This window comes from Culex quinquefasciatus, chromosome 3 (genome assembly GCF_015732765.1).
Source record: "Culex quinquefasciatus strain JHB chromosome 3, VPISU_Cqui_1.0_pri_paternal, whole genome shotgun sequence".
NCBI lineage: Eukaryota > Metazoa > Arthropoda > Insecta > Diptera > Culicidae > Culex > Culex quinquefasciatus.
This window is the reverse complement of record NC_051863.1, coordinates 164,520,692-164,664,870: the sequence shown is the minus strand read 5'-3', so window position 1 is coordinate 164,664,870 and position 144,179 is coordinate 164,520,692. Positions and strand designations below refer to the sequence as shown.

General features: G+C 35.6%; 4 protein-coding genes across 15 annotated transcripts; 3 read left to right on the top strand and 1 right to left on the bottom strand.

Annotated features, from left to right (window-relative positions):
* Positions 1-23,133: 23,133 nt before the first annotated feature.
* Positions 23,134-23,936, bottom strand: LOC119770478. The gene is made up of 2 exons (XM_038265457.1): positions 23,827-23,936; positions 23,134-23,769 (listed from the first exon to the last, which is right to left on the bottom strand). The coding sequence occupies exons 1-2, from the start codon at positions 23,906-23,908 to the stop codon at positions 23,438-23,440; spliced, it is 414 nt and encodes a 137-aa protein (XP_038121385.1). The 5' UTR covers positions 23,909-23,936; the 3' UTR covers positions 23,134-23,437.
* A 3,911-nt stretch (positions 23,937-27,847) lies between these two features.
* LOC119770163 lies at positions 27,848-29,568 on the top strand. 4 transcript variants are annotated; one of them, XM_038264574.1, is made up of 4 exons: positions 27,848-28,731; positions 28,790-28,870; positions 29,164-29,281; positions 29,385-29,568. In XM_038264574.1, the coding sequence occupies exons 1-4, from the start codon at positions 28,085-28,087 to the stop codon at positions 29,451-29,453; spliced, it is 915 nt and encodes a 304-aa protein (XP_038120502.1). In that variant the 5' UTR covers positions 27,848-28,084; the 3' UTR covers positions 29,454-29,568. The 4 variants fall into 4 exon arrangements, with proteins under 4 accessions (XP_038120502.1, XP_038120504.1, XP_038120503.1 ...); XM_038264576.1 differs by lacking the exon at positions 28,790-28,870; XM_038264575.1 differs by lacking the exon at positions 29,164-29,281 and having other exon boundaries at positions 28,790-28,913.
* Positions 29,569-57,280: 27,712 nt separating this feature from the next.
* LOC6048136 (cuticle protein 21) lies at positions 57,281-66,751 on the top strand. Of its 2 annotated transcripts, XM_038265428.1 has the most exons (4): positions 57,281-57,804; positions 57,947-58,021; positions 60,375-60,497; positions 65,830-66,751. In XM_038265428.1, the coding sequence occupies exons 1-4, from the start codon at positions 57,550-57,552 to the stop codon at positions 66,154-66,156; spliced, it is 780 nt and encodes a 259-aa protein (XP_038121356.1). In that variant the 5' UTR covers positions 57,281-57,549; the 3' UTR covers positions 66,157-66,751. The 2 variants fall into 2 exon arrangements, with proteins under 2 accessions (XP_038121356.1, XP_038121357.1); XM_038265429.1 differs by lacking the exon at positions 57,947-58,021.
* A 4,113-nt stretch (positions 66,752-70,864) lies between these two features.
* On the top strand, positions 70,865-140,531 carry LOC6048137 (PDZ and LIM domain protein 3). 8 transcript variants are annotated; one of them, XM_038260237.1, is made up of 10 exons: positions 70,865-71,163; positions 71,228-71,411; positions 106,230-106,582; positions 107,154-107,340; positions 131,965-132,114; positions 132,306-132,362; positions 132,781-132,893; positions 133,863-133,907; positions 135,699-135,840; positions 139,505-140,531. In XM_038260237.1, exons 2-10 carry the CDS (start codon positions 71,304-71,306, stop codon positions 139,643-139,645), a joined length of 1,296 nt encoding a protein of 431 aa, XP_038116165.1. In that variant the 5' UTR covers positions 70,865-71,163; positions 71,228-71,303; the 3' UTR covers positions 139,646-140,531. The 8 variants fall into 8 exon arrangements, with proteins under 8 accessions (XP_038116165.1, XP_038116166.1, XP_038116164.1 ...); XM_038260238.1 differs by having other exon boundaries at positions 70,865-71,167; XM_038260236.1 differs by lacking the exons at positions 70,865-71,163; positions 71,228-71,411 and adding exons at positions 90,823-91,151; positions 91,288-91,450.
* Positions 140,532-144,179: the final 3,648 nt, after the last annotated feature.

The following is a 144,179-nucleotide window of genomic DNA, read 5'->3' as shown; positions in this document are numbered from 1 at the left end:
CAAAAAAAAAAAATACATTCGAAATGTATGAAAAAATTCAGATCATTTGATACTCATATTATAAAAAACTTAAATAATGAGTATTTTATCGAAAATACATATTTTTTCGAAAACACGAAGTTTTGTGGAAAGTTTAAGCATTTTCAAAAAATGTGTTACAACATTCGAAATGTTAGGAAAAAACCCGATCATTTGACACCCACATTGTGTATTTAAAAAAAAATGTTTTTATTACATTCGAAAAGTTTGACAAAATACTCATATAGGAAATATCTGAAATTTCAAGTATACAGCCATTCCACGTCGAACAGGAAGTCTCCAAATCAAAAGTGCTCCGATTTGGCTCAAATTTGGAGTGGGGGTTCTTTGGCCCAAATAATTAGACCCGTATTTTTTTGTTTGGCGATTAGGGTGGTCCTATCCGAAATAGGGTGATCCAAAAAATTGCGTTTTTCGTCGATTTTCGCAAAAACAACATTTTTCAAAAAATCATATCTCCGGAACGGCTGAACCAATTTTGGAGTGCCACAATTCGAAAGAAAGGTTATTAGTTGGGCTTTTAAGGAAAAATATGTTGAGGTCCAAAATAACTATCTGAATATTTGAAAAGGTCATATGAAAATTTCATTTGCCGATTTCAAGGTCTCGGGACCAAAGAGCCTATGTCTGAAAATATGTTTCCCTGATTCCTTGTAATATTTTACAAAACATATCAAAAAATTGCAAATATCCATTAACAAGTTTTGGAGATATGATTTTTTGAACATAAAAACTAGGCTTTTCGACGCGCCGCGCGCAAAAACTGAAAAATGACGAAAACGGGTAAAAATCAACTTTTTTCACTAAAACTGCGATAACTTGAAAATTTCAGCGATGACCTATACATGTTAGGGTACCAAAACGGGCTTTTCCCTCCAAACAAAACAAAACAAAACAAATGTTGTGTCTTTCAATTATGAAAATTTTGGTACCTAAACATGTATAGGTCATCGCTGAAATTTTTGAGTTATCACAGTTTTAGTGAAAAAAGTTGATTTTTACCCGATTTCGTCATTTTGATTCCCATATTGTAAAAAAAACTTAAATTTTAAGTATTTTTTCTAAAATACATAGTTTTGTGAAAATGTTGAGTATTTTCAAAAAAATGAGTTATTACATCCGAAATGTATGGAAAAATCCCGATCGTTCAAAAGCAATATTGTAAGAAATGAAATTTTGAGTATTTTTTCGAAAATACGTAAATTTGTGAAAATGTTGAGTATTTTCAAATAAATAAGTTATTACATTCGAAATATATGAAAAAAAACACCAGATCGTTTGATACCCTCTATTGTAAAAAACTTAAATTTTAAGTGTTTTTTTCGAAAATACATAGTTTAGTAAAAATTTAGCGGATTTTCAAAATTGTTGTTTTCACATGAAAATAAGTAGTTTTGCGAAAATTTTGATTATTTAAGAAAATTCTTTTTTTTTTACATTCGAAGTGTATGACAAACTTCCGATCATTTGATGCTTATATTGAAGTAAAAATAATTTTGAATATTTTTCCGAGAAACGTGGCATTTTCAAAATACAGGAAAAATACGTATTGTTGTAAAAATTTTCATGTAATGTAATAAATTCCATGGATAGCTGCCATCATCCCGATTCCAAAAAACTAAAATTTGTTGATGTTTGCATGATTTTTCATACGATTATAGCCAATGTCTCCCATATAGCCAAATAATCCCATAACCTCTGTGCTTCAGTTAAGGGGTTACATTCATGTAAATCGGCAAAAAAGTCAGAGGGTGGTTAGAGCACACCCTTAAAGTTTTTATAAGATCTGTTTTCAGGGCATTCAAATATATATTTTCATCAATTAACACAACAAATTTGAAGACATTTGGATGTATCATTGCCGAGATATACTGCCCATGATCGCATAAATGTCCCATATGCATTTTCATCGTTTTTGAGTTAATAATGCAGTTTGGTTCAAAATCGTGTGCTCTTTCGAAAGAGCTTATAATATCCAGTACTTTATTCTAGAGGAGGAAATCCAGTTTTTTCGCGAAAACTTAACACGTAGCCTTATGTATGGGACAAACATCAAATGCGTTTTTCTCAGCTTGCTGTTTTTGCATATGGGACATTTATGCGAACATGGGCAGTATAGCTATTTGAAGTTAGCAGTTTCAAAAAACGGGTGCCACGATATCAACACTGCTTTGACCAAATCGGCTCAAAATTTTGGTGGTCCAAAAAAAAGATAAAAATATTTCATTGTTTTTCATATAAAAAATCGCCAGTTTTTGATTAATGTATTTAAAAAAGCAAAATTTCAAAATAGGGCTCGTCAGGCACACGGGATATGTCTTGATGGCATAATTTTGAGCTTAAATCGTCTGTAACTCAGTTTAATCATGGAATATCTTCATAACACTTTCAGGAGTGATTGAAAATCATATTGTTTGTGGATTCAATAAATTTTCAGTAATATGATTTGGCTTGGACCGTGCTTAACCGAGGCAGCTGAACGAATCAAATCCGGGGCATGATTGTATACCGTAAATAAAAACTTAGAATAATAATTATCATCAAGAAATTTCGAAAAAATATCATTTCCATGCCATAAATCTATTAATCATTTATTTGCCCAAAATTGAATTTTGGTAGAAACCGATTCTTTCAAAATATAGAAATCTTGCCTAAAAAGCTGATTTGGGAAGTCAAAAATTTAAGTATTCGTGATATTTTATGTTTTAATTTGATGAAAAAGATTTTTTCATATATATATATATATTTTCGTAAATTAAGTCTGATTTTTTAAATTTTATTATTTTAACTTTATGAACCTTTAACGTTGCTATCACAAATGTGATAAGATCAAAATATTTAATGAATATTGACAACTTCTAACAACGAATGTATGATGAAAATGACTACTTTTGATCCGGGTGATGAATAGAGAGAATGCGTACCGAATGATACCACTGCTGTTCAAGCACAAGCATGACTTTTGTCTTACTGATAAATGAGCAGTTTTATAATCAATGATATGTGTTTTGTTTTGTCTAGTTTTTTTTTATAATGTTTTGCTGAAAAGAGGAGGGTGTGTTTTGAAGTTTTGGTCGGTTAGAAGAAGTTTTTCTTTTTACGGGTGACGAAGAACTGCGGCGCGAGTGTCATTCTCGCCTTCAACTTTCATAAGATTTCTTGGCTTCAATTTCAGGTCCTCAAAAGCTACAAATTTTCCATTCTTGCAAAAAAAATAATTTTTTAATGATCGATAACAATACTCTCTACTTTTGGCGAACAATAAATTGGTTCCACTTTGACAGTACAAAATTGAGGCCGTTTTGCAAACCTCTATTCAGAACCCAGCTTTTGAACAATCGTATGAGCAAAAAACTGCATCTGTAAACAATAATTTCTAATACTACTTTTACTTTGAAGTTTTTAAGTTTTAACATTACGGTGGTATCCTTTTGTTATTCAAAATGTTTTTTTTTAATCCAAAGTTCACTTATTTGATTTCGATACAATTCATATATTCGAAATGTATAATTCTAATTTTTGTAAATTGATATTTATTAAAAAGGCACAGTGGTTGCACTTTAAAATCATTCTAAAGTATTTTTACAGGTCAGTATATAATATTGATGTACAAATTTAATAGAAAACATTAATAACTAAACACTAGCTAACCCACAATAATCATGAAATGCACAAAAGAATGATTTTCAATCACAATAATTTCATCTTTTTATCAAAAATGGTAGAAAAGTTACCAGCACTCAATCAAACATGCAACCTGAGTGGAAACATCACGAAACAAATATTCAATCAAAACTTGTAAAAATAAAACCAAAGGGCATAACTGCTCACTAATTACCGCAATTAATCTAAGTGTACACAGCAGTAATCAAATATAATAACGACATATATGTATGTGTAATAGTATATACTCCTTCAGTTACATCGATTTTTCCTCACCTCCCATGGCTCTCGGAGAAAGTGTTCAGAAAAGGGGTGGCAGAGGGCGCATCAGCACACGGGCATGGGAGGTTGAGCATAGCATCGGCAAAATGTTCCTTGTAAAATTACGAAATGAGGCATCACACAAACACGGCGATTACGTAAACAAACGTAGTTGGTAAAAAAAGGTCAGTGTTTGGAGAAAAAAACACGCAACATGGTCATAATGCATCAGTCCAATCAGTGGTATGAACGTATGGATGTTTTAGGTTAGGGTTTTAAGGTTAATGTTGCAAATATAAGTGCATCGCTATTCTAGTCTGTAGTTGGTAAGAGATTTTAGCGAATAAGAATATGTCAACACTAATCAAATGCATCAGTTGTAAACAGTCATGTCAGTGTAAAATTTTAAACGCAAATTGAAATACAATGATCACACATCGAGTCCCAGATTAACTCAACGTTTAAAGACTTTTAAAAGAAAGAAATTCCATATATTCAGTACAAAGTTCCAATAAAATCTTGGTCAAACCCAACCAACTTTCAAAGGTAAGAAATCCCACAGATTCTGCCCCGAAGATCCTCACCGATAGTGCCCGGATACATTCTCGCTCGGCCCAAAGGCACCAACTTCACATCTTTGGTATGCAAATGAGCCGACACCCGGAGCAAAGAGGACTCACTTCGGTGCTGTATCACAATGTGCCCTCTTCCACATCCAAACAGGCAAGTCACCCCTTCTCAAAGTGTTATTATTTCGGGCCAGAATCCTTTCCCTGCCTGTCCCCGGAGGTCCTGAGGCCGTCCACGGAGAGAGGACACCCGGTTTTCTGGACCGGTCAAACCGGTTTCAATTAGAGATACAGCCGGACCCCAATTGCAAACACTGTCCGCGGAGGTGAAAATTTCACACAGTCCACAGGACAACGGCAGGACATCTTCGTTGGGTCGGGAAAAAAAGGGTTGGCAAATTTGTATCGCATAAGGGTCTAATCTCGGACGGGTTATCTTTCCTCGCGAAGGCTGGATGCAATGCAGTAGCATTGCGGGATGGTGGTGGTGAGGTGACCCTTGGCTGGCTGGGAACGGAAACCGGTTTGGACATTCGGTGGCCAGGAATAAATCTTGTCATGGAATGATGTTGGTGATGTAGAGGAATCTTATGGCTGATGGTCTAGATTACTGTGGAGAAGCATGGGAATTTAGTTAATGCCTACAGATTTGTTTTTTTTTTAATATCAAGCTTGCGAGATTACAAATTAATCATAGTATTTTTGATTCGGACCACTGTCCAAATTGATATACTAAAAAAACATAAAGATTTTTCACCCGTGTTCGCAAAATTGTCCGATATGCATTTATGACGATTTTCATTTTATACTGTACAATCATCTGTAAATTTAATAATCAAAAAACTAATTCTACTTGACTCGCCCGCAATACCTTTCGGGGTATATCCTAGGGTTCTACCTCTCCTGCTAACATTGAGTCCAAAACCTCCCTACAAACATCTATACCACTAAGGTGACGTAGGGATCCTTGCGCACTTTAGATAGGTGTTTACTAACATTCCTTCCGCTCCCCAAAGGATAGCTTAGACCCGGCAAGGACCCCCTTATGCCCTGGGTAGTATTACACACTCATCAAAAGATGAAGACATGGTATCTCCCGTGTTGGATTATTGTTCCGGATGAGGGTCTAACACAACCACACCAAACAGAGGGATAAGCGTTGTGGAGCCATCCGTGGATAGGGCATCCTAAAATGCTAATGCTAATGCTAATATGCATTTATGACGATTTTGACCGAGATACTGGAATATCTTTGTTTTGATAACTCTGGCATTAATGTTTTGAAAATGCATTGAAAAAAATAAGGAACATAATTTTAGTTAATTCAATCCAACCAGCGATGGAACAATCATCAACAAAAGAAAATGTTTTGAAACTCTTCAAGAGAAACAATCGGAAGGGAGTTTGGCTCTACTCTCTCGCGCACGAAGATCGGTGAAAGGAATCTCAAAAAATCATCATCTAGATTTTTCAGCGGAACATCTATTTCAATACTACACTTGCACGTGTAACGTCACACGTCAAAAAATTACCTGTCATTTTTTGTTGATGGGCAATGTTTGTAAACAAAAGGAAATAAATAACTAGGTAAGTGGTGCTAACAAGGAAAATCACAAAAAATCTTCAACAGACTGATTTTAGTAGAGAAGTTTGGAAGCGATTTTCGTTTGCGTGTTTTGCCTCCTCTCTCTTTCGCAGGCGAAGAAAGTTCGCAAGCGAAAATGATTTTTTTTGCGATTATTCCATCTCTGAATCCATCTCACGATTCTCATTTAACTAATCAAGTCTTCTGATAATTTCATGTCAAGGTTTTTGCCTTCCTCACTGAGGTAAGGCTATAATCCTGCTCTAAAAATGAACTTCGTATAAAAACGTCGTAGACCCACCTTCATGTATACCTATCGACTCAGAATCGAAAACTGAACAAATGTCTGTGTGTATGTGTGTGTGTATGTGTGTGTGTATGTATGTATGTGACCAACAAACTAGCTCATGTTTCTCGGCACTGGCTGAACCGATTTGACCCGAACTTGTTGCATTCGACTTGGTTTCGGTTCCCATAGATCGAGTTTTATACAGATTGAAGTTTCGATAAGTAGTACAAAAGTTATGTATAAAAATGTGTTTTCACATATATTTGGATCTCACTTAACTGTATGTAAACTATGTCCGAGTCCATCATCCGACCCATCGTTGATTAGGTTATCAAAAGACCTTTCCAACGAGTCCACAACATTGAAGATCTGGCAACCCTGTCTCGAGATATGGCCCCTTAAGTGATATTGATGTACTTTTTTGAAGCCGGATCTCACTTAAATGTATGTAAACTATGTCCGGATCCATCATCCGACCCATCGTTGGTTAGGTTATCAAAAGACCTTTCCAATGAGTCCAAAACATTGAAGATCTGGCAACCCTGTCTCGAGATATGACCACTTAAGTGACATTTATGTACTTTTCTGAAGCCGGATCTCACTTAAATGTATGTAAACTTTGTCCGGATCCATCATCCGACCCATCGTTGGTTAGGTTATCAAAAAACCTTTCCAACGAGTCCAAAATATTGAAGATCTGGCAACCCTGTCTCGAGATATGGCCCCTTAAGTGATATTGATGTACTTTTTTGAAGCCGGATCTCACTTAAATGTATGTAAACCACCATCCGACCTATTGTTGGTTAACTTATCAAAATACCTTTCCAATGAGTCCAAAACATTGAAGATCTGGCAACCCTGTCTCGAGTTATGGCCACTTAAGTGATACTGATGTACTTTTTTGAAGCCGGATCTCACTTAAATGTATGTAAACTATGTCCGGGTCCATCATCCGACCCAACGTTGGTTAGGTTATCAAAAGACCTTTCCAACGAGTCCAAAACATTGAAGATCTGGCAACTATGTCTGGAGATATGGCCACTTAAGTGACATTTATGTACTTTTCTGAAGCCGGATCTCACTTAAATGTATGTAAACTTTGTCCGGATCCATCATCCGACCCATCGTTGGTTAGGTTATCAAAAAACCTTTCCAACGAGTCCAAAATATTGAAGATCTGGCAACCCTGTCTCGAGATATGGCCCCTTAAGTGATATTGATGTACTTTTTTGAAGCCGGATCTCACTTAAATGTATGTAAACCACCATCCGACCTATTGTTGGTTAACTTATCAAAAAACCTTTCCAACGAGTTCAAAACATTGAAGATCTGGCAACCCTGTCTCGAGATATGGCCACTTAAGTGATATCGATGTACTTTTTGGAAGCCGGATCTAAAAAATAGATGAAACTTGTGAACAGCCATTGTTGTGAGGAAGGCTCCAACCACATAGGTGGATTAAGTTAGTTTTTAAACAATATCTTGATGTCTAAAGTATTCCTAACTGGGATCAGATCTTGTTTTTTGTTTTTATTTGAAAATGAGATTTTAGATATTTGGCAAGAATTTATAATAATAATTAGTGTTATAAATTATAATTTTAAAAAATTAAAAAGTAAAAAAAAAAGTTTTTTATGGTTTTTGTAAACCATGACCAAATTTTACGGAAACTGAAATGATATCATTGAATGTAAAAAATAGCGTGTTAGCGTTCACTCAACCTGGCCATAGAGGTTACTTCAAGAGAAATTTTATAGTTGTGGAGCAAAGATTCATTTTACCTACTGAGCAATTCTCTACCAAAACCGGAAATGGATTTTATTTGTATTTTTTTATTTGGCTCAAACTTTGTGGGGGCCTTCCCTATGACCAAATAAGCTAGATATTGATGAGAACTATTGAGAGAAAAAAGGTACACGGAAAAAAATTGCAGATTTTTGAATCAACTTTTTTTTCACTAAAACTCAATTTTCCAAAATACGTATTTTTTTATTTTCGAGATTTTTTGATATGTTTTAGGCGACAAAAATCCGCAACTTTTGAGCCATAGAGAAACATGGTCAAAAAATCTGCTGCCGAGTTATGAATTTTTGAAAAAAATAGTGATTTTTGGAAAAAATCGAAATTTCATGCAAAAATGGTCACTCATGGTCACTATTTTTAAAATTCGAAAAACTGCAAATAAGTTGCTAAAATCAAACTTTCGGTGGCTATATCTTGAAAACGAAGCCCTTTATCAAAAAATCTGTAAAGTACTTTTCGATTGCAAATTCAATTTTGCATTAAAAAATAACGTCAAATGTGTTTTTGCATGAAACTTTGATTTTTTCCAAAAATCATATTTTTTTCAAAAATTCATAACTCGGCGGCAGATTTTTTGATCATGTTTATCTATGGCTCAAATGTTGCGGATTTTTGTCACCTAAAACATATCAAAAAATCTCGAAAATAAAAAAATACTTTTTTTGGGAAATTGAGTTTTAGTGAAAAAAAGTTGATTAAAAAATCTGCAAAAAAAATCCTTGTACCTATGTTTTTCTCAATAGTCCTCAACAATATCTACAACTTTGCCCAAGACACCAAATTGATCAGAAAATTCACTCAAAAGTTACAACTGTTTGAATCTTTACATACCGTTTTTGTATGGACAGCAGCCAAAATTGTATGGAGACTTGTATGGGTGAACCAATGACACAAAATAGCTGATTTGGTCATAGGGAAGGCCCCCACAAAGTTTGAGCCAAATAAAAAAATACAAAAAATAAATATGGTCGAAATCGGCCGATTTCACAGAGAGTTGCTCTACTGTCGTTTGGAATTTGATTTAAAAATACATAGATCTTCTCAGCAAAACAAAATACCTGAGATCATTTTTTATTATTTTGTACGATTCGGGTTAAAAGTCATAAAATAGGTTTTACTGGGTATTTTTTTAAGTTGTGCGATTTTTTGGAGCCAGTCCAGCTATTTTTAATCATCAATCTTTTGTTGGAAATTAATTATGATCGAAACAGTTTTCAATAAATCTCAAATTTTTCGGGAATTCCCAAGAAATTCAACCGGAGCGAATCTAAGATGAAAGGGGTTAGCAATTTTAGTTTTGTTTTCGCCTTTTTTTTTGGTTTAGTTAGAACTAGTTAAGCGAAACAAAATATGTAATTTTTAAACTTCTAAGTGGTTTTAAAACAGCTGTTCCTATTCAGACTGTTGTCTTAAATTTCCCCAAATGACGGTACTTTAAAAATCATATAGTTGATTTTTGTAAAGCAAAAAAAAACAGTAAAATGGTTTCAAATAGTTGAAATTCAAAATGAAATACAACTCCTATTCGAAATATTCCCGAAAAACCTTCAAATTCAAAAGACTTCAAAATTTCAATGGAATTAGACGTGCAATCAGCTGAAAACAATTAAAAATGAATTTCAAGCAAAATTATGTAAATAGGCCCATGCTAGTTTGTAAACAAAGAGTCTAGCCTACTCACGTCAGTGGATGTTTACATTAGGAAAGAGCAGGATAGACTCTTTGTTTACACTTTGGCATTGGCCCATTTACATTGTTTTGCTTGATTTTTATAATGTTTGAGTTTGTTTTAAAAAAAAATGAATCCTTGTAAAAATCGAATGTACTGTACAGTTTACTTTCGCGGAAAAATAAAATTTCACCGATATTGAGATATCTTGAACACTGATGATCGCAAGACCAGAAACCAGGTGTAATAAGCATTTAAAACACTTTTTTCATTCAAATTTTGAATCCATGGCCAGTAATTAAATTTCTTTATTTTTGAATTTCGGAAAGAATCAGAAGAAACTGAAAATTTCTTCTGATCTTTGTTTTTTAACTTGATTTGCGTGAAAAATAGATGTTTAAGAATTGATAGATTCATTATTTTTAATCGTTCGATTTTTGTTCGGACAACATAAATTTGACAAGCAATTGCTTTCGCAAGACCTAAATTGGAGATAAAATTAAAAGTATAAAATGGGATAAATTTGAACACAGTGTCATCCTGTGTATGGCAACACGAATTTTTTAAACAAAAATCATCGTAATTTTTAACATTTTTTATTATTTTTTATTATACCTTTAGAATGTTTTTCGATCAACAATTTTGAAGAAACATGAAGTTAGTCTCATTCATCAGTAAATTTTGTAGCCAAAACGGGATGACACTGTTTTTTTTTTTTTTTCTTGACTTATTTTTATTAGGTCCTTTTAGGTGCTGTGACCAGGTTGGGACCGAGGATCAGTAAAACAATATATAATAACAAAAAAAAACTCCTTAAATTCCATACTTGGAGATCATGTAACTGACGAGGGTTACTTGGTCCAAGCGGGTCTTGCAGGTCTTGAACCTGCCGATGTACTCGGAGAAAATCCCCCACAGCTCAGCCGAACTGTAGAGTACCTCCCCGGCTTCCTTCTCCGTGGCTCCACCGTCTCGGGGGCCACCTTGGCTGGGGATGACACTGTAATACAGATCCAATTAGATCTCTGATTCTTGTTGAGTTAAGCAAACCACTTATTCTACATCAATCACCATCTCATTCTTGCATTACTTCCTTACCAGACCATCCTGATATGCGGTCATCAGAAAACCTGTTTTCCACAATCCGTACCTGGAAGCCAAAAAAAAATCCCGTCCAACCTTACAAGAGATAATAAAATCAAAACAAATGTTTGCTTCCCCTCGCCCAAGCATCGGCAACATATCCGCCGCATCCTTAATCCTTCATCCTTGCAGCACAAGGACCCAGGACGACGACGACGCAGCAAATTCGTTGATGACCTTTTCATTCACCCTTCGCTTCACACGGCAACCCTTTTGCCGGAATGTCCTGTCCCATCGCCGAGCAGTCCCGTCCAGGAGGACGATGTCCAAACCGGTCTTTTGGGTGGTTGGGAGGAAAAAAATCCAGTGGGGTGGAAAACTGGACTGGCTAGTTTTGGACGGCAGTCGGTTTTTTTTTCTTCTTGAGAAATGTACATCCTTGCTGCAGGACAATTAAGAAGGTCCTGTGTGTCCGGAAGAAGGACAACATTCGAGGGAATCGTGGGAAATATTCCTCAAACGTGGCAAATGGTCTTTATTGCCGGATGGACGACCTCATTTGCATATTACGAAAATTAAATCCTCGGCGACAGACTCTAATGATTTGGACGAAAGGGCTAGTTTTGCCGGTGCGTGACGTAACTGTCAACCGTATTCTGCCGAGAGTAACGGAATTTTCGGTGAGAATTTCGACTGCGTGCACTCTGCAGCTCTTTAATGATCTTGACCCCTTTGCGTGCGAGCGGAGAGCACGGTTTTAATCCGACCAGTGAAGGAGAGCGGCACGATTTGGACTGGTTCGGGTGCTTGTTAAAAGTCGTTGGTTGGAATTAGCGTTTTAAATTCATGAATTAATTTATTCTTTTAAAAAATGCAACGTTTGTTAGCATTGGGCTTTTATTTTCACAATATTTTTCACATTCATTGCTATCTTTTTTTCTTCGATATTTAGGCTGGTACAAATTTTATTTAAAGATTTTGTCTCCCCCCTTCAAAATTGGCCCGCAAAATCAGGGAGCAAAACAACATTTCAAAAAGCTTCAAAATGTCAATGGAAATTGAATTGAAAACAGCTGAAATCAATTTAAAATGCATTCCTCTGCGTTCAGAACCATTTTTAGCAGGGCTGTGGAGTCGGAGTCGGAGCCGGAGTTGGTGGAGTCTTTTTGGGGACCTGGAGTCGGAGTCGGAGTCGGAGTCGTCAAAACTCTAATAGCTGGAGTCAGAGTCGGAGTCGGAGCCGGAGTCGTAAATTTCTGTTAGACCCTGAGTCGGAGCTGGAGTCGGAGTTGTCAAAATTTTTTATATAATTTACGTACTTATTTATTGTTCAATATTTGTTTTAATTCAGGTTAATTCCCATTTTTTATATTTTAAATTTAATGATTGAATTGCGAGCACTGCGTTGACATGTTTTTGTTTAATTTATTTTTTGGTTCAATATATTTATAAGGCACCATGATGTTTTCGAAGCATTTTTATTGTGATTGGAAAGCTCACTATCAGTATTTAACAAAAATAATTATGTTTTTAAAACATTATCAACTATTATATCAATCTTCTACTTGGAACGCAACATGCTCATTTTGCATGTAAAAAAAACAAATCAAAGTGTCGTGCTAAAAACATTTCAAGCTGACAAAAAAAATCGAAAATAAGTTGCAACTAATTTTGAAATACAGTTAAACCGGCGCTCTTATGCTTCGCATATGCAACTTTGCATATACGAGTCATTGAATTTATTAGATGTATCGATTACCCCAATGTTTACAATTTCTTTACAAAACTCATAAGTGTTGTTGATCCTTAAATAATATCGTTGAACAAGTCTATTTTTTTTAATGCCTCAAATCGGGGTGATATAATTGATATAATTTAATTCTTTTTTCAAATATTGGAATTTTCTCATCATTTGTATGTTTAAAGTGTGTACTGGGCTGGATCACATGTCAAATAAATTCAAAAAAGCTTTAAAAAATAATTACCGTAAACCGGGGTGACTTTGATAGGATTTCAATTTGTTTTTGGAATATTTTCCAACAGGTAAGGTTTTTCTCAAGATTATAATTTTTAAAACATGTACTGGGGTAGATTACACAAAGTCCATGTACTATTTCGGAAAAAAAGTTTTTTCAATAATGTTTAGAACAATAGTTACGTTAAAAATTCTTAGTTTTAATTCCGGGGTGACTTTGATAGTCATAGTTTTTCTTGTTTAAATCATATTTAAGATGTTCAAATTTTATTTGTGCGTTGAATGTACCATCACTAAAGAAGCTGATATAGTTTTTGAGAAAAAAAATTCAATGGTTCTATTTAGTTAGCTTAATTTATAAGCTTTTTAGCAAAATACACATAAATTTTAGGTAAAATTGTTAAAACGTCGGAATTTTGCCTGAAATTTGTTAAAACTAGTTTTGTTTATAAAATTATCGATTTATATTGCATTTTATACTGAATTCAAAGCACGAATCACAAGTTTTCACATTTTACATGAAATTTGTTCAACTGAAATTGCATATAAATTTGGAGATTTTTTTTAAATGTGTTTCAAAAATACATATTATTTAATATTTACAAACTTTTTTAACCTTCTCCTAGTGGAAAATTGTCCAAAGAATCCGAAAATGCATTCCATTTTCCGATTAAAAATAATGTTCATTTGGAAAATCATGACACTTTGAAAAGTTTAAAATAATGACTTTCATCAACATTTTCTTAACTATAGTTAACTAACTTTTTAAACTTGTCAAAATTTTATGAAAAGTTCTTCTTGAGGTACTTTGAACACTTCTCTACCACGGTCAGTATGTTTCTAAACCATTCCTTACGTATTTTAATTGTACTCTTCATTTTGCGGAAAAATCGCAAACCTATCAAAGTCACCCCATTTTACGATACTTTGAAAATTGTTTATTTCAAAACCAGGGTATCTTTGATAGTTACTGCACACCAAATTTCTCATAACTGAATTCAGTTAAATTTACTAAAATCTGCACTACTAAAATTATCAGTAAATGAAAAAAAAATTGAAAATTAGTGTAGCTAGCTTTTAACTTAAAAAAAATAATGTAAATTTAAAGTAGTTAAATAAATTGGAACAATTTTGCAAACAACAAAATTCAAATTTACTCAGAAAATTGTTTTGCTGAAAATGCGTTTTTTTTTTAATATTTAAAAAACAGATTTGGTGTCGGAGTCAGAGTCGAAGCCGGAGTCAACAAATTTCGGAAAGCTGGAGTCGGAGTTGGAGTCGGAGTCGGCTAGAGTTGGTAGGCCGGAGACGGAGTTGGAGCCGGAGTCAATAATTTGTGGAAAGCCGACGCCGGATTTTTAGCATGTTTGGAGTGATTCAAACAACTTTAGAATTTTTGAAAATTTCCGATGCTTATCGCTAAATGTTTTTTGTTTCGCTAAAATTTCTGTTTCGTCTATTCTTACATTTTTTGAATTAATTTGCAAAACAACCGAACTAGTGTAAAATGCATTTTAAAACACTTTTTCCATGCAAATGTTGAAACTAGGGCTTGTTATTTCAATATTTTTATATTTTTATATTTTTTTTTGCGCCTTGTGGCGGAGGTACGACCCCTTCCATTTTTGAACATGCAAAAAATGAGGTGTTTTTCAATCATTTGCGGCCTGAAACGGTGATGAGATGAAAATTTGGTGTCAAAGAGACTTTTATGTAAAATTAGTTGCCCGATTTGATTGCGTACTCAGATTCCGAAAAAAAACGTATTTTTCATCGAAGAATCACAAAACAAGTTTTAAAAACTCTGCCATTTTTTATTACTTGACTGTAAATTTTTTTGAGACATGTCATTTTATGGGAAATTTAATGTACTTTTTAAATCTACATTGACCCAGAAGGGTAATTTATTCATTTTGAACAAAACTTTTCATTTTAATATTTCGTGTTTTTAACTTTGCAGGCTTATTTTTTTAGAGTGTAACAATGTTCTACAAAGTATATATGATATAGAAACATAAGGGGTTAGCTTGTAATTATTCTACGAAAAAAGTTTTGAAAAAGTTACTTTTTGCAATTCCACTGTGAAACTGTCAACTTTTCCTGCCCTTCTGGAGAAACGAAACGGCCTACTTTTCCCTACCAAAAATAACAGAATGGAAAATTAATACCTTTCAATAACAGTGCTGAAAAGTCCTACTTTTCAGCACTGAAATGGGTGCTGAAAAGTTGAACTTTTCAGCACTAGTATCGAAAAGTAACATTTTTCAATATTGTTTTGTTTTGAACGATACATTTACTATACACATGAATGTTTGACATAAAATTCCATTATATAAGCGTTTTTCGGAATTGCAAAAAATGTTGTAAGCAACTCATTGCAAAACTTGATTTTTTCAGCACTCGTCGTATTTATCCAACTCGGTAAACCTCGTTGGATAAATGTACCACTCGTGCTGAAAAAATCTTCTTTTTGCAACTTGTTGCATAAACTACTATTTTGCGTTTCTCTTTGTTTCGTCGTCCGTGTCTGTCGCGGGAACGGCCATAATTAACGGTTAACCCTCTACTGCCCAAATTTTTTTTTCGAAAATTTTTATTTTTCCCGTGTTCAGGAGGTCATTTTGAGCAACTTTTGTTCTACGAGAAACTTTACTTCTCTTGTTTTATGTTTTTCTTGTTTCATTTTTAGTATTTTTATTTGTATTTATCTTGTTTAGTTTATGTTTTTTTTTTTTTATTTTTTTTTTTAATTTATATTTATTCAAATTTTTTTTTTTCCATGTACATTCATTCAGTTAAAATATTATTGAGTGTCCAATCACAAACGATGACTTTTCACCTCAATTTTAAATACTAGCAACTTTCATTTATTCATGAAATATTGTAGCTTTCGCAATTCAGTGTTTTCAAATGTAGGAGGTCCTACATGTACAAAAGGGAAAAGGGATACCTTAAAACTAACTTATAAACTATATAAAGAGCGGATCAATGCAGCTGAAGACTGCAATGATTTTTGTCGAAATGCATCAATTATCTTATTGGACATAACATCCAAAGTGTCAACTTCGGCTAATTGATGAAGTTCACTGGTGCTGAACCAGGGAGGAAGTTTCAGAATCATTTTCAGAATTTTGTTCTGAATCCTCTGAAGTTTTTTCTTCCTGGTTAAGCAACAGCTTGTCCAGATCGGCACTGCATAAAGCATGGCAGGTCTGAAAATTTGTTTATAAATTAACAGTTTATTCTTGAGACAAAGTCTAGAATTCCTGTTTATAAGTGGATACAAACATTTAATATATTTGTTACATTTAACCTGGATACTTTCAATGTGATCCTTGTAAGTAAGGTTTTTGTCAAAACCAAGTCCAAGATATTTCACTTGATCCTCCCACTTTAAATTTACCTCATTCATCTTTATAATGTGATGACTTTTGGTTTAAGAAAATCAGCCCTTGGTTTGTGAGGGAAAATAATAAGTTGAGTTTTTGCAGCATTTGGAGTAATTTTCCATTCTTTCAAATAAGAATTGAAAATATCCAAGCTTTTTTGTAATCTTCTTGTGATGACACGAAGGCTTCTGCCTTTGGCGGAGATGCTTGTGTCATCAGCAAAAAGTGATTTCTGACATCCTGGGGGCAAATCAGGCAAGTCAGAAGTAAAAATATTGTATAAAATTGGACCCAAAATGCTTCCTTGAGGGACGCCAGCACGTACAGGTAGTTGATCAGATTTGCTATTCTGATAACATACCTGCAGAGTACGATCCGTCAAATAATTTTGAATAATTTTCACGATATAAATCGGAAAATTAAACCTTTTCAATTTCGCAATCAAACCTTTATGCCAAACACTGTCAAATGCTTTTTCTATGTCTAGAAGAGCAGCGCCAGTAGAATAGCCCTCAGATTTGTTGCTTCGAATTAAATTTGAAACTCTCAACAACTGATGAGTAGTTGAATGCCCAAGGCGAAATCCAAACTGCTCATCAGCGAAAATTGAATTTTCATTAATGTGCGTCATCATTCTATTAAGAATTATTCTTTCGAATAATTTACTAATAGATGAAAGCAAACTAATGGGCCGATAGCTTGAGGCTTCAGCAGGATTTTTATCCGGTTTCAAAATCGGAATTACTTTGGCATTTTTCCAACTACTGGGAAAATATGCCAAATCAAAACATTTGTTGAAAATTTTGACCAAGCAACTTAAAGTTGCTTCTGGTAATTTTTAATTAAAATGTAAAAATGCCATCCTCACCAGGGGCTTTCATATTATTAAATTTTTGATAATAGATTTTATTTCATTCAGATCCGTATTAAAAACTTCATCTGATGAAAATTCTTGTTCAACAATATTCTGAAATTCTATTGAAATTTGATTTTCAATAGGACTCAAAACATTCAAGTTGAAATTATGAGCACTCTCAAACTGCTGAGCAAGTTTTTGAGCTTTTTCCCCATTAGTTAATAGAATATTATCACCATCTTTTAAAGAAGGGATGGGTTTTGAGGTTTCTTAAGAACCTTTGAAAGTTTCCAAAAGGTTTGGAATAAGGTTTAATTTGTTCGACATCTCTTGCGAACTTTTCATTTCGCAGGAGAGTGAATCTGTGGTCAATAACCTTTTGCAAATCTTTTTGAATTCGCTTCAGTGCAGGATCACGAGAACGTTGATACTGTCTTCGGCGAACATTTTTCAGACGAATCAGAAGCTGAAGATCGTCATCAATAATGGGAGAATCAAATTTGACTTGGACTTTTGGAATAGCAATATTCCTAGCATTCAAAATTGCATTAGTTAAAGATTCCAAGGCTGAATCAATATCAGCTTTGGTTTCTAAAACAAAATCATGATTTAAATTATTCTCAATATGATGCTGATACCTGTCCCAATTAGCTTTGTGGTAATTAAACACAGAACTATTGGGTCTGGTAACTGCTTCATGAGAAAGTGAAAAAGTTACTGGAAGATGATCAGAATCAAAATCAGCATGAGTCACTAAAGGACCACAATACTGACTTTGATTTGTCAAAACCAAATCAATTGTTGATGGATTTCTAACAGAAGAGAAGCAAGTTGGCCCATTCGGGTATAAAACCGAATAAAGACCAGAAGTGCAATCTCTGAACAGAATTTTACCATTGGAATTTACTTTTGAATTATTCCAAGATTGGTGTTTGGCATTAAAATCACCGATGATCAAAAATCGAGATCTATGCCGAGTAAGTTTATTCAAATCCCCTTTGAAATAATTTTTATTTTCCCCAGTGCATTGGAATGGCAAATATGCAGCTGCAATCATAATTTTCCCAAAGGAAGTTTCAAGTTCAATGCCCAAACTTTCAATAACTTTTAACTTAAAGTCACGTAACGTGCTATAAGTCATACTACGGTGGATAACTATTGCAACTCCACCGCCATTTCGATTCATTCGGTTATTAGTTATAACTTTATAATCTGGATCACTTTTCAAATAAGTGCCAGTTTTTAAAATGTTTCGGTTATAACAGCAACATGCACGTTATGAACTCGTAAAAGTTGAAAAATTCATTTTCTTTCGCTTTTAAAGAGCGAGCATTAAAATTCATAATATTGATGGAATTACTTAGATCCATGATTAAACTTCAGGGTAAGAACAACATCATTCGCAAATTTTAATCCAATCTGGATTGCTTCCATCATGGATGTAGCATTACTCATTGTTTGAATCAAACCAAACAGTGAGTTTTGCAAAAAGTCATTTTTCAAACGTAACATCGCCGAGATCAGAAGATCCCAAAGCGTTGCCAGCAGAAAAATTTTCAAATGAAATTTGAGGTACCTGGCCAATTTCAGGAAGAATTGCAGAGGATTTGAAATTTTTGGATGTACCTGAAACAGCGGCAGCATAGGAAATACCGTTGCCTGTTTCAATGGTAGAAGTATTTTTTCTAGCTCTCTCATTAGAGGGAGATAGCAAAAACGTTTGGTTTAAAGTTTCAGGTACAACCTGACTTTGAGAAAATTTCGGTTTGGATTTCGGCTGATGCTTAGCACGAGAATCCAAAACCTTTTTTCTGATGGGGCAATCCCAAAAATTTGATTTGTGATTTCCACCACAATTTGCACATTTAAATTGGGTGACTTCTTTCACGGGACAATTGTCCTTGTCGTGAGAAGAATCCCCGCAAACCATGCATTTTGGAACCATGGCGCAATGATCAGTACCGTGACCGAATGCCTGGCAACGCCGGCACTGGGTCAGATTCTGGCCATTACCGCCATGTTTCTTAAAATGCTCCCACTTTACCCGTACATGGAACAAAAACTGAACTTTGTCCAAAAGTTTCAAATTGTTGATTTCATTTCTGTTGAAATGAATCAGATAAAATTGTGAAGTCAAACCAAAGCGAGAAATATTCCCGTTTGATTTTTTCTTCATCGGTATTACTTGGGATGGGGCAAAGCCAAGCAACACCTTAAGTTCGTTTTTGATCTCATCCACCGACAAGTCGTTGGAGAGACCTTTCAAGACCGCCTTGAATGGCCGAGCATTCTTGGTCTCATACGTGTAGAAATTGTGTTTGTGGTTTTTCAAATAACCAACAAAAGTTTGGTGGTCTTGTAAAGATTCCGTCAACAAGCGACATTCTCCTCTTCGACCAAGCTGGAACGAAACTTTCAAATTGCAAGTTTCCTTGCAATTCTTCAGTTGCGTTCGAAAGCTGGCCAAATCGGAGACGGAAGTCACTACAATTGGCGGAGCCTTTACTCGTTTCTCGACGGCAGAAGGCTCAGTACGAGGAGAAGGTTCCTTGTCATCAGTTTCGGATAAAACACCGAAACTGTTTGTCAATGGAATTGGAGGATTGACCTCACATTCAGAATCAGAATCAGACCTCAGAAGAGGCTGTTTTCTTTTTCTGTTTCCGTTAGCCGGTTTAGCGTTCAAACGCTTCACCGACGTAACGACCAAATCTTCAGAAGATTTGCGTTTACCTTTGTTTTGACGCATTTTGCAAGCAAAGTTCTCTTAAAAGGTGGCTTCGTTTGTAAAATACAACAAAATTTCAGGCGGGGTTAGTCTTGAAAAGACTGTTTAGAATTTTGGAAAATAACTCAGGTAGTCTTTAAAAAGACTGTGAATTTTGTTTTGAAATAACTCTGAGCTTAGGTAGTAAAAAATACCGCAGCTCTAGTGTCCGTTCACCACGAAGGTTCGCAAGACACTGAGTTTAGTTTATGTTTGTTTTTGGTATTATTTGGTCTACTCTACCACCTCTTCCCGAGCAGGGGTAAATAACACGGGAATACCAAATTTTGGTATTACTTGGGCAAATAACAGCGACCAAAATGTGCCCTTGGTTGCCCAGTAATAGATGGTAAAATACCATGAAATCATTCCAAAATCTTGTATGTGGAAGGGCACAACAATACCAAACCATGTTATTCCAAGGGTAAAATAATACCTCAAAATAAAACCATTTCAATACCAAGTTTAGGTCTTCTGGATTTTTGAACATTGCTTGAATACCAAAACTTGGTATTGCCATGGTTTTATTTTTAGGTATTCCGCCCTTGGAAAATCATATTTTGGTATTTCTGTGGTCTTTCACATACATGATTTTGGTATGATTTCATGGTATTTTACCATCTATTACTGGGCAATCAAGAGCACATTATGGTCGCTGGTATTTGAACAAGTAATACCAAAATTTGGTATTTTCATACCATTTTAGTGCAGCAGTTGCAGTTAGTGAAAAAACGGAAATTATTCATATGCAACAGCCAAATCTACTCACCTGATGATTCCATGTTGTTATTAGTGATATTCTTCACCACACCGAATGCATTTGTCATTGATGAACGGCCTGTGCTTGAAGTTCTTGAAGCTTCTGAAAAATAACAAGATTGAAAAATAAGTATTATTAAAATGAAACTGAATTGAAATTCACAAAATTCATTAATCTGTCGATTGACTCGTTTTTCAAAGTATTTGGTTATCCCGACTTAGAGATATTTCAACGTTTTTGAAAAAAATATTAGTGGGTATATTACACTAATTTTTAAAATCATCTTTAACATTTTTGGGTTTCAAGTCATTTTAGCGCAAAATTAATTAACTCGTAAAATTTTTTTAACAAATTTCCCATAGTTTCAGAGGAAATTGATGAAACCTTTCAATATTCAAATAATACCAAAATGTGCCATCCTGACTTAGAAAATTTTCCACAATTTCAAGTCATTTCTGTAGGGGGTATATCAAAAATGTTTAAAATCAAGTTTGAAATTTCCGGTTTTCAATTAAAGCATTCGCTTTGAGACATCATTTTAGCGCAAAATTAATTATTTTGTCAAAATTTTCCCATAGTTTCAGAGGAATTTGATAAAACACTTTAATACCAAAATAATACCAAAATGTGCCATCCTGACTTAGAAAATTTTCCACAATTTCAAGTCATTTCTATAGGGGGTATATCAAAAATGTTTAAAATCAAGTTTGAAATTTCCGGTTTTGAATGAAAGCATTCGCTTTGAGACATCATTATAGCACAAAATTAATTATTTTGTCAAAATTGGTCAAAATTTTCCCATAGTTGCAGAGGAATTCGATAAAATACTGTAATACCAAAAGAATACCAAAATGTGGTGTTCGATCATTGACAAATTCTGCAATTTTGCAATATCAAAACAATACCTTAAATTGGTATGATACCACATTTTGCTCTTGCATAATCCTTAAGACAAATTTTAAAGGGTCCAGGAATACCAAAATTTGGTATTGATACCAGAGAAAGGTATTATTACGCATTTCCCTTGTTATTTACCCATGCTCGGGTTATCATTACATCTTGCCTTTCTTATTTTTTCATGTTTTTACAGTAACTTTTTAAATTTTTTGCATGTTTTTCACATTTTCTGCTATAAAATGGAACCATTGTCATAAAAATTGTAAATAAATGCGTAGAGGCATAGTCTGGGGCACTAGAAAAATTACTGCATACTTATTTTTACTTAAAATATAGGAAATGTTAGTGAAAAACACAGCCAAAGTTGACCCGTAAAAAAATTACATTTTTAAAAACATTGGCAAAGTCACATAAAAAAAGTCAAACTTCCAACCCTAAAATTTTGCAAAATTTTAAAAGTTCTTCTTTCCAATGCTTTTAGAAGATCAAAAATTGGTTGAAAAATTGATTTTTGGCGATTTTTAAATCGAAGCCCGTCTAGAGGCGGGGTTGGGTTGTAGAGGGTTAAAATCAACGACGACTAACTTTTTCAAAACTTTTTTTCGTAAAATCGCGATAACTCGTGATGTTAGTAAGCAATCCTCTTATGTTTATAATTCCTTTTTTGTAATTGTCTGCTCTACAACTTTGTGCAACATTGTTACAATTTAAAAAGATGATTCGAAAAGTACATTAAATTTCCCATAAAATGACATGTTCTAAAAAAAATTCAGTTTAGTAACGGAAAATGGCAGATTTTTTAATACTTTTTTTGTGATTTTTCGATGAAAAATAAGTTTTTTTTTCGGGATTCTGAATACGCCATCAAATTGGGCATCTAATTTTACATAAAAGTCTCTTGACACCAAATTTCTATCTCATCACCGTTTCAGGCTGCAAATTATTGAAAACACCTCTTTTTTCGCATGTTGAAAAATAAAAGGGGTCGTATCGCCCCTCCGTCACGAGATATCAAAAAACGGACCTCGGATTCGTGATCAGGGACAAAAGTTACCCCTTAGGATAAAGTTTCACGCAAATCGAAGAGGGGTCGGGGCAACTGCTGTGTGAATTACACATATATTATAGGGAATGCAATTGATTTCACTCCACTAGTCTGGTTTGGTGAATTTACGTTCAACATTTGATGAAACAGGTCTTGTTTGAACAGCTGAAAATCATTTTTTCTGCAATGGAAAAGTCCCAGATAGTTTTTTTTTTCAAGGCCGATAATGTTGTCAGCGAGCCTAACGTTGTTTTTCATTATTTAAGATTTTTGAAAGATCTTTTTTTCAGTCAGGAAATATTGCTAATTTGCAAACTCACAAAACAAACAAAAAACAGGATTGTTTCGGATGCAGTTAATTATTCCCACTCCAAACTAGCCACAATAAGCTTAAGCTTTATAGTTTCCTCTCTTTGGACAAACTAACTTCCTAAGAAAACAAACTAAATCAGTGGAAATACATATTGGCTATAAGATTGCATGCCTATGGATGAGCAGCGGTGCGACTTAAATCAGTTTATTAGGGTAGTTTAACTTAATATTGGCATGCTGCCGAATGGCATGCACTGAACTTTAAGCCCTCAACTTTATTCGAAAACTGGCTGATTCACTCTAGGAAGCAAAAGCTGCCTATATTATACACTCTTCGGCGCTGTTATGTATATAATGCTAAAAGCTGTTCATTAATAATAATCGCCACAATAAACAACCCAGCAGCGGTGATTCCACAATATGTGCGAACCTCGACGGTCAGCTCTTCATCAACCGTTGACCTCGCCTGCTTCTTTCATCCCCGGTACCGCCGCCCAGCAAAGTGCCTTACGCCCCATTTGAAGTTGGCATTTTTGTCCGTCTTGATGTAAGTATGCACCGGCCCACTGACCCCAGTGGGTAGCTTCCTGGCATCACTGCTGCTGCTGCTGTCATAATCACGATCACGATATTGATCATCATCATCTGCGTCGTCTTCGTGGGGTCGTTTGTAATGGCGATATTGCATCGATTCAGCGCCGATGTTGCTGGCCACCTTTGCGGTCATTTTCGCAGCTAGTGGGGTCCGCGGCAATTGGGTTGAAGTTGGTTGAACTCCGGTGAGATGTTTGAAGCTTGAAGATCTCCCTGGGAAAGAACAACATGGTTTGGGGATCGATCATCTGAAAAGAACGGTTAACTTACCATTATTTAGCAATTGACCATCAACGGTACAAATGATCAGTACTCCAACAACCAATGCCATTGCCAAACTTTTAATAATCATTTTACCTTTCAACGAGGGCTGTCTTTCCCAAACTGTCGCCGATCTTACACTAAAAAGACGTGCAACGATCAGTGACTGTAAATACTTCCCTTTCTTTAGTTGTCAATTTCACTGCAGGGAAGGTGTTATCATCTCTTGCCGTAATAACCATTCCACCGCAAGTTGGCACTTAACTTAATAAAATGAAAAACTACATGCGCCAACAGCGTGCACCACCATCGATTTGTAACTGATTTAACAGTTGGTTGGTTTTCCATTTTGTCCGATGACTTGCCCGAAGAAAGGGAAAATCAAATCGATGCAAAAGAAAAATCGCACGTAATCGCGACTGAAAGCACAACAAGCATCGGTCGGTAATTCATAGCGTGTTTGCAAAGTGGTTGTGCTTCCGTTTGTTGTTTTTGTTTTCACCGAACAAGTGGGTTAGGGTGCTGCGTGGCCAGCAATGGGGTCTCAGTATGGACATGATTGGGCCTGCCCAGCAGTTGGATGTAACAGATATTATGTCACGAAAGGGAATTATTGCTGGCGATTACGAATTGGGCTTTTCAGGGCAATGTTGTAGCAACTTTGGTAGTGACCTAGTACTTAAAATAAAATAATAAAAATTGTTCTCAAAGTTTCTATGCATCATAACATGAATCAAATCGAGAAAAAAACTATTTGCATTTCACACATCGTTCTTGAAGATCCCATGAAAAGCATTGTGATAAATGATTTACAGTCATGCCTTGGTTTAGCACCGCATATGGGTGATGCAAAACCGAGGCGTGTATAACTGAAGCATTGTCTATACACTCAACCGCCGATGGTCCCTTTGATACCAAATTTCTATCTCATCACCGTTTCAGGATGCAAATTATTGAAAAACACCTCTTTTTCGCATGTTCAAAAATGGATGGGATCGTACCGCCCCTCCGTCACGAGATAACAAAAAACGGACCTCGGATTCGTGATCAGAGACAAAAGTTACCTCTTAGGACAAAGTTTCACGCAAACCGAAGAGGGGTCATGGCAACTGATGTGTGAGTTGGCGGAGAATTACCCTATTGCATTATGGGTATCAAATGATCGAGATTTTTTAGCACATTTCAAAAATTGTAATAGATTTTTTGAAAAACTAAAATTTTTCACAAAATTACGTATGAAGTTACTTACAATTTGGGTATCAAATAATTGGGATTTTTTCTCACATTTCGAAAGCAATAACAAAAAAAAATTGAAAATACTCTAAATTTTCACAAAACTTTTTATTTTCGAAAAAAAATTCTGCAAATTTCAGTAAAAACACGTTATATTAATTCTCATATTTTTGACAAAACTATGTATTTTCGAAAAAAAACCTGAAAATGTTCGATTTTTTACAATATGGGTAACAAATAGTCGAGATTTTTTCATACATTTCGAAAACAATAACCAAATATTTGAAATACACAAAATTTTCACAAGATCAGGTATTTTCGAAAAAAATAGTAGAAATTTCTGTTTTCAGCAAAACGGGTACCGTAAACTGGGGTGACTTTGATAGCCCGGGGTGACTTTGATAGGTTTTTCAAATGCCCGTCAAATGAATATCTAAACATTTTTAAGAATTTTGTGTATGTAAGCATCAAGGGATAGCTTATTATCAAACATGTATGCAAAAATGTTAACAGTCACATTGGATGTAACAAAATTAGTGGCCAAATCAAATTTCTATCAATGACACCCCGGGCTATCAAAGTCACCCCAGTTTACGGTATCAAAAGATCGGGATTTTTTTCATACATTTCGAAAGTAAGAACACATTTTTTAAATGCTCAAAATTTTCACATAACTACGTAATTTCGAGAAAAAAAATCCTAAAAATTTCAGTTATTGGGTATCAAATAACCAGATATTTTTCATACAATTCGATAGTAATAATAGTTTTTGTCAAATACTAAAAATATTCACAAAACTACGCATGTTTTGAAAAAAAAAAAATTTATACAAGATGGCTATTTAATGATTTTTTTAATAAATTTCTATGGTTTTTTTTTTTTGTAAATACTCACAAAACTATGTTCTTTATTAAAAAAAAGTCAGAATTTATTATTTTAATTGTGGGTATCTAATGATCGAAAATTTTGTATAACTTTTGAAAGTTATAGTACTTTTTTGAGAGTACTCAAAATTTTGTGCCATGACTTTCAAAATTAATGAATAAATCCCAAAAAAATATCCATATTGCAAAAAACGGAAATTCCAAGTAATTTTTTTCTCGAAAATACGTAATTTGGCAAAAATTTTAAGTATTTTACATATATATTGATAATTTCAAAATGTATGGAAAATCCCGGTTATTTGATACCCATATTGTTATTTATATATTTTTTTTGATAAACTTAGTTAAGCGAAAATTTTAAGTATTTCTTAAAAAATTGTTATTACTTTCAAAATGTATGAATCATCTTGATCATTTGATACTCATTTTGTAAAAAAACGGAAATATTGAGTGCTTTTTTTTATCAAAATTACGTAGTTTGGTGAAAATTTCAAGTACTTCACAAAAAAAATATTGCTTTCAAAATGTATAAAAAATCCTGATCATTTGGTATTATAAAAAACTGAAATTTCTAGTAGTTTTGCAAAAATACGTAGTTTTGTTAAAAATGTTGAGTATTTCACAAAGAAGTATAGCTTATTTGGCAATGGATGCCATAAGAAAGAAATTTAAGCGTATATTTTTTTTTTTCAACATGCAAAATGCGCACAGACGATGGTATATTTTTTTTATAAATATATATTTTTTTGAATAATGTTTTGCATTAGTTCTTTTAATCAATATTTCTTGATTTTTGATGACTAATTTTTAATTAGAAAAATAAAATTGTCTAGTCAAGGTAATTAATTTTTGTTTTCGCACAAAGCCAATATAAATAAATTTGAATCTTGAAAATATTATTTGTTTCAATTTTCAAAAATAAAATGAATATCCCCTTATTACCAGAGCTTTTATACATTTAAAAAATAAATGTGTAAATTTTGGCAAAATAACACTTCAATAGCCTGAATAATATATCTGATAAGCGATAAGCTGATCTGATTTCTTTTCGAAATCCAGCAGAAAAAATTAGGTGTGTAGCAATTTAATCAACACCGCTTAAGCAAAAAAAAGGTTATGTTTAGAGCAGACTTATGTGCTCTGAAAAACAAACGTTTTATTTGGAAACAAAAATAAGTCTTATTGGTGAAATTTAACAGCCGTTCAAATCTTAAAACGATATCTTTAATTCAAAATTCTAGTATTTATAAATCAAGTAAGCCAATTTTAGTGCACAAAGTTTCTTTCAAAGAGGGCAATCGTCCCAAAAATTTCACAAACGCCATTTTTTTAAAACTTTAGATATATTTTTTTTTGAAATATTTTAATGTTAATACAATTCTTATTTTACAGAAATTCAAAAATGACTATCAATTTGTCTGATTTTGATTCACAGCCAAATTAACGTGAAAATTACAAATCAGTTCGGTTACCGTATGCTACTGGGTTGATCGAAAAATGGCAAGGGGAACATCGATGCATTATATTTCCTCAACAAAAATCCCTTCAAAAATATTTCCAAACCATATCCTTTCCTTGACATAACATTTAATCAAAACTTAAAATTATTTTTTGTATGATGATATTCATTTTTGCATCCACTGCTCGATCGTTTAAATTTGTAATTGTTTTTTGACGTTTGCCCTTTCTAATAATGAGGATTTTTTAACTGACATGGAAATTTTGTACTATCATCGATTTTGGCAACTCCCAAAGGGCTGGCGCCAACCCCTAGGTACGGCGCTGGTCGGTGTTATTTACCTCAAATCGATCATACCTTAAATTCAATTATCTTCGGAACTAATGCTGCGGTTTTTGTTCTGCACGAACGATTCAAAGAAAATTTTTAGTACCGCCAGTTTCAACTATCAGCTTTAATTGTCTATAAATTCGATCTCACATCAATCGCCAACTTTCAATCTTTGTCCGATTGTCATCGAATCTAAATCAACTACCCTCTAAGTTTCTCGTACCATCTCTAAAGTCGAAATGAAAGTTCTCCCTTCGCGAAAATCCGGAACCACTCCGTCCTCCCCAGCTGCAAGTAAGTGCTAATAACTGCACGAGTCCGAAAAAAGCAGTGTTGCAACAGCAGGGTTGCTCCCCCAATTATGGCCTTATTAGTGGTCACCGCCTTCCCGCGACCCCGGTGGCAGCCAACCCTGGGCTGGGCGTTGGGCGCGGCCCTGCTGCTGACCAGCGGAGTGAACGGTGGCTACCCCCGTGACGTCGAGTTGATCGAGCCGGTTACGGGGAACCTTAACCGCAACGACCCACCGCCAAAGGTTGCCGCGAGTGCGCGCGGCCGGCACCACTATCCAAGTTACGTGAAAGGTCAAGACCCGGTCGAGGAGTACAATCGCCGGAGGTTGCACGTGGACACCTCGCGGTACTTGAGCGGTCACCGGGAAGCCCTCTCGCACTGGGATGGCCACCGGCAGCTGGAGGCCGAGGGGCGGGCACTTCGGGAACGGTATGGACGGCGTTCGGGGGTTGAAAGTGATCGACTGCAGAGGCAGAAAAAAGTGCAGCATCGTGAGGGGGTCGATCGAGGCAGGGGTGTGATAGGTCGCCAGAAAGTGAAAGATCCAATTAAACGGCGCGTTGGACGGCGGGTGCAGTTGGATATGGATGCTCCGAGGAGGTACGAGGAGTCGGATCCGCACGTGTTCTCGTACGAACGGGCGGAACCGTTGGTAGAGGGGGATGAAGATTCTGGAAGGCAGGCCAGTTTACCGGATGATGTAAAGTTCTTTCAGTGAGTATTTGACAGTTGTAGAATAGAATCGATCACAGGAAAAAAAAACTTTTAATAGGGATCTCTACTGCGAGCAAAAGTCTCCCCTGGAGTTGGAGTTTGGTCATCTGTACGAGACTCAGGATGGCTGGGAAGAGCGGTACGAACGTCAGGATCACAAGAATCATCGACATCAGGGAAAAGTAATGTTGTTATACTTTGTTGTTTGTCTCAGCACAATAATTATACGATTTTCTAACCAGAGATTACTAAAATTTAATGAAAATCTCGTGGTTGTGGAAGGGTTAGGAAAATAGAACAACACAAGTCAACGAATATCTTTAAGTTATTGTCATAAAATAATAGCAAATATTAATGAAAACATTGAACAACCAACTATTACCGTTAAGTACTAACCAATCACCCACTAACGCTTCCTCTTTCCTGCTTCAGCTACCTTAACTTTTTCGGTGACGGTTCGTTCAACGCCGGGTCCAAACGTGGCAACGATCAGCACTACGTCGAACAGCACGAGCGGGGATCCCGCGGGGCCGGAATCTTTCAGAAGCGGGTATAATGTCTAATTAATTTTATGTAGTTATGATTGCACTTAGTTCTATAGTACCAGAGGTTAGCTACCAGATCAATAACATTCATTTTCTGTTTCAATCCAGGTCAAGTGGGCCGACAAAAAGGGCGGATTCGGCGAGCACTATTGGGATTTGAACCACGTAACGAGCTAGAATCTACAAGTTGCTGGAGAAGGGCTCCTGAACTAGATCATGGGCTAAAGATTGCATCTGATAAAAGTTGGAAATGCAAAAATTGTTATAATTTCAAATAAAAAATAATAATTTAAAAATGCATATTGGATGATCTAAAAAATTAAAGGTGTGACAATTTTAGCTTATAACAGTCCATCTAACGCACAATAAAGCCTCAAACAGTGAACGTACTGTCCAGTCTAACCTCAAAATCTCCCTCCCCTTCAGTCTTGATGGATGCGATTAAATGTCAAGAGCGACAGCAAACTAGAAGCCAAACCCGAGTGAATATCACCGTCCGCGTGTGACCGTGGCCAACACAGCAAACGCAACGGTAACAGGGGAACCAGCCCCCAAGTGACCTTCTGGGTCTCTGCGAGGGAGAGGGTGCTCACTATTTACATTGAATCCCTGTCACAATCCCACGCCACAGCGAACAGACCCCGCAGCTTGTGGTGGTGGTGGTGGGTTATTCTAAATCAGTTTGCGGTGACTTGCGAGAATTGATTAAGTTCGCGTGCCACGCCCGTGGCAATGATGCCGCTGGGTGACCTTTCGATTTCAGATTGGGGGACTTGTTTTTCGAAATTTTGCAAGTTGTCGGAGATAAATTGCAACGGCAAAATGATAAAGAAATTTCGAGAACATTTAAAAAAATAGAAATATATCCATGTTTTATTTCAATAACAAATTTAGGATTACTTACACATCTTCGAGTGCCTTTTGGAGTTGTTCTATTTGCTTGATTGGAAAAAAAAATCCAAAGCTTGCCACAAAGAGTAGGGCAATATTGCGCGATTCCCGCTAACTTGGACTTCGCACTAAATTATTGTTATCGATCGCTCTATTACGACTTGTCAAACTGCCTTGGAAAATTTTAAATTTCCTGAAAAATGATCAAGGCGAGCTGATGTTTTAGAGCTGTCAATCGCAGTTTTTAAGTGCGAATGTCCAGTTTGGTGAAAAATTCGACTGAAAAGTAAATAAACAACTACTGGTTGCCAAGTTACAGTGCAAGGATCAATACGTCTTTGTCGAAAAAAAAACATGCTCGAAAATGGCCAGGCCTACTGAGTAAAGTTTACCGCAGAGACAAGAACACAATGCTGATTGTACAGGCGAGGTACGCTCCGTGTTCTGTTTTTTGGCCCCATGCTTAGAAGTTTTAGAACTCCTGAACCCGAAACCAATCAAAAGGACAGTTGATCGAACCCCACCTCAAGCAACTTTGATTTTTCGTTCATAACGTCATGATTCGAAATCCAAACACTTAGTAGCATATCATTTTTGTTATAGCTGGCAAAAAAATCATGTAATTAGTTGGAAATGTAGAAACATCATCAGGATGTAGTATAAACAGTCAGTTTCAAGAAAATGCATGCAAACTATGTCGTTTCTAACAATTATTTAAGAGAATTTTAAAATAAAAATTACTTGTTGTGCTTTGAATTCCGGACACTGATAAAAGCTGATTCGAAATCCGGACATTTTTGCTTCGAATTCCGGACACTCGATTTTACTAATTAATCGCACAAATTTGAACTGAAATGTTGGTGAATGGCATTCTTAAGGTCTCAAATGAGCTGTTAACATCAAAACAATCGATAGTTTATATAAAAATTTGCTAGAATTTAAGGAAATCAAAACCATGAATTTCTGCTTTGCCTTTTTTTTTTTTTCTTAACTTATTTTTATTAGGTCCTTTTAGGTGCTGTGACCAGGTTGGGACCGAGGATCAGTAAAACAATATATCGTCGCCATCGTGCTAACTTGTCGTACGTGCATTTTGGGCCAAATTGAGTTAAGAACGCCATTTTGTGCAGCTCACAATGCCTCACCTTTTGACCTTCACAGATCCCCAAAATTCGATTTCAATCCTGAGATATTCAACAAAAACCGAAAAAACTCCGTGCATTTTTGTCACTTTACATATGAAAGTAGTTTCAATCTTGTCGTGCTATCTTGTCACTCCATGAAAATTGATGTAAGTGCGACAAAAGACCAAAGGGATTTCAGGCCAGGAAAGTCAGGATGCGTTTGTCGCACGTACAAGCTAGACTACCGTAAACATTTGTAATTATAACTCGGGACTCCAGAAACCAACTTCAACCAAACTTCGGGACAATGCACAGAATGGTCAGCCAAACAAACCGTGTTTGTTATTGTTTACATTGCGTGCTCTCGTTTTTGAATATTCAGGGTCAAACATTAAAACGCGTTTTTCTCGGAACGTCAAAATGGCGGGTGCGACAAGATAGCACGACGACGTCGATATAATAACAACAAAAAAAACCTCCTTAAATTCCATACTTGGAGATCATGTAACTGACGAGGGTTACTTGGTCCAAGCGGGTCTTGCAGGTCTTGAACCTGCCGATGTACTCGGAGAAAATCCCCCACAGCTCAGCCGAACTGTAGAGTACCTCCCCGGCTTCCTTCTCCGTGGCTCCACCGTCTCGGGGGCCACCTTGGCTGCTTCCTACGGGACGAGGGCGATCCTTGGATTTTCCGTCCGGAACTGCGCCCGGCAGCGGAGGGAACTCCGCCGGCGTAAACGCCGGAACTGCTGGACTCTGCTTCTCCGCCTTCCTTGCCGGCGGTTTCGGTTTCGACGCCTGCTGGCGCCTCCGAATGAAGTCCGCACGCATAGGGCAGCTGCGGTCCGTGGCTTCGTGGGCTCCAGAGCAGTTGGCACACCGCTTCGGCTCGGCTTCTTGGACTTTGCACTCGTCCGTCTTGTGGGGACCCCCACAGTTGTTGCACCTGCCTTTCAGGTGACAGTTCCTGGTTCCATGACCCAGCTGCAAGCAGTTCCTGCACTGGGTCACGTTCGGCCGCTTGTTCCGGTAGGCCTCCCACCGGATGATAGTGCTTGCCACAACTTTCATTGCAGAGAGCTTCTTCAGATTGGTGTATCCCTTGGGGAAGACCACAATGTACGGTGTTTCGTCCACGGTGGACTTTTCCTTCCGCTTGATGGCATGCACCTCCAGCGCGTCCAGCTTGAGATCCCTCTTCAGAAGGTACTTGACCTCGTCCGGTTTCAGTTCATCAGGAAAACCACGAAGAACCACCCGATGATTTCGTTCGCTCCGCCGATCGTGGGCAAGGGCAATTCAGTGAGGAACTCTGGGAGTTACTCTGAGTTTCTCAGCTTACTCCAGAGAAAATTCAATTCCCACCCATAGGTTGATACCATGGTTTAACAAAATGTCAATGTCAGGCAAATGTCAGCTATAAAAGTAAACATCACTTTTTTTTCACAATTATACTAATCCCCCGCAGCGGACCTGCAAGTTTTGGACGCGGTTTCTTTTTTTTTCCGAAAAACAGGAACCTTTTCTGCTGAAACTGGTGGAAATGTTAAACATCGCCCGCCAGCGCAGCAGTAGGAGGACAAACCGGGAGACTCCTGCCGTGCTGGATGTCGAAAGCAAGTCAACCTGAGGAAGGATTGATAATCGTTTGTCCTAGTCCTACACTCCCGAATTTTCTCCGAGGGGGACTAGTTTAGTCGGATCTTCAACCAATTTGGCCCCAACTTCCTCAAGATGCACACGGCTACCTTCACAGTTGGTTCAAAAAAATACGAGACGGAAATTTGTACTCATTATGCACCGTTTGATTTCGAAATCCTCCGAATATGGTGAATTGAAACACATTACATCAGATTTTTTATATTTATTTTGCAATTTCACAATTGTATAGTGTGCACTCAGTGTGGCTCCTCTGTTAGATGGTTTCAAGAAAAGGGAACACTGTTTATCAACTGTCCAGGGCGGTGGATGGCGGATGTTGTTGTCTTGCTCGCCAGGTGCAGCTCAAACTGGTCAAATGACTTGTCCTTGACACACACCGGAAATCTGAACTCGGAGAGTTTTTCCTTCACGTATAACGGCTGCAGTTCCTTGATCTTAGCAGATTACGAACACTTGACGCGGAACTTGGCCAGTTTGGGGTGGTATGCTGGTAACTGCTGACGGGGCATACCTCACAGCGGACCATTGCATCGAGGCGTCAGATGTAGTTGCATGTAGTTGCATTTTGGATTGAAAGCTCCTATTCCGGCATCGGTTCCAGGACATTTTTCGCAACAGGATATGATTGCTGCAGTTGCGACGCTGGCGAACTCCGGTGTTTTTATTATTTTTGGACGACCTGCAGGGAAAAAAGGTACAACGAAATTAGGAAGTCCTTCCAAATGCAACGAAACCCGCCTTTTGTAAAAGCGGTCCGCGGATTGCCGAGAAAGCTTACCTTATCATTTTTTTTTTGCGCTTCAGCTTACAGATTTACAAACTTCATTTTCAAAATAAACAATCCCCTAGCAACGAATTTTCAAACACAAGGTTGATCTATATAGGTGGGATTGGTGAAAAGCAACCGGAGTAACTCGGAGGAACATTGAGAAACTCTCGTTACTCTGGGCAAAATTGAGGAACTCTTTTGCTTACTGAAATGCCCTTGATCGTGGGTGTAGAATTCCACTTTCTTCTTCTGTGTTTGATAGTTTTGGTCACCGAGAATTTTTGTTTTTTGGCTTCAGTTGATGTTTTTCGGTGAAAAAAAAAAAAAAAACACACACACTTTCTTCTTCTTGAGTAGCTCTCGCAACTTGTCAAAATCTTTGACAGAGAAGCAGGTCATCTTGGTTCCAAATCGGGTTAGTTTGTAAATCGGTTTGAAACCTAATTTACAACTTTCCACTATCGCCACGAGCTTGTAAAAATCCGTGGTGTTCTTCACCACCAAAGGTGGTTGTTTTTGTTTACCTGCCGACTGGCCGGGTGGTGGAACCGTCGGTGCGTCCCCTCCTCCTACTGGGCTGGCATTGTTGTTTTTGTTATCCGCTAGCGGGCTGAACTTGTTGTTGTTGAGCAGGGTCTTCTCAACTTTTTCTCCTTCGATGCCGATTCCAGTGACCTCGCTGGACTTCTTCCGCTTCCGATTCCCGCGGACGGGACGAAAATCTTCCTCCTCGGAGGATTCCTCCACCTCCATCTGTCAAAAACTTCCAAGCACGCGAGATAACAACACGAGCAAAACACGTCTTATCTTGTCGCTGGCTGACGACTGAGTGAGTGACTGCTTTGCCTTCCCGGTGTTTCGAACGCCTATGAAATATTTCAAGTGAAATGTTTCGCATTTTTGGTCAACTTATAATTTTATTGTATTTAATTGTTTTGGCATTAACTACAGCGTTCAAACAAACTTTAAATGAAAGTTGATGTTGGAATTCATCAAATAACACAGTTTGGACATTCATAATGCGAACTTATATCCAAATAATTGATAAAACAAGATGAAGTGTTCGGTTTTCGAAGCGTCCGGGAATTCGAATGATGACGTTATTCACGCAACATTTCATTTGTTAACTTCCTCGTTCGGAGCAGATGGGAGCCGAACCCAAAACCATTCGCTTACAAAGCGAACACCTTAACCAGTCAGCCACGGCAGCTCCTAACTAGCTACGTATTTCGTACCTTGTAAAAAAAAATGAATAATTAGAGTTTTTTGGAAAAAGTTTTTGATTTTTCGGAGCCTCGATTATCCGAAGCTTTGTATGTGACTTAGGATAATCGAATCACGGACCATTGTTTTCAGCATTTTTTTCTCTCATTTTCTAGCTTTTAACATCAAATTCAAGTTCTTCTACCAAATTTTAATTAAATTTTAGTGGATAACCAAATGCTCCATATTTCATCACTGCCATTTTGGCCACCATCTTGGATTTTAAAAATCGTAATCACTTAAGAGCAGTGTTGGAATTCGAGCGAGAAGAAGGAAAGCATTCCCACTCGCGAGAGAACTTTCCTCTTATCGCTCGCGAGCGCCTCGTGCTAACCGTTTGCTTCAAGATAGCAATTTGTATATCCGGCTAATGAATACCAACGACACGATGCGGCAATTGTCAATTGTTTTGTTTTTTGTTGCCGACTCGTTTTATTTCACGCTTTTGGGCAATTCTGGCTGGCGAGCTGGCCCGTTCGCGAGTGGAGGAGAGCACGTGCAATCGGTGAGTTGCTCGTGGCAGCTCTACTACACGCGAGAGCGCGAGAATCCCAACACTGCTTAAGAGTAGTGTTGGTGTCATATTCGAGCTCAAATATCAAAAATAGGGCAACGAAAAAAAAAATCGTGATTCGATTACCCAATGAGTCGATAATTCAAAGTGAAGTTTTTTCGAGGCCTTGGGAAAATCGAGTCTGGATGTACTTAGACTTATCGAAACTTCGGATAATCGAGTCAATAATCGAGTTGATATTCAAAATCATCCCGATTTCAAAACCCTATACTTTTTTTAAGTTTGAATGATTTTTCAGAGTTATAGCTAATGTCTTCAACATCGACGTTGTTGTACTATCTTGCCACAAGTAATTTTTTGACCCCCGTAAAAAAATCCGACTATTCGCATAACGTTCCTAGAAAAATGCGTTAAATGTTTGACGATAAATATACAAAAAATAGACCACGCAATGTAAACAATAACAAACATGTTTTGTTTGAATGACCATTCTGTGCATTGCCCCGAAGTTAGGTTGAATTTGGTAGCCGGAGTCCCGAGTTATAATTGGAAATGTTTACGGTAGTCGGGCATGTAGTATCCTGTAACATTACCAAGTGTTAGAGTAAGTACCTGTTTGAAAAAATGTGAAGCAAATGCACGTGAAGTGTGAAATCACTATAATAATACAAAAAAAATCCTCCCGAAACAAGTTTTATTTCGGCGTCCAGATAACGGTTAGTAGGACACGACTCTGTCGGACCAATCCCTCTCCACACTTTGCCGCGGTGTTCAACATAAGTCAACAAGCAGCCCCACCCCTCCGAGGATGCAAGGATCCAGTTATTCGCGCAACCAGTCGTCCGCCGCCGCCAATGAAGGGTGAGAAAAAGGCTTTCCCTAAAGCTAGCGCTGTGATCCAGTCTGGTCAGCCGAATGCAGGTCAACCGGTCCGTTGCAGCGGCAGCCTTTCGATCAGCTGACGCCGATATCGGACGTGGACTCTGCGGTGCGTAGTGGTGGACAACTGTGTCACCTCGGACCTGAAAGTTGAAACCTTTTGCAGGTCGTGGTTCTTGGCGGGTTTCTTAATCTGAGTAGAATGACGAGGTCGGTTCAAGTTTTTTTTTTCGATTGCATGCGTGCATGAAGGAGACCTCGCAGCAGATCAAAGGCGCAGGAAGGTGAACGAAACTGCTCGACATTCGAGACGGCGAGACTCGAAGTGCAACAGTTGCGATGGGAGATTTTGTGTTGGTTCTTCCATCACGTTGCACATTGGGGACCGAGGTAGATTGCAGTGGATGCAGTTTGGAGATTTGCATGCTCTGCGTAATGCACCTTTATTTGGTGGGAAGGTGTTGAATTGGTGTCAACTCAATTTGATTTATCTTACAATCTGTTACGTTTTCAAAAAATGTGATGAAAATTTCATTGAAATTTCAAATAAAAATTACTTTTTCGAAAACTTCATACAAGTTGTCACCATGGCCAAAACGAATGTATCGGCTGATTTGTGTCAATACATTTCCAGCTTCATTTAACAAGTCTCACCCCTGGCCATTTGGCTATGCTGACAAAATAATGTTGTTCTTTGGGGTCCATTTGCTGAACACTGTAAAGAGAGAAAAGCAAAAGTATATCAAAGAAGAAAAGAAAAATGTAGGTGAACAGAGATCGAGACCGAAAAATTTGCGCTCGAGATGACATAATAAACAGCATCGCTCGGCTGCATGTGCATTAAACATTTTACTCTACAGTGACGATATTTTGTATACTGGAGCTGCTGCTGCCATCAACTGGCAATTAAGGTGCGTTAAACCACGACCGATGCACCCACAAAAGTTTGAAAGATCGGCAAACTTGAGGCTTGAGAATCGATCGACCTTAATTGGTTAATTTGAGTCGATTGATTGATTTATAGTTGGTGTAGAAGCAAAAAAAGCTGCAACACCAGCATGGAGAAAGAAGAAGAAATCGGCTAGTAATAATGCAACATAATATGAGGGGCAATGTGGGAAGCGAGAAAAACGTAGAGGTGCTAAAAGTGGGCGCTTTGCTGTTGCTAATCTGTACAAAAGTGCGTTAAATGAGTCGAATCGATTATTTCTCCACGTGTTGAAGAGTTTTGAAAAAGCGTTTTTTTAACCGTTGGCTGCAATACTTGGACAGTTTCGTCTTAATTAACTCAGTTACTTACTTTTAGGCTTTGTTGGGGCCTATCCATTGAAGATGCTGTCAAATGCTTACACCTTTTTTCTAGTATATTCTGGTATTTCCTGTAAAAACTAAAAACTAAAAACTAAAAACTAAAAACTAAAAACTAAAAACTAAAAACTAAAAACTAAAAACTAAAAACTAAAAACTAAAAACTAAAAACTAAAAACTAAAAACTAAAAACTAAAAACTAAAAACTAAAAACTAAAAACTAAAAACTAAAAACTAAAAACTAAAAACTAAAAACTAAAAACTAAAAACTAAAAACTAAAAACTAAAAACTAAAAACTAAAAACTAAAAACTAAAAACTAAAAACTAAAAACTAAAAACTAAAAACTAAAAACTAAAAACTAAAAACTAAAAACTAAAAACTAAAAACTAAAAACTAAAAACTAAAAACTAAAAACTAAAAACTAAAAACTAAAAACTAAAAACTAAAAACTAAAAACTAAAAACTAAAAACTAAAAACTAAAAACTAAAAACTAAAAACTAAAAACTAAAAACTAAAAACTAAAAATAAAAACTAAAAACTAAAAACTAAAAACTAAAAACTAAAAACTAAAAACTAAAAACTAAAAACTAAAAACTAAAAACTAAAAACTAAAAACTAAAAACTAAAAACTAAAAACTAAAAACTAAAAACTAAAAACTAAAAACTAAAAACTAAAAACTAAAAACTAAAAACTAAAAACTAAAAACTAAGCATGAGCATGAGCATGGTTGACTGCCAATGAGCTGCTACTCCGTTATTGACGGATCAGCTGAAGTTACACAATGAACCAACAGATGAGTAGTGGGAGCTAATCATCCTCACTGTATAACCCCTGAAGATCTCTGCTTTAAATCAATACCGGCGCCCCCCAAGGAGATGCAGTTCAACAAAGGTAGGAATGTGAGTCCGATAGTTGAAGTTGCAGACTCATCAGACACAGAGTTTGTCGCTCTATATCTGTTGACACCGCATGAGACCGTTGAATCCACAACATCTCCTTCAAGCATCACGGGAAGTGGGGGAATTGTGTTAGTAGGGGAAGGAAAGGGAAGGTCAGGATTCATCTTGGTAGATGATATGACCAGAAAATGAAACATGATCCTTGCCTTCCGAGCTACGACGCTATGAGAAGGACTTATTCAATCGCGTATTTTTAAAAACTTCATACCGCCGGCGTGCCATCCGAGCAACGAAGCTATGGGAAGGGCTTTAAAACTAAGTTTAATTATAATTAACGTTTTATTCGGCGATGTGCAATTCATAACATATTTGTTTATTTATTACTTCATACCGACGGCGTGCCATCCGAGCAACGAAGCTATGGGAAGGGCTTTGAAAGGAAGTGTAATTATAATAATCGTTTTATTAGGTAACGTGAAATTCATAAAATCATTTTTTTAATTCTTGCCGTCGGCGTGCCATCCGAGCAACGAAGCTATGGGAAGGGCTTTTGAAACGAAGAGTTATTATGATTAACGTTTTAATCCGTGACGTGCAGTTCATAATCTAATATCCCAAAAGTATGAAATAGCTCTGCTACACCGCGCACGACACAGCGCCAAAATTCACACAACGACACGAATTCCCGAATTTCCACTACTATCTCGCGGGTTCTCGCGCGTCGATTCACGAACCGATCTCCCCCACGAACACCAAACGACTGAAGGCCAAATTTCCATGGCCACACCGTGAACACTTTTTTGAAGAAATTCCAGAAACTTCCATCACTTTCTCGCGGGTTCTCGCGCGTCGGTTTACGAACCGATCTCCCCCACGAACACCAAACGACTCAAAAACTAAAAACTAAAAACTAAAAACTAAAAACTAAAAACTAAAAACTAAAAACTAAAAACTAAAAACTAAAAACTAAAAACTAAAAACTAAAAACTAAAAACTAAAAACTAAAAACTAAAAACTAAAAACTAAAAACTAAAAACTAAAAACTAAAAACTAAAAACTAAAAACTAAAAACTAAAAACTAAAAACTAAAAACTAAAAACTAAAAACTAAAAACTAAAAACTAAAAACTAAAAACTAAAAACTAAAAACTAAAAACTAAAAACTAAAAACTAAAAACTAAAAACTAAAAACTAAAAACTAAAAACTAAAAATAAAAACTAAAAACTAAAAACTAAAAACTAAAAACTAAAAACTAAAAACTAAAAACTAAAAACTAAAAACTAAAAACTAAAAACTAAAAACTAAAAACTAAAAACTAAAAACTAAAAACTAAAAACTAAAAACTAAAAACTAAAAACTAAAAACTAAAAACTAAAAACTAAGCATGAGCATGAGCATGGTTGACTGCCAATGAGCTGCTACTCCGTTATTGACGGATCAGCTGAAGTTACACAATGAACCAACAGATGAGTAGTGGGAGCTAATCATCCTCACTGTATAACCCCTGAAGATCTCTGCTTTAAATCAATACCGGCGCCCCCCAAGGAGATGCAGTTCAACAAAGGTAGGAATGTGAGTCCGATAGTTGAAGTTGCAGACTCATCAGACACAGAGTTTGTCGCTCTATATCTGTTGACACCGCATGAGACCGTTGAATCCACAACATCTCCTTCAAGCATCACGGGAAGTGGGGGAATTGTGTTAGTAGGGGAAGGAAAGGGAAGGTCAGGATTCATCTTGGTAGATGATATGACCAGAAAATGAAACATGATCCTTGCCTTCCGAGCTACGACGCTATGAGAAGGACTTATTCAATCGCGTATTTTTAAAAACTTCATACCGCCGGCGTGCCATCCGAGCAACGAAGCTATGGGAAGGGCTTTAAAACTAAGTTTAATTATAATTAACGTTTTATTCGGCGATGTGCAATTCATAACATATTTGTTTATTTATTACTTCATACCGACGGCGTGCCATCCGAGCAACGAAGCTATGGGAAGGGCTTTGAAAGGAAGTGTAATTATAATAATCGTTTTATTAGGTAACGTGAAATTCATAAAATCATTTTTTTAATTCTTGCCGTCGGCGTGCCATCCGAGCAACGAAGCTATGGGAAGGGCTTTTGAAACGAAGAGTTATTATGATTAACGTTTTAATCCGTGACGTGCAGTTCATAATCTAATATCCCAAAAGTATGAAATAGCTCTGCTACACCGCGCACGACACAGCGCCAAAATTCACACAACGACACGAATTCCCGAATTTCCACTACTATCTCGCGGGTTCTCGCGCGTCGATTCACGAACCGATCTCCCCCACGAACACCAAACGACTGAAGGCCAAATTTCCATGGCCACACCGTGAACACTTTTTTGAAGAAATTCCAGAAACTTCCATCACTTTCTCGCGGGTTCTCGCGCGTCGGTTTACGAACCGATCTCCCCCACGAACACCAAACGACTCAAAAACTAAAAACTAAAAACTAAAAACTAAAAACTAAAAACTAAAAACTAAAAACTAAAAACTAAAAACTAAAAACTAAAAACTAAAAACTAAAAACTAAAAACTAAAAACTAAAAACTAAAAACTAAAAACTAAAAACTAAAAACTAAAAACTAAAAACTAAAAACTAAAAACTAAAAACTAAAAACTAAAAACTAAAAACTAAAAAGTAAAAAGTAAAAAGTAAAAACTAAAAACTAAAAACTAAAAACTAAAAACTAAAAACTAAAAACTAAAAACTAAAAACTAAAAACTAAAAACTAAAAACTAAAAACTAAAAACTAAAAACTAAAAACTAAAAACTAAAAACTAAAAACTAAAAACTAAAAACTAAAAACTAAAAACTAAAAACTAAAAACTAAAAACTAAAAACTAAAAACTAAAAACTAAAAACTAAAAACTAAAAACTAAAAACTAAAAACTAAAAACTAAAAACTACAAAATGTTGCACAAAATGACACCTTAATTTTTAGAGTTACGTGCTCCATTATCTGCCTCGTTTGAACCTTATAATTTTTTGTTTCACTCCGACAACTCTTCCCTTCTCTCTCCCCTATAAGCCGGCCGGTGATTAATTCAAGTTTAGTCGTAGTCGGGAGTGAAAGGAACGCCGGGCATGCGTTTTCGGTGTTACGTAATTTGACACAGAAAAATGAGAACGCCACCTACATATAAAAACATACTTACACCGATATCGGAAAATAATAACGGGGGTTGATAAATGCTTGTGCTTACAAAGTGCATGCTGTTTGAATGGTTTCTATTGCTATTTATTGCTCAAAATTATTGAAGAAAATCGTTTTGAATGTTTCAGATTGTTCATCAACTCCGAATCCTTGAGGTCATCAGAAAAGAAAAAAAAAAATCATCATCAGAAAAGAATCCACCATCAATCACGAACCCGTCGTCATCCAATCTGGCCCCAGCAATCTTCTCTGGCAATCAGGTCAGGTCAGCTTGGACAACAAGCCACGACAACGCGGTCTGTAATTAGCCCGCGAAATCTGGTACAGCTTGCCACTCCACCAAGATCTTGAACCGTCAACGAAAATTTCGCTCCCCGAGGGCTACATATCTATCAGCTCTCAACGACACGATCACCGCAGTGTGTCCACAAACAGCAGATCGCCATATCTGAGGATTTCGTCCAGAATCTCGCAGGCCACCCCCAACTGTGTGCTCGGAACCCCCTAGTTGGTCGATCACGATCAACTCGATGTGGTAATCGCTGAGCCGAGAGGACACTCGCGAGATGCTTGACGAGATGCCACGCGAAGATCTGCGGACACAACCAATTGCATTATGAGCCACCCAGCCGCCCTTGAATCGAGAGTTTGGACGAGTGAACCAATCTAGCGATCAAGTGATTCCCGTGAAGATTCACACGTGTGGCGTTTCAACAGCTGCGTTCGTACTTCTCCGTCAGCTTTTTCTTGAGTCAGGTTCTAATTGAGTGAACCCCTGAAGCGTTGGACTACCAACGCCAAAGTTGATTTAATTTCGCGAATCATTTCACTCAAAAGCGGGCCCCACAACGTCGTCCGACACGGTTACCTCAACGAAAATGGCGCGTTTCGAAAACCATTTTCAAGCTATTAATTGTCTGATAATCGGCGAATAATCAGCGCGCGGTGTGCGCATTAAGGCACTCACACATATCTTTCTTTTTTTTTATGGATACATGTTTATAAAGTTATGGACCACGACTCGCAAGAAACACCCGTGCATAACAAGCCTGCCGAAAGAGCATAAAGTCGGCGAATTGCACGATGACCGAGATATGACGGAGGAATTCCCACCGAAATCGTGTGACGGAGCGGTTTTGGGCAGCTTAGTAGGGATGCGAATATGAACTGGAGTGCCGACTTAACGTATGAATTGTCACTATGTGGTCACGGCAGTTAGGCATGGCTTCTAAAATAAATACGTGTTTCATGTTTAACCCTCCATTAAGGTTCTTTCAAATTGCAGTTGAGCATTAGGGTGACAAGGAGAATTGGAAATTTTGAAAAATCTTTAGAGATACCCCCTGCACCGAGAAAAAAGAGTTCCCAAAATCGTGAACAAGCGTTCATGGAAATGGGAACCTCGAACCAGGGCCGTAGCCAGGATTTTTGTTCGGGGGGGGGCTTGGGTGCAAAAATTCAAGGAGTATAAAAATCAGCAAATCATTTATACCATCACTTGGTTTGTGGTATAATTATTGAGATGAATTGTAAAATTTTAATGTAATGTATGCAAAAAAGTTTTCGAAGATTTTCATATTAAGTTATCAATGTATTTATTGAAGAAACTCGTTCGTCATTTTTTTTCTTTATTTTAACAGCTAGTTTGTATTGAAGGAGTAGAGAAAGTGTTTTTTTAACATTTTCTTGAATTGTTTAATTGTAATCCAATTTCGTGATAAACGTCGCTAAATTTAGAATATACTTAACTTGAATCAAATTTTTGAAAGCATAAATTTTTTTTAAAAGAAATATCGATTTATCTAACCATAAGTATTATGTTTTCTGTATTTTATACTGAGAGAAATTTTAAAACGCTTGGATTTACATTTTCAGCTGTGTGATAATTGTGATGGTTTATCTAACATTTTTCATTTTTTCTAGCACAACATAAAACTCATAACTGGAATATTTGTTTTTCTTAAAATTTTATAAACAAACTTAAACAATGTTTTATTTTAATTGTTCTTAGGTATTGAAGCCATTTCATATTTTGCGAAGCTCCGGGTGCTCTCAAAAATAAATAATTTTAATGAAATACAAAAAAATATAATCGTTGAAATTTCAGCTTCTGAAGTGTCTCCATGGCAACAACAAAAATTACGTCGAATCTCAAGTTTACATCAACTGAGTTTACATGTGATTCATTTTTTCCGTGTCGAGTAAATTCACATTTTTTTCTGTGTAGGCCTATAATAAATATATAATTGAAGAAAAAAAAATCAGTGCCTGTGTTTAATTTTAATGTGTTAAAAAATTTAGATAAAATGTATTAAATTAATTTTTAACGCCAAAATATTCACTGGAAGAGTTGTTAATAATGCATATGTAACCATTTTTAAATGCATATGTAACCGTTAAAATTTTCCTCGATTGCATTAAACATTAAAACGAATCATGTTTAACTTTAATATTCCGACTAAACGCCATTTTCAAATTCATTACTCATTGTATTCTGAAAATTGGTCCAGAATTTGAGCAAAAATAAAATTTTAAAACATGACAAAAAAAATTAATCAGATCTCAAGTCTAAAGATAATTTTTTAATAAAATTTTAATCTATATACATGTTTAATAATTTAGGATTGTAACCATTTATTAAAATCGATGTTTGTTCAAGCAATATCTTGACTCTAGGAACAAAATCCTGCACATTTTATGGTTTAGAAATTTTATATTTACGAAACGTTGCTAAATTAAAAATAAAGAAAACTTTATGTAAGAATTCATAAATTGATTAGTTTTATCCTGTAAATCTAATCTTAGTCTGCACTTGAATTCAAACATACCAATATTCGAAGCATAAAAAAAATAAGATTATTAAAACATAATTTATTAAAATGATTGAAAATTATTTTTTGAATATCTTTATTTAAAAATGATAAAAAATGTTTTTTTATAATTTAAGGATTTTTTTAGTTGTAATTATTTTATATTTTTTATGTATTTGATTTTTTTCATTTTTGGAATTTCTGATTTTTTTGAAATTATCATGTGTAATTATTATCTTAAATTTTTGTTTTAAAAGTAAAGAATACTTTATGTAAGAATTCTTAAATCAATTACATTTTTCCTGTAAATCAAATCTTAGTCTGAATTTTGCTACAAGAACTATATTTTACTTTCAAACGAAAATTTTAAAAATGTCCTGTAGTACGGAGACTCTTAAAACTCCATACAAAAAAATCTCAAGGAACGGTCAAGAAAAGGTTTACGAAAAGACTTCTCTTAAGCGGTACGCAGCTGAAAAGGAACAGAAACAAAAGCGTCGTTTGATATTTCTTCGGGAGCAATATGTGTTGATGAGATTTTGATTTGTTTATTTGGATGCGACTGAAAATAACGTTTGAAAATAATGTATTCGCTTAAATAATATTGAAGAATTGCCTCATGAAGCTGACTATCAAAACGCTGAATCTTAAAATGCTGAAATAAGGGAAAAGCCATTACAAAAATCACTTAATTTTCTGGTAAATATAAATTAATTTAGGAATACTAGAATTCAAACATAAAAATATTTAAAGCATCCTAAAATTAAGATTAGAAAAACATTATTTATTGGATTTTGGATAACTTAATTTTAAAATGATATTTTTTTTAGTTTAGGATTTCTTAAGTATCAATTATTTTATTAATTTTTCAGTTTTAGATTTTTTAATTTTTGGAATTTCAGATTTTTTGATATTATTCTGTTGAATTGTTATCTTAAATTTTTTATGTTTTTATTATTTTTATTTTTGATTTCTGGCATTTCTTTGTCTTATACCAAACAAATTTAAATCAAAAATTAAGAAAATTTAGAAATTTGAAAGTGTAAAATTTTTAAATCTTCAATTAGCCGTTGCGAATATTATTCTGAAGTTTATGTCACTAAACTCTGACCAAAGTTGAGAGGGTTACAAATCAAAACTACAAGCTTTGGTTTTATTATTTTAAAAGTGTTCAAAACACACTTTAAATCAGTACAGTTGTTTTGCATCATTAGTTTTCAAAATATCTAGCTGATGGCGAAATCCTTTTTTCGTGAGAAAAAACTTTCCGCGGTTCCGCGACATGTTACAAAAATTCTAAATATTTTTAAACGAGCCCAAACATGTCGTATATGATTATCAAAGCAGGAAAAACATCTCAAATTTGTTTTCCGGACCGACCTGGTCGCTGGTCCTAAAAAGACATAATCGAAATAAGTTATTTCCATTAAAATTGTGAAGCTATTTTTTTTTAATATTGTATTTGCTCTCTGTTTTTTGGTCCATTTTGAAAAGGTGGCAACATAAACTTTGGAAAATATTTACAATTGATATTCAAAAATAAGAAATTATAAAAAAAATAATAAAGAAATTTTAAAATTTTCAAAATGCAAATTCTGATCTGTAAAATCCAAAAAATAGAAATTGAATAGTTTAAAAATGAATTATTGATCAGAAATTATATAATTTGAAAGTGATGTTTAATAAATTTAATTTCAGAGTTTTTCAATCCAAGCTTAATTTTTTTTAACGTTTTGAATATTTTTATCATTTTATTTCTTCCTTTATAAATCGCAAGCTCATGCACAAAGTGAAAATTAGTTGATAATAAGTATTCACTGAGTTGATCTTCCGATTTTTGATATATTAAATAAAAATTGGAGATTGGCCACGGTGGAAACTAAAAAATGTGACCAAAAGAAAGCATTTTGGACGAGTGGTTTCGGAAAAAAGGTTTACGAAAAAGTAATAAAAAAATACACACAGATATTTCTCAAGCATCATTTCTAAATTATTTTATGGTTCTTCAGGGGTCATACTTAAGTTCTACAATCAAAAATAAGACAACAAGATCTAAGGATTTTTGCTGTCCATATTCAGACTGTAGTCCCGATTCGCCCCAGATGACGGTAATTATTTCTATGTAGCCCCTTAGAGCAGTCCGCTCGGAAATTGCTATTTTCGAAGGTTAATAACTTTTAGCAAAAACCCAAAAAATAAGGTGTCTTCGGGAAAGTTTTTCCAAATTTAAAGAAGATATTAGTTCTGAAAATTGATAAGAACTGGATAGTTATTGCGCCTTCCATTGGTAAAAACTGAAACAGTTGCTTTTCTCCATACAATTTGACGATTTTGCCCAAACTTGGTGGTCAGTGGTCAGAAAAAGCTCAAATTTTGGAACTTAGGCTAGTGATGCGTAAATCTTTGATTTCAGGGGATAGCCCCAAGTAAGCCCAGATTTGGACCATCCTAACCAATGTAATGCTAAAACTACAAGATAAATGAGATGTTACTGAATGGAACAATGTTCAAATCTGCAGCTCAATTTTTAAATATCCAAATTTTCTATCCATAATCTACAAAAACTGAGCCCGGCAATGGACAGGCAAATTACTTAGTTTGATCAATCAATTCTTGATTCTCTATCTTACAAATTATTTCTGGGAAGAGAACACACAATCATTGATTTAAGATTTTTTTAAGGTAGTTCAATTTTAAAAAAAAAATGGTAAAAATTTCGGGGGGGGCTGCAGCCCGGAAGCCCCCCCCCCCTGGCTACGGGCCTGCCTCGAACAAAGTGGCTCGATTCTTTAGGAATAATAAGTAACTGTGCCAATTTTGATACAAATCGCTTTAGGTCTCGCCCAATTTTGTTCAAGTGTGAGGTTCTTGTAGGAAATTCAATTTCCTACAACTTTGTCGAAGGGTGCAAGAAGATCTAGGTTGATCCTGATGAGTTATTAGCAATGCGATGAAAAGAAATCGGCTTCTTTACTTGAAATTTGATAAGGGGTTTTATAGGTAGTATATAAGAATATTTTTTTCAAAAAAAAATCACCAAAAATCAGGATCAATTCGGATTGTTATGTACCCTTGGACAAAGTTGTACGGAATTGAATTTCTTACAAGAATCTCACGCTTGGACAATTTTGGGTGAGACCTGCGCCACCTGGCAGAAAAATACTGAAACGATGTTTTTCCTAATACATTTTTTTGATTTCCTCATATTAACTTCAACGATAAAAAGTGATCCCTCAACCTAAACCAATTTGGCTCAAAATTGGCTCAGTTACTTATTCCCTGATGTTGATTTTTTTTATTGTCACCCTATTGAGGATACATAAAAAAAATTACCGATTAAATGAGATATTAATGTTCATGTTTTTTGATAACACATAATTGTACAGAATTAACATAGTTTATCGCCAACTCACAGAGCAGTTGCCCCGAACAAACTTCGATTTGCTTGAAAATTTATCCTAAGGAGTAATTTTGGTGTTTTCAATTTGCAAACTGAATTAGAAAGGTTTTGAATTCGGTGTCAACATAACCTTTATGTAATATTCAAAAAAAAAACAATTTGAACGAAGAAAATACGGAAGTAGTTTTAAAATTTTGCTTTTTTTCGTTGCTTAACTGTAAATATGCTAGAACATGTAATATTAAAGGAAATTTTCAAACCTGATAAGACCAGGAAGGGTTTTTTTTCAATTATGTGGAGCAAAAGTTTCATTTTAAAATATATTTTTTGTTATTTAAAATATTAACATCTTAATTAAAACATCCTAGCCATAAATTTAAACTAAAGAATAACAAATTTCAGCAAATAATTATGAAACATGTTTTTTTATAATTTTTATATGTTTTCGCAGCCAAATAAAACTACTATCGTTTTTTAATTCTTATTTGTATTAATCCAGTGCATGAAAGTTTTGAAAATTTGAGTTTAAAATAAATTTGGAAAAAAGAAAGTGCTGTTAAATTACAACAAATGGGTATCTATTTTCCAGCATTGATATGTTTAATTACAAGGCTGTTGTTTTGGATTTTTTTAAAGATGAATAAGAAAAAAATATAATCTAACAATGCATAATTTTTTCTGGCTCAAAAACAAAAAATATTATCCCTATTGTTTTGAAAAAATAAATTACAAGTAATGCAATAATTGACACAAAACAAGAAAATTTAACAATCGGCAAACTTCTTCAATTTAATATTTGGCCAACTGGCAAATTCTTTCCAGGTCCTTCACGAAAAGTTCCCTTAGTTTATTTTTGGCAATGTTATTTACTTAGACCGTTGCAATTTTTTTCAAAGCTTCAGACAATAAAGCTGTCAACTTTTCCTGTCCTTCTGGAGAAACGAAACGGCCTACTTTTCCCCACCAAAAATAACTGATTTGAATTTCAATACCTTTTAATACCAATTCTGAAAAGTTAAACTTTTCAACACTTGTATCGATAAGTAACATTTTTCAGTATTGTTTTGTTTTGAACGGTGAATTTACTAAACATGTGTATGTGGATTAGATGTTTGACATAAAATTCCATTCAGAAAGCGTTTTTCGGAACTGCAAATAATGTTTTAAGCAACTCGTTGCAAAACTTGATTTTTTCAGCACTCGTCGTATTTATCCAACGAGGTTTACCGACTCGTGCTGAAAAAATCTTGTTTTCGCAACTTGTTGCATAAACCATTATTAAAACACTTGTTTTTAATTCAAATGTTGAAACCATGGCTCGTAAATTAAATTTTTAAACTTTTTTATTTCCACCTCGACTTTGGTCAGAGTCAAGGACATAAACATAAAAAATATTTGCAACGGTCTTGTCTATGAATATTTTTTTTTTAATTTCGTTAGAATGATTCCGAATGCAACGAATTCAAAATATAAAAAAGCTTATGCTTTAGGAATGGAAAGGAAGAAAGGAAAGCACGGTAATTTTTATTCATTTTAGTTTACTCGAAATAACTTAGACTTCGTGAACCCTCTCTCAACCCTTCCGTCTTTTTCGGGTTTGAGATCAAAAAATCTGGTTTATATTACAGACTGTAACTTACAGTCCAGATTCGATTATCCGAAAGCCTTGAAAAAATTTCACTTCGGATAATCGAATCACGAAAAAAATATGTTTCTTTTCGTTGTCTTATTTTTAATTGTGGAGCATTAGTATGACCCTTAAACTTTGGAATTTTTAAATGGCGGCCAAAATAGCGATGATAACATATTGAAAAAAATTATTTTTTTTATTCACAGGCATCAACCATTCAAGTTTGACTAGAATGGGGTTGCAGACCTCAAATTTGATGTTTAAAGCAAGAAATAAAAAAATACGAAAAATAATCGAGGCTTTGGATAATCTAGAGCAGACTGTGGTTCGAAAATTACTCATTTCTTATTAACTGTTCGAGCCGGGGCTCGAACTTGTGCCAACGTCCAACTTGTCCTCCAACGTCCGGCACAAGTTCGAGCCCCGGCTCGAACATTAACAAATAAACGTTGGAATAAAATCAAAAATTAAAGTATAATTTGATTAGTCGCAAGATTAGAATATAAATTAATTCTCAAATTCGGTTTAATTTTTTCATTGATTGTTTTTTTTTTTTTTCATTATTTTATAAGAAAAATCATTCATTTTATATCAAAAATCATGTTAAAGAATGCATTCAAAATCACTAACAATAGGAAAATCATTAAAAATATATTTTCAGTCTCAGTTTTTAATTTACTTTTTTCTTTGATTTTCTTATTCACCAAAAATATAATGACTGTTTCGAAAGTGTGGGACATGTTTTTCAATTTCATCCTTTTCTTTTCTTTAAAAAGATTTTCTGGGAACCCCTGACCTACTTTAAGTTGATGTGAGAATGATTTTTAATAGGCGTCAGATCTCGGCCCATTTCCGAATAGAGTTTGTATTTCTCATAAATAAAAATATCCACGTGGTTTTTTTTTATTCAGAATTAAAAAATGATCTACTCGTTTTTTTATCGAGAATTTGTTTTTTTTGTCGTTTTGCTTCAACAAGTCGTTTCGAATTTCTTGTGTTCACAAAATATTTGCTTGATAAAAAAAATCGTGTGAGGTAGACCTCAACTACCGACAGGTGGATTTGGTACGCAATTGCATTTTTTTTTATAATCAACGCATGGAATTTCTAGTTGAATCGCTTTCACTAAATTTTATGAAATTAGATTTTAAGACAATAATGGAATCCGAAAAAAGTGCAAGTATACGATTGTTTGGCAATGTTTTCTAAAAGTCGCTCTTTTAAGTGCATTCAACTGTGTTTTATTTCCTCGCGCGTTTAAATAGCTGCATACAAACACCATTATCTCAGCGCATAAGCATATCATTACCGGCTGCTTACCATGACGTAGCCGTTTTTTTTCGGGAATAATTAAGCCACCCCACGCGTTTAAGCTGCCATTAAGCCAATGCACTGCATACTGATGAGAAAGCAGTGTGCCTGTTTTTGGCACTTTTGCAAGCCGTGCAGTTTTGCACAGACCATGTGAACGACGCGGGTGCATAATGTAAATCGAATCCAATTACTACAGACGAGCAACGTAAATTGATGCGGAGTCGCTGCTTTTCAGGGTGGATGCCGTTGCTTTTGATCCACTGTTGGCACAGTTTACAGGCACCGTTGGTGCTGGTTCAACAATTGGGCCACTTACGCGCGATTCTGCAGACATCGCGCAGTGACGCAGAAATTTTGCGCAGAATTCGCCCTCAACATAGGTCGCAAGAGTCTTGGTCGGTGGACCGCAGACATGATGGACTTGGCCGTTTATGATTACACGATTATGTAGAGTCCGTCGTGTGTGAGAAAAAAATAAAATTAAGCTCGCAGTGGAGTTCGTTGGATCAAAACGAGCCCTAGACTCACACCTGGCCTGAGACCTGAGGAAAGAATCGATATGTTTTGTTTTTACGTTTTTGCACAGCCTCAACTCGAGTTACGTAACTACTGCGGAATGGCGAGATTGACCCCTTGGCGGTGGTGTGGCGGTTCTTCAGGGAGCTGCAGCAGCGTGAGTTCAAGTTGTCCTTTCGAGCTGCACCAGAGTGCCGGCCTGATTTATGATGGCAACTCCGGTGGACGACTGTGGAGACCTCTCCGTGCGAATTCAGGTCTCGCTTAAGCCCTCGTAAATTGGCGTGACGGAAATGCAGAGGGCAACTGTCACGTAGATACGGTGTGGAGCGTTTGTTTTTATTACTTTCTACTGGAGCGCCGGACAAAGGAACTCTCGTGCAGGAATACCTAATACGAATTGAATAACCATTTCGTTAATCTTTTGTGCGGAGATTGCTCGGGTTATGAAGGTGCAAAATCTGGGATTTCTCAAACTGACGTGAGGCGGGTTGAAAATGAGTGAGATGTTAAGCTAGATGGTTTTATGACTGCTGATTTTATGTTGGATTAGTGTCATAACAGTGTCCAAACAGACACAATTTTATTAAATTATGTATTCACGATCAAATCACGATACATCTTGGTTCTATTCTTCTTGTAAATATTATTCCCAAGAAGAAACTAATGTATCTAAGCCACCAACTCAACAACCTGATCGATTTGTTTAGCAAAACCGATCTTTATGATCGCTCTGGTTCAAGATATTGCCAAATTCGTTCGATGTCAACCTGAGTCAGCTAAAATCATACCAGCAACCAGATCTTTGGAGGAAGGTGTGGTTTTGCGTTGGAACGTGTGGGTTCGATTGCTTTATCAATTAGTTCACCCTTTTAGCTGGGCTTCAGTTCACCACGCCGCAAACCGTGGGACATTCGAAGTGAGCGGACTATGCCAGAGCTTAGATGGAACTGAAGACCGTTGATGTGGTCTCCAGCCGACCGAGGTGAGATATGTGATACACGGGGATCTACTTTCAAAATGTGCCCAAGAATCGCTCCGAGGAACCAAGTTTTATTAGATGGTCATAAAACATACGCGTTAACCAGAGCTGAACAACACTTAATATCTTGGAGTTGCGAAAGAATGGACTCGGGGTTCTAGACATTGAATTTGGTACAGGCGACACGTGTAGGGAATGGTGACTGATTTTGAACCTAGATAGATTGGAGGCTGACACTCAGTTAGTCATTCTTTGAACGCAAGAGTTATTGGTGGCATTTACGCGTAAAACATGACAACTTGAGGGCGCGGCCCTAAAGCACCTTTAACAGTCATTTAAAATTAAAAATGCTGTAATTAAAATAAAAATTCAAGCATTATTTAAACAGTTGACTTACATAAGCCCATAGGCGGAAAATTTCAAGAACCCCAAAGATCACAGCCCCAAGATTTGGCAACACATTTTGCAAAGCAAATCTCATCGGCGGTTTACAGACTTTGGTTCCAAGCCCCCCAAAAGAAGATCACGCGATTCTGGGTGCCAGAGAATTGTTTTAAAATCGCTGCCGGTCTTAACCCTTCATCATCATCAGCAAAGCTTTTCGAGGCTGGTGTTGTGGGAATTTTTGACGGCTGGTTGGTAAATCAACTCTAAGCCTGCAGGCAGAAAGGTGGCTTGATATTCTAACAGAATTGGTCGGTATTTGTTCTCAAGAAGTGGTTGCGCGTTTAACCGTTCATTTAAAGTTCATGCTAAGTCACCGAACGGTGGCGATTGAGACATTTGCATCTTGAGCCGGAACTTTGAGCGAAGCATGATTGAGTCATTTAGTTCAACGGGTTATTAGCATTTGTTTCCCACCTGATTTGCCAATCGTAAATACAAATCTCCTTTGGAAACTGAAATTGCAAAAACCGGTTAATTCATCTATCATCTTTACAAATTACATACATACATACATCTTCCACCAAAACGAACGTATTTATTGACATTTCATTTTTGTATTTTTTTAATTTTCTGTGAGGTTTCTATTTACAAAATACTACTTAGCAAAATTGTTTCGTCTATACAAGTCTCCATTAGGGTGCCCAGAATATGGGACTTTTTTTCAAAACCTCGCTCCACAAGTTGAATATTGTTCCTTGACCTATTTTAGGACTCTGGGCCAAATATGAGCAAAATCGGTCTATATTTACCCATTGATACTCGGAGGTGAAGTTTGTATGGGAAAAATCTAAAAAATGTATGGAAAACCCAAGTTTCTTACGGTTTGGTCTTCACGGTGCGCTACTTCCATCCCAATATTCCCAAAAGTGAGATTCTTATTGAAAATTTTATGCTCTACAACTTTTTACAACATTCCAAAGCTGTGAAACTCGATCCTGAAAAGTTATTAGCGATTTGAAAAAAAGTCATATTTGTATGAAATAATTTTTTTTCACCAACTTTAAGCTCGGGTATCAATGGGTTGATCTCATCCAATTTCGCTCAAAATTTACACAGATGCTTAATATAACCCAAGAAAAAAACGTTTTCCGCTTGTGGAGCAGGGGGTCATTTTTTTGGGCACCCTAGTCTCCATACAAACGTGGTACAATCTAGAATCGATCATTCGAAGGCTTGTATGGGACCTCGGATAATCGTATTGAACAATTCTTAACTAAATCGGTCTTTTTTATTAAAATTTTTGTGTTTTTTAATCCAGCTTAAACTTTTCTGGTGCCTTCGCTGAAACTTTTTTGTTGCCTTCGGTATGTCCAAAGAAGCCGTTTAGCATCATTAGTTTGTTCATATAATTTTCCATACAAATTTGGCAGCTGTTCATACCAAAATGATGTATACAAATTTAAAAATCGGTATCTTTTGAAGCATTTTTTTATCGGTTTGGTGTCTTCGGCAAAGTTGTAGGTATGGATAAGGACTACACTGAAAAAAATAATACACGGTTAAAAAATTGTGATTTTTAATTTCACTATTTGTCACAAAAACTTGATCTGCATAAAAAATAAACAATATTTTAATTTTTTTTCTGATATGTTTTAGGGGACATCAAATGCCAACTTTTCAGAAATTTCCAGAGCTGGCAAAAAATCTTTGACCGATTTATGAATTTTTCAATCAATACCGAATTTTTCAAAAAATCGAAATAATTGTCGCAAAATTTTGTCAACTTCATTTTTCGATGTAAAATCGAATTTGCAATCAAAAAGTACTTCAGTGAATTTTTTAAAAAATAGTCTCAGTTAATTTTTTTATATATTAGTGCCAATGTTTGCCCACTTTTGAAAAGAATATTTTTGAAAAGCTGAGAAAATTACCTATATTTTGCAGAGGTTTAAAAACAGGAAAATTGATGTTTTCTAAGTCTCACCCCAACTACCCACCATTTTCTAATGTCGATATCTCAGTCGTTAATGATCCGATTTTCATTATTAGAGTAAGAAACATTCGTAAAATTTTCCGATCATTTAAAAAAAATCGATTTTTTTAATTAAGACTAACATTTTAAAAGAGCCAAACATTCAATATTACGCCGTTTTGAAATGTTAGTGTTGATCAAAATTTGCCGAAGACACAAAAAATTCCTTCAAATGACACCGATTTTTGAATTTTCATATATCATTTTTGTATGGACAGCTGCCAAATTTGTATGGGAAAGTATATGCACAAACTAATGATGCAAAATGGTTTCTTTGGGCATACCGAAGGCACCAAAAAAATTTCAGCCGGATTAAAAAAAAATACAAAAAATAAAATTTAGAAAAATAAGATCGAGCAGCTCAAAACCTTTGGACTGTAAAATATAAGAAATCTTATTACTTAAATAAGAATAAGCATAAGCATAAGCATAGGTGCCCACCCGCAGTTGCTACTCCATCTTATTACTTAAATAAGAATGATTAATTACTTTAAATAATTAACTAATATTAAATACATTAGAATATTTCTTTCAATGACTGTAAACGAAATATTACAATAAAATTATTAAAATATTGCTTACCCAAAAGCTCTATTAAAAACTTATTTATAAACAAAAAACACTGTACATCAAGAAAAGTTATAAAAGTTATTATTTTTGCTTGAAATTCAAAATTGTGCTAGTTTAATTTGAAATTTAAAATATGGATTATGTGAATTTTTACAATTATTGTTATTAAGGATTCACTACACGCGAACATTTTTTGCTTTGACTTTTTACGGAAATTATCATAAAAAAAATGTTCGCGTGTAGTGGATTTTCAAAAAGAGTCTAAAATTTCACTAAAGTTTCAAGATTTTTTATCGTGAGTGGATAAATGATGACAAATTGACTACATAATTAAAATCAACGCCGTTAACAAATGTTTTATTATATTTCAAGATGTTCCAATAAAATTTTGCAGATTTTAATTGAAAATTCGCCTCTTGATTTTGAAAGTCAATTTTTTTTTACAAATATTCTTTAAAACTTGAATTGTTAGGTTAGTTTTGATTCTTAATTTTCATTAGTTTGGTTCATATATTTTGGGAATTCAACATTTGGTGGTAGAAAGTCAAATAAAAAAAATTAAATCTTTTTTTACCTGTTCGTATCTCAGCAACGAACTATTCAATTTATCAGAAAATTATGTCTGATCTTTTTTTACTTCAAAAAATATGTTCAATTATCTGTAATTTTCTAGAGATCATGAATTTTTTTTTATTTTTGTCGAAATTGACTTTTAAATGTCTATCACTCAAAAAGCGTGCTTTTATCAAAAATTATAAAGTGATTTAAAATTTTAATTATTGAATCTAATCAAAATATATTAAATTTGGAAAAAGGATGTACTTTGGATCTATTTATTTGCACATCTATTATTAAGCAATTTTGAATCTTTCTGACTTTTTTCTTCTATTTCTTTAACATTTAACGACATAAGCTTTGAAATGATTTCCAATTAAACTTTTTATTGGGCATTGGAATAGGTCATTGGATTAATTCATCCGAAAAAAGATTATAATGTTGCAATACTTTTATTGCTAATAAAAAGCCAGTTTATTGACTTAACATCAAGAAGAGTTACGTTTAGATAAACTTAAAAAAATAATTGTGACTGCCTTTTAGCTAGAGAAGAAGCAATTGAATGAATTTTCAAAAAAAAAATCAAATATTTAGTGGAATTTTAGAATTTTCCAAACATTTTTTTCTGTGAGTCATGAAGTTTTTGTTATTAATCAGCTTCTCTAATGAACATGATTATTTAACTGATTTGGTATAAGTTTGTTGTATTTATATGGAGTACGGGTATAATTTATGACAATACCGTGCAACTCATATTTGCGCTTCAAGACGAGTCAAGTGGAAGCATGAGGTTTAAAGTACCAAACATCACCTTTTTTAGAATAAAAACAAATGTTGATCCTGTAAAATCAATGTGGGTGAAAAATAGTGACCATGTTTTTGTCACCCAAGTGCACAGTTGAAATAAAAAAAAACTTTGTCAGCTTCGTTTTGAATTTAAAGTAAAATCATTACACACATTTTAACACATATAACTTAGAAGTCTAATTCAAAATTATAAATTTATTAAAATTGAATAATTTTCAAACATATTTTTAATAACAGTTTTCCAAACTAATTTCCTCAAAACTTCACGAAACATCACCGTATGCCATCAAATCTGAATCCCACAGAGCGTCGCCTAGCCGATCGTCATCGCCGGCCGTCTAGCGACCGTCTGGAAAGGGGCCTACCCGGACCGAGCCTCCAAACCGTCGACGATCGCGCTCGTCAACGCTCGAGCCCCACCTGGGTCGGCTAGCCGAAAAAGTGCAGCCCCCTCGGTCGGCCCAGAGTGTATAAAAGTCAGCGTGTCCATTCCAGCCGTAGCTCACTGTAGATCTCACCTTCGCCGAGCTGCGCTGGTGATCAGAGTGTTTAACGATTTAGTTTTTTGCAAACAGCTGTCTGTGTTTTGGTTAAAGTGTTGAAGAAGTTGTTCAACAGCTGACGAGAGGACTTATTGCCGTCGCGAGCAATAGGGTGGCAGTGATAGTGTGTGCGAGATATAACGTGAAGAATATTTTTCTGGGAGGAACATCAGAGCGCAGTGTTGCCAACCTAGTTTCGGGAGAGATACCAGTTTAGATCCGTGAAGATGCGTGCGATAGTGCTAGTGTCGGTCCTGTGCGCAGGACTTGCCTCTGCGTTCCCCCAGCAAGCCATAGATCCTGCCTACCTGCGTCAGTACTACCAGCAGATTGCGTCCCAAGCCGGAGCCCAGGGCGGAGCGGCCCAGCAACGGGCTGATGCGACCCCGATCTACGAGCAGGGCGCCCAGGAGCAGCAGCACGTGCCGCAGTACCTCAGCCAGGGTCAGCAGCTCCGCGTGCGGGATAATGTGCAGGATCAGGTAAGATCAAACTCCATCAGGATCGGGAGCTCAGTGACCTGGAATAGAAGTGATGGTGTTTAGTGAAAAACGGACTCTAGACGTGTGATTTCGTGAAAATTACGGGTTATGAAAATGTTCCCAATCCTTCCCCTTGAAACAGATCCAACGGCAGTACCAGCAGCCACAGCAACAACCGGCTCGGCCTCAGTACCAGCCACAATATCAGCCGCAGCAAGTGAGTTTGGGAAAAGAAAAGCGAGTAGCATGTGCTTCTTTACCTCTGTAGTGCACCTCTGTCACACTGTGGACCAAGTTACACTAATTGGACAAGGACTGCTCTTAAAACACACAACCGCGTGCATGCAAAAACACTGAAACGTGGTGCAAATTTAGTTTAAAGTTCACTGCATTTCACAACAAAACTCACTTATTTGACATTTCAGACGTTGCATAATTGTTAAGACAGACTTTTTTTCATCTTGTGATGATTGAAAAAGTGTGATATTGCCTCTAAAAATGTGTAAATTTACATATTTTTCCCTGTAATTACAATTTTTCAACAGAAATTCAGGTAAAATTACATCGTAAAAAAGCTAATATTCAACCATCCAATTTACTGTGTTGTGAAGAAATCCAACAAAATGAGCAATTTTGTCTCCCTTTTAACGATGAAGCATTCATAATGATTTTTGGATATTTTGTCTTGGGCTTGACTCTCTTTTTTTACAGTTTGTGGAGGTGAAAAAGTTGGGAGATTGATTTTACATGGAAATAACCTGAAGCATCTCAATGTTCTTAAAATGTATGCTCAGGAAAATATGTGGAAGAATTATCATATTTAAGGAGTATTTTTAAATGAGATGCTCAACATTAGCAATGTCATATATTTTTAGATTATTAAGAAAAATCAATAAATCCATGCTTATTTAACACAAATCATGTTAAATTCGAAAATTACGAAATATCAACAAAATGATATGCAAAAATCTAAAAAGAAGCAAAAGATGTTGCAATTTGGGGATAACAATATAAATAAAAACTCGTTCAGAGTTAATACCTACTTATGAAAATAATTGAATCCTCTTAAATATTTTTAAAATTGATGATTTTTTTATGTTTTAATCATCTTCATGATGATATAAATATTAATTAATTTTTTTCCAATAACAAATTTAGAACGGAAATTCAAACATCAAATAGAGAAACGACAATCAATTGCATCAGGCACTTAATGTTGGCATGTCTGCGCACTTTGGCGGTTCAATCAATATCAAGCAATAAATAACTTTATGGGAAGTAAGCAAGCAAGTTTCTATCAAAATCATTAGAAAACATTTTGTTTAAATTTGCAAAATAGACGGGATACGACCGACCTGTGAATGATAACATAATTTTCGCTTTTAATTTGGGAATTATATTATGATTTTATAAAATCTTAGAAAGCAATAAAAAATAAAAACAAATCTCAATTTCAAGCTGGAATTAGAAAAAAAAAATTCGACAAAGTGTGACACAAAATGCTTTATTACACACTTTTACTACTACAGTCCAGACTTGATTATCTAAAGCCTCGATTATCCATGTTCGCAGAAATGTCCCATATGCAAAAACAGCAAGCTGAGAAAAACGCATTTGATGTTTGTCCAACACATAAGCCGATGTGTTAAGTTTTCACGAGAAAAAAATGATTTCTTCCTGATTTCTATAACAATATACTGGATGTTGAGGCTTTTCTGAAGGAGCAAACGATTTTGAACCAAACTGCACCCACAACTCAATAGTAATGAAAATGCATATGAGACATTTATGCGATCAGGGGTAGTTTAAAAAACATACTAAAGCTCATTTATTTTTTCATTTTTTTTATTCGATTATCCGAAGTGAAATTTTGCCAAGGCTTTCGGATAATCGAATCTGGACTGTATAAAAAATTTACGAAATATCAATAAATCTATAAACATATATTTTTTTCATTTTTTTCATCTGCGTTCTCAATGTTCAAAATGTGTAAATAAATTAAAAATTCTTTATTTGATTGAAATATATAATAAAGCATTATTCAATATATACCTAGTACATAATCGATATTACAAGGTTTTCCAATGAAAATGTTAATTTTAGCCATTATTATTATTTATGCCTCCTGAGTTTTAGGGAATTTTGGAATAGGGGAAGAGGGGGATACAACCTCGAAAAAATAAAATTTGCGCAAAATGTCTCCTAATTTTACGAAACGAGTGAATTTTTATACCTGCTAGCAGACATTATTTAATCATGCATTTTTGTGGACATGGACAAATCAAAATACTCTTACATCCCCAACAGCAACAACGACGACAACAACAACAGCATCAACAACAAAAACACCAGCAACAATTCTTCAACTGGACAATTTCTTCCAGCTTCACCTTCTTCAAACCAACTCCACCAATCTAGCTACTCTTCTCTCTAATCCTATCTTCTCCGACACGAACTTCCGCTTTGCTAATTTATTGACTTCTTCACCCGGACTCTGGCCGGACCCAACGTGCCCTACTGTAACCTAACCTCCAAATCTCTTTTCCTCCCACTCCCTCCGCCTCAAATAGATCCAGTACGTCCAGGAGCAGCAGTACGCCCAGCCAAAGCAGCTGAAGGTGTCCAAGCCCCGTCCGGCCCAGCAGTACCAGTCGCTCGGCGGCGGCCAGAAGGAGGACGAAGAGGACTATGACGTAAGTTTAGACCTGCCACCGCGGCCATCCCAGATTGGTCCGCAAGGGACCAAGGGGGGTTGCACACTTTCGATTTCGTTTGGGTGGACCAATTGGGCACGGTGTCGAAGGGCTTACAGCTAAGATTGGAATATAGTCAGTTTCCTAGCATATGAAAAGCATTGTAGAAAATTAATCGCCACCTTTAAAAGCAAGTGGTCTCGATTACACCCAGAGGGGTTGTGGTCAGTTTGGGGAGGGGCAACTTCCTAGACGGGTCCAGTTTAGAGCATCTCTTCCGCATGCAACTGCAACCCCAAGACGACCAGGTTTAATCGCTCCGTTGACCACAAAGAAGCACTAAGTCATATGATTGCAAACCCATTTTGCATCGAACCAGTTTCGCAAGTCCAACACACACAGCATCCAGTTCGGTCACGGTACTTGTACGTTGACCCCTAGTGACGGATTACGAAACTTGACTCGTAACTTTCAATGCAGAAAGTGCACAAACCTGATGTGCGAGCTAATTATGGCACTGGGTCCTGACTTTATGTGACCAAAGGCGTCGCTGCATCGGCTTAATTGATCGCCCGTTTGGATAAAGTTGGAGTTGGAGACAAGTTTTATGAGTCTTCCGTGAGCGTCGATCGAAATGATGCATCCCTAATTATGAACTGTAAACAAGCTTTACAAATTGATTGCTCGGGGGAAGACGCGATGTAAACAGAGAAAAAGTGAAAAATGGTTGGATAACGGAGTCTAATAAACTGACCACCGACAACCTACCAGCGGCCCAGGTGGTTTGTTACGGTAGGTCAAGGCGTAAAAGAGCTGGTGAATTCGAAGAGTTGAAAAGCTTCCTCCTGGTGAACTTTGATGGGTGAATCTTTTTAGATTTGTTATTATGTTGAGGTTTTTCAGCAAAGTCTATGATATAAAAAAACATTTTTTGCAATTCCGTCGTGAAACTACTTACTTTTCCTGTCATACTTAAACGACGAAATAGCCTACTTTTCTGTACCAAAAATAACAAAATCGAAAAGCAACACTTTTCAACATAAATGCTGAAATGGGTGCTGAAAAGTTGAACTTTTCAGCACTTGTTTCGAAAAGTAACACTTTTCAACATTTTTTTTTTTGATTTAAACGATTTATTGACAAAATACATGAAAATTCGACTTAAAATTCCATTCAAGAAGCGTTTTTCGGAATTGCAAAAAATGTTGTAAGCAACACGTTGCAAAACTTGATTTTTTCAGCACTCGTCGTATTTATCCAACTCGGTAAACCTCGTTGGATAAATGTACGACTCGTGCTGAAAAAATCTTCTTTTTGCAACTTGTTGCATAAACTACTATTTGCATTCAACATTAGCATTTTTAATAATAATAAAGTAATCCACCAAGAAAAACAAATTCTTACATTTTTGTGTTTATTTTTGGGAAAAGGACAACTCACACGAAATCGTGAAAAGTTGCCTCGACCCCTTTTATATTTGCGTAAAACTTTGCCCTAAGGGATAACTTTTGTCTCGTGACGGAGGGACGGTACGAAACCTTTCATTTTTGAACATGCGAAAAAGAGGTGCTTTTCAATGATTTGCAGCCGGAAACGGTGATGAGATATAAATTTGGTGTCAAAAGAAAGTCCCTGTAAATGTATGTAAAGTTGGACGTCCGATTCAATGACGTACTCCGAATTCCGGAAACAAACTTTTTTTTTTTTATTGGAAAAAAATATTTAAATAGTGTCAGAAGCACTGCCTTTTTTCCTCGACTGTATAAAATTGTGAGACATGATAGTATTTTTCGAATCTGCAGTAACCCAGAAGAGTATTTTTCTCATTTATTCATTTTAAAAATTCGTGTTTTTTTTTTTGTAACTTTGTATAACAATGTTCTACAAAGTTGTAGAGCAGAAAATTGCAAAAAAAAAAAAAATTAATAAGCATATGAATAAGGTTTGCTTGTAACCATCACGAATAATCGCGAGTTTACAAAAAGGTTTTGTTGTGCTGTTTCGAGAAAATTCGAAATATCAATAAGGCTGGTACAAATTTTATTTAAAGTATCCCCCCCCCCTTAACTTCAAAATTGACCCGAAAAATCAGAGGGCAGAAAAATATTTTTCCAAAATACTTCAAAAATTCAATGGAAATTTAAATACAATCAACTGAAATCAATTAAAATGCGTTTCCCTGCGGTTAGAATCACTTTTAGCATGTTTGAGTTAATTTAAAAAGCGTTTGAATTTTTAAAAAAATTGAATGTTTAAGTTTTTTTTTTCGCTAAAATTTTTGTTTTCGTCCAATCTTTAATTTTTTGAAATTTAATGATTGCAATACAACTGAAATAGTGTAAAATGCATTTTAAACACTTTCTCCATGCAAATGCTGGAACTATGACTTGTTATTTCAATATATTTTAATATTTTTATTTTTTTGGTCCATGCACTATTTTTGAAAAAATATTTTGTTTTTTTTTAATAGTGTTAAACAAAATATTTGCTGTGAACATTCTTATTTGAACTGTTCAAATTTTATTTACATGCCAAACCTCTAAGGTTGCTGTTATAGTTATAAAAAAACAATGTTTTTATTTGGTTTACTAACTTTATAAACTTTCAACAAGATACATATAAATATTACGTAAATTTTTTTAATATCAGAATTTTGGTTAAAATTAAAACAAACCAATTTTGCTGTAGAATTAATAATTTAAATTGCATTTTAAATTGCATTCGAAGCACAGATAAAAAGTTTTCACATTTCATATGAAATTTATTCTACTGAAAATGAACATAAATTATTTTCTTTTAATCGAGTTTCAAAACACATAAAATGTATTCTTTACAAACTATTTTATCTTCTGCTAGAGGAAAATTGTTCATATTAATTGAACAATTATGACACTTTAAGATTATTAAAACAATGCTATTCTTCAACATTTTCTTTATTAATGTAAACTAACTATTCAAAATTTTAAGATTTGTTTAAGTACTTGGAAAACTTATCTACCAAGGAAAGTAGGATTCAAAACCATTCCGTATGTCTCTAATAGAACATATAGTATAATTCATTTTGCGCAAAAAAAAACTCAAACCTATCAAAGTCACCCCTGTTTACGGTAGTATAACACAACAAGAGTTATTATTTTTTCGATGTTAGTGAAATTCTAGTGTTGCCGCTAAGATTATTAAAACTGAAATGTTTTTGCCTAATATTTTTACATAATTTTGTTAAATATTTTCAGTTATGACCATGATATTTTTTTTGAAAATTATTGTACGAAAACCCTTAAAAATATAATAAAATAAGAAAAACAGTTTTTGGCCCACTTCATTTGTGGCCCAAAGCACAATCTGGACATATTAGCAGCTAGAAAATAGAATAATTTGAAATGAGAAGAACCCCGTTTTTTCCATGCAAATGTACAGCAACTAGCTCTGGGCGTTGAAAAGTCAACAAAACTAACTAAATTCTAAATATTGAGTTTAATTAGAACTGTATAATGAACATTTTATTAAGCTTACTGATAAATTAATTCTGAAATGTATTTGACTTGAAGTAAGAAAACTACTCCAAATCTTTTCACATTAGAAAATAATGCTTATTAGAAAAAATGTCCAGAAAGATCCAGTAAGATAGTTATCTGGTCTGGCATCAATTAGAAATTTCATAGATCACATCTTATTAGAACAGATTTAAATAAGAAGGTTCTTGCTGAAATTGATGAAAAATCCAACACGAATTTTCATTGATGAAATATTGTCCAACAAGAAAATTATGCTCAAATTTTCCAATTACGCAATTGGACATTTCACTTTCAAATGCTTAGGGTGAGTGTTTTCTAACTAAAACCATGAAAGTTAAAACATGAATTTGCACCAAAATTCACAAAGTGTTGTAATTCAATTTAATCTAAATTTCTCTTTCTAAAACGATACTGTCATGAGCAAGTATTTTCTCACACAATCTTTAATTATATTACTCAACTCCAATCGAGAAAAAAATGCCACAAGCCACAATTTTTTAATTACCCCCATAAATAACGACTCGCAATCGTGGCCCCGTAAACACAAAATTGTGCGTTATTACTGCGTCAATCTGCGCGTGCACGCACCCAATTTCGAACCATTTTGAACTAGTTTGATTTTCGCTTCTCTTATTTTCCCACTTTTTGCTATGGTTAGCCACTCTAAGCCAATAAATTAGACGCTGCAACTCGCTGCAGCAGTTACTAAATTGATCCACGAGCGACCACGTGTTCTGCACGGCAAGAGGGGCATAATTCATGTGACACTCTTTGCCATTTTCTTTGAAAGGGAATGATGAATTTAAATTGTTGAACTCTGTTAATTTTTATTTTATTTTAACACTCAAAACATACCCGTTCATTTTTTTTCTCTTTTATCTTCTTTCAAGTTCAAGGCTTTTTTAATGTTTCAGCTTGAAAGCTCTTTCTCAAAAAGTTTTGATTCATCGACCTGTTCAAGTTTACTTGTGCAATCGGTTGCATAAAGCATCAGCAAAAAAAAAATAAGACAATAAAACGATCACGATGCACAAAATTGCATCCTTCGACACATGCCTCACTCTTTCTTCTCTTGCCTGAATCACGCAACACTGCACAAGTGCACAGCAGGAAACGACCCGCAAATAATGGAGACAACAACGAGCATGAATGGGTTCGACATGATTTCTGGCGATGATATAACAGCGAACAGGTGAATAATAAGCCATAAAATACTCACTGACTCGTAAGTGAGAGAAATAAATAGTGGCCGGCTGGAGCTGGAGTCAGCGCTGCCGGCGGTGAAGAAATTGGAGCAAGTGAAAGGTGGTGACCCGATTGTTGGGCTTAAGATTTGTTCACTTTGATCAGCTGCAGCAGCGGCATTAAAATGGTCACGAGAAGTGAGCTTTAGGGCAGTTGGCTTGGGTGTCGAAAGGGTAACGATGACGAGTGACATAATCGATTGGGTATCGATTAAATCGAGGCTTGAAGAGTGATTAATGTTGGTTGCGTCGATGTTCTGTTGACCCGAGCGGTTGTTACTTTGTAGAAACAACAGATGATTTGGAGTAAAATGAACTCGATTTTATTCAAGAGGATTTTGCTCTCAATTTATCGATCCACGCTCACCAATGCAAAGTTGAGATTCTTTCTACAAAAGAGACTCGATAGCCGATACTGTGAAGGCGCGGTCCTGATAATTCAAAGCTCACGGGATCGATTCCCGCTGGTGTTATTGATGTTGTTTTTTTTTTATTGTTAGCCTCAGAGCACTACCAGCTTAAAAGCACTTTCCTCTGATTCTAAGTTTGTCCTTCTCTTCCCCAAAACCCCAGCATAACCCGTCGTACCAGTTCGGTTTCGACGTCAAGGATGACGAGTTCACCAACTACCAGAACCGCAAGGAGCAGCGCGAAGGAAACGTGATCAAGGGCAGCTACTCCGTGGTCGACTCGGACGGATTCATCCGGACCGTCACCTACACCGCCGACCCGAAGGAGGGCTTCAAGGCCGAGGTGAGCCGCCAGCCCACCGACATCGTCGTCAAGATCCCCAAGCCCATCCCGGAGTACCAGCAGCAGTCCGGTCCGGTCCAGCACCAGCAGCCCCGCATCCAGTCTCAGCCCCAGAAGGTCCGACCGGACTACTCCCAGTACCAGTAGGGAGGTCCCAAGGCCAGAACGGCCGGATACGACAAGACTTTGGAGTTTAGTTCCACTCTTCCCTAATCACATTCCCCTCAAACCCTAAAAAAATCCATCCAGAAAATCTTCCCCAAGATTTAGTATCTCATCGTGAAAGAAAAAGCTATAATTTATAATATTGTATAATTATAGAGATAATTTTAATAATTTTATGTAAGAAGGAAACACCGTTATCCTCGTACACACCAATACGAACAAATCGCAAATTTGTCTTAAGCGTCCTCTGTGCAGGCTAGAAAACCCGCGTGAGTCACTACACAAAAAAATAAATTAAAAATAACCGCCGAAAAATCAAAACAATTTAATATCGTCACCCTCGCGTGTGTACCCAGTTGTCATACGTGAGCAATTAGAGGGAGTAAAGCGCAGTGCATTACCGCGTGCCTCAATGTCTCACCGTCCGTTAAACCAAAATACTAAATTATCTATTTTTGCAACCACGCTGTGGGAAAAAAAATCGGCAGAGGGGACACCTTACGATGAACTTGTCTGAAATTGTTAGTCAGCGTTTTTGAATTGAAGCCAAGAGAAGAAAAGTAAAATTCGTTAAAAAGTAATGAAAAAATAAACATTTTTTGTTTTGTTTTTGAATGAACTGAAAAGAAACTTAGCAACTGAAAATCGTTACATCGATTGATTGAACAACTGGTCAACTGATCAAATGATCAAATGATCAAATGATCAAATGATCAAATGATCAAATGATCAAATGATCAAATGATCAAATGATCAAATGATCAAATGATCAAATGATCAAATGATCAAATGATCAAATGATCAAATGATCAAATGATCAAATGATCAAATGATCAAATGATCAAATGATCAAATGATCAAATGATCAAATGATCAAATGATCAAATGATCAAATGATCAAATGATCAAATGATCAAATGATCAAATGATCAAATGATCAAATGATCAAATGATCAAATGATCAAATGATCAAATGATCAAATGATCAAATGATCAAATGATCGAATGATCAAATGATCGAATGATCAAATGATCAAATGATCAAATGATCAAATGATCAAATGATCAAATGATCAAATGATCAAATGATCAAATGATCAAATGATCAAATGATCAAATGATCAAATGATCAAATGATCAAATGATCAAATGATCAAATGATCAAATGATCAAATGATCAAATGATCAAATGATCAAATGATCAAATGATCAAATGATCAAATGATCAAATGATCAAATGATCAAATGATCAAATGATCAAATGATCAAATGATCAAATGATCAAATGATCAAATGATTAACTGATCGGCCGTACACGTTAACTTCAAAGAAAACTACTGAAACTGAGATCTAAAGGGTGAATTTATTTTTACTTAACTTTAATCACAATTAAACATCGTTGAGACCGCAACTTGACCTTCCCCGTGTAAACTCTGCGGCTAAAATAAACAAAAACACGCAGCAAATTTTCGTTGAAAATCCTCTGCACCGAGACAAAAGAGTGTGTGTGTGTGTGCAAGATATCAAAACTGGCGGCAACGAGACGGTCCCAATGTCAAGTTTCGAAAAAGCGTCTTTCGTGAGCCCGAATTTTATGAACCATTTTTTCACAAATTTGTTACGGTTTCAGTGTGTTAGTGTAACCAACTCGTAGGAGATATTAATGTGGTTAGGGTTCTAAGACAGCAGCTTTTAAAAAAAATAATTAACAACTCCTCAAAAAATCATCTCAAAATCTTCTGATAAAATAATTTATAAAACAAAAAGTTGAACTTTTTGCTACAAAAATTTCTCAATAAAAGTCATAAATACCTTAACGATCACCTCGGAGCTCTAACCCACCACGCCAGTCGTTCGGGATCATTTGCCACATTCTAATTAGCGGACGCTGCTGTGTAGCATTCACCAACTCCCATTGAGTTGCGCACAAGTCGAACCTGCGTAGCAAAATTTTCATTGAGAATTTCTACTACCAACGCTAATGTGCTCCTCGATCGGCTTCCGCAGCCGGTATGTGAGTTAGAGAGGAAATTTATGAATAAGAAAATTGTAAAAAATTGAGGGATTGTTAAATTATGTTATTTTTTTTAAATAAAATAATGTTGTAAAGAAATTAAAAATCAATACCAAATATTATCTGCGTCATTAAAATTTGTCAACTAAAAAATTTTCCGCGCAGAAAAATACAAAAAAAACAAGACTTGCTTCATATAAAAAAAAAATAAAATACTTAAATACTAAAAACTAAAAAACTACAATACTAAAATACTAAAATACTTAAATAATAAAATACTAAAATACTAAAATACTAAAATACTCAAATACTAAAATACTAAAATACTAAAATACTAAAATACTAAAATACTAAAATACTAAAATACTAAAATACTAAAATACTAAAATACTAAAATACTAATACTAAATTACTAAAATATTAAAATACTAAAATACTAAAATACTAAAATACTAAAATACTAAAATACTAAAATACTAAAATACTAAAATACTAAAATACTAAAATACTATAATACTAAAATACTAAAATACTAAAATACTAAAATACTAAAATACTAAAATACTAAAATACTAAAATACTAAAATACTAAAATACTAAAATACTAAAATACTAAAATACTAAAATACTAAAATACTAAAATACTAAAATACTAGAATACTAAAATACTAAAATTCTAAAATATTAAAATACTTTAATACTTAAATACTAAAATACTAAAATACTAAAATACTAAAATACTAAAATACCAAAATACTAAAATACTAAAATGACCGAGCCACGTAGCCCAGTGGTAACGCTTCCGCCTCGTAAGCGGTAGATCGGGGTTCGAATCCCGGCTCGGACCAACACAACTGGTGATCTTTTCTCTTCTGGAATCGATTGCTTAGTAAAGGGAAGGTAGTGTATCGTCACAAACTGGACCTTATCACGACACCTTAGGGAGGCGACCTATGGAATGTTAACATTAACCTTAACATGTTAACATTAAGTTGAGAATGAAACTGCCACTGAATCCTCTTTGTAAATGCCGGCCCCGATACTCTTCAAGGGTGTTCCCCTCAGGAACTGGGAAAGATTTACTTTTATAATACTAAAATACTAAAATACTAAAATACTAAAATACCAAAATACTAAAATACTAAAATACTAAAATACTAAAATACTAAAATACTAAAATACTACAATACTAAAATACTAAAATACTAAAATACTAAAATACTAAAATACTAAAATACTAAAATACTAAAATACTAAAATACTAAAATACTAAAATACTAAAATACTAAAATACTAAAATACTAAAATACTAAAATACTAAAATACTAAAATACTAAAATACTAAAATACTAAAATACTAAAATACTAAAATACTAAAATACTAAAATACTAAAATACTAAAATACTAAAATACTAAAATACTAAAATACTAAAATACTAAAATACTAAAATACTAAAATACTAAAATACTAAAATACTAAAATACTAAAATACTAAAATACTAAAATACTAAAATACTAAAATACTAAAAACTAAAATACTAAAATACTAAAATACTAAAATACTAAAATACTAAAATACTAAAATACTAAAATACTAAAATACTAAAATACTAAAATACTAAAATACTAAAATACTAAAATACTAAAATACTAAAATACTAAAATACTAAAATACTAAAATACTAAAATACTAAAATACTAAAATACTAAAATACTAAAATACTAAAATACTAAAATACTAAAATACTAAAATACTAAAATACTAAAATACTAAAATACTAAAATACTAAAATACTAAAATACTAAAATACTAAAATACTAAAATACTAAAATACTAAAATACTAAAATACTAAAATACTAAAATACTAAAAAACTAAAATACTCAAATACTAAAATACTCAAATACTCAAATACTAAAATACTAAAATACTAAAATACTAAAATACTAAAATACTAAAATACTAAAATACTAAAATACTAAAATACTAAAATACTAAAATACTATAATATTAAAATACTAAAATACTAAAATACTGAAATACTAAAATACTAAAATACTAAAATACTAAAATACTAAAATACTAAAATACTAAAATACTAAAATACTAAAATACTAAAATACTAAAATACTAAAATACTAAAATACTAAAATACTAAAATACTAAAATACTAAAATACTAAAATACTAAAATACTAAAATACTAAAATACTAAAATACTAAAATACTAAAATACTAAAATACTAACATACTAAAATACTAAAATACTAAAATACTAATATACTAAAATACTAAAATACTAAAATACTAAAATATTTAAATCCTGAAATACTAAAATAATAAAATACTAAAATACTAAAACACTAAAATACTAAAATACTTAAATACTAAAATATTAAAATACTAAGATATAAAAAAACAAGCAAAATAATACATAAACTGTTCAATCGGTGATTTTTCTGCTAAAATTGTTGGAGAGCTGGAGTTGGAGTCAGAGTCAAAGTCGCTTCATAAGCTACCCGACTCCACAGCCCTGACTAAAATAGTAAAAAATATTCAACGCCCATTTAAGAGTTCCCAATTTTCCCGCGTTCGCGTCCCATTTTCCCTCCTGCAAAACACCAGAACACCGCCGTGTCGTTATTCTCTCAGATCATCCGTCAACATCCATTGTGAACCCGCTGATCCTACCCGATTGTTGTGTTTCGCGCTCTGTCGTTAACCGGACTCTGATTTATTTTAAACAATATAGTGTGTGTTCTTTTTTAATATCCCAACACATTTTCAAGCTCGAAAAGCGCGCGCGAATTTTCCGAACCTCATCCGTCCCACCACCCCGCTGGTTGTCCCAACGTTGATCTTCGGCGTAGGCTGGCTGCAGTCGATACGCGCCGCGCCGAATAGTGTCACTGAACGTCCCGAAAGTGGTGGTCTCAACTTTTCTCAGGGTGTTTCAATTTCTGATTAATTTTTGGTCGGTCCGTCCCACCACCCTTTCGTGCACAGTTCAAGTTCAATCTGGTTGTTTGATTTTACAGGTGGTCTCGTCCTACCTGTTGACAGTCAAGAGTGTCACGTTTTGTGAGGGTGGTCAGAGGAAGCAGTGTCTCGAAGATGGAATGCGATCAGCGTGCCTACGAGCGGCCGGCGTTTTGGAGGATTCCCAAGGCCAAGACGTTCGAGATTCCGTTCATGAAGAAGCGCGTCTCGTTCAGTGAACAGGTGAGTCAATTCGGTAGGGCTGTGGTCGCCCACACGCAGTGAGTTTGGCAACCGCAACAGGTGGTCAGAAAGGTATGAATGGCCTGTGGACGTCATCTGAAGACGGCTCAGCTATCGTACAGCTGTCAATCTTGGGTGGGACAGTTTAACCCACACAAAAAAAAAAAAGAAATCTCGTCTGGTGGACGTTTTGAAACGCCATCCAGCCGTTTGTTCGAGGAATTCTCAAAATAGACAGTGCCAGATAAAGTCTTCAAGTTTTCGAGCAAGCGCCACGATTTTACGTAACTTGAGGTATATCAAACATATTGATGCGATATTTGCGTCACACCCAGAATCGTCCTACGTAACATCAACTACCGTTTAGTTAAAGGGAAGACCATGACGCCATATGTGTGTATCTTGGATGTTATAAATATCGGGGGAAAAAAACGCTGGGACTTTGTGGTGGTTCACGTTGTTGGTTCCAAACCATATGATCCATGATATTTATAGGATAAATCACTAGAATATGGGCAACTTCGGAGTGAAGATCACGTGACGGATGTGCAGAGGATGCAGCGCCGGATTAATTTTCGGTTAGAATGTTGGCACTCGAGCGGTGTACTTGGAATGTGATCCGCAAATCGATTAGTGAATTGGAACGGATGCCAACTTTTAAGTTATCATACCGTGCCGGGATGGTTCGTATTGGAATTCATTTTAAAAAAAAAAACTTTGATAGCTGTCAATGGGAATGATACATAAATGAGACTTAATTATAATGGCAAAGATTATTAGAAACGAACATTACTACCAAATCACATTCATCGTTATTATCAAAAATAATTTATTGAGGTAGATGCAACATTCTAGTATGTTAAGAACATTATCCAAAGATCAAATGTTTAAGAAAGCTTTGCGCTTTAGCTTGCACAATCAAATAGAAGGAAACAAGAAAATATGTTGTAAACTTGCAAAAGTACAACAAAAATCCTAGATAATTTTTTTTTTAACCAAGCAAAAAAACTTATCGATTTATAGTCAAACTATACTAAACACATGTAGTGTAAAAGATCCTCGGTAACCACTCAAACTTCTAGTATAAACGATATCTAATTAAATTAAACAAACAAAAAAGAAACAATAACAAGCTCATGAATAATGTGTTGTGATTTTTATATTATAAATCAGGAGTGTTCAAGGTTTTTGAATGGCAGGCCAAATTTGAAGCTCACATAAGCTTGCGGGACAAATGTCAAAAATAGTTTATTTGAAATAAAAAAATGGTGGATTTTGATGAACACTACCTTAAATGCCAATAGTTTGAAAATTGACCCAATCTCACCCCTTAGAGGGGGTGACATTAGGTCAAATGAAACTAATTTGATGCTCAAATACAACTAGAGGGTGACGTTTCTCGAGATTTTCATTTTCCCGGGAATCGAGAGTTGAACTTAGCATTTTCCCGGGAATTCCCGGGACCCGGGAGTTTTTTTTACTACACCATCAGTGTCAAAAATTTAAAATGAAAAGTAATAAATTTGTTTCTTTTAAATGAATTCAGCTACTGTTAATTCATACTTATTCTATGAAACGTTAATTTAAACAGCCTCATTGTTTTGAGGAACTCGAGGAACTATATAAAACTTTTGATTATTTTTTTTCTGAATCTGCAAAAACAAAATCGTTTCTTGAGTTTTTTAAGACTCAAAATTGCAGTTAAAAATATTTACGAATCTTAATTCGCACTGAGTGATTTTTCAAAAAATTCACAAACTTGTTATTAGATTTTTGTAAAAAAAAATAACTAATATAGCTTGTATATAATTTCCCACTATCGGGAATACTGCAATATGATAAACAACTACTCAAAACAACAAATTAATTTTTTTTTAATTTTTTTCAGTTCAACATTAAATATTTATTGAAAAAATATTTAAAGCTACCAGGAAAACCCAAATGTTCACAAAAAACTAGATTGCTATGCTCAAGAGAAGATATGGAAATTGAACCTAACTTGAAAAAGCTTTTCCCTTTTACAAATAATTAGAAAAAATAATATTTTAAAATAAAACATTTAATTTCATACCTGGGGTGTAACTGCTAAATAATTTTTAAGGTAAATTTCTGGGTCCACATTTTTTTGGCTTCTCTAAACTATAGTTATTGGAATTTTTGACAAGTTAAAATTTACACTTTCTGAATAAGAAGATTAGAGGTTTCTCTGGACATTCAATGTTCTAAACAATTTTGATTTTTTTTAATGTTTTTTTTCTGATTAGTTCACATAATTTTGCTTCGATATTTATAGTTTAAATTTCCCGGGAGTCTCGACCGAATTTCCCGGGAATCGAGAGGTCCAAAAATGATCAATTTCCCGGGAAATTTTTCCCGGGAATTCTCGCTCGTCACCCTCTAAATACAACGATATGGTAAAAACAAGTCATCCAACAGTGTTTCTTGTTCGAGGGAATCGTATTGACATGCTACAATGTTTGAAGTGGAGATTTTGAAACATTTGGGTAGTTTTCGAGCAATTCTAACAAAAGTATTAGAAAAATGATATTTCGAGAGGTCATTTTTGGCCAAAAACGTACCTCAACTTTAGACAGCTGCCAAAATAACAGGATTTGTTCTAGGAACGAGATTTTTTCAGCGAAGTCATCTTAAGATGTCCCCTACACAACCCTTTTAACAGAATTCAGTTTCAATTAGAAGAACCTGAGAAATAGTAAAATCCGTAAAAAATCACTTTGACCCAATCTCACCCCCCAGACCCAATGTCACCCCCACTGACGGTATTCAAAAAAATAGTATTCAAATCTCATTACAGCAAACAAACATTAAAATCAGGTTAGGCCGCTGCTAATATTTTTGTTTGAAGTTTATATTTCACGGTCTGGTCGTTAACGGTGGTTGAATGCTGAAGAAAATAGTTATTTCACAAATATAACGAAAAAGTGTTTTTTTTTTAAATATTATCCTTGAAATGTTAATTTTCATATTTTATTATGTCTATTGGTGACCCAAATTTTGATATATCACATCATTTTAGTTTTGAATATTCTGCAACTATAATACTAAATCGATGCAAAAGGATTTATTACGATTATTTCTCCAATTTCAATACAATTTGAATAAATGTTGGTTGCCAGAATCAGATTTTAGTCACTCAGATAACTAACCTAAATGTCATGAGTTCGAACCCCGAACCTGAAGGTTTTTAAGTGCAAGATAAGTTCGAAGACAACCCCATAAAAACGGTTCGAAGTGACTTTTGAAGTTTTATGGAAAACCTTTATTTTGGTTATCTTTACAGTTTTCTACTTTAGTCAAATTTGAATGTTTATAACTAATTTCTAATTTTTTTTTGATAAGAATTTTCGAAATTAATATTTTCAATCACATTTATACATTCAATAAGATAGATTCTTCAATGAAATGTTTGTATGGATAAAGTATTTGTTGAATAAAAAGTTTTACAATAAAGTTTAAACACGACCTTAATTTGTTAAAATTACAAAATCACTTTATAGATGAGTCAAAGTGCAATTATACCTACATTGCTTTTGCTGAAAAACAAAGAAAATTTGATTTTATTCAGATAAAAAATCAAATAAGTACCGGCTGGTAAGACGTATAGCAAACTAACTAAAGACTTTTAGCAAAATGTAAAGGCGAATTGGGACAGCTTATTTAGATTTGTTACTGCACAATTTTTGATAATTTTATATTGGCTACGGACACATACACAGAACAGCAAAAATAGTGTAACCTTTTTTCAAACTTCAAGCTTTTAAAACTACTGTTCCTATTCACACTATAGTCCCGATTCGCCCTAGTTGGCGGTAATTTGAAGTGAAATAAAAAAAATGGGTAATTTGTTTATGTGTGCAACTATTTTTATTCTAAAAGCGGCCATTCCAAAGATGCCAGATGTATAGATTTGTCTGTGTTTCACAGACATTTGAGCTTGTGTCAGACATTTTTTGAGGTGCACAGACTTTTAAAAAACATTAATAAATTAATATTTTGTAAAAAATTCAGCCGAAACATATTAAGTCAGTCCTCAAATGCTTAAAAATGCAATTCCTGGTGAATTTTTATGACTGTTGATAGATTTATTTGAATTTTAGACAAGTGCACAGACATACACATACTTTTTTTACAGACATTTCAAAAACCTCATGAGGCATCTAGGCAAAAAATATATTCTCTAGATTCAGATTTTCAAATTTTTACATGTCTGTTTTCTACGACCAGCTCACACAATTGTATGGCGTAATATAAAAATTGAAAGAACAAGCCATAGTCTCAAAATATGAATAAAAAAAAGTGTTTTAAAATGCATTTTAAACTAGTTCAGTTGTTTTGCAATCTTTGTAATTTGTTGTTTGATTGGCTACAATTGGTTGGTAGAAAATGTGCACCAGGTCAAGTTTTCAACAAATGTAACATTTAACGAAAACAAATAAAAATGCAAAAAAAACTTTACTGTACATTAAAAATTTACAAAAAAAAATCAAGAGATTTTTAAATAAAGACAAACGTACTGAACATGATTCTAAACGAAGGGGAATGCATTTCAAATTGATTTTAGCTGATGGCACTTGTAATTCCTTTAAATTTTAGATGTTTTTTTTTTTGCCCCCTCTTTTTTCGGTCAATTTTGAAGGGAGTGGAAGGGGTGACAAAAACTTTTAAAAATATTTCTATCAGCCTAACCTAAAACTTCAATCACGTTGTGAAAAAAACTGGCATCATCCCAACTGCAAACGCCTAAATGTATGCACCCCTCTAAGCAATGACTTACCCAGCAAAGAAAAGCTAAAATGGATTACCCATTTTCATTCATGTCGAGCTTTCCTGCCTTTCACATTCAGTGCGAGAGGTTCAAGTAAGTGGAGGGGAAAATACCCCTAGAACAAACAGTTTTTTTTCAGTGATGCAAGTATCTGCCATAACGAAAATGTTTAGCTTCCAGTTTTGTTAAATGTAAGAAAAATGAGTTCTAAAAATTGTAATAAAGGAAGGGATTTAACATGAAACCTACAACAATTCATGAACTTACTTTCCCAATAGTTTCTACAAAAAATATCATTCGTGAGTGATTCAATTGATTTTCCTCAAAATTTAATTCTATGAACCAACCATCAGTCCACTTCAAGACTTTCCAGCACTAAACTGTTGAAAGACGTATCGATTTCTGTCCAACTTACCTACATCTCCTCTCACCAACCAACCTTCAGGGGCATCCCGCATCGGACACCAGAGGGAAACCGACACCGGCGGCGTCGGAACTACCAACCAACCATCGGCAAGCGTCAATAGACGTTGAAACATGTGTTCAAGATTGGAGCAATTTTCAATGTCAAAACTACAAATTAGTTAGCCAATAGAAACGATGCCGACGTTTGTGTGAAGAGGCGGTCGTCAGTTGAGGCAATTGCCAGACATCATCGCCATCATCATCGATGACTGTGGACTCGTCCCAGATGTTTCCTGGTGCTAGAGGGGCCGAAGAGTGCATTCCTTAACGCGGTAGCATGTATGCTAATGTGTGAACACATCTGTCCAATCCGGCACGAGCTCCAGCCAGCTGGAATGGCCTTCGGAAGACTCGGTATCGAACGATGCCACCCAGTTGAGGCAGACTTTAATTGAGGAAATTTCATTCCCAACACGAATCGATGTCACTGCAGGAAATCTACCAGAATTACCGTTGAGGAATGTCAAGCGAAACCGGATTCGATTTTGTGTGAAACTTCCGAAAAATCATGGTCGCATTTAAAAAATTCCAAAAGTTTTAAACAACTGGCACTGGGAAAAGCTTCTCGATTCGGTTCCCAAAAAATCGTCCCAAAAACGGATCCACACTCAGAATCGGGTTCGTCCCGTCCCGGAATCTAGATTAACCTGTAAGGTCAACCCATCCGGGACTGGTTCCACGAAGGTGGTTTGGTATCTGTTTGACGGGGTCCGAAAAAACTGGTTCGATTTCGATGGGAAATCGGTACCAGCAGCAAATTGAGCGAATCCGACGGGACTTTTCGTCCTGCTGGAAGTTGTTGATTGCTTCTTGAGGTGATGTTCCTTTGCCAGGTATCTTGAGTGAAGGGTGATGTTGTCATAAGGTATGGTGAGAGCACCCTTTTTTTTTCTTTGGTGGTGCCTCCAGGAAAGGGTCCTCAAGATTATCAGGAAGGTTTTTATTTCTTGATGACGAGGGTTCCTTCCTGGCTTTAGTCACGTGTTGGTAATGTAAGAGTCATAACAGGTATCTCGTAAATTTGAGGGATGTTTTATGGCAAAGGATTTGTAATTTGTCTTTTTTGAATGCTGAATTATTCGAAATATAAAACGGGTTAAAATGTTCAAAATTATCTGAATAAAATAATACATGTTAGTAATGCAAAAACAGGTAATTTTATTTTGCCACAGAATATATATTTTTATAACTTCAAGAATTCAAAAATGCTAACAGTCACATCACAGGCAAATCAATTACAATAGTTGAACAAAGTAATATTGAACGGCATTTTGCTGCAGACGAACATCAACCAAAAATTCTGTTTTCAAGAGTCTGATTTCCAACTCAAAACAACCCACCTCCACCAACCTCCCCCCAGCATCACTAGACACAAACCGACCGGCTGATTGCTAAATATAGGTCAGACTCCTTACTCGTGGCTTCCGTCCACCCCTAGAATCAAGTGACCATCATCACATACCGCCATTCAGCATGATCTCATGAAATTTTCTCCTCAAGACTCACCGCTTCGTTCAGCCAGAAATACCTGCCTTCAGTGACGAGCTGCAAAAGTGCAAAGGTGCAACAATCCTTGGCCTACGAAAACGACCAATTTGTTGTCAATGAAATGTGGTTTGTTTTCGTCTGAGGGAGTGAAAAAAAAACTATTTTTTTTCTTGTTTGTCATCAAAGTGACAAAAATAACACTTTTCAATCCCATACGAGTGTGTGTTGTGATTCAGAACGATGTTTTCGTTTAATTTTTTTCAAGCCAAAATCAAATTTTGTTTCGTTTGCCTTGAAGAAAACACTCGTTTTCTTCGCTCTGAACAATGAAAGTCGTAACATTTTATGATGTTGCATCTGTTCGAAGCTTGACCTCGAATAAAGTGTCTTCAGAAGTGAATCCTCGTGAAAAGATTTACTGCGAATTTGCCACAATGGCTTCGGTGTCATCGATGGTATTTCAAAAAAAGGGTAAAATTACAACCCTGACGAAATTAATCATGCCGTTCAACAACCCGACGGCAATATTGCGTGACATTTCATATCTTATTTGAACGCGAAACACAATTTTTCATTCAACAGAAAAAAAGAATCAAAGTTTGTTACATTACTTTTTGAGGTTTTACTTTCTAACGTAGATTTTCATAATTTATACTTTATTTTCAAAAGTGATAAAATTGTTTCTACACGTTCTATAACAAATTACAAACGATACACACACTCGCGAGCGAGCAACACCGTCGCCATTGTGGAAAGCGCGAAAAAATGGCCGCCAGTCGCGTCACCGGCACCTGCGTGCAAGCGAGTACACGCGAGCAGGAGGGTGGATTTTTGGTGAGGAGGAGAACATTTTCTCACCCTCTTGTTTCGCCTGTTTTTGTTGTGCATGAAACATGCTGCTGACGGTGGCTGCCGAAACAAGGGTTTTGGCGCGTGACATCTTTCTCGCGGTGAAGGTTGGAAGTCAGCGACGGGGAACCATTTTGAATTTTGCGAAAATGTGAATTGAACGGAATTTTTGATATTTTTTATAAATTAAGCTTCAAAAACAATTCGAACAATACCTGCTTACTCGCGAACTGTGATTGGTTTTATTTTTCTTTTTTCATTCTATGAAAACTTTTTTAACTTAATTGGACTAAAACATGTCTGGAAATAGAAGTCTGATTTTATGTTATTCACAACACAAAAAAAAATCTAAAACTGAAAATTCAAAGTGCTAAAACCCAATTTTGCTGTGAAACTAAACCATTTTTCCTAACATTAAAAAAACGAAACCAAATGCAATGAGTTGCATAATGAAGGCTTTTCATCACAAGACGTAAACTTATCCTACGAGGCTTTGCCGAGAACAACAATTTCACAGTAAAATAGAGTCATATTATTTAAGGAAACATCAGAAAATCAAACAAGCAAATGAAGGTAAAAAATAACTATTTTACTGAAATTTCAAAAATAAACCCCAAAGCTCGAGAAAAAGGGATTATTTGTATGGATAAACTGAGCATTTCTCTACGAAATCGCTCTTTTTTCTTCAATTTTAATTTTTGTATTTTTGAATCCGGCTGAAACTTTGTTGGTGCCTTCGGTATGCCCAAAGAAGCCATTTGGCATCATTAGTTTGTCCATATAATTATCCATACAAATTTGGCAGCTGTTCATACAAAAATGATGTATGAAAATTCAAAAATCTGTATCTTTTGAAGTAATTTTTTGATCGATTTGGTGTCTTTAGCAAAGTTGTATGTATGGCTACGGACTTCTCTGGAAAAAAAGATACACGGTAAAAAAATGGTGATTTTTTATTAAACTTTGTGTCACTAAGACTTGATTTGCAAAAAAAACACTATGTTTAATTTAATTTGACCGAGTTATGAATTTTTGAATCAACATTGATTTTTCAAAAAATTGTAATATTGGTTGCAAAAATTTTTCAACTTCATTTTTCGATGTGAAATCGAATTTGCAATCAAAAAGTACTTTAGTGAAATTTTGATAAAGTGTATCGTTTTCAAGTTAAATCAATTTTTAGGTGACTTTTTGAAAATAGTCGCAGTTTTTCATTTTTTTATTAGTGCACATGTTTGCCCACTTTTGAAAAAAATATTTTTGAAGAGCTGAGAAAATTCTCTATATTTTGCATTTTTGAACTTTGTTGATACGACCCTTAGTTGCTGAGATATTGCCATGCAAAGGTTTAAAAACAGGAAATTTGATGTTTTCTAAGTCTCACCCAAACAACCCACCATTTTCTAATGTCAATATCAATTAATGGTCCGATTTACATTGTTAGAATATGAAAAGTCGTCAAATTTTCCGATCTTTTCGAAAAAAATAATTTTTTTTTAAACCAAGACAAACATTTTAAAAGGGCGTAATATTGACTTTGATAAGTTTGAGATTTTTCCGTTAAGTGAAGATTACAAATTAAATACGTACGGAATGGTATGGAACCATACTGACCGTGATAGAGAAATGTTCAAAGTACATGAAGAAAAAGCTTTCATAAAATTTTGAAAAAAAAATAATAAGGCCATTGCAAAAATTTTTTGAAGTTTATATCTCTCGACTCTGGCCAAAGTCGAGGGGAGGGCAGCACAACAAAAAAGTATAACAATGTTGAAAAAAGTTTTTTAAAATGCATTTTACATCTGCACTGTTGTTTTGAAATCATTAAATTTTAAAATATCTAAGCAATGATCAAATTTTTTTCTCTGTGAAAAAAAAACTTTTTGCAGTACTGTGGTATGAAATTTCACAAAAATTGAAAATATTTTCAATCAAATTTAAACATGTAAAAAATGTTAATAAACACAGGGGAATTCATTTTGAAATGTGTTCAGCTAACTGCACTCAAATTTCGTTAAAATTTCAAAGTTTTTCAAAAAAAATAATCTTTTTGCCCCCGATTTTTCGGACCTTGTGGTCACCTGGCTGAACGCAACAAGACCCGGGTAAGTTGGAGCCGGTACTCTAAAGAGAACCTGCAGGAAATTCTTCGTTCGAACCGAAGCCGTTCGATACCTACGGATTCAGTCGACGACGCGGGAGAAGAGTTTGATGCAGGTTTGGTGGCAGCAGTTGGAAGTCTCATCGACGTCCGCACTGATGAACGAGCAGACCCAAACGACTGGTATGGAGATCATCTTAAAATGCTGAAAACCGTGAGAGACAACGCCTACCGGAAGTTTAAGATCACCAAGGCGGCCAGTGATTGGGATGCGTACAAACATTGCAGAAATCAATACGTCAACCAAATTCGCACATCAAAGAACTCGTCAATCAACAGTGAAATCAGGTGTTGCGGTGGAGATTCAAAAAAGCTATGGAGGTGTTTGAAGTCACTGATTCAGCCTGGAGGACAGCCAGCAACGGAGATAGTGTTCGGAGAGCCACGAGGAGATGCTGAAACGGCTAGGCTTTTGAACAACTTCTTTGTTCGGAGTGTGGAGGAGATACACGAAGGGATTCCACCGACGACATTTACGCCTGTTAGCGGAGAAGCGGAACTGGATGAGCTGATGAGTGAGTTTGAGCCAAGCAAGCTGAAGGAAACAGTTCGGTCACTGAAGGATTGTGCTGGAGTTCGAAATGTCACAAAACGGGTCATGATGGATGCTCTGGACGTGGTTGCAGTAGATCTGTTGGATATAGTGAACAAATCACTGACACGAGGTGAATTCCCAGCCGCATGGAAGAAGACTTTAGTGGTTCCCATCTCAAAAGTTCTAAGATCCAAGAAGCCAGAAGACCGCAGACCGATCAACATGCTGCCGCTGTACGAGAAAGTAATGGAGACAATCGTGAAGGAACAGTTGATGTCGTTCATTGATCGAACTGGCGTGCTGCTTAAAGAACAATCTGGTTTCCGGAGGCACCATTCGTGTGAATCGGCGCTGAACCTCCTGTTGCTGAAGTGGAAGCAGTGCATTGAAGAAGGAAGCATTGTTCTTTCAGTCTTCGTGGATTTGAAGCGGGCCTTCGAAACCATTGACCGGAAGAAACTGATTGGTGTTCTGCAGAAAAGCGGGATTCGTGGGATTCGTGGATCATGCGGCTCATCCTTAGATGTGATCGATTGACGCCACGACGGAGCATGCTCGAATGTTTGCAGTGGATGTCGGTGAAGCAACGAATCGAGTACAACACTTTTGTTTTTGTTGAGTACAACACCCTTGTTTTTGTTTTTCGTATGAAGGAAAGGATGCCACCACAATACTTGACGGAAGCCATGGTATGCGGAAGGGATGTCCATGAGCATGACACTAGAGGAGCTGACGATCTCAGGTTGCAGAATTGGAAAAAGGCATGCACGCAGAACTCGCTATTCTACAAAGGATTTAAGCTTTATGAATTGGAAAAAGGCATGCACGCAGAACTCGCTATTCTACAAAGGATTTAAGCTTTATAACCAGCTTCCGGAGGCTGCAAAGTTTTCGAGCAATATAAACGAGTTTAAAAGGAGCTGCAAGGAGTTTGTACGGCAACGGCCGTTGGAGTAGAGTGACCCACGATGGTACTGTGACGAAGAGCACGTTATGACGGTCGGCCATCTTCATTATCGGTACGCATTTGCATGGAATCATTCTGGGCCGCATATGATAAATCTGATCAAAAGTAACGCGAATCTGGACGCGGTTTAACCCTATGTGCTCATATGCGTGTGGAATAGCAAATGGTTCCAATACCCTAAATGGATAAATAATTACTGCAATCTGATTGATAAAAAAGACTCAACATAGGATTTGTAAGAGCGCCTTGTGATGAGAAAAGAGAGATATGGATGGGCATACACGGAAGTGGAGTAAGATTACAGGACACTCTCTAAACACGAACGAAGAATTATCGAAAGATATCTGCTCATAAACCTTCCATGCTACAAAAACTGTGTATGGGTAAGAGGTGGGCCATCCAAGGAAAAAAATAAACCTATTTTAAAGGGGAGGGGAGGGGGGCAACATAAACTAAAAAACACTATAATTCAAAAAATACATATGATGAATAGAATTATTTTCAAAATCTCAAAGTGTCATTATTTTCTCCATGAACATGAATTTGAATCGTAAAACGTAAATCGTAAACAATTTTGGACAATATTCCTCAATAAGAAGGTAACACAAATTTGTAAATAAAAATATCAAATGTTTTTAGAACATAATTGAAACAAATCTCAAAATTTATTGGAATTTCCATCATAGCAAATTTGATATAAAATGTTAAATCTTTTTATTCGTGCTTGAAGCAGATTGAAATGCAAAAATTCTTACTTTTTAACAATTTTACCTAAAATTGATATGTATTTAGCAGAAAATCTTATAAACTCAATTTTCTAAGTATACACATTGATTTTTTTTAAATACTATAATAGCAAACTTAGTGATGGTACATTTGACGTAATAATAATATTAGAACATCTTTAATCTGAATTTAAGCACTAGAATGTAACAAAAAATGACTTGTTCCGGTGGGCGCACTTAGCCTCAATCCCAAATATGAGCTTGATTGAACAGTAGCTGGCGCTTTGCATTATTATTTAAAATGAGATTTAACCCGTAAAAAGACATATTTTCTTCTAGAATGACATTTTTTTAGGAACTTGGGCCAGATCATTGCGCAAGTTTTGGTATATATAACATTGAAGTTTTGAGCAAACTTAAGCTCGATAAAGGTTTATTTTTTTTTTTCAATCGGCCCGAAGTGCTAGGACTTTTCAGAAAAAAACGTTTGTTTGTGTTGATTGATCAACTGAAAAATCAAAACAGTGTCAAAAAGCGTTTCTATTTGACACATGTGTCGAAAATTTGTACTTTTCAGCACTCAAATGAGTAGTACAATGCACTTTTCAGCACTGTTGGTTTTCTCGTCTGTAGAATGAAAATAAAAAAGTAAGCATTTTCAAAACTGCAGAAAAAAAATAGCTGGAATGAAAATATTCTTGTATTTTTCACAAAAGAAACATCAATCAATTTAAAAAAAAGCTCATCAAACGATTTGTCCAACACGTCAAAGTATCGACCCCAAAACATTCCTTCGAAATGAAAATAAACACCTCCAAGTTTGTAACACGTCACCAAGAATCACTCACCGCGATGCTATGCCATGTTTTCCCCCCAAAGAAGACAGATTTCCCTTGGACATCGTCACGTGTAGTAAACTCCGGCCTACCAACTCCTATGGCCAACTCAAAACTGATTCACGCTGAGAGCCGAGAGTTGAAAGACACCTTTTCATGTAGCGCCGCGGCAACCACCTTCACTAAGAGCAGCTTTTCCCAGAGCACGATGGAAACAGGTGGTCTCGTAAAAGATGCTAGTTTTTCATCACCCACCTCAACCTGGGCGGGAAAATCTGGCCGGTGGCGATGCGGTGAAAAGTGTCCCATGTTGAAGAGTGAAATTGGGCAACTTTTCGTCAAAATTTTGTAAACAATATGATTTGTTTGATAACATTGATTTATTTTTGTCTCCCTTCACTGATGTTACATAAGACACCTTTTTGTTTATCAAGTAGCTGTGCACATTTTCACCGGTTCTGAGAAAAATAAAATCTTAGCTTCATAATTTTGCTTCCAACCGTTCAACCCAGAAAAGCCGAGCAAAAAAATCATGAAATTTCCGTTGATTTACGACTGTTTCTGTTCATAAATGTAACTTGCAACCGGTAAAACTTTAGAGCGCTTTGGCTTCCAAATTTCTAAATATCAACCTAAAAACAATAAAATATTGTCGTAGACCTTGAATCAGATCGTACAATGTAGCAATTTGTTCACCTGAAATTCATGGCTAATTCTAGTCAGGAAAAGCATTTTCCTCCCATTACGAATCGATCTCAGATCGTTACGTGTACAAAAACAAACCCTGAATCGCAAGGCGGATGAATCAGTTTCAAAACAACACAACACTTGCACTCATTGATGAGTGGTGTTTCGAGAACAATTTCTGCCAACTAATTTCCCCCCGAATAGCATCGTTTCGTATTAGAGCAAACTTTACGATCCATAAACGATTTTGCAACCTGGGCTGAATGTTTGGCTGATTTTTCATAGTGGGGTAACATTTTCTCAACTCGTCTTAATCTTTTTAAAAGTATAATTTTTTATTGAAGTTATTCTTTAAAGGTTGCAAGTTGATCAAAATCAAAACATCAAAATTGTTCAATCATTTCCACCTCACCCCCATCACTAATCTTCTTCCTGTTCACTTCGCCACCCGAGATCATCACGTTCAGCGATCGGCTTCTGCCGGGATGGAGCAGATCAATCGGAAAATTGCAACCAGAGTAACACAATATTTTGCTAGCCGCCGCTCGCAGTGAGCGAATTTTCCACACTCAAAACAATCACGATCATTTGGGCACGATCAGTCAGTGAGTGACTCATCACAGGGGAATGAGAGAACGAGAGTGAGTGATCTTGTTGTTTTGTGAGTTACCAAAGAATGATGAGCTTACCAAGGGAGAGAAAATATTTATTTTTTCTAGATATTTCTTCAAATCTGGAGTTTTTTTTTTTTTTTTTTGAAAAGGTCCTTCAATAAATCAACTTTCTAGATTTTGCTTTTTGGGTGTTTTTGAAACCGCCTTGAGTCACGGCCGTATTAAAAAACACCCAAAAAGCAAACACTGAAAATTTGGTTTATTGGACTTTAAAAAAAAAAAACTCCAGAAATGTAAGATGGTTGGCAGTCAGATTTTTTATGGCTGGTACACATATTTTTTTTATATTTTTCAGCCTTAAATCAAATCAATTACTCAGTAATATTTTTCCTCAAATCATTCAAAATAACCATCGTCTTCTTTGGTAAATTTTTACTGCATTCTATTATTTTTCGATTCATTATAAACACGTCGTGGCTGGAACAAAATATTATAAACCAAGATACCCCATCGGAGATCTATACGTATAAAGTTGTGTTTTGCCAGCCTGAATCAGAATCTATAAAAATAAAAATATTCTTTCGGTGAAAATTGCATTTTTCAAAATTTTAAGGTTTTAGATTTTTGGTACAGATTTTTAATTTATCTAGCCTTATAGATGGATCGATCTATATATTTTATTGTAAATTTGTAAAGAAATCTGTCAACGCTGTTTAGGGTTTGTTAATCCTTTATGATTGTCAAAAGATATACCACTTTAAAGACAACAATATTTTGGCTGATTTTGAATTGCAAACATGGTCCCAGAGGTTCAAGGTCAAACGAAGTTCGCATAAAAGACGGATGTCTTTAAAGTGGAATATCTTTCGACAATCAAAATGGCTTCACAAACCACAAAGAGCGTTTTAAAGATGAGAGATTTCTCTCTTTTCTACGTAAAAATCTCCGATGGGGTATCCCGGTTTTTAACATTTTGTTCCAGTCACGCCATGTATATTACTTTGTTCTGAATCTTTTCTAACAAAAACCAATTAATAAAATAGACAAATTGGAAAAAAATGACATATTGACACCATTTATTTTAAATTTTATATTTTTAGTTTTTAGTGATATTTTTGCCAAATCTGGCATGATTTATGCAATTTGTAAAAAAAATGATCATACCCTCAACCCCCGATGGTTGGTCACTTTTTCAATATTTTAAAACAGTTGTTTTCGGCCAGCTGAACCTCGTCGGCCATTTGGAAATTTGTCAAAGCATCGCGGGCCACATGTGAAACACAAAAAATACTAATGCTTTTAATGCTTAATTTATATTAACTCAAATTTGGAATTTTGTTCATTTAAATTTTGATTCTGGAAACCAAATTTTCAGTTTTTTGCTTTTTGGGTGTTTTTGCAACCGTCTTGAGTCAGGGGTATTAAAAAACACCCAAAAAGCAAAACCTAAAAAATTGTTTTTTTTTTATTTTTTCAAAAAAAAAACTCCAGAAATGTAATTAAATGTTTTCCAATTTAAAAATTTAACAAAATATGCTTCCACAACAAAAAAAGTACGACGCAAAAAACATCAATTAATTTTAAACTCTTACTTTTCTAGGTTTACACTTCATCAAATTTTACGATTTATGGAAAATTTGGATTGATCTATTATTTTAGATTAAAAAATTTGAATTTTAAAAACAGGAATTCAAAAAATGGTTAAATGAGGAAATTATAATGTAGTAATTTTCTACAAAATATTATGTTTCTTGACTCGGCTGAATCTTTTTGGGCCTTTCGCATCATTGGTTCGTTCATACAATTCATCATACAATTTTGGCATACACAAATTGATAGTGCATATTTAAAAATCCTTGCCTTGTGAAGAGATTATCAAATGCCATTTTTTAAAGTTCCAAATTAGTAGTTTATGCAACAAGTTGCAAAAAGAGGATTTTATAAGCACGAGTCGTACATTTATCCAACGAGGTTCACCAAGTTGGATAAATACGAAGAGTGCTAAAAAAACCAAGTTTTGCAACGAGTTCCATACATTTTTTTTGCAATTCCAAAAAACACACACATAGTGAAATTGTATGTCAAATTTTCATGTATTTTGTCAATAAATCGTTTGAATAAAAAAAAATTTGAAAGTGTTACTTTTCGAAACAAGTGCTGAAAAGTTCAACTTTTCAGCACCCATTTGAGTGCTGAAAAGTAGAACTTTTCAGCATTTATTTTGCAATTCCAAAAAACACACAAATAGTGAAATTGTATGTCAAATTTTCATGTATTTTGTCAATAAATCGTTCAAATCAAAAAAATGTTGAAAGTGTTACTTTTCGACACAAGTGCTGAAAAGTTCTACTTTTCAGCACCCATTTGAGTGCTGAAAAGTAGAACTTTTCAGCATTTATTTTGAAAAGTGTTGCTATTCGATTCTGTTATTTTTGGTACAGAAAAGTAGGCTATTTCGTCGTTCAAGAATGACAGGAAAAGTAAGTAGTTTCACGACGGAATTGCAAAAAAATATTTATAATATGTTTAACAATATCAAAACAGGCAGTTTTTGAATCACAGATGAATATGGATGTTTTTTCACGAAGACTTGTTTAAAAAAAATTCTGGATTATTTTGTCAAAACTTAAATTAAACATACAATTGAAAAGCAAGTTTAAATGAGTAGGGTAGAGTAGTCATCAACAAGACACGGGGAACAATGATAAAATGGCTCTCACAAGTCGTAGTTTCAATCAATCAGGCTCAGATTTGGGGGAAAGGTGTGTCTACTAGATACACATCTGCCATAATAGTGGCTTTGGTTATGGACGCTCCCTTGAAAAGTTATTTATAAATGTTTGATTCTGGGGTGTAAAAGTAAATTATGGACAAAAAATACTTTTTCGCTCGTAGGCTGCCATTTACACCAAAACTAATATTTCTTCAAATTTCTTTCGACGTTCCATAGGGATTGAGTTGGGCTACAATGTCCTTTCATTAGGTTTGGCCAAAATTTAGAATATACCCAGAATTCAGGGCTGTCTCATTGTTCCCCACTTATATCAGCCCATAGGTAACAATGAGACACTTCGATTTTTCTTCATTAAACTTTTCAAAATCTATGGAAATCTTTCAAAACATGAATTGAAAGTGATTTTTGGCATATTTATAGAGTTTAAACCTCATTTAACCAAAAATACAAAGTTATTTGGTATAAATATATGGATTTTACAAAATTCAAATACTTTTTAGTATAACTTTGGTTATTTAAACTTTCATGTTGGTAAAATTGCTCTAATATGTTCAAGGCAAGTCACCCGCTATGGAACAATACAAAAACATGATGTTTTACTAGAAAAGTATTGATTTTCATAGAGTGTCTCATTGTTCCCCAGCTGTCTCATTGTTCCTGCCTAGTGCGTCTACAATGAGACAGTTGAATAACTCTGGCTGTAGATGTCGGATCGATCTCATATTTTGGTCAATGTTAGAACACATTAAAAGAAAGAAAATGCAACAAAAAGCTTATTAAAACATGCTGATGAAAAAATGTGAAAAATCTTTGAAAGTTGAAAACCAAAAGTGTCTCATTGATGACTACCCTACCCTACAACTTTTATTTTAATTTCTTATCTTGATTTTTTTTTTCTCACTGCCCTCCTTCTACAATTTTGCTGAAGACACCATGTCGATCGAAAAAATCCTTCCAAAGATGCAGATTTTGTAATATTTGGGTCATTCTTGCCCACACTTCCTATATCGACCTTCACCAAATCTGCTCATGTTTGGTATGGGAGTTGTTTTTGACTCAAAAAACAATCCCAACTTTGGAGACATTTGGATTTATTTCCAAAAAACCTCATTTTTAAAAAGGATATTCCTAAGAGAATACTTATCAAAAAGTCAACAAAAGGTAAGGGTAGGCCAAATTGAATGATTTCCTCACGTGGAATCCAATGGCGTACTCAAATCTACCAAGATTGTTGCCAGATATGGAAATTTTGCGCTGGAAGTTTTCAAAAGCATTTTTAGTTTTTTTTTACATTAAGTTCAATCAAAACCTCACGGTAAATTGAATATTTCATGAGATACAGTCCAGACTCATTTCATCTCCGCCATTTTCGCCGCCATCTTAGATTAAAAATTCTAAATCATTTTAGAGTAGTTTTTGGGTCTCAAGCTCGAAAATTAAAAAAAATCGTGATTCGATTATCCGAAAATTTGATTATCCGAAGTGATTTTTTTCCGAGGCCTTCAGATAATCGAGTCTAGACGTTTTTAAGCTCCTGTATTTTCCTGTATTGTTTAACAAATGTTTTACTTATCCATCCATTTTATATATATATTGCGTTGGAGCAAAGTAGGCCTTGAAATTTAAAGAAATTTTTTTTTTAAATTTCGTGGCGAAAGCAAGTGAATATCCCAAATTGTATTTATGCTCAATTTACATACTTGTAAAAACGAACCAATGATGTAAAATTTCCATTTGTTCATAGGGTTGTCTCATAAAAAAATGCCAAATAAAAAAATGAAATCCAATTCCTGTTTTGAAGAAATAGATCAATGAGAAAAATGAACCTTTATTGTATAAATACTTTCTATCCCTATTTTTTACGGAACTTGTTTGAATCTTTTAAGACAGTATTTGTTATGAAATTTTGAAACTTTCTTTTGTTTAACTCTACATTTTGTTGTAAAAATATAAAATAAAAGCGTTTTAAGAAGATTTCATATTTCCCCAAAAAGTCTTTGGAGTATTTGTTTAATAATCTCACTCAAACCTTAAATCATTCGACAATATGCAAAAAAAACAAAAAAAATCTTTATGTTTCAACGTTTGATTTCAGTCCATAATAAATAATTATACATTTTTACCAAATAAAATCTATTACACGAAAATGTTATTTAAAAAAAACCTCATAAACTTTACTTCTGGTCACTCATTTTCACCCGCTAGCCGAAACAAAACTCACACTCACCAGCTGATTTACACGATCATCATTGACGATCATCACCGCCACACGAATGACTACTGTTTTTCCTCGAACAACCAAGCTCCCTCGGCGAAAAACCACACTCAAACAAACCCCAGTTCGTGAGTGGCTTCTTCACTGACCGGTCGGTCATTCAAAAGAAAAGAAAAAGCCGTGTGTTTGTGTCCGAGGAAAACGACGACGACGACGACCACGATTAAATTATATATTTATTTTTCTTCTCGGACAGTCGCGCACTCAAACTGACACACACACACAGAGAGATACACGTCTAAGGAGCCAAATCCCTCGGCCAGAGCTGAGCTCCTCGTCGGTGGTGAGTCTTGACCGAACGAAAGATAAAAGAGGTGCCTTTTTTTCCGCGATCGCGATTTTTGCTGGGAAAATTTTAATTTTTGTACTGAAGTTTAATTGAATGCGATATTAGTTTAAAACGAATCATTGATTCGAGTGGAAGAAAAACGAAATAAAATAATTGCTTTGTGGAGGAAAACGACTTTTCTCCTTTTTTGAATACAGAGAAAAATAAGGAAAAAGAGAGGATCGAGGACGAAGAAGAAGGTGAACGAAAGGTGAACAAGAAGGAGGAAGTGTGCCTCACCACCCGAGTGTGATATAAGAGTGAGCGAAGGAAGAGCTGTGATATTTTAGGTTGTTACATATTTTCGCAAAAATAAAGGAAAGATTTTTGCGTGGTGAAAAAATATTTTACTTCTCGTGCCCGACTGAGAGTGAAAGGAAAAAGCGAAAAGTAAAAAATAAATAAATTGTGTTTGACCCCCGGCAGCTCCAACGGTTCATTTCCGTGTATTGAAGAAATCAAGTGAGACACAATGAGTCCGAAGCCACACGATTTCCAGGTGACCCTGGTCCGCAGCTCGCCACAGATTCCGTGGGGAATCCGGGTCGTCGGAGGCACAGATCTCAATGCACCGTTGATTGTGACGAGGGTAGGTTTTCGTGAGGTTTTGCTTCATATATTTTTTTATAAAGATATTTGTGAAGTAAACAAAAAAATGCAAACAGTATTTTGTTATTAATTTGAAAGGTGTACAATTTAAAGGTGTAATATCATCTCTATCTCTATTATAATGTGATATTATCAAAATTAAAATGAAACTGTGGGAAAACCCTGATATAGTAAAACGAAACTATTGGCACTACGCCCCCCGGGGCATGGCCTTCCTCTAACGTGGGATTTCTGCTCCAGCGCCTCTGACGAGACAGGAGAAACCGGGACCGACGTTTTACTTCACCATCCGATAGAAGCTCAGTGGATAAGGCGGGAATCGAACCCGCGTCTCATAGCATCATCGGGATCGGCAGCCGAAGCCGCTACCCCTGCGCCACGAGACCTCACACCCTGATATAGTGGTAGATTTATACGTTTTAGAGATAATATTTTTCAGATATTAAAAACCTGTTTCCAGATGTAATATTACCAAGATTTTTTTTATTGCGAATATGATGATCAAAAACTTTAATAAATTCTGGAGTAACTATTCAAAAGGACGAAAGTTAAGCGAAACCAGAGATGTAAACAAAATGGCTATCCAACTTGCTCTAGTAATAGTTTACGTTAAATAAGAGTGGGATAGCCTGCTTGTTTATATTTATGGTTTCAGGTTTGTGAATTTATTGTACAGAATTCACGAAATCACTCCAAATGTTTTTAAATTTATGAACTTTTTCTTACTCTTGGTAATCTCTTAGTTATAAACAATAATCGTTCCAAAATGGATTGAGATTCAACACACAGCTGAAAGGAACTCCAAAACTCTGGTATGAACTGCAAAAGAACTTATTGTACATTATTATTCACTAATAAAACCGAATTGAATTGAATTGAAATTAATGAACTATTTTCATTTTTTGGAATCTGTTAAGTTTCTGTAAATACTTGAATTGAAAACCCGTTTAATTCAATCTTTGGGGATATTTGATCAATGTTTAACTATTTTTATTCAAACTGTTTTTTTGTTATTAATGTATTTTTTTACCTGGAGTATTTTCTGAATTATTATTTGATTTTTGATCATTAAAACTTTAAAAAAAGTTAGATCGAACATTTTAACGGTGCGCATCAACCATAGCTCTTACACCTAGATTTTTTTTAAAGACATTTCAATATTTTCAAAACTGCGTGAACTATCTATATATTTTTTTCATTCTTCCCCTTAGGCACTGTCTACTAAATTATTTACAACAAATGTTGACTATTTTGACAATCAGATTGTTGCAGGATTGGGTCCGTTAGTTTGACAAAATTGGAATAAGTAGACGATAACTTTCTTGGTCGCTGTGCACCCTTAAAGTTGCCAGAAATGCTTACTTCACTTTGCATTATTTAAGCAAAGAAGCCCAATTAATCCATTAAATATTATTTAAGGCAGTTCCTCAACCACTTCAAAAATACCCTTCAAGATGTACTTGTTTGCCAAGTGTTAGTTACCATTTAAAATTATTTTAACAGTGTGAAACTTCAAACAACGATTATTTTTTGTTTTTGATATTATTGAAACTTTGTGGGTACATTCTTTATGACCAAAGAAAGCATTTTGCTTCATTAGGTTACGGCCATACAATTTTGACAGCTGACTTTCTGATCGATTTGGTGGCTTCGATTCAGTTATAAAGGAGCGGTCGTGGCTGAATGGTTACGATGTTCGCTTTATAAGCGAATGGTTCTGGGTTCGATACCCATCTGCTCCCAACGAGAAAGTTCTGGACTCATTGAATTTGGAATTAAAGAAAAAACTACAAGCTCACGGCGGGGTTCGATCCCCTGTCCTTAGGATTGGCAAGCAAAATGCTTTCCACTTAACCGTGGAGCATTGGTAGCTTGAGGAGGAATTAGACTGGTATAGTTGAATCCAAGAATCGGACTTAGAATCACATTGAATGCAAGTTGAACATCAGAACTCAAACAAGATTGCATGCAAGATTGCAAGCGCAGTTGAAATTGAATCTAAAAATACCTCGCTATAAATAGCCTGGGCGACTGATAGAATTCATCCAATAAGAGATGAGAAGAATTGAAAGCTTTCCCATTAGAAATGAGAACACACGAAGAATTCGAACAACAATGCCAAAGGTCGTTACCACTCGCCTAGGGTGGCTCCTCAGACCATTCACCTTCCCAAAAACCGTCCAACTCCAAGCGAAACTTACTTGAGGATACCGTGGAGATTTTCGCTTAATACTCTTAAAAAAGTGGAGCATCAACACTTCCCGTCTTCCGCATCCCTTTCCTTGTCCCTGGTGCGCGGTGGAGATGGGAGCGGCCGGCAATGGACGGCTGCCATGGTGGTGAGAATCTGATTCAGGTGGAATTGGTTCTATTCCCAATTATCGATTCCTAGGCAACTTGGGCTCAGACAATCATCACATCACATGGCGAAAATCCAGTCTGCAATCCGCTAAAATCACCGTCTCCTAGCGAAGCGAAGCGAAGCGATTTGGTGGCTTCGATTCAGTTATAGGCATAGGTTTTCTATCCATAGAACTTCTTGGAAAAAAATAAATATTTTTTTTATTATAGGTAAGTTATTTAGTTTTCCAACACAAAAAAAAACAATTCGCAAAATATTTTTCTTTTTTTTTTTTTGGTAAATGTAATTTCTTGCGCACGTTTTTTATAACAGAAAAAAATCAAAATCAAATCAAATTATTCGCTCTACAGCATTGCCTTGGCGTTCTTGATTGCGAGATTCCTACTCGAAACTAAGTGTCCGAAGGATTGATTGTTGAGGCAATTGCAAACCTTTTTTTACACCTTAGCTTCCATCCACCCCAGGATTCGAACTGACGACCTTTGGATTGCGAGTCCAACTGCCTACAGGCGACTCCACCGAGGCAGGACCCAGGGAGACGACTCCTACACCTGGACTGAGCTAACATTTACTTCCCGTCCGACGGATTATCTATTCTAATTATCTATAGACGAAAAGATTAAATTGAGACATGATGCTGGTATCAAATTTAAAAAGAACCTTTTTTCCTTTACGATATTACACAATTCGCCATAATTCCAATGCTATTCGTTGAATTTTATGTCAAACACCATGTGTTAAATAAATTCGCCGTTCAAATTTAGAAAAAAATATTGAAAAATGTTACTTTTCGATACTATATACTTTTTAGCACCCATTTTAGTGAAAAGTAGAGCTTTTCTTCACTGTTATTGGAACTTATTAATTTTCCATTCTGTTATTTTTGGTAGAGAAAAGTAGGCCGTTTCGACGATTGAGAATGAAAAGAAAAATAAGTAGTTTCACGACGGAACTGCGAAAATTATTTTTTTTTGCAATTCCGTCGTGAAACTACTTACTTTTCCTGTCATTCTTGAACGACGAAATAGCTTACTTTTCGGTACCAAAAATAACAGAATCGAATAGCAACACTTTTCAAAATAAATGCTGAAAAGTTCTACTTTTCAGCACTCAAATGGGTGCTGAAAAGTTCAACTTTTCAGCACTTGTTTCGAAAAGTAACACTTTTAAACATTTTTTTGATTTAAACGATTTATTGACAAAATACATGAAAATTTGACATAAAATTTTACTCATTGTGAGTTTTTTGGAATTGCAAAAAATGTTGTATGGAACTCGTTGCAAAACTTGTTTTTTTCAGCACTCTTCGTATTTATCCAACTCGGTGAACCTCGTTGGATAAATGTACGACTCGTGCTGAAAAAATCCTCTTTTTGCAACTTGTTGCATGAACTACTATTGCAATTCCGCTGTGAAACTGCCAACTTTTCTTGTTCTTCTGGAGAAACGAAACGGCCAACTTTTCCTTACCAAAAATAATAGAATTGAAAATTAATTCCTTTCAATCGCAGAATGGGTGCTGAAAAATTGAACTTTTCAATACTTTTGTCGAAAAGTAAAATGTTTCATTTTTTTTTGTTTCGAACAGTGAATTTACTTAACACATGGATGATAGACATCAAATTCCATTCTAGAAGCGATTTTCGGAATTACAAAAAATGTCGTTAGTAACTTGTTGCAAAACATGTTTTTTTCAGCACTCGTCGTATTTATCCAACTCGGTAAACCTCGTGAGATAAATGTACGATTTGTGCTGAAAAAATCTGCTTTTTGCAACTTGTGGCATAATCTACTATTTCAAACCGTTTCCGACAACTTTATTGTTACATTTTAAAAAGTTAGGCTTGATTTACGAATGTCATGTACTGTAGCTCAATACATGTCCCTTCTTGTCAATAAACATAAAATTAGGCAAGTAGAGTTATTTTTAATTGACTTCTGTCTCAAGGTGTTGAGCATTGAGGGTTTTTGGGGTATGATTCGATCAAAACTGCTCCTCCTGATTCTTTTTAATTCAAACTTTAAAAGTTTGCAGTTTAATCCCAAAAATTGTATGGAGACTTGTGTGAGGTGCAGGAAGAAATCTTCTCAAAAGGACAAAGTTTCACTAAAAATAAAATATGCAAAGAAAAAATGATTTGTGAAAACGTAGAAGTTAAGACTGATTAAGGCTGTGTTTTTTGTTTTTACTGAATGTCTGAAATAAAATGCAACTTTGTTGCAATATTTTGCCTCCCCCATTGCGTCGTCATCTTCAACACAACCACCGCCATCGCGCGACACTGGTGACATTCGCCGAAGGTGATTGTTCCCAAGAAAACGCGCATTTTCCGACGCTGGGGACGGCTCTGACATTCCGTATCAACAGAAAACGGTTGTAATTTTCACCCGTCCAAGCGTTTCTTTTGCGCCCCAAATCGAGGATGACTGACATGAGTGCACTTCTTTTGCAATGGGGATTATTTCATCGTTACTGGGGATGAAAAATATATATCCTAAAACGGTTGAGGGACTGCATAATAACGACCAAGTTGTGGCGGTCGTAAATTCGCGGTTAACGAATGTGTAATACTATCGTTTGACGGTGCTCGTTGTTTACATCGATGGCTGGTGATTGCAGTAAGGTTGCAAGATTGCATCACAGAACAGTGCCAAAAAACGTGCATCGGGACAATAACAAGAGATGATCCGAAGGAGAGAAGAGTTCTGTTCAGAATTGAGAAATTATTTGGAAATGGTTGTGATTTATGGGTTCTAGGATAACAATGAACAAGAAAAAGAGGATTGTTGCAATAAAACCTCAAATCCTCATCAACCTTCGATATCTAATTTTAATAGATCGTTTTAGAACGCTGACACCGAGTAAAGATCGCAATTTATTAAAACGTCTAATTTGCAACATTAATTAACGATAACCTCACTGGCCGGGGTGGTCCACCGAACACGCTCGTTTTCACACTCTGTGTGACACCGAGTGCACAAATCCAAATAACGAAATGTTTACGGACTGCCGGAGACATTAAATGTCCGGCGTCGGTGGTGGGGCCCGACGTGATCTAGTTGGATCGACAAGGTCGTTAATCTTGGCATCAACTTAAATTATAAAACACACTTAAAAATTGGTGCTTCCACATTAATCATTTATTTTTACAAAACATTTTCCCTCCGTGCATCCTGCACTTTTTTTCCTACAAAACATGTGACTCACCAAGTGGCCAAATTTCGTGACGTTTGCGTGCGTGCACGGTTCATTAAGGTCGATCGCGTCAAATTAGTGCGCCACACTGCGTCACGCGTTGGGGTTGTGATGAAATTCCGCGCGAGGAAGATCCCACCCCAAAGACATTCATCAAACGGCCATCAATCGGCGTTGGGCGATGTTCGGCCGTCATCGGCTTCGGTGAAGAAGGGGAAAACGTCATCATGTGACAGTAGTTGCAATAAATTTCGTAAAGTTCATGATTAGAATTCTCGCTTACTTTTTGAAAAGGACCTATCTAATCTAATCTAATCTAATCGAACACAAGCGCAGCCAGTCCGAAGAAAGCATCCTGGAAGAACTTTCGGTTAGATTACGCCCCAAGTCCTTTCTTGTCAATATTAATGATTGCATTTCATCCGAGTAACCCCGAACATGTATTGCAAAAATTAAAGCGGCCAGGCCTACTGCGTTGCATTAACCGCAGAGACAGATTCTGAGAACGGATCACATTTCACAGAATCAACAGGGCAGGAAGGATGCGTGGACATACCGTACCAAACGCTCCGAATGAGTTGTGGTTGGGTGCACAGAAAAAAATAATGTAAATTTGGAAGCTTTAATTTTGGAAGGTTTAATATTACCTCTTTTATGATGTAATTTTACCTCAATTTAGACTGAAAAAGTGACATTACACCAGAAAAGTGGTAAAATTACACATTTCCAGAGGTAAAATTACACCTTTTTTCTGACATAAAAGATGTACTCCTTCCCAGATGTAATATTACCATGATTTTTTTTCTGTGTGTGTTAGTGTAAATTTGGCAAGTAATTGTTATTATTTTAGGAGGGGGAAGAGGGAGGAGGAAGAGGGGGGGGGTGGAATTTGGATTTTAAAAACATATAAATATTGAAAAATGTAGCTTTTCGGTACTAGTGTTGAAAATTTCAACTTTTCTGCACTCATTTCAGTGAAAAAATGTATTGAAAGGTATTAAATTTCGATTCAGTTATTTTAGGTACACAGGTAAAAATAATGTAAATTTGTAAGGTGTAATTTTGGAAGGTTAAATATTCCCTATTTTATGATGTAATTTTACATCAATTTAGATCGAACAAGTGACATTGCAGTAGAAAAGTGGTAATATTACACATTTTCAAAGGTAAAATTACACATTTTTTGTGACATAAAAGATGTACCCCTTCCCAGATGTAATATTACCATGATTTTTTTTTATACTATGTAGGGAAAAGTAGGCCGTTCCGTTTCTCCAGAAGGTTAGGAAAAGTTGACAGTTCCGCAGCGGAATAGCAAAAATAGTTTATTCGAATCGATCCTTAAAAATTTGCATTTTTTCATATCTCTTTGAAAATTTTTCTTGAGTATGTATTAGCAAAGTTGATGAGAATTTCTTTTTAGAAGCTACAAAATTTGCATTATTTTTTCATCAACCGAAAGCAAAATCAAAATCACATGACCAAAGTGACGCCGGTATCCCATCCCCTGACGGTCAGTCCGAGGGGGTATGTTCTGGTTGACGGTGGTGACGATGATGGGTCGACTGCAAGTGCAATTTTTTCGCTGCCAAGAACTGTTTTTTTTTTCGACTTTTCGCATGTTTTTCCGAGGCCGAAAATAAACCCCGTCTCTCGGCGACGTCGAGCGTTTTCATTTTCGTGATCGTTCATTCGAAGTGATGAAAAAAAAGCTTGTTGTTGGGGGATGAGAATTTTCTTTTTTTTGCTTTTCGGTTTCAAAACAGGGTATTGACAACGTAAAGACAGCTTATCTTGCGGGAAGGAATCTGTAGAAAATCGTCACTTTGCTAATAACGCTTTTAAAAACGTGTTCCGAAAGACGCAGATTTTGTTGACAGGGACATGACCGCTGAGTTATGCTTTGTTGTTATTTTAAGGGGTGAACTTTTGCGTAATGTTTTATTTTAATCTTGTTTAAATTTAGTATGAACTTCTTGATAACATGTTGAAGAAGGAGAGTAACTAAGTAAATCCTAACTCTTAAATAAATTGCAAGGCTGCTTCTCAATTCCCTTATCTAATATCCCTGAATTGCTAATTTATGCATAGAGCAAAAGAACGACGAGTCTTTCCCGCTTCAATGCAAAAATAAGAAAATAACCAAGCAGCAGACAACTTTCTTCAAAGGTCCCACCGGCAACCCCAAAAAAGATAAGATAGTTGCAGCACCGAAAGGAGTGGCAAACTTTTCTTTCGCCATTCCAGAAGACATTTCCCTCTGTCTTAGCAGCACAGAGTATAATTTATTTTCCGCCCAAGGACCTCCTGGCACTCAGGACGTTCGCTTCGCAAACCGCAAGAGCAAGATAAAAGAAATTCTGCCCCGTGGAGGAAGGCGAGAGAGTTTTTCCTCTCGTTTGAAAAGGAAAACTTTTGCTCGACGTATAAATTACCCTTTCGAAAAACGATGTCTGTGCAAACATGGGCGCACTTCTTGTGCGGAGAAAACATTTTTAATTAATGCGACGTTCTTAATTAGATTTTCATTTATATTAAATTTCGGGAGATAATTTATTATTTCAGACAGGCGCGCAACGTTGTAAAACCCACCAACACAGAACACAGCGAACAGGAAAAGGGTGGGACCCGACGTCACCTTTGCCGGAGAAAATCTCGGAAAAGCTTATCAAAAGACTCCGTCCCGAAGGAAGAAGAAAATGAAGACGACGTCGACCCACCCTCGTTTTAATTTTCCTCCTCCACCATCTTACCTCGCCGAAAAACGCAAACAGAACTTCTTATCGCTTTTCGCTCCCTCAAATATGCAAAGTGTGTGTATATGTAAAGTAGAGAAAATTTTGATAAAACTGTAAGGAAAAGCGCTATTTAAATATTTGGAAATCGCTTCTCGTAAAAGCGTACACGCCATCATCATCATCAGGGTAAGCAATTTTCGTTTCGAGTAATAAAAAGCAGCTCCGACTTCATCCTCGGGAAAAAGGATCCTGATGGGAGTTTGGCAACAAGACGTGCACACATAATTATCATCATCTAGGAGAGCGGATCCCGGGGAAAAGCTGCTCATGTATATAGACAGCGGAATGAAAAGGATTTTTTGGGGGGTTGGTGAAAAATGTTCAAGATGCTGAGATTTTGTACGCCTGTCAACCCCTATAAGCCCTCAGAAAATAATTTTTCAGTTGAAGGCAGTGATTGTGAATTGTATATCAATTTCTCCATACCTAAAATTTTTATGATTTGAATTTTTATAATGAAATTGATCATTAGTAATGAATATTGGTTTTGTGTTTAATTCATTTCTTTAGTATTCATCTGTAGGTAATGTGTGTCCTTTTGATTTTAAAAGATCAATTCAAATGGTTTTATAAGATATTCAATGATAAAAAGCATTTTTTTGTCTAACTATGTTCGTGGTATTCACTAAGGGGTTATCCATAAACCACGTGGAAACATTTTTCTACAAATAGGGATTTTATAAAAGAAAATTATTTGCCCATTCTATACGTTTTTTCAAATAAGAAGAATTCCAATTGTCCTTTTTAAAGAAATTTCAGAATTTCCAGAAAAAAACATTACCCGCCCTTATTGTGTTCCGAATAATATGAGTTATTTTGTTTCTTAGACTTATTCCACAAAGAAAATAAAAAAAAAACACCTAAAACAACACTCATAAAAATCAACACATTAATGCTACGTGAAAATTCACGTAACTCCGTTTTGCTGCTTGCTAGATCCGTTTTACTTGACACACGTAAAAACAATGTGAATGCGTTCAGGAAAAAAATACATTCACGTTGAAGTTTCGTGAAAAAATTTATGATATTTTTCCACTGGGTTTTTCCGTGTAACTTTCATGAGTTTTTTCACGTAACATCAACGAGATTATTTTCATAGTGCCTCATCTGTCAGGTGAAATTTACGTGAGCTTCGATAAACCGGATAGATTTCCTGTATTTTTTCCGGGATTTCGTTTAACATTTCAAACAATCGAAAATCGATAAAAAATTTAACAAATTTTGGTTCTGTTTTTTTAACCGGATTATCGATAAAAGACAACAAGTATACTAATATTTTTGGTACAATTGAAGTTTACCGATGAGATCGGTTGTTTTCTGCGATTTTGTTAGCGAATATGTTAGCTGTCATCGGGCGATAAGCCTTCAAAATCCAGCTATCAGTCGCATGAAAAAAATGCTGGAAACAGAAAGCAGATCTGATGCAAACAAACCAACTTCTGAGTAGTACTCAGAGGTGTGAATATGTTAATAAATTTTCAACTAGAAAGCCTTATTGGATCGACTGACAGCTGTCAAAAGTACAAAATTCCGCATCCGTACTGCGGATACGGATGCGGATCAGTGTAAATGGCTGCATATGAAATGCATTGGAGAAATCGCTTCCGCACTGTGCGTCCGTACTGTCAAATTTTGTGTGGATGCGGCTGCGGCTGCGGATGCGGTATAATGTGAATACACCTTTACGGCCATCAGGAAAAATCAAAATGCATTCTGCAGATTTCCCTTTAACCCACCGGCAGTAGCGTATATGTACTTTGTACACACTTTGTAAGAGCACTTGTAATATACGCTAAAAACACGTGACTGCCGAAAGGTTAAAGATTTCCAGATGTTGCTAGAATCAATGGGAAATACGCGAATCACTACGAAATTACTAGGTAATTCCGGAATTACAAGAATTACTGCAGAATTGCTAAGTAATTCTGGAATTACTGAATTATACCACTTTCTATTGGCGCCGGAGACTCAACATGAAAATTAATAGGCATTAATTGATTTATGAAAGGTTTATCGTGATTATTTTTAACAGTTATTTTCATCGTATTTTTTTTATTTTCTGTAGTATGTTTTCACAAATAAGAATCATAGAATCACCAATAATTATTGGAATTATCGGGAATTACCAGGATTACTCCTGAATTACTGAGTAAATTCGGAATTACAGAATCACTTGCTCAAACTCCAAGTAATTCCGGATTAATTACCAGTTTGACACTATGCTGGAAACCCCTTGTCTAAGGGTATGACGAACACTTTCTTGCTAACGATAGAGTTCTGTTTAGAACTAGGAATTCTCTAAATATTCTGTAACTCGTCGATTCCAATAAATGTAAACTGAGTCTTACTGCAATTGTTTTTTTTTCTCTCTAGAATATTCGCCAGTTTATACTATTTGTTTGGAATTGACTTGATCGTGGAATACCAATGAGCAAAATAATTCCAAACAAATAGGATAATTTAAAGAACTTTCTATTATGCCCCATTTTTTTAATCTACAAGAGGCTATGTAATTTACTGGTAAACCTCATTAACAGTTTTATTAAAATTTACGTGAATACCTAATAGCACTCACTTCCCTTCGTATATGAAATTCACATGTTCGTCAATGTTTTCATTTTTAGATATCATAGTAACAATTCGTCCAATTTGTGTAAAAAAGATTTGTTTATCCATCATATTTGGCTGGTACAAATTTTATTTAAAGTTTTTGTCAGCTGAAATAAATTTAAAATGCATGCTTTCAGCATGCTTGAGTTGATTTTAAAATCTTTAAAAAATTTGTTTAAGTTTTTTTCGATAAAATTTTTCTTTTCGTCAATTCTTTCATTTTTTAAAATTAATGATTGCAAAACAACTGAACTAGTGTAAAATTCATTTCAAAACACTTTTTCATACAAATGCTTCAACTATGGCTTGTTATTTCAATATTTATATTTTTATTTTTTTGCCCCCTCCAGATTTTGCCCCTTGGCTCTGTAGATATCTTGTTTTGTACCATAAAACATATCCAAAAAAAAACGAAAATAAAAAATACACATTTTGGGAATTTAACTTTTAGTAATAAAAAGTTAAAATCGATTTCTTATTTTATTCGATTTGTATCTATTATTTCGGAATAGTTCTAATCATAACCTGCAACTTCGCCGAAGACACCAAATAGCTCAGAAAATCCCTTCTCAGCCCCCAAAATTATATGGAGACTTGTATGGAAAAACGAATGATTCTTTCTCTCTAAGATTTCGGTCATTCGATTTTTTTTTGTATTTTTAATCCGGCTGAAACTTTTTTGGTGCCATTTTGCATCATTAGTTTGTCTATATAATTTTCCATACAATATTGGCAGCTGTCCATACAAAAAAGGTATGTGAAAATTAAAAAAAAAAATATATCTTTTGAAAGAATTTTTTGATCGATTTGGTGTCATCGGCAAAGTTGTAGGTATGGATATGGACTACACTGAAAAAAAATTATGCGCGGTAATTTTTTTGTGATTTTTAATTTCACTTTTTGTCACTAAAACTTGATTTGCAAGAAAACACTATTTTTTTTATTTTTTGATATGTTTTAGAGGACATTAAATGCCAAATTTTCAGAAATTTCCAGAATGGGCAAAAAATCTTTGACCGAGTTATGGTTTTTTGAATCAATGAAGATTTTTTCAAAAAATCGAAATATTGGTCGCAAAAATTTTTAAACTTAATTTCTCGATGTCCGGCCCGATCGACGGGTCATAAATTCAATATTACGCCCTTTTGAAATGTTAGTATTGATTTAATTTTTTTTTTAATATTTTTTTCGAAAAGATCGACAAATTTCACGACTGTTTCATATTTTAACATTGTAAATCGGACCATTAGTTGCTGAGATATCGACATTAGAAAATGGTGATTGTTTGGGTGAGACATAGAAAACATCAATTTTCCTGTTTTTTAACCTTTGCATGGCAATATCTCAGTAACCAAGGGTCGTATCAATAAAGTTCAAATAAGCAAAATACAGATAATTTTCTCATCTTTATATTTTTTTTCATAGGTGGGCAAACATGGGCACTAATTTAAAAAAAAATGAAAAACTGCGACTATTTTCAAAAAAGTTACCTAAAAATGGCCTTAACTTGAAAACGGTGACCTTTATCAAAAATTCACTAAAGTCCTTTTTGGTTGCAAATTCGATTTTACATCGAAAAATGAAGTTGAAAATTTTTTGCGACCAATATTTAGATTTTTTTTAAAATCTGTATTGATTCAAAAAATCATAACTCGATCAATGATTTTTTGCCCATTCTGCAAATTTTCGAAAAGTTGGCATTTGATGTCCTCTAAAACATATAAAAAAATGAAAATAGTGTTTTTTTGCAAATCAAGTTTTAATGACAAAAAGTGCAATTAAGAATCGCCAATTTTATTTTATCGTGTATCATTTTTTTTTCAGTACACAGACCATATCCATACCTGCAACTTTGCCGAAGACACCAAATCGATCGAAAAAATCCTTCAAAAGATACAGATTTTTGAATTTTCACATATCTTTCTTGTATGGACGCTGCCAAATTTGTATGGAAAATTGTATGAACGAACTAATGATGCAAAATGGCTTCTTTGGGCATACCGAAGGCACCAAAAAAGTTTCAGCCGGATTAAAAATACAAAAAATAAAATTTAGGAAAAAAGACCGATTCCGTAGAGAACTGCTCTGATGCAAAAGTGCTTTTTTGACAAAGAAAATGTTTCATTCTAATACAAAAATACAATGAAAAGTCGATTTACGAAATCGTAGGGAAACATAGGGCCTTATTTGGTCTCAAAAATTCTAGAAATTTCTTGTCAAAATTTGAGTAATTTTACGTTTCCTAATCAAAATTAGCAACACATTCACCTTCATATAAACTTTTGACTTTGTGTCAAAAATATGTAACACAAATAAAAAAAACAACTACGAATAAATATTCTTTGAAATCTTTTAAAAGCAACGATTATATAGAGATTTAAAGCCAATGCAATCAGCATTTATTTAAAAAAAAACTTGCCAAATTTCAAGGATTTAACTCTCATCAAAATATTGGAGTCAAGTAAAAAGAAACCATTTTTAATAAGGTTTAACAGCATTCAGATCTCAGGATCACTGCAAAGCAACTAACTTCTTACAAAAAGAAGCTTCTTTCACATCAGGTTCCTTTGAATTTCCTATACACAAAGCTAAATTCGTTCGCTTCGTTTCGTTATTTTTTGCCTCACCCTTCGCGTCGAAACCACCGTTCCGGATACGACGCCGCCAGTGAAACCACTCCCAATTTTTTCGTCCCATTTCGGGACAAGCAAAAAGAGTCCTGTGCCAGAGGGAACGGAGAGGTACCCACCCCATTTGGTTCAATATTAGCATATTTTTATGCGCTTCGGCGAAACCTTGTCCCGTTAGAGGACGAACAACGGAACGGGGGTTGGTTTGAGGAAGATATTCACCAGAAAAAGGATTCCCTGAGGAGTCGTTTCGGGGTTCGGTTCAACTTTTAGTCTCTTTTTCGGTTTATTTTATGAACGAGATTATCTTTTGTGTCTTACGGTGGCGTCTTGAAGATAATGGAACTTTTGCAAGCTATAGGGGTAGTAAAAATGGGAATTTATGGCGAACGGGGGGATTTGCTCTTTGTGGGGTTAGGTTATCAATTTTAATATAAGGCTATAATAAGGTTGACATCTTGCTTCGGTACACGAAACCCAGGAATAAACTGTGTACATTAATGAGAAAATCCCATTAAATCTAGCTGTCAGAAGAAGTTGGAGGATCAAGCGTAAATTTTAATGATATATTATTAGAATTGATCCAGGCATAATTCCATTTTCAGCCTAGAGGTATTCCTAATTAAAAAGTATCTTATTTCACTTTCATGCAATTTTTTTCTTAAATTTCTCCTTAATGTAACCTTTGAGAATTTTCATGTTTTTTTATAAATTGTAGATTGTAGATCTTATTAAATAAAAAAATATACTAAACAAAGAACATAACCAAACCGGTTCGAACGAAATCCACAACTGGATTAAATCGGTCTTTAAATTTGCATTCCGATACGTATTTTGAACAGAGCTATCAAACCGTCTTCAAATCGGCATTACATCGTGGGAATCAAAACCTGCCTTCCAGCATGTCCCATATAAAGCAAAAACTAGTTCCAAAAAGGATACTTTTCTACCCAAAACAAGCCCATCAAAAACTGACCACTGCTAAAAACTTGTTGTCAGAGTCCGTAAACCGGACACTTCTGCTGACCATCGTGTCGGACGCTTTCTTCCAAGAAAGCAGCAAAAGGGTGCAAACAAATTAAAAGGGGTTCTGTGGGAAATCGAGCCTTCTTCCTCAAGGGACTAAACCCTGCTCTACATTCTTCTTTCCCTCACGTCCACAGGTCCAGGTAAACACCCCGGCCCAGAAGGAGCTGCTCCGCGGGGACATCATCACCAAGATCGATCAGTACGATGCGCGCGACTTGACGCACCACGACGCCCAGAATCTGTTCCGCGATGCCGGCAACGAGATCAAGGTGACGATCCGCCGCGACGACCAGGTGGCGCTGCACCAGAGCGCCCACGCCGAGAACGGGGGCCGGCTGTCGGCCGCGTCGTACAGCCCGGCCACGCTCAGCCCGGTTCCGCCGGCGCACAGTGCCCAGCCGTTCCGTCCGTACGAGTCGCAGCAGGAGCAGAAGCCCCAGCCGCATCAGAACTTCCCGCCGCCGGATCCGACCCCGATGCTGCCGAGGTATTCAAAGTTTATTTTGTATTTTCACTTAATACACTCAAACCCCGATGGTTTGACACCAGCTGTTGTCAAACGAACGGGGTCATTTTTAGTTTGACACCCATTTTACACAGGATTCACACACACTACCAAACGTTTGTTATGATAGTGTGAGTGGACGCTGTGTAAAAAGTGACAGTACGTCACTTTTTAGTTTGACTTTGACCAACCAACGGGGTACAAACTAAAAAAGTGTCAAACGAAAAAGTGACCATCCTCCGGGGGTTGAGTGTATAAACAAATATGTTAAAGGGGTAATTCTAAGCCATCTCACACAGCAGTTGAATCGACCTGATCACGAAGCCTTATTTTTCGATTTCTTGCGACGGAGGAGCGATACGACCCCTTCCATTTTTGAACATTTAAGTGTTGAACTTAAGTGAAAATAGGCCTATTTTCCATATTTTGCAGCCTGAAATGGTTATGATTTGAAGAGGCATCGAAGCAACTGCTGTGTGAGTTGGTGGAGAATTACCAACCTTACTAAACATCTTGTTCAAACAAACTAAAACCATTTTATTCGACATTTCAGAGTTGCCTCACCGCTGCCCCACGGTCCCCATGCCTACGCCGCGGCCTTGGAGCACCCGATGGAGACGTTGCCGCACACGGTGTTCCCGAAGCTGGACGCTTCCGGCGCGTACCAGCTGCCCAAGAGTCCGTACCCACCGGCGGCTCCCGGTTACGAGGAGGGTGCCAACGAGGCGATTACCAATCAGGTTTGTGCGAGACTCGTGCAGTTTCTTGGGACAAATCATCTCATCTTGAGAAATTTATAAACTATAGAGTGATTGGCTTAGACCATACCGAAGGTCGAGAGTGTTTTGCGGAAGGAATTAATGCTTCGGAATCTGCATACAATCTCGATTCCGGAAGAAGTAATTGTTCTGAAACGAGGCGTGAAATTACTTCGAGCCTTCTAATTCGTGTATGTGAGTGTGTGTCCCCTTAAAATTGACTGTTTGTGAACTTGTGTCGTCCTTAGGAAAAAAACATTCAAAAAACAAATCGTTGCCAGATATCTCAAAGGTAGCAAACGCCGGAACCGCAGATAACCTCCCAAAACGGAAGCCATCTTGCGCAAAACTTTTATTCTCGTATGAAAGTATGCAGAGCATCCTGCCGGTACACCCTCACTAACAAAAATCTTCGCGTTTAGTACACGCACACACCTCAACGAAGACGGTCCCACCCCCTAGGAAAGTTATTCAGCGTGTCGTATCCTGCGGATGGAACAATCCCGCACCCCTGCTTGTTTTACTTGGTTGAAAAGTTTTAAATTACTTTTTTGAATCGATTCCACCACCCTTTCATTTCGGAAGAAATTGGAAAGGATTCGTGGAATTAGATCTTTTAGAAGCTATTGATGGTTTTTGAAACAGAGGGTGATTTATTTCTTTATTTTATCAATTTTATGTTTAAAATTTTATTTAAAAAAATGAACTGATTTTAGTTTTGGAATAGTATTTACCATATTTACCTAAAAAGTAGTAAATCAGCAGCGTGTAAAAGGCCTGGGCGTAAAAAAATTAAAAAATTAATTTTGCATTATTCAATTAAATTTTATGTAATATTAAACACAGAAATATGTAGTCCACCAGTCAATGTAGAACGAAATGTCAAGCTTCAATAGGCTTTTAACCTTTCTTTTTTCGGTCTGATAGCCGAGCGGGCTAAGGCGCCAGTCCTTTCTGTGACTACTCCCTAGTAACATTTTTAAACTTACAGGTTTTATCATGGTTCTGAAAACCCTCATACGGCCTAAATAGGCTTTTATGGCCTACTTAAAACCTAGAATGTTACTAGGGCTGGGATTGAATCCTGTCGGCTGCCAGTTTTTTTTCTTGAGTGTACGAAAATTGTATATGCAGCGTGTAACATTAAGTGACTTTTCTTAACAGAGTGATGTGCATGCTTTTGTATGCGATTTCACCATCGGATCGGAGTGTACACAGAAAAAAAATCAATTCCCGTAATCGTGAATTAAGTTCACGAATGTGAGATCCACGAAGGAATTTATTCATGAGTATGGTGCATTTGCACCATAAACGTGAATATATTTCTTCGTGGTTCTCATAATCGTGAACTGACTTCACGGTTTCGAGAATTGATTTTTTTCTGTGTAATATCTTTTTTAATCATTGTGTTTTCTAACTTTTACAAAGTACATCAATCTTTTTTTAAGTTTTAAATAATGTTCTTATAGGGCGACCAAAAACGATAAATACAGTGGACTCCCTCGTTGTCGAGAAAGGGAGTTATCAAATTATAGAATGAAAAATCAAAGCAATCTTCTGTACTTACCTAATAGTCAGGATACTGTGTATTTGAAAAAAAAATGTGTACATTTTGGGACAATTCGAGGTTACACTTTTTCCAATTCTGTTTCATTTGCATTTGAATTGAATTTTCACGATTTTTTACCCGAAATTCTGTGGAATCACGATAAATTTAATATTTCTCTATCCAATACACTGAATTCATTACATTTTTCAAATATTTTTTCCAGTGAGCTCAAGTAATTTTGTCAAACATGTTGTGTTAATCCAATTAGTGCAAAAATTATATCATTTAATCAACTTGTCAACACAAATTCAAATTGAACTGTAAATTGCTACTTAATTTTGATCGGGTTTTGTCAATGAAAATTTGAAGATTTTATTTATGTTTTTATTACTCCCTGATTTTATTAGATAATTTTGAAGACACCAACTGTTAAAAGTATTTTTATTGATTAAAAACGTTACTTGATCCACTTTAAAGTGGTTGGTGCCTTCTTCGAATTCATAAAGTGAACAAACGGCCCAAAAAAAGTGCTTATGATCTCTGATAGGGTTGTCAGATCATCAACCTTTTGGGCTCGTTGGAAACGCCTGTTAAATACCTTACAAAAAAATGTATAGCATTGCGGATTTTCTTACAAAGCCACCCTTTTCACAATCTTCCGGACTTTAGCCGGAATCATTTTTTCAGCATAACTTTTGAAGTTTACTTCAAAGTTTATAGATAGTAACTTGACTCTAAGACGGATCGAATGAGACTAATCGACGAGATAATCGAGTGCAACTATTTTGATCAACATCCAACCACACACACAGACATTTGCTCAGTTTTTGATTCTGAGTCGATATGTATACACAGCAAAAAATCCGATGGTGAAATCGCATGCAAAAAAAACGAAACACAAAATTTCGTCAAAAAATACACTTAATATGCAGTGTGTAATATTAAGTGTTTTTTTTGACGAAATTTTGTGTTTTGTTTTTTTTGCATGCGATACAATTTTTGTAAACACAAAAAAATAGTTGCAAACGACGGGATTCAAACCCTGCACCAACAGTACGGACTGGCGCCTTAGCCCGCTCGGCCATATATGAACTTGACATTTCGGTCAAGTAGGTTTGCCATACTAATGGGCTGCATATTTCAGGGTGTTATATTACATACAATTTCATAAAATAATGCAACATTTTATTACACCCCCATTTTTTGCTGTGTACGTGAATGTGGGTCTACGAGGTCAAAATTCGAAGTTCATTTTTGGAGTGATTTTATAGTCCTTTCCCCATTGAGGTGAGGAAGGCAAAAACATCATTTTAGTTTAAGAATATTTAAGTCATATTTGTGCAACTCTCTACGAAATCGGCCGATTTCGACCATTTTTATTTTTTGTATTTTTTTTATTTGACTTAAACTTTGTGGGGGCCTTCCCTATGACCAAATAAGCTATTTTGCGTCATTGGTTCACCCATACAAGTCTCCATACAATTTTGGCTGCTGTCCATACAAAAATGGTATGTAAATATTCAAACAGCTGTAACTTTTGAGTGAATTTTCTGATCAATTTGGTGTCTTCGGCAAAGTTGTAGGTATTGTTGAGGACTTTTGAGAAAAAATAGGTACACGGAAAAAATGCAGATTTTTTAATCAACTTTTCTTTCACTTAAATTCAATTTCCAAAAATAAGTATTTTTTTGATTTTCGAGATTTTTTGGTATGTTTTAGGGGACAAAAATCCGCAACTTTTGAGCCATAAAGAAACATGGTCAAAAAATCTGCCGCCGAGTTATGATTTTTTGAAAAAATAGTGATTTTTGGAAAAAAATCGAAGTTTCATGCAAAAACAAGTTTGACATAATTTTTTAATGCAAAATTGAATTTGCAATCGAAAACTACTTTACAGATTGTTTTATAAAGGGCTCCGTTTTCAAGATATAGCCACCGAAAGTTTGATTTTAGCGAAATATTTGCAGTTTTTAAATTTTTAAAAATAGTGACCATGAGTGACCATTTCTAAAAATATTTTTTTTGAAAAGTTCGCTATAAAATTGTCTAAGAAACGTTGAAGATTGGACCTCGGGTTGCTGAGATAGAGCCGCTTTAAGAAAAAGAAACACGAAAATTGGAGTTTTCTAAGTCTCACCAAAATAACCCACCATTTTCTAATGACGATATCTCAGCAACTTATGGTCCGATTTTCAATGTTAATACATGAAACATTCGTGAAATTTTCCGATCTTTTCGAAAAAAAATATTTTGAAAACTATTAAATCAAGACTAACATTTTAAAAGGGCCAAACATTGAAAATTACGCCCATTCAAAATGCTAGTCTTGATTTAAAAATTACAACGGAAAAATGAGATAATATATTTTAAAGGAAATTTGAGCCATTTTTTCATTTAATTCATTTGTATTTTTTAAATCACACCTTTTTATTGTAGTAGTCATATAAACCTTATAAGGTAAAATCTTCAATGTCGGGAAGAAATATTATTATTTCCAATTCTCTAGAATGAATCGTTCTTCAGAAATGTTTATAATTGATGTTTTACAAAAAATATTAAATAATAGAATTTTATATGGGAATAATAATTCTAGAGTGATATCTTCAAATCATCCAATCATCAACCTTCAAAGTTTCAAGCCTTCAAATTATGTATAAAGAAGAGTGAATCTTTAATAATTGAAATTCTCATACAATGTTTCTTTCAGTTAAACAACATTCCTGAGAATGATTTAATTTTAGTTGTTTGCTTTCAAGACAAGATTTTTCGAGTTGAAATTTATTGAAAATTTTACAAATTTTACTGTAATTTTCAATGACATTAAAAGCGTAGATTTGAACAATGAAAAATAAACTTTTATATTTAAAATAACTCCTTCTAAAGAAAATCTTCACCTCAAGATGTGGAACAACCATTCCCCGAGAACCGAGAATGCCTTCATGAATAAATTAAATTTCTTCGCCACCAACCGAACCCTTCCTCCGGCAGACTCATCTTCATCTTCATCCTACAAGGGGAAGACAAAGATCCAGGCCATGGAGAAGAAAGAAGAGAGCACGCGCCCGAGGACACGTTCCAAGAGGTTCTTCTCGAGAGCACCAAGGGTTGCCTCAACTATACAAAGTTTTAACAAGCCCACTGCGGAAAAAGATAAATTATCCGCGCGCCATCCGTGGAAGAGGAAATCTCTGGGTTTTTTGCTCGTAATGCTTGCGCGTGTCAGGAAGAGGAACCTTCTTGTTTAGAGGAGTGGATTTATCTGGAGAAGGGGTAGTTTTAATGGGATGTTGGGCGCGTGTCATCTTATGAGGTTGAGAAAGAAGAAAGTAAAGATTTTTGACCATTTCTTTTAAAAATTTTAGAGAAGAAAATGCATACAATACTTTAAAAAATTGCTGGTTTTAAATTCTTAAATTAATTTTCAACAACATAACAAAAAGAAAATCCTATTTCCTACCGACAGTGAAGCACGATTTGGCACACAGTTCACCAGCTTGGTTGAAAGCGGGAAGTGCAAATTTATGCGCGCGAATAAATTGTCACTGGGAGTTTTCTTCACTTCAGGGGGAAAACTCTCGGGAAAATTGTATACACATTGTGTGCCGTTGCTGCTGATGTATTCCGAGCACTCTAGTTCGTGGGCCACAGGAAATCTGGGCGAAAACCATCAAGCATCAGTTTTCTGAGTTAAGAATTAGGGTAGAAATATAAAAAAAAAAATAAGTAAAACAGCTTGATGAAAATCTAAACAACATTTTCATCAAATTTATTCAACATTTAAAAGGCAACAATTGAAGCCCTCACCCTAAATTTACCAAAAAGCAATAGAGGCAGCATCTGGGCGGCGCGAACGTGAAAATCTGTAAAAGCCAAGCAGAAAAGCACTCACCGTCGTCACCGAAGACGACGTCGTCGTTGGCGTTGGAGCTGCTTCAAAGTATTAACAAGCTAAGGGAGCGTTCTTTTATTACGTAACGCGAAAAATCGGACTTTTAGACCCCCTCCCCCCCCCCTCGTAACAAAATTTCCATAAAAATTTCAAAAATTTTGTATTGAGCGTAACACGGCCTCCGACCCCCCCTCCCCCCCTACTGCGTTACGTAATAAAAGAACGCTCCCTAAGGAGAACGTGGCCGGGATGCTGCTGGTGTTTGAAGAAAAGATGGTGCAAAATAGGGTTGGGTGAATAATTATTTTTTTAGAATGGTAAATTAAACCTTTCAAATTTTAAAATTACTACCAAATTAAAGACTGCTTTTGAATGTTAAAATTAAACTGGAAGTCATTTAGAAAAAAAATCACTAATAAGCATATCATCAATTTTGAATTATTTTTTTTAATATCACTATATCTACATAAAAAGTAACAAACCCTATTTCCCACTCCATTCTTCCAACTTTCAAGGATTTGCAAAAGAATCCAATTTCACAGAACCACGTTTCGCGCACGTTTCCTCCACCTAACATCCCACTCGTAATAGCTCCCAGGATTAACGGTTGGAAAATAAGTAACAATATTTATTCGACGCCAGCAGCCTCCAACGCTCGGCAAAAGGCTCAACTTTCCAAAACGTGTGGGCGTAGAAGCCTCGTCGCCATTTTCGGCATCTCCGCCGTCAAAGTTTCCCCGAGCTTGAAACTAATTATATTTGAATATATTATTTCTACTCGGCAACTCGAGTGAAGAAGCCAAAAGCATCTCTGTTCCCCCATCATCTCTTACACCATCGCGTTGATGAAAATGGGGTGGCTCCCACCCCAAAATAGCCACCCACCCCACTTCTAATATCAAGTCTTGGCAAAATCCACTTGCGGGCGCCGTTTGCAAAGTCGAGATTTATTAAATTTATCGAGTTTTGCGAAGAAGCGGCGCGCGGAAACTCCTCCGCAGCGAGTGGCTTTTTTCCACCATCTTGGAAAATCTCGAAAATTACTCGCGCAATTTCCATGGCATTTTCCCTTTTCGTCGGTGTGGTGAGGGGAAGCCCCGCGTAAATGGATGCTTGTTAGCAAATTCCCGGCAAAATATTTCCTATGGCTTTGCGGAGCTTGGTGGTGGAGCTCGAAAACCTCAATCTCTTGTTTGAGGAAATTGCTATCGACGCGAATATTTAAAATGGGGTTTGGGTTAAAAAATTTCAACAAGCTTATTACATTTCTTTGAAAAGTGTTTCGATAAAGTCAGCTTCCAGAAAAATCCTATAGGATTGTTAAACTACCCCTAAAAACCATCCAACCCTCCAACTTTCACGAAAAAACTGAAGAAGCTTCCAGCGAGGGTAACCCCTCTCGATTGCCTACATTTTGGCGCTTTCCTGAAAACTGCTGTAAGGTAACGCTCCATGGAGACGCATGGTGGTTCATTTAAAAAAAAAAACATTTTTGTCTTTGCTGTATGTTTGGAAACCAAAAAAAACATAAGTTGTGTGTACATCTGAGCCTGTGTTTGTCGGATCCAACCAGCTGGCCAGCTTGGACAGCGCGCCAGCGCAACCTAAAAATAAATCCTTGGACGTGCAAAACGCGTTGACTCAAGCTTAAATAAATTTTCACCGCACCGGGGGAAGATAGCGCTGGAAAATAAAACCAAATCGAAAATAATCGAAAGCCAATAAGTTGCTTCATGAATCAAAAAGAGACAGTGTTTTGAACTTGAATCAATTTTTGATCTTTATTTTCAATCCAGGAAAATAATTAAATTTTCAATTTAGTGACTCGCACTTGAGCACTGTTGTTAAATGTTGTTAATTTCATTATCATATTTGAGAAACTAAAATTACAAAGAGTAAAGTTGGAATACGATAAAAAAAATGGTTTGATTTTGAGCAACTCTCTACGAAATTGGCCGATATCGACCCTTTTTTTTTGTATTTTTTGATTTGGCTCAAACTTTGTGGGAGCCTTCCCTATGACCAAAGAAGCTTTTTTGTGTCATTGGTTCACCCATACAAGTCTCCATACAATTTTGGCTGCTGTCCATACAAAAATGGTACGTAAATATTCAAACAGCTATAACTTTTGCGTAAATTTTCTGATCAATTTTGTGTCTTCGGCAAGGTTGTAGATATTGTTGAGGACTATTGAGCAAAAAATATGTACACGAAAAAAAATTGCAGATTTTCGAATCAACTTTTTTTTTCACAAAAACTCAATTTCCCAAAATACGTATTTTTTTTTATTTTCGAGATTTTTTGATATGTTTTAGGGGACAAAAACCCGCAACTTTTGAGCCATAGAGGAACATAGTCAAAAAATCTGCCACCGAGTTATGAATTTTTGAAAAAAATGTGATTTTTGGAAAAATCGAAATTACATGAAAAAACTAATTTGACTTAATTTTTCTATGTAAAATTTAATTTGCAATCGAAAAATACTTCACAGTTTTGATAAAAGGCTCCGTTTTCAAGATGTAGCCACCGAAAGTTTGTATTTAGCGAAATATTTGCAGTTTTTAGATTTTTTAAAATAGTGACCATGAGTGACTATTTCTGAAAATATTTTTTTTTTTTTTAAGAGTTCAGAAAATTGGCTACAAAATTGTCCAAGAGACTTAAAAAACTATTGATTTGGACTATTGGATTACTTTACGTTAAAAAAAACAATTCGATGTAATTTGACAGGTTTTTTTTTGCCATTAGGGTAACCTACGCCGTATTAGAGTGGTTCGAAAAATTGCCTAATTGTCTAACTTTGTACATAGTTAGATTTTTTTGAATACGTTCAAAAAACTGATTTTTAAAGGTTCACTATTTTTTTCTAAAATTGGTCGTACAAGGCGTAGATTACGAGATAAAATGTTGGTGCCTTCGAAAAAGTAGCTTGGATGGGCAACCCCAACAGCTTTCTAGAAGACAAAAAAAATCCCAAACATATTTCTAAAAACGTTACATTAAACCACCTCAATGATTGGTGCCTTCCTTCTAAAACCAATTGAAGACGCTTTCTGCCTGTATTCAAATGCGCCTGAATACATGCAAATAAAATGCTATAAAAGCGTTACTTACGTTTCTGCTATAAAAAGCTTGGGCTAACGAGGCCGATTCCATAATGCTTAGTGCTGCCTCAGCCGGATCTTTTACAATGTTTACCCTTTTTTGCATCCGTCAAAATTATATTTTTGCACAATTGCTCATAACTTTTGATGGCGTTGTCAGATCTTCAATCATTTGGGCTTTGATTTTTTGATTACCTATCTAACGATGTGTCGTTACATAGATCCGGACAACTTTTTCATCAAAATTTTTGAGATCCGGCCTCAAAAAGTGTATAAAAAACACTTAAGTAACCATAACTTTTGATAGGGTGGTCAGATCTTCAATATTTTGGACGCGTTGGAAAGGTCTTTCAAATACCTTTCTAAAAATGTATAATATGACAGGGTTCCTTACAAAAATCACCCTTTTTACAATTTTTCGGACTTTAGTCAAAATCGTTTTTTAGCATAACTTTTGAAGTACTTAAATAAACATCACCATTTATAAATAGTGACTTAGGAGACCCCAAGACGGATCGAATGATTCCAAAACGGACAAAATCGGTTCAGCCAGTCCCTAGATAATCAAGTGCAATTATTTTGATCAACATCCAACCACCCGCACAGACATTTGCTCAGAATTTGATTCTGAGTCAATATGTATTAGGATGTAACAAAACCAAACTTTTTTGAGGGCATTTCAGGGGATGATCCCCTAGGTGTACTGAGTCTTAATCCCAAATATGAGCTCGATTGGTTGCGACAGGACCTGGCGCTCCGGCTTCAAAGTTTAAATGGGATTTAACCCGTAAAATCGGTGCGTTTTGGTTTTTGCCCTTTTTAAGTCCTTTAACGATTTTTGGATTTTTCAAAAACCTCATGAGCTTATAGTTTGTGTTCCAGGGTACAACTTTGCCGAAGACGGCGAAGAGATTTGACCGCTCAGAAAAATGGTACAGAATTTACAAAATCTTTTCTCTTGTTTTTCTGATAACGTAAAACATGTTCTGGCAACACTCGCTTTTGATGCGCGCTTTCGGCAAACTATGCAACGCATGCTACGGTGCGTCGCGATGCGTCGGCATGTATTTGTCCAGCGTCGTGTTGTTGTTTTTGTTGTTGTGATTATTGAGAACGAAAGTTCTTATGGAACTGGAAGAAGCTCTCCGGTTGACTCTCAGGGTGCAGTTGGATGCCCAGGCAGAACCGATTCTAAGCCTTGCTCGAGTGCCAACTAACGCGGCTGTCTTGAAAGCGCTTTATTACGCACGGATGTTGTGTGCATTTTGAATATTCCGTATTCCGGAAGATATTTCGAGAGACACGCATTTTAGTGAGAGTTTTCACTCGCTTTGTAATCAATCAAAGAGTTATGGCAATTTGGCAATAAAATCGGTCATAAACAAATTAATGTATTGCATTGACAACATTAGTAAACACTATTTTCATACAGCAGACTTCTCTGGCTAGATATTTTGCGAATTCATTAGACACCAATTGCACTATGTTCGAGCAAAGGTTCGCTAATATGTCCCCCAGCACCACAATTGGTCGCGACGAAAAAGATCCACACGGAGACAGGACCAGGTGGGCTTAGAACTAAATCCTGCGATTTACTGCCAAATAGAATACCGGAATCTACGACAGATTAAAAGAGCAGCACCGGTGATCAAATCCTCCGGCACCATCGAAAACATAAGCACAGCATTTTCTTTCCATGTGTCAAACTTTGGCCGTTGTACGCTGGATGTTTTCTCGCTGCTATAGTTACGACGCCTGGCTCAGGATGCGTGCGTTCAATGAAAGTGTTGCCAATACAAATCAAACAAATTAATGGCAAAAAGTTTTTTTTATTTTCAAATCATTGTACAAGCAGTACTAATTAACAAATCTCATCACAGTCTTCGGCAAAGTTGTGCCCGGAAACTTAAACTATAAGCTCATGAGGTTTTTGAAAAATCCAAAAATCGTTGAAGGCCTCAAAAATGGCAAAAACCAAAACGCACCGATTTTACGGGTTAAATCCCATTTAAACTTTAAAGCCGGAGCGCCAGGTCCTGTCGCAACCAATCGTGCTCATATTTGGGATTCTGACTCAGTACACCTAGGGGATCATCCCCTGAAATGCCCGCAAAAAAGTGTGGTTTTGTTACATCCTAATATGTATGCATGAAGGTGGGTCTAGAAGGGCAAAGAAGTTCGTTTTTCGAGTGATTTTATAGCCTTTCCTCATTGAGGTGAGGAAGGCAACAGTTAGATTTTTAAAATCACCCTAATAGTGAATCACCCTAATTTTCAACCAAACAAAAAGTTGTCCCTTTTCTTTTGCAAAAAATTTTCTGAAGACACCAAAGCTCAAAAACTTCATCATTTTTCGGAAAATCAATTTTTCACTCAATTTCGCGATCTGGACCACTGTGCATTGTGAAGCAAAATCATCGAGATTAGAACACATTTCAGAAAAATTCCGTGTTTTTTTGAAAAAAATGAGAAAAAGCTAGAAAAAAATTTTTTTTGGCACAATTAAAAAATGTTCAGCGATGTTTAATATATCCGTAGTAGCAGTTCAATAGGGCGAATCTGCATTGTAAACATCCCTCTCTTACTTAACGTGAACTGTCACTTGAGCAAAAGGGAAAGGCTGTTTGTTTACAAATGCAGATTCGCCCTATTGAAATGTTACTACATTGCCCTAGAAAACATATCAACAATCCTAGACTTTTTTTTATTAGGTCCTATAAACGAATGTAAATATTGAGTGTATCTCTCTTACTTCGATAGGTATTGACATAAGGTGTGAAAAGGATACACTCAATGTTTACATTTGTTTATAGGACCTAATCAAAAAATGTCTAGAATTAAAAAAACGAAAAAATAAATAAAAATAAAACTTTGTAAAATTTTACTTTCGTTTAAACTATTCGTTTTGAAATGAAATTTTTGAATGCAAAATTGATAAAAAAAAAAGATAAATATTTGGCTTCATTTGGACATTTAAATTAGCACCACCTGGATTACCTTCTGGTCTTCGCAACACCGAAAGCTAATTCAACATCAAAATATTAACGAGTTTTTTTTAAATATTATTACTTAAAAAAGAAGAAAAAATAAAATAATTATCAAAACAAACAAAACTCTTCAAGCAAAAGTTGAAAACTTTGACAAATAAAACCTAGCAAAAAACAACTTACAGTTCATGGCCGCCCAACTCACCTCAAGACCATTCCGCTTCGATTGAACTTGAATCCTCACGGCGATGACCCATCTCACCTTCTAATAAATTTTATTTCGTTTCATTCAAATTTTCATCGCATGGCCCTCTGCTTCTTGCGGGGGGTATCGAGGAGTGGTTCCCATGGCCGTGTTGGATGCGCGCGGTGAGTTCTATTTTAAATCGCGACGACTAAACATTTCGCCTCGGGACTCTGACGACGATGCCCTTGGTACACGGTCACCGGGGATTCAAGGGAATTTTGAAAACCGAAAGGTGTTGGCCCGTGGCCCACACGTTGCAGTGCAGTACTTTTCGCGCAGGGAGGAAAATTGAGAGGGACAAATTGCAGCGTTTTTTTTTTTGTTAAAACGTGCTGTACCGTGATTGTAGAATTTTCCCTTTATTTTGTCACGGTTGAAATTCAGCCTCAAACACATGTGGTGAAGCGAGGAAGCACGTTTGCATTTTTATTTTTTTGCTTTGAACTCTAAAATTAAGAATTTGTGAAGGTCGCCCTTTTAAATCGAGCGTTTTGTTTTGCTTTAGTTTTCACTATCATTATTGTGAGTAAATAAGATTCGATAGACTAGGGATGGGGAGGTAGAAACGAGAAAATTGATTGCCACATAAGTTAGGGAAAACATTCGAGGCTGTTCAATAAAGAAACATCTGTTTGACAAACAAATACGTTGTTAAAACTATTACACAATAACAAATCATGGAATGGGTTCATCCTAAAAGGAAGAAAAAATGTGTAATTTTACCTCTAAATATTGTAAATTCATCGTGTTCAAAAAAGTACAACTGAGATTAAAAATTTTCGTCCGATTTCTTCCGATTTATTATCATTTGGGCTTGAAAAGTAACCAAAACGAAGTTGGAATGTTTACTTTTCAAAAAATCAGCTCCCATTTCTCAAAACTCGACCAAACTCCGTCATCCTGTTATCGCGTGCGACCGCACACCGACCGGTCATTCAACGAACACACGACAACGGATGCTTGACCGAAGTTACCAGAGTTGTCTAGTTTCCGAAGAACCAGAAAAAAAACATCCCCCAAATAACATCCATAAGCTACCTCTCACACACGACATGTCGCGTATAATTTTAGCCCCACATTCGACCGCGAATTTATATCTTTATGGCATACGCTACACCGGAGAGATGTCACCGCTTTTCAACCCAAGGGGAGCGAAACTAAATTTAGTTGCCGCCACTTTAGGTAACATATACTCTAATGATAAATGGGGTCACAATTTCGAGCGGGGCGCCGTCAGTTTGTTGAAAAATTGCAGGCAATTTTGCACACTCTAGAGAAGCTGGAGAAAATGGCAAGATTGACAAAATGACACAAATTTCGAAATATAGAACGATTCTCCTCCTTCAGTAAAACTTAAAAGACGAAACCAAGTTGGAAAAACCCAAATAAACAAAAACCAATTTCAAAAAAGAAAAAAAATGTGACCGAGCGAGAGTCAGTCAGTCGAATAAACAAGTGTTATGAATGTTATGCAAAAGAAGACTTTTTTTCATATTTATTTTGCGCCATTTGCGCTGATTTGGCCAACTGCCCGCCAGTCAAAAGTCGCGCACCACGGGCTGCGGCGGGGGCGTCTGGACAGTCAAGTTCGGGGGCTATTTGTAACTTTTGCCAGATTGGCGCGCAAAGGATTTGCGTCGGTGGGCAGATGGATTGCTGCAATTGCACATATGGATTAAAGGAAAATCTGAGGAAAAATGATTGGGTCAATTCAAGTGCAGATTATCGTTAGTTGAGGATTGAGCGATGAGTGAAGAGTGTATTAGTCATAATTCCTTCCCTCTAAGAATCTTCTATTTTTTAGCTATTCTGTAGATTATTTTGTAGCTTTTAAAATATTTTTTTGAATTCTAAATAAATACTCTAATATTCAAAAAAAATCCAATATTTTTTTCCAACTTGCTCATTCGTCATAAATTTCAAGTCGACACTGTCGTGCTATCTTGTCGCACGTCGCCTTTAGACGTTCCGAGAAAAACACGTTTTAATGTATGACCTTAAATTACCAACAAATAGAGCACCCAATGTAAACAATAAAAAACACATTTTGATTGGTTAAATTTGGTTGACGTAGTCCCGAGATGTATTAACAAATGTTTCCGGTAGTCGGGCATGTACGTGTGTCAAACGCGTTTTGCACTGAAATCCCCTTTGCCCTTTGTCGCACGTACAGCAATTTTCAGGGTGTGTCAAGATAGCACGACAATGTTGAAACTTCTTTCATATGAAAAGTGACAACCTGGGTGCTGAATACTGGTTCGCAAAACGGCCTCAATTTTGAACTGTCAAAGTGGAACCAATTTACTGTTCGCCAAAAGTAGGGAGTATTATTATCAATCATTTAAACTTGTTTTTTTTTAGCAAGAAAGAAAAATATGTGGCTTTTGAGGACCAAAAGTTAAAGTCGAGCAATCTTAAGAAAGTTGAAGGCGAGATTGTCCTTTTTTAAATTATTAATGGATGTTGTTTATGGAGTCGATGCGGTTGTATCCATCCAGAAGCTGTCTTTATCGTTTGGTTCCGTTTGATTTGCTGGTTTAGTGAAAATCTTCTCTGTTTGTTGGATCAGCTTCACTAGAATTAGCGATGTCTGTTTGCTGGATCAGGAAGAGCTGCAGGATTCCAAAATCAGCCAGGGAATTTATCTGCTACATTGCAGAATGACACTCTCGCCGCAGTTCTGCGTCACCCGTAAAAAATGAAAAACCACTTCTAACCGATTGAAACTTGCAAACACACACAATTTTCCAGAAAAAAATGTCGAAAACTAGACAAAATAAAACACTACTACTGATTATAAAACAGCCAATTTATCAGTAAGAAAAAAGTCATGCTTGTGCTTGAACAGCCTCCTACTTTGTAGATGTAAACAAAGTGGGATCATTCGAAAATCACGTTACGAATTTCCTCTATTCATCACCCAGGTGACAATGCACGAAGTTTTTTCGGTTTTTTTTTTAACAACGTTTAGGATTGAATTCGAATTTTGGGGATCAAACCCAATTTTTTTTAATCAGAATGTTTCTTTCCAAAGCATTTTGAAGATTCGATTTTGGTTGAAAACTGCTTCTTGAGGTACTGTGTATACTTCTTTATTACGATCAGTATATTTTCGCATTTTATTCGAATTTTTATTTGACAAAAGGATCATTCTCCACCAACTTACTCAGCACTGGCCCCGACCCCTCTTCGATTTCCGAGAAACTTTGCTCTAATGTGTAATGTTGGTTCCTAATCCCGAACCCGAGGTCCATTTAACCGATATCTCGTGACGGTTGGTAGGCACGACCCCTTTCATTTTTCTAGATTTTTCCTAAGACACTTTTTTCAGTGATTTTTAAGTACAAACTTCTTGTCCACGAAACTTTTTGTAAAATAGAACGCTCGATTTATCAATTCAAACTTGAAAAATAAATCTGCAGCAACATCTCAAACAATTGATAACTCTTTTATTTGACGTCCTTGCCAAATAGTGTCTTCCGAAGAGTTGTTGTACTTGATAAGGGCTATCTTTTAAAGTTGTTGACATACAGGGTGACGACCTTCCAGGGTGTCAATCAAAAACTAACTTTGTTGGATGACATTGTAGGGCTTTGGTGTCTTCGGCAAAGTTGTAGAGGAGAAAATTTCATGAAAGTTTGTCGAAGGCGTCAAATTTGAAGCTCTTGATCAACTCGAGATATATGCCATTTTTGCAAAAATGGCCCGAAAAAGCGCTTTTTTGGTGATAACTCAAAATGTTAGCATTTTAGCGGCCTACTATGTTCTGAAGAGTTGTTTATGTCATAAAGTTTCACATCTTTGCCCAAGACAGCAAAATGTGTTGAGCCTTTATTGAGGAGTTAGGGGAACAGCATTTAATTCCAGCGTGCCTCTAATGTTGCCATATCAACACTTTGACATTAAATTACAGCTCTAAAAAAGCGTTTTCAACTAAAATCAAGTGATTATCAGCTCAATAGGAAGTGAGCATGCAAGTTGCTATCAAATGTTTTGCTGAATTAGTTGTTTAAATAGTGAAAATTTGCAAATTGGATGGAGTTAGAAGCGAGCGTTTAACCTGCCAAATATACGAGAAATTCCCCTATAACCAGTTTTAAGTGATTTTGAGCCTATTTTCAAGTTGCTATGTTTGCAAAATGGCGCAAAACAGAACAATGCACCTGAAAGTATACACTTCCAACTACATTTCCTGAAAATATCTCCGTGTCTATCGGTGTCTATTTTTACATAACTCAATTTGAATTTGGCGGTTTTTAATGAATCTTTTTATAATTTTTAAGCGGAATCTTATTGAAAACGTGGTAATTATCGATATATTGAAGGGTAAATTGATCGAATTTTATATAAAATACATTGTTAATGCTTAAAATTATGACACACATTCTTAAATTATGAATGTGTAACTTTATGACAGAAACAACTCTTCAAAACATAGTAGACCGTTCAAAGGCTAACATTTTAAGTAATCACCAAAAAGTGCTTTTTTGCAAAAAATGGCGTATATCTCGAGAAGATTAAGAGCTACAAATATGGCGCCTTTGACAAACTTTCATGAAATTTTCTTCTCTACAATTTTGCCCAAGACACCAAAGCCCTACAACGTCATCAAACAAAGTTAATTTTGGTTGACACCCTGGAAGGTCGTCACCCTGTATGTCAACAACTTTAAAGGATAGCCCTTATCAAGTACAACAACTCTTCCCAAGACACCATTTGGCTAGAACGTCAAATAAAAGAGTTATCAATTTATTCCACTTAATTCTGCCATTCCGACACTGTGCGATGGGATTCTGTAAAAATAAGTCAACTTTACTGGATATTGAATGATTTAGAAAAACTATAGAGTTGCTTTTCTGTTAACTTTTATTAGTTTTATAAATTTCTTCATTACATCTATTTTGTTCAAAAACTAAATTCATAATAAAAAAATCACTTGATATTAATTTGGTTACTACAGCTCAGACTTGATTATCCGAAGCCTCGATTATCCGAAGGTTTGTATGTGTTCTGTGACCGCAATACAGTCACATTAGAATAGTTGATTGCTTATTAAATTACCGAATGCTTTTTTCAATACAGTCAACACTCAATTATCCGAAGCCTCGATTATCCACCATCATAGATTTAAAAATTCTCAGCGTAGCTTAGGAGTCATACTTAAGCTCAACAATAAACAAAAAGACAACGAAACAAAAATTTCGTGATTCGATTATCCGTAGTGATATTTATCAGAGGCCTTCGGATAATCGAGTCTGGACCGTATTAAATAACCGCCATTTTGGCCGCCAGCTTGAACATAAAAATTCTATATCAGTTTAGAGTAGATAACGGGGCATACTTAAGCTCTACAATCAAAAAAATAAAAAGAAAAAAATCCTGATGCGATTATCTGAAGTGAGTGTTTTCCATGGTCCTCGGATAATCAAGTCTGGACTGTGTTTAGTAACTATCACGCCAAAAATCTTGCTAAAAATTCGCTTTATACATTTTTAATGGAGAAATTATAGGGTACGATTGTTGGACAGGACTTGAAAATACTGAAAAATCTCATGGGTGAAACTATTTTGAATAATTTATCGCGGATTTGACAAAAAAAGTAATATGAGAATAACAAAGTTTTCAAAGTAAAGAAACTTAGTATACTTATCAAAGATAAAATCACGTATCTGCAAATATAATTCATATGAAATTTTGATGTATTCAATGAAACCGAAACACTTACCATAACTCCTCCAGCACTCGTCCCAACAACGTACTTGAGTTCAAAAAAAAATCTTGAAATTTTTCCACAAACATACCAATCAACCCCAATACAATCCTCCCACCGCGAACATTCGCGAACTTCCACCCGAAGTGACCATCTCAATCCAACTCAAACTACCCAATTTGTCTCTCCGTCGCGACCTCGACCAACTCTGCCCTTCATAAATTACGCGCCCCCGTCATCGTACAGGACCAATTTTCCGTCCTTTTTGCGCGACATTTTCCAAATTTATCGCCCTTTTTTCTCACCCCCACCCACGACTTTTCGCTGGTAACCCTGACCGCGCGAAAACCACGTTTATTGAGCACTTTCCCGCGAGGCAAACTCGGAATGGTCTTCGCTGCTGGTGTACAGACCGTGTTTACACAAACAAAACCAGTTGTGGGAGAAAAGAAGGTTTTTCGGAAAATCTTTACATTTTTCCGACGTGCGCGAGTGTGTGAATGTTGAACGTACACAACAACAAACAGCTTATTTTTCCCTTTTTTTCCACACCCGTCGACGGCTTACTCATTTTATGGGATTTTTGCTTTGCCTCAACATTTTTTTTTTCTTGTAAAAATAAGGAGTAACGTCTGTTACTGCTACTGTGTAAGCCGTTACGCACACACACACACACATTCTCCCAAACTTATTTGGTTGACCAACCGCGCAGATTGACCACCCGATCCGGATCCGTTGGCCAGTTGCTCGCGGGATTCACAGCGAAACGGTTAGTGGAACCAGCTGACCAAAAAGTGTTGAAAAGTATACTGAAAAGTGACTGAAATAACTTGGTGGAAAAAATCGCGAACGGAAGTCGCTGGAAGTTTTTTTGGACTGTTTCGAAATTGTGAGTTGTGGTTGTGGAATAGCGCTGTAGCGAGTGCCCAGAAGGGAAGAAATGGCCACCATGTACCAGTACCGGAACCGATCGCCGTCGTTCGTGCACTTTGCCCAAAAGAACGAGAATTACGATGAAGCGCAAATTGCCTTCCAAGTAAGGGATATCCGCTGCAGAAGGTGATCGAGGGTTGGTGATGATCGTGGTGCTGGAGTTTAAAATGAAGAGTTTATTACAGAAACTTTTGCAGAATTTCAGAATACAGTTCCTCAGTAAATATTTTTGCAATCAAAAAATAACAAAAAGGTTAAACAATCATTGATTTAATGAAGGGACCATCCATAAACCACGTGGACACTTAAGGGGGGGGGGGGGAATAGCGTTTGTCCACGCTATACCCCCCCCCCCACGTCCACGCGGGGGGGGGGGGTTGAGATTTCCAAAAATGTGTCCACGTGGTTTGTGGATGGTCCCCAAGCAGAAAATTTGAAAGAGAAAGCATTCTTGTATAAATTGTTCAAAAATAATAATCAAATTAAATAACTAAATGTATATCAAGTATTCTCCAATTGAATGTTCCAAATAATTAAATAAAATCATCAAGCACTGTGATGAACATATCAAACAGTATTATTTCGACAAATAAATAAAGTAATTTTAGATAGTCATTGTGTTGAATCAATTTTTTAATGGAAATTAAAAGCAAAAATAATTACAGTGATTATTAGTGGGCAAAAAAAGAGCGAACCGCTCAAAGAGCCGGTTCACTGAAAAGAGCGAACGAACCGTGGCTCACAAAAAAAGAACCGCGGTTCTTTTTTAAACTCCGGTTTTGTGAAAGAACCGTTTCAATATGGCATGATTTTTGTTATAAATATAATTTATTGTATTTCCGAAAATGTAACATTAAATTTGTTTTTGAGAATTGAAAATGCAATTTCAAAAATGTCAATGCTTATAAAAATTAATCCCAAAAGTATACGATTTTCTAAACAAAATTAAATAAACTTTTCAGTGTGCAACTGATAGTTCATTAAAGTAAAAAACGTTCAAATTTTAATGAAAATAGAAATCTTATCCACTGAAAACAAATTAAAAAGCATTTCGGTTTAAAAAACGTTCATCAATACTTCGATATTTTGAAAACTAAAGAAACTAATGGAGATGTGCAAAATGCATTTTTAAACTCTTTTTTCATTAAAATGTCTTGCTATTATCTTTTTTGCGACTTTGGCCAGAGTTGAGGGACATAAACTTCAAAAAATATTTGGTATGGCCAAATTTATAAAAGTCCAATGTGAAATAACTTATAAAATCACACGATTCTTGAAAAAAACGTATTCATTTAAATTTTGAAAAAAGAGCGAAAGAGCCGGTTCAAAGAGCGGCTCTTTTTTAAGAGCGAACGAAAATGAGCGGCTCCTAAAAAAGAGCGGTTTTGCCCACCTCTAGTTATTATAATAATATATTCTGTGAATTATTAAGTATTAGCCCCCTTTAATTATTTATGTTCTACAACCAAATAGTATTTTGCGATTTTACAATGCTATTTTAAATATCTGAGAACTTAACCAAATATTTTCCGGCTCATGTTTGCTATTTCAAAACGTTCAACTCCAGCCAAACTTCAATAATAAAAAAAATCTTTTTGAAAGTTGCGATTCAATGCTATATTTTTGGAAAATATTTCAAAGAAGTATTTTAAAAGTTACTCAGCGACTAAAATAAAAAAAATACATTTTTAGGTTTAAACCTTAAATATCATTTCAAAATGGATATAAAAAAAATATATAAAAAATTTTGATAATAAAAAAAATAAATAAGGTTTTCTTTAAATTCAATCAACTGAAACATTTATAGGTGGCAATTAAACATCATTAAAAACAAAACAGTTTTTCATATATTTTTGAAAAAATACCGAGACTTGAAAAATGAAGATTGATATTTAAGTAACATGATATAATGGAAAACAATGTCTTTGAGCTCAGTCTTTGCTTTGACCATTGATTTCAAAACTTGACATTTTTTAAGTTGATGTCAGTAAACGCTCCAATTTCGTCAAGGTATGATAGATTTGGGCTCCCTGAACACGCTGCAATCGACAGAATTGAATTTTAATGAAATCCCTTCCAATAAATAAAATTGTTAATTCCGGGAATAAATGCTATCGAATTATCTTAAGCAATTATGTGCACACACGTGTATCTATGAGGGTAGCTAAAATATGCTTAAAAAAATTTACACAAAATTACAAGTTTTATTTATTGGCAGGTTACTCACTAAAATTCAATATTTTCTGTTGGAGCCTGTTCAGGGAACCCGAATCTATCATACTTTGACGAAACTAAAGAGTTTACTGACATCAACTTCAGAAATATAGAGTTGTGTTTTTAATTCAAATCTTCTTTTCAAAATATTGAAAAAAAGAATTCTAAAAATTTCCATGATAACAGTACTGATATTGTCTTAAATTTAAACCTTAGAATTCGTATTCTCATTGTGAGTTACACTACTTTTAAAAATGCAAAATTTATAATAAATTCAAAAAAAGGAAACAATACAGGAAAATGTTCAATCAATCAAGTAAAATGCTGTTAGAATTTCATTAAATTTTGACGTTTCTTGAAGAAAAATTGCTAGATTTTCGTAAAAAATAAAAATTCCCTATTTTTTAAAAAGGCTTAACTCAAATATTTTGAGAGAAACATAAATGTTATTGTTAACCCTCTGCTGCCCAATTTTTTTCGATTTTTTTTATTCTTCCTGTGTTCAAGAGGTCTTTTTGAGCAACTTTTTTTTGCAAGTAAAAAACACAGCCAAAGTTGACCCCTAAAAAAATTACATTTTTAAAAACATTGGCAAAGTCATGTAAAACAAGTCAAACTTCCAATCCTAATATTATTTAAAATTTTAAGAGTTAATCTTTTCAGTGCTTTTGCAATTTCAGGGTTGGAAGTTTTGCTTGTTTTATGTGACTTTGCCAATGTTTTTAAAAATGTAATTTTTTTAGGGGGCAACTTTGGCTGTGTTTTTTACTAACATTTCCTATATTTTCAGTAAAAAGAAGTATGCAGTAATTTTTGTAGTTCCCAAGACTATGCCTCTACATTTTTTTTTTTTTTGAAATTTAAATGATGATGGTGCCAATCTATAGCAGAAAATATGAAAAAAAATTAAAAAAAATAAAAAGTGGCTGTAAAAACGTAAAAAAAATTAGATAGGCAAAATGTAATTATATTAGGTGGTAGAATAAGCCAAATACTACCAAAAACTAAACAAGATAAATGCAAATTAAAATACTAAAAATAAAACAAGAAAAACTTAAAACAAGAGAAGAAAAGTTTTTTGAAGAAAACAAAAGTTGCTTAAAATGACCTCCTGAACCTCCTGAAAATAAAAATTTTCGAAAAAAAAAATTATGCAGTAGAGGGTTAAGGGATGAATAAAATATTACTACATCCATAAATCTCAATTTGAGGTTACTGAAATATAGAAGTTTAAAACTGAAACGATTAAGCAATGAAATAAATGAATAAAAATCTTTAAAAACATTTTCTAATAAAAACATAAATGTTATTGTTTTAAAAAATATAGTAAAGAATATAATACTTCTTTTATAATGTAATAAAAACCTTGAACATTTAACTAGAATAATGATAAACAAAATAAAACAAGACGTGCATCTTTTCGTTATGCAGCACCTTTGTAAAGATGTAATGTTAAATTATTTTTACTGTGTAATTACCGTTGTAATTTTCTTTTTCAAATTCTTTCATAAAAATTCAACATGGTTTATATCAATCTCTGAAAACATTCCAAATAAATTTCAAGTTTAAAGAACGATATTTATTTTTTAATGAATAAAAAAATCGCAATCTCTTCTTTTCTTAACCTTGTAGAGAAGAGAGCTATGAAAATCAGTAAATATAAATTATAGGGTCTTCACTGAAAAAAAAATTCAAGCTCGCAACATTTGAATAAGTAACTGATCTTCAAAAAAAAGTTATATTTGTCATATTTGATTTATATGTTATTGTGAACCTCAATTGAGGATTTATTTTCTAAAATGAGTGTTCTTGTAAGTAAATACTTTTGACATACTTGACTTTTAAAAACAATAACTTAAATTCACGGAATTTTAAGACTCATGTAATATCATATAAACGGAGTCACATGGTACTTCACGAACAAATCTCCCTCTTCCACCCATTTTGGGCATCAATAACTTGACGGATCGTGTCCATCTTCTTTTTTTTTGCCTGTCAAACTTTGGAAAGTCATCCATATCCGTTGACCGTCCTACCGACAGGGGGTGTACACCTAACAAAAAATCCCCGAAACGTGGCTAATGACTCATTAAAGTATTTATACGGGGGTGCATATAAGCCGCTGGCATCCCACGCAAATGGTGGTCAATTAAAATGTTTTCAGATTATTTTAACCCAGCTGAAAATCATGGGCTTTTGCGTCAGCCGCGTCAAACGCCATAAATCATCGAATCCTTTCAAAAGACCGCGAGCGCACGCTCGGACAACATTTTGCTTCATTGTAGGTTGTGTTTATAAAAATGGGTGGAAAATTCTGGACGCTGCAAATTTCGAGCTGAAGATAATCGCGAAATGGTTGGAATAATCCGAGTCAAGCGTGAAGGAGTTTCAATAAAGTTTCTAAGAATTTCAAAAAGATTTTTAAGGTTCACTAGAATTACTTTAAATACACACCAATTATGTGCAGTGAGTTTTACCCTAGCATAAAAGCGAACAGCGTGTTACTCTTTACGTAACAGAAGCACTTTGTTTACAGTCAGCTGCCAATATTTATCCAACCGCTTTGAAAGTAAACAAATTTAAAACATTACAGCATTGCGCTGTACAGAACTGGCGGAGCAAGCTTCTTCCAACGCATACCGTTTTTAACCGAAAATTGATTGGAAAACACCACCAAACTGCTCTTTGAAAAAGCACTGTTTACTTTGATTGTTTTATTTCATTTATTTTTTCACGCTTGTAAAATTTTGTAAATGTCGTTTTTTCATGGAGTTTTTTATTTTTATTTTTATTATTTTTATGGAGTTTTCTTTATTTTGATTTGGAGAGGTATTAAATTAGGAGTAATTTTTGTGAACGACGATATTTCACAAAGACGGTCTTGTTTTATTTCAAGTGCGCGAACAACAATTTGTTTGAACAAAAAACTTCTCCCCAGATGATAAACAAGGTGTCCTCATAACATATTTTCAAAAAAAGTTGCTTCCCAATGCGTCACTATGCTTCATTTTATTGACGTAATTTCCTTCGATAAACAAAATCCGTCCTCGTCAAGGCTTGATGTCTCCGAATTAAAAATATCCTGGTTTAGTTTTTCCGAGATTTATGCGAAAAACACGTTTCACTTTTCAAAACAACCACACTCGGTTCCGAGGACAGTGTCCCGTCTCGTCACATGACGGCATTGGCACAGATCTATGACGAACCGGCTGATTCCGTCGCATACCAGTATGTTTACACGCCAAGGTTTTAAAATAAAGTGACTACTTGCGGGCACGTGGCCTTCACCGTGTCGGTTTTGTTTTGTTCTACATATTATTTTAAGTTTGACACGTTCTGTTTGTACATTGCGGGAGTAGGCTGCCAAGTGATAATTTCTTGAGGCATGGACAAGTAGACTCGTTCGAGCATTAACGGCCAATTTAAATGTAAAATTAGTTCCGCAAAGGTTCACCTAGAAAGGGGTGGCGCTGTTTTGACATTCCTTCATAATTGGAAAAATGCTCACCAGATTGCGCTAGTTTTAGGGCGTTCTCGTCTGATTGCCTCACATTGCACAAATTTGTAAGTTTGAAAAGAAGTTTAAAAATTTCGAACCATTTCGCGCAGACTTCCGAGTGGTTTCACTCGCTCATCGCGTCTATTTTTGGCACATAATTTACATAACGAAACGATATTTAAAACACAGAAATCGCGCGTCTGTTTGCAGAAGAACAAATCCGCACAGCTACCTCTTGAGATATCCCTATCAATGATCTGTGCAGCGTTGTTTTCGAGGTTATTTTTAAGCAAAAAAAACATTCCAGAACAAGATTAAACGACTCGCTGAACTATCAGAGGTTGAACTTCATCGCATCATCACCAACAGAACAAGTGCCTCGATCAACTCGAACAAAAATACGAGAGAGATGTGTGCAAACTTAACTATTTTTTCTGTGTTTTGTGTCCTTTTTTCTACTTAATCCCGTTACAGCCGTACCGTACCACTCCGCTAGTCCTTCCCGGAGCCAAGGTATCGAAAATGGATGCTCTACCGACAGAATCCTACCTCAGACACCACCCAAATCCAGCCATGCGTGCACCACCACTACATGACTTCTCAGACACACTGATGAGACAGAAGGTAAAAATCGGCACCACCCTACGGTGGTTAAGGGGAAGTTACCCTGCCGCTAGCCACACGAAAAAAAAATACACAAAACCGTCGAAAATGATCGAAATCAGCTGCCGCAAGCTGCATTCGATCGTTTTCGACCTGCTCCAACCCCACATGTGACCAATTTACAAACAATCGATCCCATTGTGTCCGCACAGGTCGCCGAAACCGTTATCCATCGTGTCATTGGAGAGGAGCCACCGAGCGGCCCGAAGGTTGTCCAAGTTTCTGGTTGAAACTTGCGTTTTTTTTATTCTTGAATTTTGTTTACTTTTTCACACTTTTGAATAGTTTTCTTCTTCTTTCAAAAATACACTTTCTGCCATACAAAACTATACTCAAATGACAACTCTACACTCTGTGATCCACCGTATTACAATTGTGGATACCTTTTTACAAATACAGTTTGGATTTGAGCTTCGTGTTTGGACAAACTCCTCTTACTACACACAAAATTTACTTTCTTTCGTTGTGTTTTCTGTTTTGTTTTCTTTAAATTCATTGTTTACTGTTGCTGTGAATTCCTTGATGCATTTTTTCCACATTTTATCACTCTGTAAAATTTTAGAACAAAACTCGACACTCTCTAAAAAAAAACACAAGCATAATTTGAAATTTCGACGCCCTTTCCAGCTGGTTCACAAGCAGTTCAACTCGCCGATCGGACTGTACTCGGACGGTAACATCGAGAACACCGTGAGACAGACCCAGCATCAGCAGCAGCTTCCACAGTCCCAGGCCGTACCGTAAGTGAATCGTTTTGAAATTTTATTTTTACCCAATTGGAAACTGACAAGCAGCGAAAGTTGATCGAAGTAAACTCCTTAAATCAGTTGTCATTACTGAATTTCTGAAAAATCAAGAGTGATGTCAGTAGATGAAAACCAAACGTCATGGTTATCACCATAATTCTCACTCATCGCCCACTCACTGTTGATTGTGCCATCCCCAGTGTTGGTATTCTCGCGCTCTCCCTGGGAAAACATCTCTCTCTCTCTCTCTCTCTCTCTCTCTCTCTCTCTCTCGAGTTCTCGACGTGAGTTCCGAGAGCAACTCGCCAATTGCCCGTGCTCTCCGCGCTCGCGAACGGACTAGCTCGTGAGCCAGAATTGCCCACGAGCGCTCGCGGCGAGAGTACGAACGAAAATGCGAACGAGGAGAGGAAAGTACTACGAATTCTCTCCCTCACTTGCGAGCGGTTCATGAGAAATCTCAAATCGGACAGCGATTGAATGCTTTCTTTTTCGCATACGACTTGATCAGCCTACTTTTAACATTTTTCGAGAGAAATTAAGCTAACCATGTCAAAACATAAGATGCCATCAATTTTTGACAGATTCTTTGGCTCTTTCTATGAAAAATCTTTATTTTTCCATGTTTTGACCGAATCGTCCAAAACCTATAAAAAAATAAATTATTAAGGAAACTACAATGAAAATGAGCTTCTTTTACAGTCAGAAATATTCATCAAAGAGTTCCTGTTAGCGCTCACCGAGAAAGAATTTCTTGAGAGACTGAGTTTCTGTCTTCTCTTGCGCGCGATATCGCACCAATACATTTACAGGTGAAACGTCACTTTCGTTATCTCAAATTTTAGGACTCTCGATCAACTTTCAACTGACTGTTTTTGATAGTAGAAATATTTAAAAACGTATTTGCAACCAACCTACCAAACTCATCCAAAAATTTATAAATTTTTGTATGCACACAATCAGATCAAACGGATTCACAAACCGCCATCGGCCCACCAAAATCGAAGGGTAACGCAACCAATCCTTATCACCATTGTTTTTCTTTTCAAACAAACAAAAAAGCATCGCAAATCCCAATTAGTCGCAATTCGTAGATTCGTGCTGTCAGCTGAGTTCTTTCTTAACTTTCCCTAACATTGGCCATTCGTTGATGTCGTTGTCACTCTGTCTGGCTGGCACATGTGAAAATATGCTTTTTTTGGTTTAAAAAATCCTAACTTTGCAAAAACGCAATGCGCAAAACGATACACGACCACAAGAAAACAAAAAAAAACGAATACTCTACCGTTTGTTGTGAGAGGAGACATTTTCCCCACCCTTGTTCATCTCTTTATCAAATTTCGATCAGTACACATACAGACGGAATGTACAAAATCGCACAAGGCTAAATCCTATTCATACACGCAAAAATACATGCACACACATTTTTTCCAAAATTTCCGGCAATCGAAAACAGGCTTTCAATGTTGTGAATCGTTGTCAATGGTATAAACAAAATTTAAAACAAAAATTTATAAACTCACCCAAAAAAAAATCAACAAAAAAATATGACAACAGCGTCCCACCGCAAACCGACCATTGCTGCACCGTTAATATTAGAATTTTCATTGATCTTTCTTTCCTGCAACAAAAACAAAAAATCCTGGAGGAGCAACGGCGGCAAGATCAGGAAAACAAGCTCAAGCACAAATACCCCTTCCCATCGTCGTACGCGTCATCGTCATCGCTTCACTCATCCTCCTCTGGGCACTCATCGCCGATGCCGCACCAAGGCGGCGCCACTCATCCGGCGAGACAGCCGACGCTCAGTCCGCCACCGATTCCACCACTACCAGGCCACTACCAGCAGCATCGCTACTAATACCAATAACAAAGAAGGCCGGGCGGCGAGCGCGCTCGCAACGGAACTCATCCCGACTCGCTCAACACACTCTCTCGCATACAGAATCAGACACTTGAACACCTCTCTCACTCTCTCACGCTTCGACTAATGATTAATGCTTTCTTCTTCTACTACTGTGTTTGTTAGCTCTAGTTTTTGTAACCGTGCTCTGATGCCCTCCCAGTAACAACCGTACGCACACAGATTCACTGGACCAAAAAGTTACCAACACAAAGATGAATTCACTGCGAGGAGACGAAACCAATACATATCAAACTATAGCTAGCTTAAATTTAGGAAATAAATTTCTAGTTTCCTATGGACTGATTTTTGAACAGAAATTATTTAGTTTATGTGAGTTGGAAGTAATGTTTAGAGTAAATTTTTTTGTTGTTTTTAACCATATTTCATAAATTATAAAATTCGAATTTGTAAAATAATCAAAAAATGTGATTCTATACATAATTGTTGACTATTTCTAAGCTCAATATTAAAAAAAACTAAAATATAGAAGAAATCCCAACCCTTAACGGGTTGGGTCCTGAATTCATTTTCTAAAGGTTATATAAGCTCTAAAACTCAAAGAACAACGGATGTTCTTTACTAACCATTCGAAATTCCATTAACAAGTTTTACTAAAAATGTTTGTGTGTGACGTTCTCTGACAGCCCAATATTTTCCCAAACAATTTTACGTCTCAAACATGATTTCTTTGTTCACATGTTCTTTTATTTTCTCTTTCTTGTTCATTCCTGAACCTTGCGTGTGTTTTCCCCCATCATCATCTATTTGTCTTGTCAAAACACTTTAAATTTGTTAAACTCCTCCTAATATCCACCATTCGCCCAAAAAAATCTCTATAAACACACTTCCTGCCGCCGTTGAACGTCATCCAACAAACAAACAAAAAAAAACAGCTACAAGAAGACCGTCGTGTTTGATCCGAGCAAGAGCGACACCTACCGTGCGCTGCAGGAGGGAGCCGGCGAGGGACTGCAGGAGGTGTCCACGCCCATCCAGCAGCGGACCTTCGCCCCGAACCGTTTGGTACCAGGAAAGGTGAGTTGGTTGGGGGAAAGGAGAAAAAAAATCTTCGGAAAAATCGGTTCGGCGGGATTCGGACCTGGGTCAACTGGTTGGAAAGAGGTGACGTTACAGGATGATCTAAAAAAAATAGACTTTTTAGACATTAGGCAATCCGAAATATATAAACAATATTTGTTATTTTTTATGTTACTTCGTCTGAAAAACACATGATGAATAACAATTGGGGCCATCCATAAACCACGTGAACTCTTTTTTGGAATATTTAAAAAATACGTGTTTTGGAATTATTTGTAGCCCGAAATGGTGATGATATGAACATTTAGTGTCTAAGGGACTTTTATGTAAAATTGATCTCCCGATGTGATGGCGTAATCAGAATTTAGCAAATAAAACGTATTATTCCTCGAAAAAAAAATACAAAAATAGTTTTGAAATCTACACAATTTAAACAATTTTCAGTAATTAAATTTTAAAGAAAAATTAAATCTAATTTTCGAATCTACAATAACCCAGAAGGGTCAGTTTTTCATTTAGAACAAAGATTTTCATTTTTAAATCTGGTGTGTTTTGTAACTTTGCAAAGTTATTTTTTAGAGTGTAACTATATTCAACAAAAATGTAAAGCAGACAATTACAAAAAAAAATGTAAACATATAGGGTTTCTTGAAGGTTGTTAATCGATAAAATTATCATCTAACGATAGCGTTATCGTTATTCAAATGATTCTCTCGACGATAATCTTATCACCGATAATGGACGATAACTCATTTTTTTAATCTTTTTAAAATCTTCTCAATTTAACCAAATCGTGTTAAATTATCAATGCTTGAAAGGTTGTAAGTTTCAAAGTATAAATACTCAACATTGTTCACGAAATACCGTATTTTTTCTATAATACTAAAATTTTCCAAACATGCAATTTGGGTATCAAACGAAGCGAATTTTTGTATGTTATTTCACTTCATTTGAGTTTTTGCCTTCCTCACTGAGGTAAGGCTATAATCCTGCTCTGAAAATGAACTTTTTATTAAAAGCTCCTAGACCCACCTTCATGTATACATATCGACTCAGAATCGAAAACTGAACAAATGTCTGTGTGTGTGTATGTGTGTGTGTGTATGTGTGTGTGTATGTGTGTGTGTATGTGTGTGTGTGTATGTGTGTGTGTATGTATGTATGTGACCAAAATTCTCACTGAGTTTTCTCAGTTTTCTGGCTGAACCGATTTTGATCGAACCAGTTGCATTCGACTTGGTTTAGGGTCCCATACATCGCTATTGAATTGTTTGAAGTTTCGATAAGTAGTTCAAAAGTTATGTATAAAAATGTGTTTTCACAAATATCCGGATCTCAATTATATGCATGTAAACGATGTCCGGATCCATCATCCGACCCATCGTTGGTTAGGTAATTGAAAGGCCTTTCCAATGAGTACAAAACATTAAAGATCTGGCAACCCTGTCTCGAGTTATGACCACTTAAGTGATATTTATGTACTTTTTTGAAGCCGGATCTCACTTAATTGTATGTAAACTATGTTCGGATCATTCATCCGACCAATCGTTGGTTAGGCAATTAAAAGGCCTTCCCGATGAGTCCAAAACATTGAAGATCTGGCAACCCTGTCTCGAGTTATGACCACTTAAGTGATATTTATGCACAATTTTGAAGCCGGATCTCACTTAAATGTATGTAAACTATGTTCAGATCCATCATACAACCCATCGTTGGTTAGGCAATTGAAAGGCCTTTCCATAGAGTCCAAAACATTGAAGAACTGGCAACCCTGTCTCGAGTTATGACCACTTAAGTGATATTTATGTACTTTTTTGAAGCCGGATCTCACTTAACTGTATGTAAACTATGTTCGGATCATTCATCCGACCAATCGTTGGTTAGGTCATTGAAAAGCCTTTCCAATGAGTACAAAACATTAAAGATCTGGCAGCCCTGTCTCGAGTTATGACCACTTAAGTGATATTTATGTACTTTTTTGAAGCCGGATCTCACTTAACTGTATGTAAACTATGTTCGGATCATTCATCCGACCAATCGTTGGTTAGGTCATTGAAAGGCCTTTCCAATGAGTACAAAACATTAAAGATCTGGCAGCCCTGTCTCGAGTTATGACCACTTAAGTGATATTTATGTACAATTTTGAAGCCGGATCTCACTTAACTGTATGTAAACTATGTTCGGATCATTCATCCGACCAATCGTTGGTTAGGCAATTGAAAGGCCTTTCCGATGAGTCCAAAACATTGAAGATCTGGCAACCCTGTCTCGAGTTATGACCACTTAAGTGATATTTATGCACAATTTTGAAGCCGGATCTCACTTAAATGTATGTAAACTATGCCGGATCCATCATACAACCCATCGTTGGTTAGGCAATTGAAAGGCCTTTCCATAGAGTCCAAAACATTGAAGAACTGGCAACCCTGTCTCGAGTTATGACCACTTAGGTGATATTTATGTACAATTTTGAAGCCGGATCTCACTTAAATGTATGTAAACTATGTCCGGATCCATCATCCGACCCATCGTTGGTTAGGTAATCAAGAGACCTTTCCAACGAGTCCATAACATTGAAGATGTGGCAACCCTGTCCCGAATTATTATCTGTGTACTTATTTTTCTTGATCTAAAAAAAATAGCTGAAATTTGTGTCCAATGTTACCCATTGTTGATAAAAAGTGAGGAAGGCATCAACCACATAGGTGGATTTAGTTAGTTTTTATATTAAATACTTATTTTTTTACAAAATACGGTTTTTTTTTTTTCAAAAATACACAAATTGAATTTTGTATGCTTTTTCACTTTTTGAGTTTTTTTTTTTTTTTTTGAATTAAAATTTTCACTAAAATTCCGTATTTTTCGAAAATACTCAAATTTTAATGATTTGCAATCCCTTATTACCTTATCATATACGAAGCGAAATTTCGTATGCTTTTCCACTTCACAGAGTTTTTTTTTGTAAAATACTAAAATACAGTCCAGATTCGATTATCCGAAGCCTTGATTATCCAAAGTTCGATTATCCGATGGTTTGTATAGGACTTCGGATAATCGAATCACGAACTTTTTTGATTTTTTTTTCTTTTCCTACTTTATACATCAAATTTGAGTTCTGCGGCCTCATTTCAGGCAAATTTGAATGGTTGATTGCGTATAAAAATATAAAATGTTTTTTTTATAATATTTCATAACCGCTATTTTAGCCGCCACCTTGAATTTAAAAACTGAAGCTCAACAATCAAAAATAAGACAACGAAAAACAAAATTTTCGTGATTTCATTATCCGAAGTTTTGACTATCCGAAGTGAAATTTTGCCAAGGCCTTCGGATAATCGTGTCTGGGCTGTATTCATGAATTACGTATGCTAATATCTAAGAAACTATTGAAGCGATTGCTTATGTCAAAAAATTAATTATTTTAACATATTTTGTTTTTTTTTTTTTTTTGTGGCAACCAATATTTTCTGGACTTATAAAATCAAAACAAATATTTCAAAAGCAACTCAAATGAATTTATCCTTTTTTGATTTGTTGAAGGGAATTTTAAAATTCTAACAGGTTTTACAAATGTATAAATAAAAAATATTCTAAAGTTATTAGTTTAAAAATAGACCTTAACACAAAGGACTAATGCATAATTTGTGTTTTTTGTTCACAGAAGCCGAACGCCAACCACCCAGCTCCCCAGCCCGAGTACGCTCAGCACTTCAACTCGATGGGAGAATCGAACGAGAAGATCCACCAGAGTGGATCTTTCAGACGTTTAATGTACCACGTGCTGTCGGAGACCGACTATTAGGTGGTGTAATCTCCAGTTTGAAAAAAAATAAACTCAGCGCACCATTAGAGCCCAGCAAGGAATCATCAATCGCGTCATCTCTTTACCGTGTTAGGACTTAAGTGAGGTGGAATGAAGAGAAAGTTAGTTTAAAAATTGTATTTATCATAAAACACATTTTTTCGGATTTTAAAAGAAACGCTTTTACTGAAAAGAAGAAGAAAAAACACTGTTTGTTACGATACTGTTATATCTCAAGCTACACACAGGACTTATGTTATCGAGAAAAAAGAGAAATTTATTATATATTTTTTGTAGCACACATAACAAATTATTAGCACACACACACACACACACAATATGTACATACATTTATTTAATGCAACTCTGTTGAAGCAAATAATTTATTTCTATATCGCATAAATAAAGCTACTCAAAAGTACATGTAAACTCCATTTTTAGTTTATTTTCTGTTACATTTTAAATTCGAAACATTTTAGTGCACTTGATTTGCCACACTTTTTTTCAAAATTAGGTGGGTAAACTCAGGTGCCACACTCGAGTGAATGTTCTAGTCAAACTTCGTTAAACACTGAAAATGAGGGCAGCATTATCTTGTTGTTATTTGATGGTTTTTCGAAATAAAATACACGCAATTTAGGTTTAAAAGAGACGCTTGTTTAGCTTCCCCTGTCACTAGGCACGCGCGCACATAAACGTGGGCTGAAATTTTTCGTTTAAAACTGCGAACACGAATTACGACGAGCGAAAGAGATTTTGGCCACAGTGAACAAAAACAAAAACAAGCAGTAAATTCTGTTATAAATAATTATTATGGTAGAACGAGCTTTTTGTGACGAAGAAGGAAACGAACCTAAAAATTACTCAATAAAGTTGTAAATGAAAATTATTTTTGTTTCATTTCACGATGACATTTTTGGACAAATTTCAAATATTTGCACTAGGACAGTCCTCCAACGGTATGCACCGATTATCCTCCCTATTCCTGATAAATCCATCCTCGCAAACACATCTGGGTCTATTAATTTCGATGCACTGGATTCGGGGTCTTAACTTCAGCGGAAGCAACGGACACGTGGGTTGGCAAATTGATGAATTTACACGCGAAATTTCATTTTCACCGGTGCAGTTTTCTGCAATTGACATTCGTTGAATATTTAATTTGATAAATTGTAAAATTTATATAACTCACTTATTTCTACAAATCCAAAGCACAAAGCGATCGGTAATGCAAGGCAAACTACAACAAATGGGAACTTCATCTCTGGGCGAGTTGCAGCAATGTGAGGTTATCACAATTCGATGTGGTTTTAAATAGGCCCATGCAAATTGAATATTGTCACGTTTTCGATCAGTCAACATTGTGAAAACAAATAGAATAATTTTATTATAGGGTAATTCTCCGCTAGATCGCACAGCAGTTGCCACGACTCCTCTTCAATTTGCGTGAAACTTTTTCCACGTTACACAGAGCTCACACTTACTACCAAACATTTGGTTTGATAGTATGTGTGAGTCCCGTGTAAAAAGTGACAGTTTGTCACTTTTTCGTTTGAAACTTTTTAGTTTTGTACCCCGTTGCTTTGACAAAGTCAAACTAAAAAGTGACAAACTGTCACTTTTTACACGGGACTCACACATACTATCAAACCAAACGTTTGGCAGTAAGTGTGAGCTCTGTGTAAAGTGGGTGTCAAACTAAAAAGTGATCCCGTTCGTTTGACAACAGTCAAACCATTGGGGTTTCTGTGTGCATCACAATTTTGGTCTGATCTACAACTTTGTAGAACACTCTAAAAAATTACCCTGCTAAGATAGAAAAAACTCGAAATTTGTAAATGAAAATTTTGTTCTAAATGAAAAAAATACCCTTCTGAATTATTGCAGATTCAAAAAGTAAATTTCCCATTTCCCATTAAATTTCCCATAAAAAAAATAATGTTGAATAACGAAAAATGGCTGAATTTTTGAAAAATTTTTGTGTTTTCGATTAAAAATACGCTTTTATCGGAATACCGAATAACGTCCTAGAGCTTTTGTTAATTTGATTTGGTTAACCACGGTGGATTTTCTTCAAATAATTCGAACTGTCAAAAATCCACCAAAACATCTACCGGTGGATACTTTTCTACCACAGATTTTTGTGCGATCAATGTGGTAGATGCTTTAGTGGATTTTTGACAGTTCGAATTATTTCAAGAAAATCCACCACGGTTAACCAAATCAAATTAACAAAAGCCCTCATGATTCAAATTCCCGGACGCTTCGAAACCCGGACGCCTCATCTTGTTTTATCAATTATTTGGATATATCACTCAAAAAACCTTTCACCACATAGTTGCATGAAATTTCCGGTAGCAGCCAATTTTTGGCCTCAAACATCATTTCACATGAGTCATGCAACTATCACAATGCATTCACGTCAATCCTACTTGCTTCCAACGCAGCCTACACTAACACAACTAAATTTTACGTGAAATTCTTGCCTGAAAAATTGGAGGCGTGGCTTGCATGTCAGCTGATTTTGGTTTGCATGAAATTCATGCCACATTTACAAGCAAAGTGGTATGGAAAATATCCACATACCATTTCATGCAACATTGTGGTGAAAAGTGACGACGACGACCAGAGATGGAAGGCTGCATGATTTTCCTGTCTGAAAATTTTGAGCCAGCCTGCAAGTCTGAGGACAATCAGTCTGCTGGTGATTCCCAACAGCTGAACATGGTTTCAGCTTTTCGTCTGTCTCGGTGGATTATCGACACCGGAAAAATCTGCGTTCTTTTTCCATTTCTGGAGTTAGATTTATGCGAGCAACTGTAAGTATTTTTCTCATCATTTTAGCCAATTTTTGAATTAATTTATTATGTTCTTATTGTCTAGGCCATGGAACCAAAAATTTCAGGGCAATCACATGATGCCGGAGGTGAGCAAGGTTTAACATCGTCAAGGGAGCAAAACAGGCTGCGAAGAAGGCGCTGGCCGCGAACGGAAGAAGGAAAAGCAGCCAATCTGTCCCACAAGCCGCAAGTGGAGAGTCGGAAACGAAGACCAGTCGCGTGTGTGAAAAAAACTTGGTGATATTGGACAATTTAATGCAAAGAAAATATTATGTATATTGTGCCAAGAGTGTTTGATGTGTTGTGACGTAATTAACAATGAGTAATGTGTGTTAGTATCAGTGAAAATAGTCAAATTTTGAAAATAAAATGTGAAAATAACAAGCCCTTTTTTTAATTCTTCATAAATCCCTGACAACAAAAAAAGCAAAAAAAAAACCCTCCCCCCAGCGCCCCGTACTTTCAAGTCCACTAGAAAATCATGAGATGGTAACATTCACAGAAGTTAGAACCTGCGTGAATTTGTTGCAACTTTGGCGTGAAATTCTTGTGATGTGGCATATGGTTGTATTGGTTCGCTTGGAAATTGATGGATCTTAGCCACCTGAGTTTCACGTAGATTTGATATGAAAATACAGATGGAAAAAAATCACCTATATTTTCATGCAACACTGTGGTGAACAATATTTTGAGTGTAACTTCGCATTATGAATGTCAAAACTGTGTTATTTGATGACTTCTAACATCAACTTTCATTTGAAGTTTGTTTAAACGCTGTAGTTAATGTCAAAACAATTACATAAAATAAAATTATAAGATTACAAAAAATGCGAAACATTTCACGTGCAATATTTCATAGGCGTCCGAAGCACCGAGAAGGCGAAGCAGAAATTTATGGTTTTGATTTCCTTAAATTCAAGCAAATTTTTATATAAATTATCGAAGCACAACAAGTCATTTTAATTTTCAAATTCTGATGAAAAATTGTTAGAAAAGACATATTTTGCATGCATTCTCTTAAAACTGACTGTTAATACTACATCCTGATGATATTTCTTTATTTCCAACTTATAACATGATTTTTTGTGAGCTATAACAAAAATGATATGCTACTAAGTGTCCGGATTTCGAATCATGACGCCAGCAAATCGGACGTCCATTTTTACATAAAAGTCAGGCTGCAAATTATTGAAGAACACTTCTCTTTTTCTTGTGTTCAAAAAAGGAAGGGGTCGTACCGCCCCTCCGTCACGAGATATCGACAAATGGAGTTCGGAATCGTGATCAAGGACGAACGTTACTCCTTGGAAAAATGTTTCACGCAAATCGAAGAGGATGTGAGTTGGCGGAGAATGACCCCAAAAATAACAATGAATATTTCATTTGAAGTCGGGACCCATGGTACAGGGATAAGCGTGGTTGCCTCTCACCCAGTCGGCCTGGGTTCGATCCCAGAAGGACTTGGTGGCATTTTTCGAGACGCGATTTATCTGATCACGCCTTCCGTCGGACGGGGAAGTAAATGTTGGCCCCGGTCTTACCTAGAGGTTAGGTCGTTAGTCACTGGTAGGCAGTTGGACTCACAATCCAAAGGTCGTCAGTTCGAATCCCGGGGTGGATGGAAGCTTAAGTCGCAATCGTGAACGCCAAAGCAATGCTGTAAAGCGAACAATTTGATTTGATTTTTGATTTCA

Excerpts from the sequence above, each read along its gene's own strand:
- LOC119770478 (XM_038265457.1), bottom strand. The coding sequence starts at position 23,908 with ATGATTATTAAAAGTTTGGCAATGGCATTGGTTGTTGGAGTACTGATC. Across the intron at positions 23,770-23,826 it reads TGGTCAATTGCTAAATAATG|GGAGATCTTCAAGCTTCAAA; the intron begins GTAAGTTAACCG and ends GTTCTTTCCCAG.
- LOC119770163 (XM_038264574.1), top strand. The coding sequence starts at position 28,085 with ATGGCCTTATTAGTGGTCACCGCCTTCCCGCGACCCCGGTGGCAGCCA. Across the intron at positions 28,871-29,163 it reads CAGGATGGCTGGGAAGAGCG|CTACCTTAACTTTTTCGGTG; the intron begins GTACGAACGTCA and ends TTCCTGCTTCAG. Across the intron at positions 29,282-29,384 it reads CCGGAATCTTTCAGAAGCGG|GTCAAGTGGGCCGACAAAAA; the intron begins GTATAATGTCTA and ends GTTTCAATCCAG.
- LOC6048136 (XM_038265428.1), top strand. The coding sequence starts at position 57,550 with ATGCGTGCGATAGTGCTAGTGTCGGTCCTGTGCGCAGGACTTGCCTCT. Across the intron at positions 57,805-57,946 it reads GGGATAATGTGCAGGATCAG|ATCCAACGGCAGTACCAGCA; the intron begins GTAAGATCAAAC and ends CCCTTGAAACAG. Across the intron at positions 58,022-60,374 it reads CACAATATCAGCCGCAGCAA|ATCCAGTACGTCCAGGAGCA; the intron begins GTGAGTTTGGGA and ends CGCCTCAAATAG.
- LOC6048137 (XM_038260236.1), top strand. The coding sequence starts at position 91,334 with ATGAGTCCGAAGCCACACGATTTCCAGGTGACCCTGGTCCGCAGCTCG. Across the intron at positions 132,115-132,305 it reads ACACACTGATGAGACAGAAG|GTCGCCGAAACCGTTATCCA; the intron begins GTAAAAATCGGC and ends GTGTCCGCACAG. Across the intron at positions 133,908-135,698 it reads CGGCCCACCAAAATCGAAGG|CTACAAGAAGACCGTCGTGT; the intron begins GTAACGCAACCA and ends AAAAAAAAACAG.